General features: G+C 36.9%; 5 protein-coding genes, 1 long non-coding RNA gene, 1 other non-coding gene and 1 pseudogene across 14 annotated transcripts; 2 read left to right on the top strand and 6 right to left on the bottom strand.

The window, feature by feature from the left end:
• Positions 1–7,173: 7,173 nt before the first annotated feature.
• On the bottom strand, positions 7,174–9,018 carry LOC132600759 (uncharacterized). The gene is made up of 2 exons (XR_009567314.1): positions 8,872–9,018; positions 7,174–8,419 (listed from the first exon to the last, which is right to left on the bottom strand). It is a non-coding gene; the product is annotated as an uncharacterized LOC132600759 (long non-coding RNA).
• Positions 9,019–21,010: 11,992 nt separating this feature from the next.
• LOC132601008 (small nucleolar RNA R71) lies at positions 21,011–21,116 on the bottom strand. The gene has a single exon (XR_009567460.1). It is a non-coding gene; the product is annotated as a small nucleolar RNA R71 (small nucleolar RNA).
• A 16,191-nt stretch (positions 21,117–37,307) lies between these two features.
• Positions 37,308–39,609, bottom strand: LOC132600757 (protein DGS1, mitochondrial-like). Of its 5 annotated transcripts, none has more exons than XR_009567311.1 (5): positions 39,119–39,565; positions 38,792–38,995; positions 38,022–38,094; positions 37,922–37,950; positions 37,308–37,825 (listed from the first exon to the last, which is right to left on the bottom strand). XR_009567311.1 is itself a non-coding variant. In XM_060314126.1 (5 exons), the coding sequence occupies exons 2-5, from the start codon at positions 38,966–38,968 to the stop codon at positions 37,753–37,755; spliced, it is 357 nt and encodes a 118-aa protein (XP_060170109.1). In that variant the 5' UTR covers positions 38,969–38,995; positions 39,119–39,599; the 3' UTR covers positions 37,308–37,752. The 5 variants fall into 5 exon arrangements, 1 of the variants encoding a protein (XP_060170109.1); XM_060314126.1 differs by having other exon boundaries at positions 38,022–38,099; positions 39,119–39,599; XR_009567310.1 differs by having other exon boundaries at positions 37,308–37,950; positions 38,022–38,099; positions 38,966–38,995; positions 39,119–39,609.
• A 14,112-nt stretch (positions 39,610–53,721) lies between these two features.
• On the bottom strand, positions 53,722–58,475 carry LOC132599549 (wall-associated receptor kinase 2-like). The gene is made up of 4 exons (XM_060312886.1): positions 57,466–58,475; positions 56,038–56,199; positions 54,588–55,560; positions 53,722–54,436 (listed from the first exon to the last, which is right to left on the bottom strand). The coding sequence occupies exons 1-4, from the start codon at positions 58,355–58,357 to the stop codon at positions 54,187–54,189; spliced, it is 2,277 nt and encodes a 758-aa protein (XP_060168869.1). The 5' UTR covers positions 58,358–58,475; the 3' UTR covers positions 53,722–54,186.
• Positions 58,476–76,032: 17,557 nt separating this feature from the next.
• LOC132643792 (protein DGS1, mitochondrial-like) lies at positions 76,033–85,160 on the bottom strand (annotated as a pseudogene).
• A 2,805-nt stretch (positions 85,161–87,965) lies between these two features.
• LOC132600760 (uncharacterized) lies at positions 87,966–91,825 on the bottom strand. 2 transcript variants are annotated; one of them, XM_060314130.1, is made up of 6 exons: positions 91,756–91,825; positions 89,518–89,590; positions 89,259–89,352; positions 89,064–89,174; positions 88,912–88,969; positions 87,966–88,708 (listed from the first exon to the last, which is right to left on the bottom strand). In XM_060314130.1, exons 2-6 carry the CDS (start codon positions 89,570–89,572, stop codon positions 88,208–88,210), a joined length of 819 nt encoding a protein of 272 aa, XP_060170113.1. In that variant the 5' UTR covers positions 89,573–89,590; positions 91,756–91,825; the 3' UTR covers positions 87,966–88,207. The 2 variants fall into 2 exon arrangements, with proteins under 2 accessions (XP_060170113.1, XP_060170112.1); XM_060314129.1 differs by lacking the exon at positions 91,756–91,825 and adding an exon at positions 91,579–91,749.
• Positions 91,826–104,089: 12,264 nt separating this feature from the next.
• LOC132600762 (uncharacterized) lies at positions 104,090–113,497 on the top strand. Its single transcript, XM_060314131.1, has 2 exons — positions 104,090–104,282; positions 111,370–113,497. The coding sequence occupies exon 2, from the start codon at positions 111,391–111,393 to the stop codon at positions 113,329–113,331; it is 1,941 nt and encodes a 646-aa protein (XP_060170114.1). The 5' UTR covers positions 104,090–104,282; positions 111,370–111,390; the 3' UTR covers positions 113,332–113,497.
• Positions 113,498–119,258: 5,761 nt separating this feature from the next.
• LOC132600763 (uncharacterized) lies at positions 119,259–125,040 on the top strand. 3 transcript variants are annotated; one of them, XM_060314134.1, is made up of 3 exons: positions 119,259–119,434; positions 122,923–124,095; positions 124,171–125,040. In XM_060314134.1, exons 2-3 carry the CDS (start codon positions 122,949–122,951, stop codon positions 124,812–124,814), a joined length of 1,791 nt encoding a protein of 596 aa, XP_060170117.1. In that variant the 5' UTR covers positions 119,259–119,434; positions 122,923–122,948; the 3' UTR covers positions 124,815–125,040. The 3 variants fall into 3 exon arrangements, with proteins under 3 accessions (XP_060170117.1, XP_060170115.1, XP_060170116.1); XM_060314132.1 differs by having other exon boundaries at positions 119,264–119,434; positions 122,923–125,040; XM_060314133.1 differs by lacking the exon at positions 119,259–119,434 and adding an exon at positions 120,706–120,906 and having other exon boundaries at positions 122,923–125,040.
• Positions 125,041–144,179: the final 19,139 nt, after the last annotated feature.

Raw genomic sequence — 144,179 nt, forward strand, 5'->3', positions numbered from 1 at the left:
GGACGGACCGTAACTTGGCTTCGTACCTTGGTGAAAATTTCCAGTAAGTTTCTGGAAATTTTCCCTGTGTTACGGTCCACTGTTACGGTCCGTAACACAAGGTACGGTCCCGTAACACAAATGATGGACCGTATCTTGGGACCGTATCTTGGTGGAAATTTCCAGTGAGTCTCTGGAAATTTTCTCCGTGTTACGGCTCACTGTTACGGCCCGTAACACGAGTTACGGTCCGTAACGTCACCGTAACGCAGACGACTTTTCCAGCGAACATGCTTCACTTAACTGGGCATAACTCTTTGCACAGATGTCCATTTAATCCCCATAATATACCGTTGGAAAGCTATTCAATAGGGCTACAACTTTCATCAAGGATGTTCTTCCAGATTCGCAACGGATCGAGGAATTAGCGCTGCCCGAAATAAGCCTATCAACCATTTTCGCAAACGCTCAAACCTTCAGTGTTTTCACTAGAACTCTAATGATATGAGCTTAAACTTAGTTTCAAGATGCGGGGTGTTACATTATTGCTCTAGGACCAAACTTATCAGATTTAGCTAAGTTTGTGGCATAGCACATACAACCAATTATTTTCATATATAATAGATCAGATTGTTTGTTAAACAACACTTCAAATGGATATTTGTAATACAAAGTTGTGGAAGGAACTCTATTAATAATATGAACTGCACTCAGAATACACTTCCCCAAAAATCTGATAGGTAGGTTTCCCTGAAATCTTATAGCTCTAGCAGTCTCCAAAATGTGTCTGTGTTTTCTCTCCACTACACCATTTTGTTGAGGTGTATGTGGATAAGAACTCTGATGAATAATGCAATGATGTTTGAACAATTCAGCACATTGGGAGTTAAAGAACTCTCCTCCATTATCAGATCCGAAAGTTGTGATCTGTGCTCCAAACTAAGTTTTAACTAAGGTGATGAAATCTCTTAGTAATGTTGAGACATCAGATTTAAGATGCATAAAAAATACCCATGTCCATCTAGAATGATCATCAACTAGAGTAAGAAAAAATCTCATTTTATTATGAGTAACAACTCTGTAGGGTCCCTATACATCCAGTTGAATCAAATCAAAATTGTGTGAACTTCTATTATGACCGTTAGTAAAAGACAATCTAACTTGTCTTACTTTGGACATATATCGCAGTTATTCAAAAACAAACTACTCTTATTATCAAACATGTCCATCTTTCTAAGTACAGCCATAGAGACATGTCCAAGTCTTCTATGCCATACTGCACCATCATCACCCTTTGCAGCTGTCAAACTCTTTATTCTTGTAGGATCATCATGTCTTACTGTTCTTAAAACATCAGGCCATTGACTTTTTCACCAATCTCATTCACTCTCCCAGTAAAGAGATCCTGGAAAAGGAAGAAGTCAGGAAAAAATAGAGCACAACATTTCAACTCTCTTGTCAGTTTTGACATAGACAAGAGGTTGAACTTAAAGGCTGGCATACACAATACATTTTTAACTATGTCACCTCCTGTTAATTGACAGTTTCCTGATTGTGTTATAGCTGCTAAGTCTCCAGCAGGAAATTGAACATTGAACATTTCCTTGATTCTTCACTACCAATCCATAATTCAATAACTTTTTATTGCTAACCATATGATTAGTTGCACCACTATCTACTATTCATTTTGCATAAATGGATAGTAGATAAGGTCTGCGTACACTCTACCCTTTCCAGACCCCACGTTGTGGGATTTCACTGGGTTGTTGTTGTTTGTCTTGTTGCATTATTTTCTATATCACAATATGAGTTAGCTGCAACTATACCTGTTATGTCTGCACTTGACTCACTAATTGTAGGCTTGTTCAACAAATGAAGGATTTGGTTGTATTGAAATGGTGTGAAGTAATGAGGAACTTGTGGTGTAGAACTTGATCCTTGAGTCTGCACATTTGGTCCTGAGACTGCAGCAACTGCATTTGCTCTCCTCTTGCCTTTGAAATCTGCAGGATATCCTAGAAATTTGTAGCACACCTCTTTAGTATGACCTCTCATATTTCAATTAGTACAAGGCTTCAGTTTGTAGCATTGATCTCTAGTGTGACCTCTTATGTCACAATGGTCACAGTACAGATCTTCTTTCTTTGACCTCTGAAATGAATCAGGTCCACCATGTCTTCCAGGTCATGACCATGAGCTGGTCCATTACCACCATGTTTGCTAGCTCTTTGACTCTCGTCCTGTATTATCATTGCATATCGTTGATTCACACCAGGTGATAGACTCATCAGAAGGATTTTGACTTCTAGCATGGGGATAGTTGTCATTTAAGCCCATGAGAAATTGGAGCAGTTTCTGCCTATGCATGCTTTCAATGTAATCTTTCCCCTTTTCACATTCACAGGGAGGGGGAATAATTGAATCATACTCATCCCCAAGATCTTTCAATTTGAATAGTATACAGAAACAGGAGAAACGCCTTGTGTTAATGTGACTATCTCTTTGTGAAGATGAAAAATTCGAGACATGTTTACCTTATCGAATCTCTCCTTAAGATCCTCCCAAACTAGTGTTGCATTTGATCGAAACAATATACCACTAACCAATTCCTTACTCACATTACTCATAATCTAAGAGATTATTATTGCATTACACCTATCCCGAGCTGATTTCTCTGTATCAGTCCTATAATACTCCTTTTTAATGCTTCCATCGATAAATCCAATCTTATTATTTGTTAACAAGCTCAATTCCATTGCACGACTCCATAGCATGTAATTCTATATACGTGTGAGTTGTATATCAATCTTAACTTCTCCTGCAACATCAGAAGGGCCTAAGTATAGCGGGTGATTGTGATCTATTTTAACTGCCATTGATGATGATAAAAAATTGAATGAGTCTCTCACTATAATTTGCGGAAAACTGAAGATAAAACTCCTAGATTCACTCTTCAATGCTCTGTACCATATTAAACATTCAATTCATTACATGATCATAATAGATTTAGAGTAATCTGCTATGTTGATCTTAAGAGAAACAGTTATCAGATCGAATAGAGAGAATGAAAGGAATTGAGTACAAAGATTACAAGCTATGCATATATACACGTGAACTGCTATGCTAACCACTAGCTAAAATATCTTCTAACTAACTGCCTATGACAGCCCATGCACAACTGACACCTTTCACATGCACACACGAATCAATTGGAGTAGTTGATCCTATGTGATATCTGCACCTGCTGCATATGTGCACTTCACTACATTGCTACTGCTGTGACATTGCTCAATAGTTAGCAAATCTCATTTAGATACTCGAATTAAAATTTGTACCAATTGAGCGGCGGTTTATTAGACACTTTAAATTCAAATTATGGAGAAAAAAAGTCCAAAGTGTTCTTCAGCGTCTATTAGGTAGTTAAGTTAATCAAATAAAATATGTCATCTCCTTTTAAGTATACACGTCAGCCTCAATTGGAATAGACCTGAGATTTTACGGCTTATTAAGGCAAATGCATATAATTAAAGGAGGTGATGTATTTTATGTGTTTAACTTATCTACGTAATGAACGTTGAGAATATGCGCAAATTTTGTTTCAAAATTTGAACTGTAAATGTCTAATCGGAATATTTTATTATGTGTTTATGTACTAAATTGGAACAAGTCTTTATTCGAGTGTCTAAATAAAATTTACTGGTCGATGTATTACGCCTATAATAAACTTTGTTGGTGAATGCGTCAAAACTTACCATATGTCCCTCGCCGGAAAACGAACGAAATCTCTATATGTTGATGGTAACGTGCGATAACCTTAGAGTCGTACTCCCTCGTCCCGTAATATTTGTCCACATTACTAAAAATATTTGTCCCAAATTACTTGTCAATTTACAAAACCAAGAGAACTAATTAAATTTTTTCCATCTTACCCTTAATATTTCTTGAAAATATAGTGCAATTTATTGTATAGAGATAAGGGTAAGAATATAAAAATATACCTTTTATTTATTTATGATTTCTTAAGGAACATGTAAAGAGGAAAGTGAACAAGTAATATGATTTCGTCGTGTGACTACTTCTTTGTATTTTAGTTCCTCTTAAAGAAAATCCTGATTACTCGGCCGGGAGGCCGTCGACACTTAGAATCAATCTGCAATATGTGTTATTAATTTATAATAAGTTCGATTTTCACTATTCCCTTGTTACATTTCCTTTCCCTTTCTCACATATGTAATAGGAAATAAAATAAAGAAAGTATTGTAGAACAAAATAGTTCTAAATTTTGAAATAAAAAAAAAAACGATTTCTTAATTTTGGAGGACTAGTAATTCGTAACGTATGTGAACAAGTCTTGTATTACGATATCCGGCAGCCCACTTGTGATGGAATATTTTTTACTGGATAATTTAGGCACAAAACCTTAAATATGTATATAGTATAATAGATGTCCTTTTAATGAAAAAAAAAAAACACATTCACCAATTGGTCAAAGCAATATGTTTTCCGTTTGTAATTTATCCATTAACATAAAAAATTAAGATTGAGTGTTGTAGAATGTAAAATATAAAGTAATTAAGCAATTAATTTAAACTCCTCCAAAACAACCTGAATGAAAACTATTGTTGATTAAGACTTTGTGATCATTTCGTCAATAAGGACCTATTTATTAATAGTAAGTATACCATGAAGGGCATGAAGGGCAATTCGCAGAATTGCCCTTCTTTTGGGGTGGTCTTTAAATTTTGCCCCTCATATTTAAAATCTTTAAATTTTGCCCTTCGGTTAAAATCCATGGTTCCAAGTTCGAACCTCCACACAGTCAAATTTTTTTTTTTAAAATCGCAAGGTAGAGTTTAAATTTCGTTATGCCCCCACCGGCATACACTTGTGAAGGAATTACCAAAGTTATGTCGGACCCGACATACTTATGTCTTATGGGCAGACTTGGCATAAGTATGCCGGGTCGGGCATAACTTTGGTAATTCCTTCACAAGTTTATGCCGGGTCCGGCATAAAGTTTGCCCATAAGTATGCCCCCACCGGCATAAACTTGTTAAGGAATTACCAAAGTTATGCCGGACCTGGCATACTTATGTCAAGTCTGCCCATAAGGCATGAGTATGCCGGGTCCGGCATACACGCGACCCAAACCTTGCCTTGCAATTTTTTTTAAAAATTTATACTTGAGCGGGGGTTCAAATTCAGAACCTCGTGATTTCTGCGTGAACGCTCAGAGTTGCAATGCGAAAGACAAAAGTTAAAGACCAGCAATATGAGGGGCATAATTTAAAGACCACAAATATGAGGGGCAAAATTTAAAGACCACCCAAAAACAAGGGCAATCCGCGCAAAACAATGTACCATGAAGGGTTCATTGCTTCCTTTTAAAAAGTCCAAATGTCAACATTTGAAAGAATACCCACTTAGATGGAATCATTTATTGTATGTCTACTCAGTGGCGGAGTCAGGATTTTTGTCGAGGTGGTTCAAAATATAAAAAAAGTAAACATACGAAGAAGCCTAAGGGGGTTCAACGTCTACTATAAATACATAAAAAATAATTTTAACTTTGTAAAAATAATATTTTTTTCCGCCAAGGGGGTTCGGATGAACACCCTTAACATAGTGTGGCTCCGCCACTGTGCCTACTTATATGGAATCATTTATTGTATGCCTACTTAGATGGAATCATTTATTGTAGCCTACTTAGATGGAATCATTTATTGTATGGTCTTTTAGTTTTTGCCCCTCAAAATGTTGGTCCGTAATTTTTGCTCTTCGCGTTGCAATTTTGAGTTTCACATAGAAATCATGAGGTTCTGGGTTCGAACTCCCACTTAGGCATAAATTAAAAAAAATGGCAAAGCAAGGCTTGGGTCGCGCGTATGCCAGACCCGGCATACACTTCTTAAGGAATAACTAAAGTTATGTCGGACCCACCATAACTATAAGTTCCGCCTTATAAGGCAAAGTTTGCGCCTTAAGAAAAAGTTCCGCCTTACGGGCATACTTTTAGTTATGCCTTAACTAAAAATCTGCCCAATAAGGCATAACTAAAAGTATGCCCCATAAGGCGGAACTTTTCCTTAAGGCGTAACTAAGTTTGTCTTGTAAGGCAAAGTATATGTCTTAAGGAAAAGTTATGTCTTATGGGGCATACTTTTAGTTATTCCTTAACTAAAAGTTTGCCCCATAAGGCATAACTAAACTATGTCTTAAGGAAAAGTTCTGCCTTATGGACAGACTTTTAGTTAAGGCTTAACTAAAAGTTTGCCCATAAGGCATAAGCATATAACTTTGGTTATTCCTTAACAAATGTATGCCGGGTCCGGCATACACGCGACCCAAATCTTGTCTTCCGATTTTTTTTTTTTTAATTTATGCCTGAGCAGGGGTTCGAACCCAGAACCTCAGGTATAAGACCATTTTTCAAGCGAAGGACAAAACTTAAAGACCAAAAATATGAGGGGCAATATTTAAAGACCAACCCAAAAGAAGGGCAATCTGCGCAATTTTTTGTTTTATCTTTTGGGCATTGAGCATATATTGAGCACATGCTTGCTTCATCCTAATTGAGGTAGGATCATTTTTTTTCCATGCTTTTCTACGGTGTCTGACACATTAGGGCCTCAACTACATTGAATTTGCGCCGCATTAGAGGCCATTTAAGGAAGAAATGCTCTAATAAGATTTTTTTCATATGCAGCACCCGAACCCGAAACCTGTCCATCCCACCACAATCGTTGTTGCTTGTTCTTTATGAGCAGCAATTTTGAGAGATATTGTTTCTTTCTTCTTCTTTTTTCCACCCACTTGATATCATGTGGCCTTATTAGGGCACCAATTAATCCAAATTCACATTACATAGATGTTTATTAAAAGGAAACACTCTCTAACAAGATGTTTTTTATACCAGAACTCGAATTCGAAAGTTTTAATTAATGGTGGATGGATCTCATCATAACCGTTGGTACATGTGACAAGTTGTCAAAATAACAAATCAATAACTTTGTGATTTGTTTTGTCATATACCCTAAGCCTATATACACAAAAATGTGTATACATTATCGTCGAGATAATCTTTCATTTTCCTTGTAGCATCTAGACATGAAGAATTATTTGTTTAAATCCATAAAGTAAAACATAGTAGAATAGTAATTACCAGAAAATTGTAGTAGCAGCTGCTAAATGCTCTTACGCCCATGACAAGCAATGGATTCATATGTACTCAACATTTTCAACGCTGAGCATAGAAATATATGTGACAAAACAGTGAACATATTTCAATATCCGGCACCAAAAAGTTCTCTCCCTGCTTTTTACAAGTCATATCAAATGAGAAGTCACAGGGGAAAAAAAATGTCCAGGGTGGGGAGTGGTAGCAGGCTTTCTATTTCAGCTGTACAATATCAAAATTGGTGGACATTGCAACAAAAACAGCAAAAACAAAAGCCAGCATTTGGACAAAATATAACCCAGAAGAGGAGAGGAAAAAAAAAAAAGGTATACCCGCTCCATGCGCGAGGTGATCTTGAGTCTATGTGCAGTTTGAGTGTCTGGCATTGCCAAGTCAATGATATCCTGCCTCAAACTGTTTATACGGCGTATAGAGATATTTCAGGCGACTTATATTAGATTGGCGAAAAGTCTAATGGCTAATAAAAATCATAAGGATGAAAGACAGAGAAACCTTATCCATTCACCGGTTTCCCTTGCATGGCCTTCCACAGCACAGTATAAGCGATCAAGATTCTATAACGCCAATCCAAACATGCACTGTGCATCTTTTTCCTGAAATGTGCAGGGAATAGAAGAGAAAAGGAGAAGTGAAACAAGAAACAAGCATTAAACAACTTGTTGAAGAATTACACTTGATATCACCGAGAACGCCGCAAAAACTCATTAAGTCTCTTGGTTTTCTTTTTATCCATTCTTTTTTTTTTTCGGGAGGGAAGATGCATCGACGGGTTGGGCCCAACTACCTGCTACAGGAAAATTTAATCTGGCTAAGCAGTCTAGCCAACATTATCGCGCTCCTAGAGATATCTATTGCAATTCTAGATAGCTACTAGAGAAAACAGAACGACATCAATAGCTTTTTTTTTTTTTAATTTTGCTAACCGTGGTGTATGAGTCAGCTTGCGCGCGCCTCGACTACTTTCACGGGGTACCTACTACCTCCCTCCAGCACAGGTACAGGGCTTGAATAGATGTGAAGAAACCACCTAGTGTTTTTTGCCTCGGCTGGGATTTGAAACTGAAACCTCAAGGTTCTTAAACCACTTCATTGGCCACTTGCGCATGCCCTTAGGTGCAATGGCTTCTTATTTGAGAACATCATGCTACAAATGATATGAAGTGGAAGAAATATGAGACTTTCAGAGGCAACTGGCTAGCTCAGAATTCTGCACTGTAAGGAGAGGGTGACTTGTTCAAAGACCTGAAGGAGAAAGTGGGCACGAAATTGGCTTAATGTTATTAGTTTCTACTGAGAAAAACATGAATAAGAGAGCTAAAACAGCAAACTTGGACAAATCTTAATTTACTAGAGCTAACTGGGCACAACCATATAGCTATAACAGGTGTCAGATTTATTTTCATATTTTCTTATTTAACTTTATTCAAGTTCAGTGTGTCGCAGTAACCATGTAACAATTTCCCTTCCTTCATAAACCCTCAAGACAAATATCTGGTTCTACTTCAGAACATACAGTAGGGAAAATACGGTTTAATCCAATTTGTAGTCCGAAAATGTCAAAAGCATAAACGTGATATAGTAATGTGCATCAAGATTGATCACAGTTCACGCCAGATGGCACAGAAAATACTGACAATTTGTAAATCTAACAGTTTAATCATATAAAGACACTCAAAAGGTACAGGGATCCTTACTTGTCCTTGATAGTTGAAGCTCTCCAATTGCATAATTTTTCTTTCGACTTCCACGAGTAGCGGTCGTCGTTGCATTCGAGCAACCCTTCCTCTGCCTTCTGCTCTTGTATCCTGGGGTTCCATTCAAAACTTAACGGCATAATAGGATTTGCATGACATGTCATGACCCATAAGATGGAAATGAGTGAATCAGTGTAACAACTCAAACAGATTGTTAAAAGTTGCTTTAAGGAATGCACGTGACTTTTTTTTTCTTTCTCCAAAATTTTAGATAAGACACCTAATAAAATTATTATTCCTATTCTATAGGAAACTGTTAGCAGTATTCTGATTTTTAGCATAACAAATAGGACTGTTTCTGTTACGCTTATTTACCTGCATTCAGTTTGTATATTGGCTATTTAATAAACTGGAGATCATTCAATAAAGTATGCATTTTTTCCACTAGTTCATAAACTCTTCTGATTCTATATTTTCTTAATCTTTTTCCGCTGCTTTATTTTGGTTTCCCTTTACTGTGTTATTTTCCTTAACAATTCTAAAACCGACAATTGGTATCAGAGCTTTAAATCTTGAGGGACCTGTGTATGTGTGCATCTGTTAGTTTCAAGGACGGAGAAGCAAGTTTTTCTTCAATGGCACCACCAGCTTTCGATGGAGAAAATTATCAGATCTGGGCTGTTAGAATGCAGACATATCTGGAAGCTTTGGATCTCTGGGAGGTTGCAGAAGATGAATACAAGATTACTCCCTTGCCAAACAATCACACGATGGCTCAGATGAAAAATCACAAAGAGAGGAAAACCAGGAAATCAAAGGCATGCTTGTTTACTGCAGTTTCATCCACCATATTGACTCGTATCATGTCTCTAAAATCAACAAAAGGGGTATGGGATTATCTCAAGACTGAGTATGAATGTGATGATATGATTCGAGGGATGCAAGTGTTGAATTTAGTACGTGAGTTTGAGCTGCAAAGGATGAAGGAAAGTGAAACCATAAAGGAGTATTCTGACTGACTTCTTAACATAGCAAATCGAGTCAGATTATTAGGTTCCACTTTTATTGATTCAAGGATCATTGAAAAAATCCTTGTAACAATACCTGAAAGATTTGAGGCTACCATTACAACCTTAGAAAATACTAAGGACTTATCCAAAATTACACTAGCAGAGCTCTTAAGAGTTTTTCAAGCACAAGAGCAACGATGTGTTATGAGATAAGGAGTTATTGAATGAGCCTTACCAGCCAAGCATCAAGACGATGGAAGATATAAGAAGAAGAAGAAGAAGAAGAAGAAGAAGAAGAAGAAGAAGAATAAGAAGAAGAAGAAGAAGAAGAAGAAGAAGAAGAAAAAAAAAAAAAAAAAAAAAGAACCAACCAACAGATAGAGAAGATGCAACACGTAATAACAAAGGAAAAATAGGTAGTTCCAAAGGAAATTACCCTCCTTGTAAGAATTGTGGCAAGAATGGACACGCACCTTTCAAGTGTTGGAAAAGGCCTGATGCTAAGTGCAGTAAGTGCAATCAGTTAGGGTACGAAGCAATCATTTGCAAGAATAAAACTCAGCAGCAAGAAGCAGATGCTCGAGTTGTTAATGAACAGGAGCAGGATCAACTTTTTGTTGCATCATGTTTTGCAAGCAATGTTTCAAGTGAGTCGTGGCTGATCGATAGCGGATGCACAAACCACATGACTTATGATAAAGAACTCTTTAAAGAATGGAAGCCTACTTAAGTTTCAAAGGTTAGAATAGGCCATGGTGGTCACATTCCAGCAAAAGGAATAGGAACTGTTGCAGTTGAGACACAATCAGGTACTAAAACAATATCTGATGTTCTTTATGTACCTGACTTGGACCGGAACTTGTTAAGTGTTGGTCAGTTATTAGAAAATGGTTTCAAACTCAATTTCGAAGATAGATATTGCTTGATCAAGGATCCCTTGGGACAAGACTTGTTTAAATTCAAAATGAGAGGCAGAAGTTTCTCATTAGATCCACTTGAGGAAGAGCAGATGGTGTATTCAGAAAAAGAAAATGTTGCTGAGTTATAGCATAAGAGACTCAGGCACTATCACTATCAAGGGCTTGAAAAAATGCAAAAAATGAAGCTAGTGGAGAACCTACCCTTCCTGGAAGAAAGTTCTACAGAATGTCATGTCTGCCAATTTGGTAAACAACACGGAAAACCATTTCTTAAATCAAACTGGAGAGCCTCACAAAAGCTGCAGCTAGTTCACACTGATATAGTAGGATCTCAAAGAACTCCATCATTACAAGGTAGCATCTATTATGTTCTTTTCATTGACGATTTTACAAGAATGTGCTGGATTTATTTCTTGAAATTCAAGTCAGAGGTTGCTGGTGTGTTCTGAAAATTCAAGAAACTGGTGGAAAATCAAAGTGGTTGTAAGATTCAAGCTTTGAGGTCTGATAATGGAAAGGAATACACCTCAGCAGAATTTAATTCATTCTGCGAGGAAGCCGATATTGTGCATCAGCTTACAACACCATACACTCCGGAGCAAAATGGAGTAAGTGAAAGAAGAAATAGATCAATAATGGAGATGGACAGATGTATGTTACATGAAAAGGAGTTACCTAAAACATTTTGGGCAGAAGCAACCAACACAGCAGTTTTTCTGCAAAATCGACTTCCAATGAAAGCTTTGAAACACAAAAATCCGTTTGAAGCTTGGTATGAGTATAAACCTTCACTAAGCTTTGTTAAAGTATTTGGTTGCATATGCTTTGTGCATGTTCCATAGGTTAAGCGTGTAAAACTCGACAAGAAGGCGATTCCAGGCAGTTTTGTGGGCTATAAGTTTCTAAAGCCTACAAGGTGTATCATCCACAAACTGAAAAAATGTTGATCAGTAGAGACGTAAATTTCAATGAGGATGACCAGTGGGACTGGAATGATTCAAATAAAGGAGGTCTTTTACAAGAACCAGAACACATTTCTCTCGGAGAGAAAACAGCAGATCGATAGCTAGATGAGTTGGTAGATGATCATCCAGTTAAAGGCACAAGGCTACTTTCAGACATTTATCAAAGATGTAATGTAACAATTTGCCAACCTGCTAGCCATGAAGAAGGGCTAAAAGACCCAAAGTGGAAGAAAGCAATGAAGGAGGAGATCTTCGTGATTGAGAAAAATAAAACCTTGGTGTTAGTCGACAAGCCTGAAGGTAGAAAAGTCAATGGTGTCAGGGGCGTATGTTGCCTTATAGGTGAGGGTTCAATTGAACCCCTAACTTTCGACACGGAGCATAAATTTTTATGTAAAAATTTATTAAAACTGCATTAAATAGTAGATATGAACCCATAACTTTTAAAATACAACGAGTTCAACTAAGAATCTTAAAAGACTGAACTCCTAAAGTTTAAATCCTGGATCCGCCTCTGATTGGTGTGAAATGGGTCTTTAGAACAAAGTTAAATGCAGATGGTTCCATCAACAAATACAAGGCCAGACTTGTAGTTAAAAAGGTATGCACAAATTTATGGTGTTGATTAGTCTGACACATTCTTGTTAGACTAATACAACAGCAACAACAACAACAACAACATACCCAGTGAAACAACAACAACATTCTCTTCTGTTGCAAGATTAGACACAATAGAATGTTGCTCACAGTAGTAGTACAGAAGGAATGGAAGTTGTTCCAACTTTATGTCAAATCAGCTTTCTTAAATGGCATACTGGAGGAGGAAATATATGTCGAGTAGCCATCAGGATTTGTGCAACAAGGTGATGAAGTTTATCTGCTAAAAAAGGCTCTTTATGTCCTAAAACAAGAGCTAAGAGCCTGGTACAGCAAGATAGATGATCACCTGTTAAGACTGGGATTTGAAAAGAGCTTATCTGAATCCACCCTTTATGTAAAAACATAAAGAGAATGATATTCTTATTGTGTCTCTTTATGTTGATGATCTTTGGTGACAGGAAATAATACAAGGCTAGTTGAGGAGTTCAAAGAAGAAATAATGCAAGTTTTTAAAATGATGGATCTTGGTCTTATGGCCTATTTTCTTGGAACGGAGATCAAGCAAAGCAAAAATGAGGTGTTCATTTGCCAGAAGAAATATGCAAAGGAAATTCTGAAAAAATTTCAAATGGAGGAATGCAAGTCGATGAGCACGCCGATGAATCGAAAAGAGAAACTTTGTAAAGAAGATGGAGCCAAGAAGGTTGATGAAGCTTATTACAGAAGCTTGATCGGATGCTTAATGTATCTCACTGCAACAAGGCCAGATATTCTATTTGTTATGAGTCTCTTAGCTCGTTTTATGCATTGTGCAAGTGAAATGCATTTAAGAGCAGTAAAAAGAATATTAAGATATAATAAAGGTACTGTTGACTATGGTGTAAAGTTTGAGAAGTGTCAAAGCTTCAAGTTGTTTGGATTCTCGGATAGTGATGTGCCGCGGATTTGTGGCACATTCGACGTCTTTTTACTATGAATTTTGGTTGTTTTCAAGTAAGTATGGTTCTCGTTAATATGTTTTGTTGTGTTTTAGAAAACAATAAGCAAAAAAGCAAAGAACAAAGGAAAAGTTGGCCAGAAATGAAGAATCGACGTTCCGTCGATCAGCCGACGAACCGTCCTTTGAAGCGTCGATAAGCTCAATTTTCCAGTGATAACAAAGTTGAAGACGACAAAGGACGGAGACATCGACGAAGCGTCGATCTGATCGACGCTTCGTCGTTTGTGTCGTCAATCAGGATCTGTCAACAAGAAGAGAGAAAGATGGAATACTCGACGGAGCGTCGAACTGGTCGACGGCACCGTCGAATGGAACACATTGCTGAAGGTACAAAGGACGGAGAAATCGACGGATCGTCGAACGATCGACGGTCTGTCGATCTTGCTATCGGGGACAATTTTGTTAGTAGCTACTGTGCATTTTTTGGAGCCTATTTAAAGAACATTTTAGGTTTTTTTTGGCAGCCAATTTTTATTGTAACCACATGAACAAAGTTCCATTGGTGGGTGAGCATTGAATACTCCCCTCTTGGAGCTTAGTGAAGACAACAAGATTCCATTTCCCATCATCTTTATCACACTTTGTAAGCTTTATGTCTCATTTATTGCTTACTACTTTTGAGACCATAATGTGTGAGTAGTTTCTTTAATCAAAGTTGTGGACTCAAATGATGGGTGCTATGTAATGGGTGTCTAACATTGTATATATATATAATGGGTTGTGATGTATTTTATTATTTCTCACATTCATTGTTCATTAGTGGTTGCAAACATTTGTTCATGCACAAACCCTAGTTTATTTGGAAGGGAAAATACATTAAACCCCCCCCCCCCAACATATAGTCGGATTAATTATGACGCACCCAACCTTTGCGGGCGACCTATTACCCCCCCCCCCCCCCAGTCTTAATTTTTTAGTATTTTAGTAGCATTTTTTGGCTAACGTGGCAAAAAATAATTGAATCCCAGTTGCACACTCTCCGCCACGTCACCGCCACTTTTTTTTTATTTAATAATTCAAATTAAATTAACACATTAATAATTAAATTAACACATTAAAATAACACATTTATAATATCTCACCCACCCCCACCCCCACGTCACTGTCACATCTCCACCCATTGCTGCTGCTGCTGCTGGCGGCGGCGGTGGCAGTGTGACGGCGGCGGCAGCGGTGGTTGAGGAGAAAGAAGAAGAAAGAGAAAAAGGAGAGGGAGGGTGGAGGTGGGTGGGATATTTTAATATAAATAAATTTTTAAAGATTAATTTTTATTAAAATATCACATTTGGTTCATTTTCACTCGCCAGATTTTTTTTTTTGGCTACGTCAGCCGAAAATGCTACTAAAATACTGAAAAATTAAGACTGGGGGGGTAATAGGTCGCCCGCAAAAGTTGGGTGCGTCATAATTAATCCGGCTATACGTTGGGGGGGGGGGGTTAATGTATTTTCCCTATTTGGAAAGATGAACTAAGGTGTGATTTGAAATAATATAACAAGGACTCGGGGCGCTAACCCTCGTTTAATGAACTCGCTTAGGGATAAGATGAGTTCTACTTGGCATATCTAATCAATCTTATTTACAACTTTTCTGCATTTGGGAAAATCATGAAAAGAAATACTTTCTAACTATTGAAAAATATTAGAAAGTGCATTAGAGATTAAGTGCATATATAACCCCGACCCATTAGAAATATATCATATTGACACCCATAGCATAACATCTAATCATCTCAGGGACACAACTTTGGTTCTCCAAATCCAAACAAATTCCAAACACTTCAAAATAGCGAATACAGACCAAATCTCTTTTCAAAATATTCGGAATAGGATTAAAGCCTTTAAAGACTAGTATCGCATATAATTAGTACTCTTTTCTCTCCATATTCCCTGTGGGATTCGACCCCAACCTTGTTTGGGTTACTATATTTGACAATGTCCGCTTTACGCCATTAATAGGTGTAATTTTAGCGTATCAAATTTTGGCGCCGTTGCCGGGGAATACGGTTTAGAAATTACTGATTGTTGTGTACTTTTCTTTAAAAAATTTTCTATTCCATCACACCTTGTTTGCTGTTATGGTGAACCAGGTGAACATGGCAGGAAGACAGAATCGGAATCAAGGAAACCAAGGTGGACTCTAAGTGAACCCACCTGCACTAGAAGAGGATGAGGATAAGAATATATTTGCGGAATTCATCAATGAAGCTGATTATGCTTCTGCTGTGGTTCCTCCTAGAACTGGAAATTCTACTTTCAAAATTGATAGTTCTATCTATCAGCTGCTAAAACTTGAAGGTTATTTCTGAAATTCTTCGGAGGATTGCCCACTCCGACATTTGAAGAACTTCTTGCATGTGTGTGCTCAACAATCCCAAGGTGCTGTTTTTGCTGATGCACTTCGGTTACGGGTCTTTAAATATTCCTTGGCTGGCCAAGCAAAGGAATGGTATGAAAAGATCCCTAGCAATTCTATTCATACCTGGAGCGAGTTAGCCAATACATTTTTGAAGAAGTGGTTCCCACCAAGCAAAAAGGTTGAGCTTCGGGATAAGATCTTTTGTTAGGATTTGAATCCCAAATCCGACCTTTGTAAGCAGGTTCCCAGGAAAGATTGGAGGGTCACAGCTGGACCACTTAAATACCAACCTCCTTAGACAAAACCTACTTACGCCGTGATGTAAGCGAAGAATAAATAGCACACACAGATTTATAGTGGTTCACCCTCAATGTGAGAGCTACGTCCACGTTGCTGCTGCAGATCTTATTAAAGAAGAAATATTAAAAGTGTTTACAACACTCAACCTCACAACCCCAATCCCAATTACACTCAAGAATTTTACCACAGAAAATTCTCTCAAAGACTTCTCTTACTTAAGTCTTTCACTAAGAGTATTTCTCTTAGATTTTTCTCTCTATGGGATGTGTTGTCTTCTTCAATTTTTTGGTGTGTTTTGCAAATGATCTTGGTGTGCCTATTTATAGGAATGAATTTCCTATGATGAGGTAAGCGCTTACATCACGACTATTATGAGGTAAGCGCTTATATCACGACTATGTGAACAAAAGAATTGACTTGTTTGGCCAATTCCACACCTAACAAATCTCCCACTTGAAGACTAATTTTAATTTGTCTTCACACTTTGATCGATGCAGCAGCTCTTTCCTACTTTCATACTTCGTGCAGGCCAACTGAAGTTGAGCATAGCTTCAGTTTGTCTATCGTCACTGCCTTTGTCAGCATGTCTGCTGGATTCTGACTCCCTGCGATCTTCTCAAGCACCAGCGCTCCATCTTCCAAAGCTGATCTAATGAAATGGTACCGGAGTTGTATGTGCTTCGTTCGAGCATGGTAAACCGGGTTCTTTGCCAAATGAATGGCGCTTTGGCTATCACAATATAGTACACTTCCCTCGTGGTCCTGATCCAATTCCCGCAGAAAAGATTGTAGCCACATCATTTCCTTTGTGGCCTCCGTCACAGCAACGTACTCAGCCTCACAACTAGAGAGAGCTACTATTTTTTGCAACTTGGAAACCCAAGAGATTGCAGTACCTCCGAAGGTGTAAACATACCCGGATGTGCTCTTTCTGCTATCAATATCACCACCGTTGTCAGCATCAACATACCCTTGCAATCCTGTTTTTGATTTTCGAAAATACAGAGCTGAACTCGAGCTGCCTTTCAGATATCTGAATATCCACTTCACAGCCTCCCAGTGTTGCTTTCCCGGATTGCTCATAAATCGGCTGACAACTCCCATTGCATGTGCAATGTCTGGCCTTGTACATATCATTGCATACATAAGACTACCGATTGCAAATGCATAAGGTATCTTGTCCATCTGCTTCTTCTCATCCTCGGTTGTCGGCGACTGATCCTTTGACAACCGAAAGTGTCCAGCCAAGGGAGTGCTGACTGGCTTGGCATCATGCATGTTAAACCTTTTGATAACTTTCCTCACATATTATTCTTGTGAGAGTTTGATGCCCTCCTTGCTTCGGTCGATTCTCATCCCAAGGATTTGCTTTGCAGCTCCCAAATCCTTCATTGCAAACTCTTCCGATAACCCTTTTTTCAACCGATCAATCTCCTGTAGGTTTGCTCCTACGATTAGCATGTCGTCGACATAGAGTAGCAGTATCATGTACGAGTCTTCAAATTTTTTGAAGTAACAGCAGTGATCTGCCTCGCACCTTGAAAAATCAGCTTTCTTCATAAAGTTGTCAAACTTTAAATACCACTGTCTTGGAGCCTGTTTTAGTCCGTACAGACTCTTTTGAAGTTTGCACACCAGATTCTCCTTTCCTTTGATTTTGAATCCCTCCGGCTGTCGCATGTAGATTTCCTCGTCTAGATCACCGTGAAGAAATGCAGTTTTCACGTCCATCTGTTGCAGATGCAGATTTTCCTTTGCTACCAGCCCAAGAACAGTTCTGATAGTCACCATCTTGACTACGGGAGAGAAGATCTCCGTATAGTCAATGCCTTCTTTCTGTTGAAATCCCTTTGCAACCAGCCTTGCTTTATAACGCTTGCTTCCATTGGGTTCTTCCTTTATCCGATAAACCCATTTGTTTTGCAATGCCTTTTTATCCTTTGGCAACTCGGATAATTCCCATGTATGATTTGCCGATAGTGAATCCATTTCATCCTTCATTGCCAGCTCCCACTTAGTCGATTCATCGACTTGCATTGCTTCTTCATAACATTCAGGCTCCCCTCTATCAGTGAGTAGAATGTAGTTGAGGGATGGAGAGTACCTGTGAAGCGGCTTCCTGATCCTGGATGATCTACGCAGCTCTGTGATTGGCGTCTGTTCATTTGTTTCAGAATCAGCACTTTCATCAGCACCTTCTCGGATTGTTTGTTCCTCTGCCTCGGTTGTACCTGGCTGCGGCTCAGGTGCCGGAAAGTCCCTCAAATCGACTATTTCTGATTCCTTGTCCTGACATTCTGAATTCTTTTGCAGCTTGTCTTTGTACAGTACCTCTTCGTTAAAGACAACATTCCTACTTCGGATGATCTTCCGATTTTGTTCATCCCAAAATCGGTACCCAAGCTCGGTGTCACCATAGCCAATAAAGTAACACTTCTTTGATTTTGGATCAAGCTTGCTTCTAGCCGTATCATCATTATGAACATATGATAAGCAACCGAACACTTTCAGAAATGAAAGATTTACCTTCTTGCCACTCCAGACTTCTTATGGAATTCTGAAATCGAAGGGAACTGACGGTCCTCGGTTAATTAAGAAGGCCGCGGTATTGACTGCATCTGCCCAGAATGTCTTGGGCAGTCCAGAGTGTATTCTCATACTCCGAGCACACTCGTTCAAAGTTCGGTTCATTCTTTCGGCTACTCCATTCTGTTGCGGCGTTCCAGGAATAGTCTTCATCATCTTGATCCCATTATCGGCACAGTACCGTTTGAAATCACCATCAGTGTATTCTCCGCCGTTGTCGGACCTCAAACACTTCAACTTGAGGTTTGTTTCATTCTCGACCATGGCTTTCCATCTTTTGAATACACTAAACACATCGGATTTATTTTTCATAAAATAAACCCATACCTTCCTGGTTGAATCATCAATGAAGGTCACGTAGTAGTGTGATCCTCCAAGGGAGGGTACAGTGGTAGGTCCCCACACGTCTGTGTGCACCAATTCCAGCTTTTCGACCTTCAACTCTCTGCCTGCACTTGAGAAGCTTACTCGCTTTTGTTTTTCGAGAATGCAGCTCTCACACGTATGAAGGTCCACCGTCTTCAGCTCCGGAATTAAGCCATTTGTCACCAACAGCTTCATCCCCTTTTGGCTGATATGCCCAAGCCGACAATGCCACAAATCTGTCTTCTTTGTGTTGTCAACCACAACAACAATATCACGACAGCTATCCGTCATGTAGAGAGTGCCAATCTTCTTTCCTCGGCTAACTACCATAGCACCTTTCGCCACCTTCCAAGACCCATTACCAAAGTTGAGATCATATCCCTCATCATCAAGCTGACCAACTGAAATCAGGTTTCGCATCAGCTTTGGAACATGTCTAACTTTTGTAATCTTCCACGAGGATCCATTTGACATCTTCAAATTAATGTCTCCCGTGCCAACAACGTCTAGCGGCTCTCCATCGGCTAAATAAACTTTGCCGAGATTCCCAGCCACGTAGTTTGTCATTATATCATGATGTGGGGTGGTATGAAAGGACGCTCCTGAGTCAAGCACCCAAGAGTCTATCGGGCTGTCAACCGATAGCAACAACGCATCGCCAATGTCTTCCGTAGCAGCGTTGATTCCAGCCCCCTTGTTGTCCTCCTTCTTTGGCGCCCTGCAGTTTTTCTTGAAGTGACCTGGTTTTCCACAGTTCCAACACTCAAATGTTCGTCCTGGTCTGGATTGACCCCTGCCATTCCTTGACTTCGATCTGCCCCTATTTCGGTTGTAGTTTCTGTCATAATTTCTGCTTCTGTTTTCAACATTAAAAGCAGAACTCGTCGATGCCTCTCCAGAATCTGTCCTGCGCACTTCCTCAGCAAGGATACGATCCCTAACATCGTTGAACTTTAGTTTTTCACTACCGACAGAATTACTAACCGCTGCTCTCATTGGCTCCCAGCTATTTGGTAGGGATGCCAACAAAATTAGAGCTTGCACTTCATCATCGAAGTCAATTTTTACCGATGACAATTGATTTACAATGGTATTGAATTCATTTACGTGTGCAGCAACATGAGCATTTTCCATCATCTTTAGATGAAATAGTTTCTTCATGAGAAATACCTTATTATTTGCCGAAGGTTTCTCATACATGTCAGACAATACCTTCATCATATCAGCGGTGGTCTTCTCCTTTGCCACGTTGTGAGCAACGTTCTTCGACAGCGTCAGCCGAATGACTCCCAGAACTTGTCTGTCGAGGAGATTCCAATCTGCTTGCTTCATCTCCTCTGGTTTCGGACTCAGAGGTTCATGAAGCTTTCTGCCATATAAATAATCTTCAATTTGCATTCTCCAGAACGCAAAGTCTGTACCATCGAATTTACCGATGTCGTGCGTCGTACCATCTTCGCCTCCCATCGTTTCTAAATCACAACACAACCTGTTGCTCTGATACCAGTTGTTAGGATTTGAATCCCAAATCCGACCTTTGTAAGCAGGTTCCCAGGAAAGATTGGAGGGTCACAGCTGGACCACTTAAATACCAACCTCCTTAGACAAAACCTACTTACGCCGTGATGTAAGCGAAGAATAAATAGCACACACAGATTTATAGTGGTTCACCCTCAATGTGAGAGCTACGTCCACGTTGCTGCTGCAGATCTTATTAAAGAAGAAATATTAAAAGTGTTTACAACACTCAACCTCACAACCCCAATCCCAATTACACTCAAGAATTTTACCACAGAAAATTCTCTCAAAGACTTCTCTTACTTAAGTCTTTCACTAAGAGTATTTCTCTTAGATTTTTCTCTCTATGGGATGTGTTGTCTTCTTCAATTTTTTGGTGTGTTTTGCAAATGATCTTGGTGTGCCTATTTATAGGAATGAATTTCCTATGATGAGGTAAGCGCTTACATCACGACTATTATGAGGTAAGCGCTTATATCACGACTATGTGAACAAAAGAATTGACTTGTTTGGCCAATTCCACACCTAACATCTTTGAGTTCAAACAACTTCCGGGGGAACAATTATATTCGGCATGGGAGCGTTTCAAGTACTATCTAACTCAATCTCCAACTCATGGGTTTCCGGATGCTATTCTCACCGAGAAGTTCTACAAGGGGTTAGATACGATGAATCAAATTGCTGTCAAGACTGCAGTTGGGGGATGCTTCATGGACAAATCATTTGTCAGCATCACCAGGTTGCTCAATAAGCTCACCACCCACAATCAAGCTTGGCACTCAAGTGATAGTGAAATCCGGTCATATGGCAGTCCCTCTGCTTCCGCGGTGGCCAAAGAAAATCATGAGTGAGATCATGCTTTTGCTCAATTGCAAACCACCGTGGATTTGTTGTCAAAGAGGCTTACGGAGAAATAAGCTAAAAGTGTGAATGTTGTCAAAGAGATGCCATCTCATGCTCCCGGAATGTACCAAGTCTCGGAGGAAGCTTATCTAGAGGGGCAGACACAACGTGAGGATGCTAATTATATCGATCACTCTCAAGGGGGTTATCAAAAGCAATGGAGACCCCAACAACAAAGCAATCAATATGGCCGAAATGAATATGGTGGTTCCTACAGGAGAGATTACAACAACAACAATTATGGTAATCGGAATTCCAATGCCTATGTTCCACCAAAGGGCCGTACTTCTAACTCTCAAAATTGGCGAGAGGGTCCTTCCAATGATCAAAGGACCTCTCGAATGGAATCTATGCTTGAAAAGATATTGGACAATCAACATAAGAGTGACAAGAAGATGGAAAATTTTACTGAAGTGGTAGGCTCTCACACCGCTTCGATTTATAAACTTGAGTCACAAATGCGAGATCTTTCTCGTGAGCAACATCTACCACAAAGAGGGGGGCCTTCCTAGCGACACAATTCCGAACCCAAGGGGTAGTGGAGGTGATCACATTTGCCTCATGCAAAGCTATTTCTACTGGAAGTGGAAAGATCCTTAATGCAGTGAATCAGAGAGTAGTTGAACCTATCATTGTCGAGCCGATTGTTGATGAGGTTATTGAGGAAGAAGTTGAAGAAGAAATGGAGGCACCAATTGAAGTGCCTATTATTGTTGAGAAAGAGAAGGAAGCACACCCTATTGTTCTTAAGGGTGACGAGGAGCCAAGTGTTGAAAAAACTACCGGTGGTAGCACCCAAAAGAGCAAGGTCACGGGGGAAATTAAACCCTTGACTCAAACATATAAATCTCCTCCCCCGTTCCCACAAAGATTGATGAAAAGAACGGAGGATGCCAAGTGCCAACGCTTCTACGACCAATTGAAAGGGTTGTCAAGGAATATCTCATTTCCTGATGTATTCCAAGAAATGCCGGGATTTGCTAAATACTTGAAAGATCTGTTGACGAAGAAAAGACCAATCAAGCATGATACGGTGGTGGTCACCCACCGTGTGAGCGCTATTATTTCGTCATCAAAGGTTGAGAAGAAGGGAGATCCCTAGGCTTTCACTATCCCTTGCACTATCGGTCATCACGATTTTGCTCGTGCCTTATGTGACAATGGGGCTACTATTAATTTGATGCCACTAGCCATCTATAAGCAAGCCGGTTTGGGAACACCTAGATCAACGAGCATGCGTCTCCAAATAGCCGATATAACCATCAAAAGACCGGTAAGGGTTGTTGATGACATCCTTGTTAAAGTGGGGGAATTCTTATTACCGGCAGATTTTGTCATCCTTGATTGCGCGGTTGACAAATAAATCCTAATTATCTTGGGAAGGCCATTTCTTGCCACCGGGAGAGCTCTAATGGACTCAGAAAAGAATGAAATAAAATTCCAAGTCAATGATGAAGAGGTAACTTTCCAAGCTAGCAAGGGATTAAAACTGCCTAGTGCTTATGAGAGCATTTCGGTCATTGATTCTTTCGATGTGGTAAACGAAGCGGTGGATCATAAGTTAGCGGAGGAGCACTTTGACAAAACACTTTCGGCTATTTTGGTGAACTTCGAGGCGGATGACATGAAGGGGTATATTGAAACAGATAATTCTCTCATTGGTCGGGGTTAGTATTCTTATGAGCTGAAGAAATTGTCTCTTGGTCTTGATAAAAGAACCACTCCTCCGGCTAAGCCTTCGATTATTGAGCCTCCAAAACTTGAGCTCAAGCTACTTCCCTCTCATTTGAAGTATGCTTTTCTTGGCCCAGATAATACTTTACCGGTTATTCTCTCATCTTTGTTAAATGAGGAACAAACTCAAAAGGTGCTTAAAGTGTTGCGGGCTTATGGAAGATCTATTAGGTGGACTATTGCAGATATTAGGGGGATTCCCTCCGGTATTTGTGAACATAGAATCGAACTTGAGGAGGATATTTCATCAAGTGTAGAGCATCAAAGAAGGCTAAACCCTCCTATGCAAGAAGTGGTCAAGAAAGAGATAATCAAATGGTTGGATGCGGGTGTTGTGTACCCAATTGCAAATAGTTCATGGGTTAGTTCGGTGCAATGTGTACCAAAGAAGGGGGCATCACTGTTGTCCCTAACTCCAAGAATGAGTTGATTCCTACAAGGACAGTTACCGGATGGAGAGTTTGTATGGACTATCGAAAGCTAAACACCGCGACTTGTAAAGACCACTTCCCTATGCCTTTTATTGATCAAATGCTTGATCGGCTAGCCGGAAGAGCTTATTATTGCTTTTTGGTGGGTACTCGAGGTACAACCAAATTAACATTGCATTAGAGGACCACGAGAAAACCACTTTCACTTGTCCTTATGGCACTTTTGCTTTCAGCCGCATGCCTTTTGGCTTGTGCAATGCCCCGGCTACTTTCCAACGGTGTATGATGTCTATTTTGTATGATGTCTATTTTCTCGGATATGGTGGAAGATTTCTTGAAAGTCTTCATGGATTGCTTTTCGGTTGTTGGTGACTCTTTTGACGAATGTCTTGCCAATCTCGGTAAGGTATTCAAGCGGTGTGAAGAAACCAACCTTGTACTTAATTGGGAGAAATATCATTTCATGGTGAATGAAGGGATTGTCCTTGGCCATAGGATTTTCGAGAAGGGTATTGAGGTAGACCGAGAAAAAGTTGATGTTATAGCCAAGCTCCCTCTACCAATCTCTGTCAAAGGGGTTCGTAGCTTCTTGGGACATGCCGGCTTCTATCGGCGGTTCATCAAAGAATTCTCCAAGATCGCCAACCCGATGTGTAAGCTTCTTGAAAAAGAAGCTAAGTTTGCATTTGATGAGAAGTGCCTTAAGGCATTTAATGAGTTGAAGGAAATGCTCACCTCTACTCCAATTATTGTATCTCCGGATTGGTAAATGCCATTTGATCTCATGTGTGATCCAAGCGGATTTGCTATTGGTGCGGTGCTTGGTCAAAGGCACAACAAAATCATGCACCCAATTGATTATGCTAGCAAGACCCTCAATGGAGCTCAAATGAATTATACCGTCACCGAGCAAGAGCTTCTAGCCATTGTCTACACGTTTGAGAAGTTACGGACCTATCTACTTGGATCCAAAGTGGTTGTTCATACGGATCATGCGGCCTTGAGATATTTGATGACAAAGAAAGATGCAAAGCCACGGTTGATTCGTTGGGTATTGTTATTGCAAGAGTTTGACTTTGAGGTCAAAGATCGAAAAGGTTGTGAAAACCAAGTTGCGGATCATCTATCTAGACTTGAGGAAGCTGGGAGACCGAGTGAAAATCTTGAGTTAAATGATGTTTTCCCCGATGAGAGGCTCTTGGCTGTATCTTGTGAGGTTGCCCCTTGGTATGCATATTTCGCCAACTTCTTGGTGACAGGTCTTATCCCCGACGACATCAAGGCTTATCAAAAGAAGAAATTCTTGAGAGATAGTCTTCAATACTATTGGGATGAGCCCTATTTATTCCGCACTTGTGCCGACAATATCATTCGGCGATGTGTGGCCGAATCCGAGGCCATGGAAATCTTGAAAGCTTGCCACGACTCTCCCGTGGGGGGTCATCACAGTGGGAACCGCACAGCAGCTAAAGTGCTTGAATGTGGCTATTATTGGCCTACCCCTTATCATTATGCAAATTTGATGGTGAAATCTTGTGACTAATGTCAATGCCAAGGGTCAATTGGGAGGAAGCACGAAATGCCAATGAATTTTGTCATGGAGGTTGAGCTATTTGATGTGTGAGGCATCGACTTTATGGGCCCATTAGTGAGTTCTTGTGGTATGCGATACATCCTTGTTGAGGTTGACTATGTGTCCAAGTGGGTTGAAGCTGTAGCATTGGCCAACAATGATGGCAAGAGTGTCACCAAATTTCTCAAAAGAAACATATTCACAAGGTTTGGCACTCCAAGGGCAATCATTAGTGATGGTGGCACTCACTTTTGCAACAAGCAATTCGCTAATATCTTGGAGAAATATGGAGTGCAGCACAGGGTGGCAACTCCTTACCACCCCCAAACTAGAGGGCAAGTCGAAGTCTCCAATCGGGAGATAAAGAGCATCTTAGCCAAGATGGTTAATGCAAACAGAACTGATTGGTCATCTAAGCTTGATGATGCTCTTTGGGCTTATAGAACAGCGTTCAAGACACCCATTGGTACTTCTCCTTATCGGTTGTTGTTCGGTAAAGCTTTTCATCTACCTGTTGAACATGAACACAAAGCTTTGTGGGCATTAAAAAAATTGAACATGAATTGGGACGAAGCAACCAAGTTGCGGTTGTTTCAAATGAATGAAATGGATGAGTTTCGGTATCATGCGTATGAGAGTGCGAGTTTGTTTAAAGAAAAGATGAAGCACTATCATGATGTCAAACTTCTGAAGAGAGATTTTCAACCGGGTGATTCGGTGTTGCTGTTCAATTCAAGGTTGAAGCTCTTTCTGGACAAGTTGAAATCCAAGTGGTCCGGCCCTTTTACTTTGGTGAGTGTGTCACCCAATGGGTCAATGGAGTTAAAGTCCGACGATGGGACGCGTACTTTCAGGGTAAATGGCCATCGGGTAAAGCACTACCATTGGATGGTTGATGGAGACAGTATTGTTGATGCTCACCGGTTGAAACATGGCACCGGACCTTAGCATCAAAAGTGGTATTACGTCGTGCCGCGTCGTTAAATTGTGCGCTTCTTGGGAGGCAACCCATATGCATTTTCGAAATATGTTTTTTTTATTCAGTTGATTTTTGTTGTTGTGTTGTTTTAATGTTTGTTGATGTGTTGAGGAACCTAAGTGTTGAACCCAAAAATTGCCAGGAAAGCAGTTACACGACACATTCGACGGAACGTCGAGCTGATCGACGAGCCGTCGAATGCACCGTCGAGTGGATCACATGAAAGATTGGTCACTGGAAATAATGGAGATTCGACGACAGGTTACGCTCCGTTGAACTAATCGACGGTCAGTTCGACGGGCGTTCTTCTCTCTTTTTCATATATATATATTTAAAAAAAAAAAAAAAAAATCAGGGGTGTTCACTCGACGGAGCGTCGAACTAATCGATGCTCCGTCCTTTTAAACCGACGGTTCAAGAACGTGGGTTTATAACCCACGTTGTTTTCACTGCTTCTCACTTTCTGTAACGTCTCTCTCTCTCTCTCTCTCTCTCTCCTCTCTCTCTCTCTCTCTCTCTCTACCTCTCCCCCTACCATAACCGTTACCCATTTCCCCCTTCCTTCACCACCCCACAACCGCCACTCCCCCCTGCCCTACTGTGTGTGTGATTCTTCTGTCCCTCTGTGTGTGTGATTCTTCGGGTGTTTTTCCTTCCTTAAGGGCTGAAATCATATTCTTTCCATTTTAAGGTATGTGAATTAGTGGATTGTGTGCTCCCTTGTTTTGATTGTTTTTGCATTCCATGGCTTGTTTTGCTTATTTTTGCTTGCCTTCCAATTGCACAATTATTATTTTTTAATTATTTCTCCTAGGATGCTCATTTTTTTTTGCTAGGGGTGGTTTGTTGTTTGTTGGGTTGTTTGTGGTTGTTGGGTCATTGATCTTTAGCCGATTCGGAGGGCATTACGACAAACACACCTCATTCATGACATTATTGTTGTTTTGCCCACCACCTATTCGATGAAATGCCAAAGTGTGGCGTTGTGTGTCACGATGGCTCGGAGGGCATTACGACCATAGAGTTGTTTTGCCCGCAAAGTGTTTTCCCTAGTCTAACCCAAGCCAACATGGGGTGAATTCTGAGTAACCCCAAAATACGTGACGATTTGCACCTCGGCCAAAGAAGTGTATGGAATCTGTAGTTTTAGCATGCGAAAGCATTCGACACTCAGTTCGACGGACCGTCCTACTCAACGTCGAATAAGCCTTCTCAGAATTCTTAACCAAAACAACATCGACGGTGGATTCGACGGCCCATCGAACCGATCGACAGGGCGTCTTTCCCACCATCTTTCAGTTGAAAATTCCAGTGGCTAAAGTGAGATCGACGGCCCGTCGAATCAATCGACGGGGCGTCCTTCCAACCGTTTTTCAGTCGAAAATTTCAGTGGCTAACAAGAGATCGATGATGAGATCGACGGTTCGTCGATCAATTCAACGCCCACTTCGACGATCCGTCGATCTGTTCGATGACTCTTGTAGCAAATCAACGGACCGCTGGCAGCTTTAATATTATCGCATGTCTTGCACATTTGTTTGATTCTGTTATATTTCTATGGTAGTCTTAACAATGAAGGGTGTTCTTTTCTCAGGTATGCCTCCAAAGAATCCAGTCAAGCGGGGTAGTGGTCCCAGAAAAGGTCGAGGTCGGGGTCAAACAACCCTTACTCTTAGGGATGAACCCTCTGACTCTGAACGTCAAGCGGTAGTCCCAACGACTAGATTGAGGGCACAGACCACCACTCCCCAAGCAGAATCACCCACCTAACTCTCCTCTCAGTCTGCAGAGGGGACTTTATTCTCCACATCCGCTGATTCTAGCGATGCAGCAACAAAACAACCAGCCGCTCCTGAGCGAAATTCAGATGAGGAACAAGAGCGGTTGCGGCTGCAAAAGATAGAGATAGCTGCAATCCGCTTCCCCTATGAAGGGTGCCGAAAGTACTATATAAAAGGGGCCACTACAGTCAGCGAGGGTAATCCGAGGAGAAATATTCAAGAAGAAGAACAAATCAGTATGAGCGGCTTAGAGAGCTACCCTCGGATTACTGATCTCATCCAGCTAGGGCTGTTTATCGGGCGGATTGGGCGGATAACTACGCTTAACGGTTTGACTTAATGGTTATCGGCTTTTAAAAGTACTAATCCGCTAGCCAACCGATAAGATATCTGTTGGTTCGGTATCGGGTTAGCAATTATCAGACGGTTATCGGGCGGTGTATCGGTTAAATTACGTAACTACTATATGTTTTTTGTTGCCTTGAAAGACAAACGTTTTATTCATAATTTAACAACTAGGAAGTCAATTAAGCCCCATAGCCACACGGCAGGACTTAACAGTTAAGAATTCACAAGTTTAATCTCAACCCTTCCGATGGTGATCACTTCACCACCTTTCTCTGGAACCACAATTATTGCTATAGTAACTTCCAACCCAAAATAATAATAATAATAATAATAATAATAATAATAATAATAATAATAATAATAATAATAATAATAATAATTTATGGTTAATGGAAGAGTTTACCGAAGATAATTAGTGATGGTTAAGACTTTTCACTTTAGTGCTTTAGCTTTAGATTTTAGTGTTTTAGGTTTACAATACATATTTTATATGTTTAGGGGTAAAATATAAATATGATAAATTCTTAACGGGTTAACGGTTTGCCCAATAAGAAAATTGTGTAATTCGACCCCGCACCGATAAGCCGTTAACTACAAAATTTTAATCCATTCCCCAACCGCTAATCCGATAGCCCACTACCAATAAGCCAATAAGCCGATTTTACGGTTGGGTTATCAGTGGCGGTTCGGTTTTGAACAGCCCTACATCCAGCACTATCATCTTTAGGCATTCACACAGCCTCCAGGGGATTATTGCCCGACCATGGTTCGGGAATTCTATTCTACTTACAGAGTAATGCTCGAGCAGCGGCACGAGAACAAGAGAGCTTTGAAAGCCGCCCCTCCATTAGACACAGTGTATGTTCGGGGTGTCCATGTTGACATCTCACCCCGCACAATCAACAGGTTTTATTTTGGTTATGACTACGTGGCACCGACCACAGTGGAATATGATGACAAGTTTGAAAGAAGGGCTGAGCAATCTGTAAGTGAATGGTTTGTGACAGTGATGGTTAGAGGGCCGGCGGACCAGGCCCCATGGGTGAGACACTTGGCTGCCAAAATCCATAAGGCGGATATCAGCTTGGAAGCTAAATTTTTATGGAATTTCGTCATATATCGGGTTTTGCCCACGGGAGCAGATAACATAGTCACGCCGGACAGAACAGTGGTTGTGGCTGCCATGCTATCCAGGTACCCAATGAACTTGGGTGATATGATCAGTAGAGCCATTCGGGCACGCGTACCACAGGAGGCGACAACCTTGATATTCTCGTGCCTTATCACGCAATTGTGTAGGTTGGCCCAGGTGAGGCACATTGATACATTTGCAGCTACTCTCCCCGCAACAAAGGTGTGTGACATCACACAGAGTAGGGATGAGACCCTCCGTATATCTCAGGCCACCAGTACTTTATTGCTAGATTTCATGGGTGAGCAGGCTGAGCATGTTATGGATTCAGTACCACAGGGCACAGTTGATATAGGCACGGAAAGACTGTCCACAACAGAGGCGTCCACACCATCTGTAGCTGATGCTACCCCTTCTTCAGAGGCACCACCTCGGCCTGCTGTCCCATCTGCATCTCCTATTCCTCCGTCAGCCGCAGCATCAGCTTCCGAGGATCTCTTTGTACTCAACAGAGCCAACTTCAGAGAGATTGCAATCAAGGCAGAGCGTGCTGATCAGCAGGTGACCCGGATATTACAGCAGTTGGGTAGGCTTGTCCGGAAAGAGATTGCACCAGAGTTGGAGCCTCTTCAGGAGGCTATGGAGAGGCATCATTCTAGGGTCAATGCACGACTTGACAGTTTAGAGATGCGGATACTCACTATTGAGAAGAAGAGTGAGTCTGGCACTTCAGGAGATTTGAAGACCGAGCTTGACCAGCTCAGAGCTGAGATTGCGGCCCTTCGGACAAGAGAGCGGGTTATTGTGGATGACCCGACACCACCTGCACCGATCGCCAGTATTTCCGATTTGATCAAAGTAGTTGACTTGGTGACTGAGGATGAGCCTAGAGAAAGTCGCAAGAGAAAGAGGCTTGTCACATTGGCTGATGATGAGGATGAGGAGGAGGTTAATGAGGATGAAAACCCTGAGCTTCAGGAGGGTATTCGGCGGTCGCGCCTGGACACGAGGTTCACCGGCGCATCTTCCAGCACTAGTGCTATCCTAGCACCAGTCAGACCGATTACGATAGCTCCTCAGGACCTGCAGCCACAGAGCCAGTCAGCTCCATCTCTTCAGTCCACTGAGCCAGCAGTAGAGAAGGCTCCCATTCGCACTGCTGCGGAGGATACACCTCAGCAGCAACAGTAGGATTAGAGCATTTCAGGTCGGCCCCTCCACCATGAGGTGATGGTATGATTTTTGATGCATTGGGGACAATGCATCCTCTTTTTGCTGGGGATGGGGTAACCTGATGTACCTTGTAGTATATATATTTGATAAATCTTATTTAAAGTACTTTTGACTTTCATGGTTGTTGCATTTTGAACTTATTGCATGAATTTTGAATGAAAAGGATATTTGTGAACTTGAAAATGGATTGATTTGAAATTGACCCCTCCGAAAGTTTATTGAGTATCTCAGGTTGTAATGAATTGACATGTATGGTCTTTTTGTGTCATCATAGATATTAGAGTGTGTGTGAATTGAGTGTTCAAATCCTTATGCCATTGTGAGTGTGAGAACTTCTTGTGTTCATTGTTAGCATATGTGGATCCAGAACTTGCCTGGTAGGTCGTGCTATATTTCTTAGGATAGTTGGTTGTGAAGTGATCATAGGCTTTCTTTCTAAATAGTCACGTCAACCTTAAAAATCCCAAAACCCGTTCTATATGAATATCATTAGTTCCCACATTGAGCCTTTGACTTTTTCTCTTGATTAGCCGTAACAAACCTTTTCCCCACTTCATAAATTCATTCCATCTTTGCACCCGTTCCCTCCTTGACAATACTAGAGAAAAGAGGCAATTCGCCTAAGCTGGGGGTGGTATATGTGTGAAGTAAAGGCCAAGAGCCTAAAGCTGGGGGTGTGTGAGTTGCATAGTCGAGAACTGGATGTGATAGCGGATTAAATTTGACCAAAGTTTACAAAAAAAAAGAGAAAAAAAAATATATATATATATATAGTGTTATAATAATAATAATAATAATAATAATAATATTGTCTCATAAAAATATTGTAAATTCTAGTGAGAGTAAAATCACATCTTAGTCATGAGTTGAAAAATGAATAGATTGGGCATGAAAAAAAAAAGGTCAAAATCTGTAGTGTCGAGGAGGATGAGTCACTAATTCCCAAATGAGTATCCTACCCGTCCCCGAGCCTATATTACAACCCAAGAACAAGTCTTATAGTGATCACAACTGAACCATCTGAAAGCGTTAGGCATTGAAATTAAAGGCAAGCATATGGTATCTGCACTTGTAAATCATGAACTTCTTTGTGAGCCCGAGTGATTTCTATTCTCATCTATCCTTGTCCCGATTATTATTGTAAAATTGTGTGTGGGACATCCTCTAATCTAAGTGAGGGCATAATGGTGAATACTCGCACGCATAAATGCTTCTAATAATGTGATGTCATCGATTGAAGCGTCATAGTCAATTCTAATAAGATTTTTTTGAAAGAACCCTATTTGGGAATGAGGAAAGAGGGAGTTGATTTGAAAAATGCACATGCCGGTAGCGATGAGAAAGCACCATTATAGTCACTTTTACTTTATTTTTAGCATAGTTGTAGTTTTATTTTGTGGTTGTTTTGTCTGACTTGCTTGAGGACAAGCAAAGATCCTAAGTTGGGGGTGTTGATGTGCCGCGGATTTGTGGCACATTCGACGCCTTTTTACTATGAATTTTGGTTGTTTTCAAGTAAGTCTGGTTCTCGTTAATATGTTTTGTTGTGTTTTAGGAAAACAATGGCCCAAAAGCAAAAAAAGCAAAGAACAAAGGAAAAATTGGCCAGAAATGAAGAATCAACGTTCCGTCAATCAGCCGATGAACCGTCCTTTGAAGCGTCGATAAGCTCAATTTTCTAGTGATGACAAAGTTGAAGACGACAAAGGACGGAGACATCGACGAAGCGTCGAGCTGATCGACGCTTCGTCGTTTGTGTCGTCAATCAGGACCGTCCTTTGAAGCGTCGATAAGCTCAATTTTCCAGTGATGACAAAGTTGAAGACGACAAAGGACGGAGACATCGACGAAGCATCGAACTGATCGACGCTTCGTCGTTTGTGTCGTCAATCAGGATCTGTCAACAAGAAGAGAGAAAGACGGAATACTCGACGGAGCGTCGAACTGGTCGACGGCACCGTCGAATGGAACACATTGCTGAAGGTACAAAGGACGGAGAAATAGACGGATCGTCGAACGATCGACGGTCCGTCGATCTTGCTATCGGGGGAAATTTTGTCAGTAGCTGCTGTGCATTTTTTGGAGCCTATTTAAAGAACATTTTAGGTTTTTTTTGGTAGCCAATTTTTATTGTAACCACGTGAACAAAGTTCCATTTGTGGGTGAGCATTGAATACTCCCCTTTTGGAGCTTAGTGAAGACACCAAGATTTCATTTCCCATCATCTTTATCACACTTTGTAAGCATTATGTCTCATTTATTGCTTACTACTTTTGAGACCATAACATGTGAGTAGTTTTTTTAATCAAAGTTGTGGACCCAAATGATGGGTGCTATGTAATGGGAGTCTAACATTGTATACAACAACAACAACAACAACAACCCAGTGAAATCCCACATCGTGGGGTCTGGGGAGGGTAGAGTGTACGCAGACCTTACTCCTACCAAGGTAGGACGGCTGTTTCCGAAAGACCCTCGGCTTAAGAAAAGCATAAAAGCATAAAAAAAAGCCAGATAAGGCTAAGAGATTCAAAGCGATGTGGAAATGAAATAATATAAAATAAAATAATGCAAGCGACACAGATACCACAGGATAATCAAAGCACAGGAAATAGCAGATAATAGCATAAATCGGAGCACAAGAAATTATATTGCGATACTGCGACTACTAATAAGAACGGATAACGAGACTATCTACTAGCCTTCTACCCTAATTTGGGTCCTCCAAACCCTCCTATCTAAGGTCATGTCCTCGGTAAGCTGTAATTGCGCCATGTCGTGTCTAATTACCTCTCCCCAATACTTCTTCGGCCTACCCCTACCTCGTCTGAAACCATCCATGGCCAACCTCTCATACCTCCGTACTGGGGCATCTGTGTCTCTCCTCTTCACATGCCCAAACCATCTCAATCTCGCTTCTCGCATCTTGTCTTCCACCGAGGCTATCCCCACCTTATCCCGAATATCCTCATTCCTAATCTTGTCACTCCTGGTGTGGCCACACATCCATCTCAACATTCTCATCTCGGCAACTTTCATCTTTTGAACGTGAGAGATCTTAACTGGCCAACACTCCGCCCCATACAACATAGTCAGTCTAACCACCGCTTTGTAGAACTTGCCCTTAAGTTTTGGTGGCACCTTCTTGTCATATAGCACTCCGGAAGCAAGCCTCCATTTCATCCACCCTGCCCCAATACGATGTGTGACATCATCGTCAATCTCGCCGCTGCCTTGCACAATAGACCCAAGGTACTTAAAACTACTTTTCTTCTGGATGGCCTGGGTACCAAGCCTCACTTCCAAGCCAGCCTCTTGAGGTGCTTCACTGAACTTACACTCCAAGTACTCTGTCTTGGTCCTACTCAGCTTAAACCCTTTAGCCTCCAGAGTATGTCTCCAACCCTCCAGCTTAGCGTTAACTCCGCTACGAGTCTCATTGATCAATACTATGTCGTCCGCGAAAAGCATACACCATGGCACCTCACCTTTAATTTGCCGTGTCAATCCATCCATCACTAAGGCAAATAAAAACGGACTAAGAGCTGATCCTTGATGCAACCCCATCACAACTGGAAAGTGATCTGAGTCTCCTCCTACAGTCCTTACTCTGGTTTTGGCTCCCTCATACATGTCCTTGATCACCCTAATGTACGCCACAGGTACACTTTTAGCCTCCAAGCATTTCCATAGGATCTCTCTCGGAACTTTGTCATAAGCCTTTTCTAGGTCGATGAATACCATGTGTAAGTCTCTCTTCCTCTCCCTATACTGCTCCACCAATCTTCTCACAAGATGGATGGCTTCTGTAGTTGAGCGTCCCGGTATTAATCCAAACTAGTTCTCTGAAATAGACACACCTCTCCTCACCCTCATCTCCACCACCATTTCCCACACTTTCATAGTATGGCTTAGCAGTTTGATACCTCTATAGTTGTTACAACTCTGGATATCTCCCTTATTCTTGTATAGAGGGATCATTACACTCGCCCTCCATTCTTCGGGCATCAATGTCGTCTTAAAGATAACATTAAACAACCTAGTCAGCCACTCCAAACCTGCCAGCCCCGCGCTCTTCCAAAATTCCCCAGGAATCCCGTCAGGTCCGATCGCTCTTCCCCTGCGCATCCTACGAACAGCTCCCCTAACCTCCTCCACCTTAATACTCCTGCAATACCCAAAATCACGACGCCTTCATGTATGTTCTAAATCTCCCAACATAATGTCTCTGTCCCCTTCTTCATTCAAGAGTTTGTAGAAGTATGACTGCCATCTCCGTCTAATGAGAGTCTCCTCTACCAATACTTTGTCATGCTCGTCCTTGATGCACTTTACTTGATCCACATCACTTGCCTTTCTCTCCCTCGCCTTGGCTAGCCTGAACAATTTCTGGTCCCCTCCTTTCTCTTCTAGTTCAGCATACATGCGTTCAAAAGCTGCTGCTTTTGCCGTCGAAACCTCCAACTTCGCCTCCTTCCTCGCCATCTTATAAAGCTCTGTATTCGTCCACTTCTCCACCTCATCCTTGCTTTATATCAACTTCGCATACGCCACCTTCTTAGCTTCCACTTTCCCTTGAACTTCTCCATTCCACCACCAGTCCCCTCGATGCTGACCACGACTACCTGTCGAGACCCCCAACACTTCCCTTGCTACCACCCTAATGCAACTAGCCGTCTTATCCCACATATTGGTCGCATCCCCACTACTATCCCAGGCCCCCATCTCCTTCAATTTCTCTCCCATCTCCAGCGCACTAATCGTGGTCAAACTACCCCATCTGATCCTAGGTCGGTCATCCACGACCCTCTTCTTCCTCGTCCTCTTGATCCCTAAATCCATCACCAAGAGCTTATGTCGGGTTGTAAGGTAGTCGCTCGGAATGACCTTACAATCTTTGCACAGACCTTTATCATCCTTCCTAAGGAGTAAAAAGTCTATCTGAGTTTTTGCCACCGAACTACGGAAGGTTACCAAGTGTTCCTCCTTCTTTGGGAAACTCGAATTGGCTATCACCAACCCAAAAGCTCTTGCAAAATCCAAAAGTGAGACTCTTCCTCCATTCCTGTCCCCGAAGCCAAAGCCTTCATGCACATCATCATAACCTCCCGAAATCGGCCCGATGTGTCCATTGAAATCACCTCCCACGAATAGCTTCTCAGTAGGCGGTATGCCTCCCACTAACTCGTCCAAATCCTCCCAAAAGCGCTTCTTCTCCTCCTCGCCTAAGCCCGTTTGCGGCGCATATGCACTAATAATGTTCAAAGTGAGTCCTTCAACGACCACCTTAATCGACATCATCCTATCAGTAGCCCCCCTAACCTCTACCACCTGATCCCTTAATTCACTATCTACTAAAATGCCTACCCCATTTCTATACTTCGACCTACCAGAGAACCACAGCTTATACCCGTCTACCTCCTTAGCTTTAGGACCTACCCATTTGGTCTCTTGGATATAAGCTATATTAATCTTCCTCTTCTTAAGAATCTTAACTAGCTCTATGGACTTCCCCGTTAACGTCCCAATGTTCCAAGAACCTACTCTCAACCTAGACGCTCCTTTAACCCACTTACCCCTCCTAACCCTCGCCCCCGTCCCCGAACGAGAACATGACCCTAGTCTACCATCACTAACCAAAGCCACAAGAATGAGTATGAACTAATAAATTCAAAAGTCTAAAGTTAGCAAAATGTAACTACAAGTGTATGGACAAATAATGGGTATGGCAACCGGAGGTACCAACTCCAGTTGAACTGAACCTGGTCGCCGCCGGAAAACACTGTTCAACGTCCGAGTTACTGTTCACTGTTGAGTTACTGTTCACTGTCGGACTTCTGTTCCCAAAGACCTGAAACAGGAGAAGAGAAGAGAGGGGAAAAGAAAAAAGGAATAAGAAAAGAAAAAAGGAAAAAAAGAGAAAAAAAGGAGGGAGAAAGAAGGGGTTGGCCGGAAAAGTCTCCGGCGATGGCGCGACTGAGTTCTGGCAGCGCCAGAAGCAGCTAAACAAAGGAGAAAAAAAAGAGAAGAGAAGAAGAATAGGAGATGAAGAAAAGGGAGGGGAGAAAAAAGTAAATCTGGCCGGAAAAGTGGTCGGCGTTACCTGGTCGCCGGAGTTACCTGGTCGCCGGACAGGGTGGCGGGTGGGGTGGGGGGAGAGAGGAGATGTTACCGTTGAGGGCAGAAGAGAGAGAAAGCAGAAGCTAGTAAACAATAATTAATAATAGGAAATAAGCTGGAAGTCGAACAGTGAATAACACAAAAACCAAAAATCAAATGCTTTAGGTAATTTAATCAAATCTAATTATAAGAAACCATCAATATTTTATAGTCCTAGCTCCAAATTGGCACAATTTTTTTTTTTTTGGTAACTAAATGACAACTTTTATAAGAGCTCTATATATATATAATGGATTGTGATGTGTTTTATTATTTCTCGCATTCATTGTTCATTAGTGGTTGCAAACACTTGTTCATGCACAAACCCTAGTTTATTTGGAAAGCTAGGGTGTGATTTGAAATAATATAACAAGGACTCGGGGTGCTAACCCTCGTTTAATGAACTCGCTTAGGGATAAGATGAGTTCTACTTGGCATATCTAATCAATCTTATTTACAACTTTTCTGCATTTGGGAAAATCATGAAAAGAAATACTTTCTAACTATTGGAAAATATTAGAAAGTGCATTAGAGATTAAGTGCATACATAACCCCGACCTATTAGAAATATATCATATTGACACCCATAGCATAACATCTAATCATCGCATGGACACAACTTTGGTTCTCCAAATCCAAACAAATTCCAAACACTTCAAAATAGCGAATACATACCAAATCTCTTTTCAAAATATTCGGAATAGGATTAAAGCCTTTAAAGACTAGTATCGCATACAATTAGTACTTTTTTCTCTCCATATTCCCTGTGGAATTCGACCCCAACCTTGTTTGGGTTACTATATTTGACAACGTCCGCTTTACGCCATTAATAGGTGTAATTTGAGCGTATCATATAGTGACTGGGCTGGATCCGTTGATGATATGAGAAGTACTTCTGGACATTGTTTCAGCCTAGGTTCAGGAATCTTTTCATGGTCATCTAAGAAACAGGAAATTGTTTCACAATCCACTGCATAAGCAGAAGTCATAGCAGCAGCAACAGCAGTAAACCAAGTCTTATGACTGCTCTAAGAATTTGATCTAGCTCCAGCATAGCCCTGTTTTCGACATACTGAGATCAGATCCGGAAACCAGAAGCACTTGAATTCCGAGGTGTTTCATCTGTAGGAAAAAGAAAAGTAGCACTAACTCACTCCTCAATATTAAGCTTCAGCTTCTGGACCTGTAATACAGAAATATATGTTAGATGCTAAAACTAGAAAGAACTAATCGGAAGAGAATGGAATATATTACCTGGATAAGAAGAGCACGAGCAAGCTCCCCGGATAAGAGATTTTGAATTGGATGCATCAGTTCCTTTTCATACCTAAACTTAAATCAGCTTGCGTGATATTAGCAATAAAATAATTTGCTTCAGACATGATCTACTAGCATATAGTCTAATATGCGCTTGATCCACATAAATTCAGCATACAGCATGGAGAGTTACCAGACTACTTGAAACCGCAAAGGATAGAGCTAGGATTATCATTTTGAGTTAAAAGTCCTTCCATGATATGAGACACTTCAGTTGCTTAACTAAACATGACAAATACCTCAACCTAATTCTTTTTTACGGTGCCCCACCCTTAAATCAAACCAAATGGTATGTTCTTCCTTGGGTTATCCTGCAATTTGTCAATATGGAAAAAACCCTCTTCCATCTCCAATGGAACATATTCAACCCCGTAACCAGCTCAAATGGCAAATACAATGACGAAGATATAGAGCAGATTCTTGATGTATTAAGCAGCACAAAGGAACCGGAACAATAATTGCTTCTAGAAGAGGATAAAGACCATTTAATAGTACTGGATAGTGTTTAGAAATTGGAGAAACTTTCCTACTTTAAAATGAAGCAAGATTCATTACAAGAACTCATACTACTCCCCTCTTCTATTACTAAAACATTGGCATTTTGAATCAAAACTACTAGATTAAAGACTCTACTTCAACGACTACAAGATTTACATGTATAATATGTTGGTCAGATTAACATTGACACCAGGTAAAAAGCAACACACCTGAGCCAAAAATGTAGCTAAATGGTATCTTAAGCTACTCAAGACAATTATACTCTCGGATATGTATGAAGATGCCATACAATATGTGTGCTCCACCCCAGAACCATCCCCAACACAATCACAAATCAGTTGAACTGTGCCATTAATAAATGCATATGGTCCTCGCTCACATACCATGAAGCAAAGTTTTTGAGCATTTGATCCCTGACATTAAACATATTTTAAAAATTAGAACAAACAATTCGTAAATGAAATAAAGTTAGAATATGACTTCAAGTCTATCACTCTGAAAAAATTGTCTATATAAGGTAAATAATGATGACTAACCTCTGCTTTAGATCGCCAAAATTCTAGGTTCTTTTGAGTTTTGGATGTAGTGCAAACTTAGAAAGATAAGCTCCATATGTCCTCCAAGACACCAAAAATTCTAGATGCCTCAGGTACAATCCTGCATGTCATTCAAGTATGGAGGAGCCCGTTTGGATTGGCTTATAAGTTGCTTATAAGCTGTTTTCAGCTTTTTTGAGTGTTTGGCTGGCCAGCTTAAAGTCATTTTGTGCTTAAAATAAGCTCAAAAAAATAATTGGGCCCATTTGACTTAGCTTATCTAAAGCAGCTTATAAGTTGGAAACAGCTTATAAGCCAAAAAAAATAAGTTAGACTACCCCAACTTTTTTTTTTTTTTTGCTTATAAGCTGCAAACAGCTTATAGGCATAAGCCCATCCAAACAGGCTCCTAATTAGAAACATTTCTCATGAAAAGCATATTCTATTTGATTATCCTTGGACCCCAGTCAATATTAGATGTTTATGCTAAACTTGGTGATCTATTTTTGTTGCCCCTTTAAACATATGTAATATAATCATTCTTATCTCAGGAGAGAAGTATGTATTACCCCCACTTAAGTTGTTAAGTATTCACAAAGACGAGGTGATTTATATTTATTTTGAAACTTTATATCGGCCCGGGGCCCTGATCATAAATGGGTTGTTTTTAATCACTCTGCACATATGTTAAATAGTTTTTTTAAGCGTTCATCTATCTTTGAGGAGCAGCTGTGTGATTTTCCCAGAGATCGATGTGAATTGTTTGCTACCAGGTAAACTTTGAACAAAAAAGATTATGGGTAAGAAATAATATACGCTGGGCTAACTGAAACCATTCCTTAATTTTTTATAACGGTGGTGTCGAGGCCAGCTTGCATGCACGTGGAATTAGACTAATTCTGCGGGTACCTGCTACTGTAACTGGGTTACTCAGACTAACTCAAAAATTCCTTACAAAATATTGGAAATTATGGGTGAGATTATGGAGTGTGCGAATTATAACCGTAGTGAGTAATGAGGAATTAACTACATCATGGAGTAGAGTAGTAGGAGCTATATTTGAGTAGTGGACATCCATACAGCTCAGCCAGCTTGCACGCACCTATATTAATTCCACTGATATCTGTTAGCTTCCAACAATACAAGTATTAGGTAATTATGTCCACCAAGATTTTAACACATGAGAAAAATCATTTAGTATTTTTGCCTCCGCTAAGATTTGAACTTCAGACCTCATGTTTTTCAATCTAGCTCTCATTGAACATTAGGTCACACTCTTACGTCTTTAAAAAATTATATACACACTCCTTGACTGTGCTACCAGGTAAACTTTGTACAAAAAAAGTTATGGGAAAGAAATAATATAGCTGTACTAACTGAAAAAATTCCATAAAAAATATATAGATATAACTGTAGTATCTGGCACCTATATAGGTATAAGTGTAGAAATCACTTATTGTTGTGTTGCCTCGAGGGATATTTAAACATGAGAACGTCATGGTTCCCTTTTCACATAATTTCAAATTATGATTTGGAAATTTTGTTTGGATGTCTTATGTTTTTTTTTTCCCTCATAAATATGAAATCCCCATAATTGTGAAAACTATGAAATTTGTTGTGAAAGATCACTTTATAATTGAATTTAGGTATAATTTATTGTAATGACACACTTTGATTGTTTATCTGGTCAAATAATTACTTAATCATGGAGTTGGAAAAAAAAAGATTTTTTAGCTTGTTACAAACTTTTTTAAATTTTATAATTTTTTTATAAGAGATCTTCATTTTTTACACATAATAGATCTGGAAAGGCATTTTTTTCTATTTAAATTGTAAGAGGGCGAGGAAATTTGATATAATTGAAGGGAGCAATTTAATTATGAGGAAATGAGATTTTTTGCCCTCTTACAATTTGAATAGAAGAAAATGGACTTGTCATTATTTTCAGATCTCTTGTAAAAGAGTCATAAAACTAAAAAAAAAATTTGTAAAGGGCTAAAAAACAATTTCTCCCTTTAATTACATGGTGTAATTACCAATGACTTTTCAAGCTCATTCTTTCTGTTTTTAATATTTCTTATATACACATACTTGTCACATATTAAAACTTATTTACATTTCAATTTGGAAGAAACCCCACTTGCTTGCTGCTTCTTGAATTGATTTTATGACATTTAAATCATCAAAATCTGATAAATCAATGGTGGGGATTGATTCTTGATTGTCGACTTGGTGTTGGTATTTGTCTAGTCTTTGTTCTTTTGGTTGCATGCATTGATTTGGGACAGTGTCAAGGCCTGTGTCTACTGTGGGGTCCAGCCCCATTATTTGACATTGGTACCGGTCAAATTTTAAGGAAGGAAGATTTTCTTCCTTTGACAAAATCACTTTGACCAGTCTCATTATTTGAATTTGGCACCGGCCAAATAAATGCAAGGTTGAAGAATTGGAACAGGTCAATTAATGCCAAGAGGAAAAATTACATACTCCATCCCTATAAATAGGGAGCTCTCTTTCAGTTTATACACACCAAAAAATCTCAGACAATACATCTGAGTGAGAGCAAAGTGAGGTATACCATAGACTGTTGAAGAAAATAGTCTGTGAAGAAAAATAGAGTGTGAGTGATATTGTAGTAAGGTGGGAAAAATCAAAAGAGTGTTTTTTTCTTTTGAGGGTGTAGTGGTCTTAGGAGTATTTGTACTCGTTACTACACAGTGTAAAATTCCTCGCTATAGTGATATCAGCTGCTCCTCTTGGCCGTGGTTTTTCCCTTATTCAGAAGGGTTTCCACGTAAAATCTTGGTATCATTATTGCTGCATTTTATTCTTGCTGATTTAACCATAAGTTAGTGTTTCGCGTTTATCACTAATACCGTGAATATTATTTTTGCGGGTCTATTTTATTCTCAACATCTACTAGGCCTTTAACACCATTGGCTTTCTTGATCACAAAATCAAATTCTTTTGGTTCAAATTTTGGAGATGACATTTTGACCTTGAAAGTATCTGCAATAATGGAAGACTAGGGCTTTTATTTGGGGGGTGGCGGGGGGTACGGGGCGACTTGGTACCTCTTGTTAAAATAAAGATAGGAACGTGAATTGAGAGAGACAAGAAAACTGATGAATTATAATACTTTATTATTGAGTCACTTATATACCTATATTCTGCATAAAAAATATTGGATTCAGATAAATTCATTCCCTAAGAGCAATATGTGCCACTAAGGAAAGGTTGCGGACTGGCATATTGGATTGTGAAGCTTTTTCTATTTTATTTTATATGATACTACTTTTTAATATATTAAGAAGAAAATATACCTTTTATATTTAAAAACTCTTTAACGGTAATAAGTTCGTATAGCCATCAAATTATCATAATAAATTTAAAATCATAAATATTAATGATACTTTAGTATGTATAAAAAAAATTAAAGCTCCGTCATAGGAAATAAATCTTCTAGAATAGCCGTATGGAAATTGGTGTTTGTGGCTTCTTGGCATCCATATGCATGAATTGTGGTAAAGATAAGTTGGTAGTTGTTTGAATAATATCCACATTTTTATTTGAGTCCAGAACCAAAATGACACAAGAAAAATCAAAGTGAACCAAAATACCCCAAAAAAAAATTTGGTACAAAAGTACCTTTTACTGCGCCAAAGCACTTAATCTTGACGGAGCCGTTAAGTGCTTTAGCGCAGTATTTTACTGCGCTAAACAATATTCTCTCTCCCCTATAGCGCAGGAAAATGCTGCGGTATAGGACTTCCTATTTTCCCAAAACATCCTCTTATTACATTTTCACACTTTTTTACGTACTTTAGCCGCATATTAATCATATTTTGAGACTCCGGAACTTCAATATTTTATATAGAAACCCTACTTATTTTTGTACGATTAATAAGGTAGGCTCAATACATCAAGGATACGCAAAAGTTTGGATTGCCGTTTTAGTGGTTGAAAAGTGCTCGAAGTCCATTTTTGTTTGAAGACTTGTAGTCATTAGCTTTAGTTATTTATGTTTTAGGGTTTCGTGTTATTTTTAAATTAATGCTTGACTTTATTTCGAATGTGTCACATTTTTTTTATTATCAATTTAGGATGTGAAACTATAAACAATAATAAAGACTAAGATAATATTTATAAATAGAAATTACAAAAATATATAATATTTACGATAAACTGTACAACACTAATTTATATACTATCGTGGATGGGTCCCACATGTGGTATGCCTGAGACTACCTTAGGCCTAAGGCTCATACCATCCCACCGCCCTCACCATCGTCTCCATCGCCCTTTTTCCTCTTAATAACCGGGCACTCCAAGTCATGCTCATCTCCTCTTCCCCTAGCCCTTGCGCCCTTAACTAGAACGTACTTCTTCTTGGGATCTAGTCCCGCTGGCACGCTCAGAACCTCAAGCTGAGCTGGGTCTGGAAACTCGACCTCTTCCTCGTCAGGAGTTGCCACCGCGGGCGCCGAAGGATGAACCTGAAAAATATATAATAATTAGTACCATTTCTTATTTATATTGAATACATTAACGTTTGTTAAATAATCAAACCTATGTATCAACAGGTGCCTGAGTAGGCTCGTGAGATGGGTCTGTAGGCTCCTGAGATGGGTCTGGTGCAGAATATGAGGTAGTCTCCTGGACGAGATGCTGTTCGAAGTCCAAATAAAGTTTATAAAAATTAAATAAATATTCACCTTATATTGAATAAAATTTATTTTAAGTAAAAAAACTTACCTATGGCTCGATAGTCTCATGAGAAGACACCTCTGGCTCGACAGACTCATGAGTAGGCTCCTGAATGGGTGGCTCTTTTAGACCCACTGGCGCCGAATCCTAAAATATGAAAAAAATGAAATAATAAGTAACATATATATTTAAAATAAGTACTTTAAATAATCAAATATGTATTTTAATTATTGACCTTATATTGAACAAAATTAATTTTAGTAAAAAGCTTACCTGTGGCTCGACAATCATATGGAAAGACACCGCTGGCTCGGCAGGCCCATGAGAAAACGCCTGAGTGGGTTGCTCTGGTGGACCCGCTGGCCCCGAATCCTAAAATATAAAATATTACTAAATAATGAGTAACATATATATATATATATATATATATATATATATATATATATATATATATATATATATATATATATATATATATATATATATATAAGTAATTTAAATGAACAAACAAGTATTTTAAATACTAACCGGGATTAAAAACTCATCGAAGTCAAAAATCCTGGGTCCCTCTAAATTCCTCACAGGCCACTCATCAGCTAATGAAGCGCGGAACGCCGCCCAATCGACGTTGTCACGCTCCTCCATGTATGCATTCTGCCTCGGCTGTGATGAAGACCCAGGTATCTCAGCAAGTAGGACCGCCGGCGTAAACATAGGTGGCTGTCCAGGTGAGCTGCCACTGGCCTGGAACGGATGCGGATGGACTAGAACGAGAACGTCCTCTGGAATGAGAGCGGCCTCATTTGCCTCATCTACCAGATGGTGTCCTCTACCATCAGGTCTTCTAGCAGTAGCACCGCGTCCTCTACGCGCACGGCGTCCTCTGGCAGCACGACCTCCTCCTCTGGCAGCACCGGGTCCTCCTCCTGGCGCACTTATACTCAGCCTCTGGAACAGGCTCCTTGATGCGCCTAAACTCTTCTGCTTGCCGGATACCATACTCGGATATCCGTACCATCTCCGTCACAAGCCTGGGGTAAGGCATATGCTCTAACCCCAACATGCATAATCGTTGTTCGGCCACCAGCTGCATTTGTGTTCAACAGTAAAAAAAAAAGTTATTTTTTAAAACGTAACAATTAATACAATTAAATAAATCTAAATACGATAAACTTAATAATGCCTCGTACTGCCCTGCGAGTGCTAAGTATCCTACATTCCTTGTGGGATGCAAAGCTGGGTTGCCGATCAATCGGCGTGTGATCTGATGATACCAGCGCATGTAATCCTGAATGGGAGTCAAATGGCCGACCACCGCTAAAGTGCCTAACCTGTTCTCCCAACAGTGGAGCTGGGCAGCCATGAAAGCCAGAAACTCATCATCAACAGCGGCCCAATCGTCCCGCTGGTAGTGTCGGAGCTCATAACGAACGTCAGGGTATACTTTGTGTATGCCCAAACTGTCGTAAGACGCGCTCGGGCATGTGGTCCTCAACGATGTCCAGGTGTATCAATGGACACTGCGACCTCCAAACCCCCTGACCTGCCCTTCAAAAGGCCGACAACCTATCTAATATAGCAGCGTACGACGTCCATATAAATAGCTGCATAACATATAAATACAAATCAGTACGAGGCAAGTAGAAACGACGTTTAATTAAATTAATAATGTAAAGTTAAATAGTTTTACTGCATCATCCGTCATGTGATCAAGCTGGTCCCGAAATGGAAGAATACTGTGGTGCATATTCACATCCCGGTCAAAACCCGCAGTCCACCTTTTCGTATAAGGCATGTCAATATCGAGGTGATGCCTAGGTACGGGCTGAAAAGGTAGCATCCTCTTCCACGCCCATAACTGTAAGCGATATTAGAAAATACGATTTTTTAGTTGTCGTTTCAAGAGGTTTATTTACATTAAAGGAACGCACACTTAAAATATTACCTGGAGAAGAGCAAAAAATCCACATACATCGCTGACAGCAGCAATAGACGCTCGGCATAGGCATCTGTAAAGGTACGCCAAAATAGTAACACCCCAACTGTAGTTGTTGACACCCAATTTTGTCCCGCCTTTCTTCCAAGTGTTTGTTTGCGTTCCTAATATTTTTTGACAACTTCGAATAGTTGCTTATATTTTATTTTAATTAGCTTTCTAATAACACCGTCGTTTTTCTTATTATCCAACTATAGTCATTGCCTATTATCATTATGATTTGCATTATATCGCCATCACTTAATATTATCATAATCACTTTTAACATTTCTATTTACCGTCTTATGCAAACACGCATTGCCTTTATTTTATGCAATTAAACAATAACATTTACTTGCTTTTAAACTTTACAAATCTCATTGCGCAACTATTACGATATCATATAATTTTATTTTTTATTTGAGTACTAATAAATATATATTTATATTAAGTAATATTTTAGCTCGCGTTAATATATAGTTAATTAAAAAAGAAATCTTTCATTTAAATTTAAAAGCCCAAAGAAAAAGATATTTTTCAATCCAAGAAGACTTTATATTAGCCAAATGGAGAGCTCAAATCTAAGCCCATTCGTTCAAATGACCCAGCCCATAATTCTTTAACCTAACTGCCATCCCAAATATTCAGCAAAACGTCTCCTTCATCTCTTTACCCCTTTTAGCTAAGCTTCAAAACCCTACATCAATGGCAGTGGCCTGCCCCCTCCGTTTTCGTAAATGCCTTCAGATCTTGGCGTGTTTACTGACAAAGGGATGATTCTCTTCAGCATATTTGACCAAGATTTGAAACGTTGGGCTCTTCTGAAGCAATGAAACAAGAGTGAAATCTTCTCCTTTTTCAGTTTAGCTCTGCTCCTCGCCATTTTCGGAAAAGCTCTCTGCTCACTTCACTCTCTTTCTTCCCTTCTATCACTGCCCGAAATCTCGACAAAGGACGATTCTCTGAAATGGTACACCCGTGAAATCTCAGTCGTTTGAATTAAAAAATGATTTTTGTGTGAATCCCGCCCAAAATGTTAGCCTAAAAACCCTAGTTCATCGCTATAAATACTAGCTTTGTTGCTCATTTTAGGGGACTTTTTCGGAGCAGCCATTTCTTACTCTAATACTTACAGTTCTACCCTCCAAAAGATTTCCCTTAAGAAAATTGAGTTGTTTCTTGCTTCTGTTGGTTGCTTAACCAAAACAGAGGCATTCTACCTTCGCTCGAGTCAAGGTCGTAGACGGTGTGACCCGAGATCTACGCCCCTGTTCACTGCACCGACAAGAGGTAATATCCGACTTTATTTCGATTCTTCACCTTTGTTTTTTTTAAAAAAAAAGAGGATTCTATATTTACTTAGAAGAATCATGACTAAGGTTTATTCTATATTCATGCTGATATGTGTTTCAGAATCTCGAGTGTCTTCTTCGCTTGTGAAAGGTTATATGTTGTTCTTGACCCACTAGAAGTCAGGGGTTCCAATGTTCTTTTTTTTTTTCTCTTTCTTTTTGTAAGTTGAAACATATTCGTGTTTTAGTGTGTATTGGGAAGATATCATTCGTTTCATGTTTGGATATTTAGATGCTGTGAAAATATATATTGTGTAGAATAAGCTCTGGGATTTCTTTTCTGTCGCTATTGAATATCATGTGGTAGTACGAGTTGTTTGGATGAAAATTTTAGTTTATGTAAGAAACATGACTGCTTTTCTGTTGCTGGTCTTAAACTATTATAACAAAGCCCGAATGACTCCTAAAGTGTTCCTACTTTGATATACTGAAGGGGTGATCAGATGATAACCAAGTTTTCAATTTGTTGAGTTTTAGAGAATATTTTGTGAAGAACTCTGCTAAGTTAGATCAGTTTCTTCAAGTCGAATAGTATCTCTTTTTCTAGTCCCCTTCCCTGACTTGTCTGAGGAAATAAAATGACGATTAACTTGGTTGTTTAAAGTTCTCATTCTTTATTTGAGGTGTTGACTTCTTCTAGATTTCTGGGTTGATAGAGTAGTGAGATTCAGCACTTTAGAACCAGAATGCTCTGCACTCCTGTTTAGCTTGAAATTTGGATTTACCTTCTCCATATTACAAAGCCATAAGCATGCTTCCTTTATTTGGTTCTGCCTAGTTCTTGTGTTGATCTCAACTAACCCTAGAAATTTGTAAGTTTGTCAATATGATAAAGTTTTTGTCTATCAAAATCAGTAGGGTTCAGCTTTGAGTTAATCACTATGTTGTTTTTTTAGTTTAACCAATGCGTTATTCCCTTTCTATATATCTGGTTCCTTTGAAAACCAGATGGTAGTAGCTAAAATGATTTAATTCCCTTCTCAATACTCTTATTTACTTGGGATATTTGCAACCCAAAGTGCTAGCCTTACTTGAGAAGATATGGACTGGTTAAGTTAAGACATAATCATCCCTTTTCTTATTTATATTGTGATCTAATCATGCCCTTAGAGATGTGGAGGTGATTTGATGTGAAACATGTTAGGTCTAATTTGATGTGGATCTGTACGAAAGTTATGAAGCTGTATCGACTCGTTGGCGAGTTGGAGGATATAATTTGGCCTCATATTTAGGTCTAATTTTTGCAGAGAGTTGCATCTTTTTATGGGTTTCTGTAAACTTCTGCATTTATGATATGTTTCCTATGTGCCTTATCTGCATTGTAGCTTGTTGGATGTTCTAGTCTTTGTAGTCATCTGTTTTGCGTACTCTTTACTGTCAGTGAAGCTGATGCCAAATCCAATTTATAAGTGGTTCTGGCTGGCATTTGCATTTGATGTCATGTGGTATTTGAAGAAACAATCCGGAGAATTGGCGACAAAAATTAGACATATAAGTGTATTTCTAATCTTTATCTTTTTTTTTTTACATGTACACTTCGGAGCAAAATGGGGTCTTCATAAAGACTCATTGTCCGAGTAGTCTCATTTTGAGACTATGCCGCCACTGGACCTCGAATACACATTTCCATTCACTTCTCTCGATCCCTCGAACCCATCTGAACGGAAACACAGAGGAAACCCGGGATTTTCATTTGCTCCTTAATGTGCTCCTTTCCTCTCCTGGAAATAGTCTGAATGAAAACGAGAAAAGAGGGGAAAAAGGGAGAATAGCTACTGCATTGTTTAATTCCCTCTTATGATTAATTGTCTCGGTTTATTCTAAGTTTTGATTGTGTATCTTACTTATGTAGAATTACTAGCCTTAACGTCAGAATACTTTAACTATTAGAGGGGTAATGGGAATATCAGTTTTTTTAATAAAATCTTGAGAAGTATTATTATGTTCGAAACTTAATTGAGTTCACTTCCTGAATGGTTTAACTACGGTTTTTTATGACTCTAAAAGCTTCAAAATCAACTATATATTTTTTAAAGGGAAGCTGAAGATATTTGTAATGATTTGAATGTGTCTTTGAAATTTCTTTTGAAAATAGGTTGTTGTTTAAGTGCAAAGATAAATAAGATTTCTTATAACTTTCAGAATTAATGTGATAAAAAAGTTGTAGGATTTAGTTCATTCGTAAGATTTGAGTTTTATTCACAATTAACTTTGGGAGCTTTGAGTCAAATCAGTTTTTTAAAGCCACCTGTTAATGCCAAATTAGAATCAGTTTTTTTTTTATTTTTTTTTATTTTTATCTTTCATAATAATTTTCTTTAAGATGTGAGCAATCTTAGCTGAATAAAAGTTTTAAAGTTTTCTAGTAATTTCTATCGTTTAGCTATCAAATAGTTTTTCAAATCATTGCTTAATACTACTTCTAAGTGTAAGTTCTCCAACTGTTCATACTAAAAATATTTATATAAAATTTTCAATAAATCTTTACCAATCTATTATTTTATGTACTCTTGACTATATTATATTAACCTAAGTTTGGACGGTTAATCGTAATTGACGGATTCTAATGGATGCTTAAGATCTTCCCATTAGGATATTTAGAACTCTTACCTAGAATTCATTAGGTTAATAAGACCTTTAAAATTGGAGTTTAGTTTCGCATTACTTAGTTAATAATTAGGTGTCATAATTCACCGTTAAAATAATTAGGTAGCGACTCCTTAAGTTAAATAATCAGGAATCACCAATATGTTGTACTCCGTTTCGACGCAGTTTAAATGGGGTATAACAGTAGTCTCCCGAGCGGTCCAGATGCTCCAAGAAGACCAAATATCGTAAACTGACAAAAGCACCCGATGAGTTCGGGAATAAAATGCCCCTAAATATAATAAGCAGGTACAAACAAGCATGACGATCAATAACGTCCTGCTGGGTACCGTCCTCAACAGGATCCAAATCCTCCAAATAAGTGCAGAGTGCACTAATCTGAACTCGACTCTGTCCCGACATCTGGCCCTCGACACTAGGCACGAAGTGGGTGAGCTTAGTCAACTCCGTCACCCGTGTACTATCAGGAGGAGGCTCATACCGAGTGTATAATGGCTCTCCATCTACCCACAATCCAAAGAGGACCTCCACATCCTGAAGTGTAATTGTGGCCTCACCGGTGCGAAAATGGAAGGTATGTGTCTCCGGCCTCCACCGTTCAACCATGGCCGTAATGAGCGCCCAATCATGCTGCACCCGACCAACGGACACGCAACGATAGATATCGTCCCGAAACAATATCTTTAAGACAGGGGGTGTGGGGGGCGCTCGCGTAAAAAAGTTCACGCTCTCTGCAGCCTACGGGGACGGAACCTAGTCGATATCCCTATAGTACCAGCCCATAATAACTCTGACCTATGATTGCCTTGCAAAGACAATACTGATCTATCATCGGGCCCCGGGTGAACAGCGGGCCCCGGGTGATCATCGGGCCCTAGGTGATCATTGGGCCCGGGTGATCATCGGGCCCGGGAGAACATTCAGATCCATGAAAGAGTTCGGTCTGTACAAACTAAATTAGTCATTATTCTTGAAATTAAAGTGAAATTATATTAACTAATTAATAATTTGTAGGGAATTTGTGAATTATGTTGTATTATATCTTGTGAATAATTAACATGGGATAAACAATTTCACAGATAAATAAAGTAACAATGGCATAATTAACATAATAGGAGATTACTATATTTTGGGGGTATGTAGTCTCCATGTACGTGAGTTGCACGAATATTTCTTGTCGATTTTTATAATATTATTTATATTCTATTGATAAGCAACTTGGAAAAATAATATCTACTTATTATCTTGAATACAATATTTATTTTGAATGTATAAAAATCATATTTACTTCCCCGCACGATTCTGAATATTTGATTTGGTAATTTTGTTATCAATCTTTATTAGATAGTCTTTTCCAAAAATTATTTTCACTCCAACCAAATATTGGAAGAAAATAATTATTTTCAACATAACTTTCGTCATATTAAATGTGCAGTAAATTTAATATGTGATAGTAAGGACACAGGGTTTTGAATTATGTGATGGCAAAGACTGTTAAGTTAATTAGTTTGGGAATCTAAATTCAGCAGTAATATTTGTTTAGAACTCTATTTTGAATATGTGATATATTTTTAGTTGACCAAATAGCCAACACAAATATGATAAAATTAGACTAATAGCCTGTTTAGCCAAGTTTATTTTATTTTAAAAAAAAGTGAGCTGTTTGGCCAAGCTTTTGCGAGAAAATAAGTGCTTTTAGGGAGTAGCAGAAGCAGTTTTTTAGAAGCTAAAAAAAATAGCTTTTGCCCAAAAGCACTTTTTTGAAAAGTACTTTTGAGAAAAATACACATAGAAGCACTTTTTAAAAGCTTGGTCAAACAGTAATTGCTACTCAAAAGTACTTTTTAAATTAATTGGCCAAACACAAACTGCTTTTAGCCAAAAGTACTTTTTTAAAATAAGAACTTTTGAAAAAAATACTTTTTAAAATAAACTGTTTTTAGAAGCTTGGCCAAACATGCTATAAAAGAGTATATTTGTCGACCACATATTTTCCTACAAACTTTGCATTTTATCGTTACGTATGTATTTATGAAATTCATATTAATTTTTATTTCCGTGAACATAAATATTAAAAGAAGAACTTTAACTATTCTTTTTTAGATAATCTTTTTTTATTTAACATATATATATTCATGCTTTTAAAATAATATAGATTTAACAATTCATAATCAATTAACAAAATAATAATTCATTAACAATTAACAAAATGTCAATTCATAATCAATATTTAACAACTAATTAATTAATAATTTCATTTTTTTACAAATAATAGTACATTACTATATTAAACAATTCATAAACAATTAACAAATTAACAACTCATAAACATATAACAAATTAACAATTCATAAACATTTAACAAATTGATAATTCATAAACATTTAACAAATAATGAATTAAACAAAAAAAAAAAAAAATCGGAACAGTGGCAAAAGCCACTGCCCAGACCAATCAAACCAAAAAAAAAAATGAAATTTGATTTTTTTTTTTTTTTTGAAAATTAATGACGATTAAATGTTAAACATGCTTAGAATATAATGTATATAACAAAATAATAACAGAAGTTCATAGTAGAAAACCTTAATCGAAGATTTTTGTAGGGTTGTGTTAATCGAGTTGTACGCCGTTTTTTTCCAAAATTCGAGCTTAGAATCTTACTCCTTGACTTGAATATACCGAGAATCTAAACTTTTCCGAAGAAAATGAATAGAAAACGACATATTTTGATGTGGGGACCACCTTGAAATCTCCTCCAATGGCGTTTTTGATTTTGTTTTTTTTGCCACTGGAGGGATCAGTGGTGGAACCCGATGGGTTTTTATGTTAGGTGATATAGCGCAGTATTTTACTGCGTTAAAGGTATTTTTGTATCAATTTTTTTTTTGAGATATTTTGATTCACTTTAATTTTTATTGGGTCATTTTGGTTCACTCTCTTTATTTGACCATAGATACCTACATCTTTCTTGTCAGTTGTCCTGTATGATGAAATTTGTATAATATAAAGTGACCTTAAGAAAAGAAAGGAAAAAAGGAAATCTAATAGTAGCAGTGAGTGAGAGTTTGGAAAGGCAACATTGTTCGGTGCAATGTATTTTTCAAAGCAATAACACAATGACAAATGTGCAATGTGCATGCCAGAAAATTGCTTTCTCGTATCTATTTTACACTACACTTCTTTATTTGTAATCTGTTGAGAAAATAACAAAAATGGTCCATTATTATCTGTGTTATTACGTTCAAAATAGTCTTTTAATTATCATCTAAGCAGTTTTGATTTTTTAAGTTTGTCAAAGATGAGCATCTTTTTTAAAAAAAACAAAAAAAGAGCATCTGCGATCTCATTAAATGTTTATCAAACTTTAATTATTAAACTTTACGGAATTTGTGAAAATAGAAAATATTTAATGAAAATTAGGATTTGGATGTACAGTTATCGCATTTTATGTTATTTTTGGTTTATATCAAGAGTCTTATGCAACTTTTGTTCTTTTTGGTCTACTTTTTTTTTTTTTTTTTTTGTGTCTTGTGTAATTATTTATGTTGCGATTTTTGGGGTTTTGGCAAAATATTTTAGTGTTTCTGGTTAATTTTTTTCCTGACAATTCCGGTTAATTTTAACAATGAAAAGTTGATAAATATATGTTATAGACTAAAAGTGCTCACTTTGTCATTTTCTCTAATATATTCAAATAAGAAGGATAACTTTATTAAAAATAGCATAATTTATAATTTTCATGTTACTCTTAAGGTATGAGTTTATAGCCATAATAATTATCATGACAATTGACAAATTTAAAATTACAAGTTTCAAAAGATTTTCCTTTTTTAAATTATGCGTTCAACAAACACTACCTTCACATCAAATGAAATGAAAGGAGTGATACAATTACATTTTCTTTGACCTTACCTTATCAAAAGGTTTTAAAGCTTGTACTTCAATTTAGGACCTAAAGCGAGCTTCTGATAGATTTGAGGGAAGATATGCCAAATATGGAAATGATACATAAATTTCAACTATGCCAAATGCTCAAAATTCAAGAAATGTGGAATTATACATACATTTATACTGGTTAAAATATACACAAGAGAGTTCAAAAGGGGACTACATTCTGCAACGTACAAGTTACTCCCCCTGTCTTAGTTTCTGTGGCACTTTTCGTTTCCCGAGATTCAAACTTTATGAACTTTGACCCAATATTTTAAGATGTATTTTTTCACCAAATTTGTATGAGAAAAGTTGCAAATTATAGTACTTTTCATGTAGTTTTCAAATATATAAATTTAATCTTAAAATATTAAGTTAATCTAATCCAATTTGGCTTCAAAGTTTAGTCAAATTGACTCTCGAAAAGCGAAAAGTGTCACATAAATTGGGACGGAGGGAGTATGACACAAAAATGCAGGCTTTACACGAGTAATCGATCACCGGGGGCTGTGATTATGTAACATCATCCGACTATCCAAGCTCTGTTGTCCGGAGAATTCTCCGCTAGGGATGAAGTCATTAGTTATATTGTTCGCGTAAAGGTCTGATGTTTGTTCTGTTATTAATCCAAGAGTTTCCTCATCTTGACTTTCCTGAGTTTGAGACCACGGATGTTTGGTGAACTTCCTTAATCCTTCTAGTTCCAGCGCCACTTCTTTCATTGTAGGCCTTTCTTCACTTGTTAACCTAAGGCAGTGGCAAAGTCAGAAATTTCGTAAGGGCATTCAAAGTTTAATATGTATGTATAAAAAAGTAATCCTTGACCTATATACACAAAATAATTTTCTATATACACAAAATAGGTTTTCGATGAAGGGTGTTCAATTACGCCACTGACCTGAGGCATCTCTTTGCGAGCTCAGCAACACCTTGGCATTGCTCGAAGCTTCCTTCTCGTAGCACTTGAGTTTCAAGTATTCGAAACAATCGGTTTTCCTTAATAGACCTGACGAAAAATGCAGCTAGGCTTCTCTCGTGTTCTGATGCTGCAGTATCTAGGGGCAGTCGCCCTGTTAAGAGCTCTGCAAGAACTACTCCAAAGCTATAAACATCGCTCTTTTCTGTCAATTGGCTTGTATGGAAGTATTCTGGATCCAAGTAACCTAAAGTTCCTTGAACCAATGTAGTCACTTGAGTTTGATCCAGTGACACTAATCTAGAAGCCCCAAAATCTGATATTTTCGCTGTGTAATACTCATCTAGTAGTATATTCATAGACTTCACGTCTCGATGAATTACAGGGGTAGAAGCTGCAGAATGAAGATACGCGAGAGCACCAGCAGCTTCGGATGCTATCCTCAATCTATTTTCCCAAGAAAAGCAACATGTTTCTCCACCTTCGTGAATATGGTAATAGAGGGTACCTTTAGAGATGAATTCGTAGACTAGTAGAGGGACTTCGGTTTCCAAACAACACCCCAAGAGTTTCACCACATTTCGATGATTGACTTGCGAGAGAATGATCACTTCATTGATGAACAATTCTATTTGGCTCTCGTCCATTATTCTCGACTTTTTAATTGCAACCACACGGTTGTCTGGAAGAACACCTTTGTAAACCGTACCATAACCGCCTCGCCCTAGGATACGATCCTCAGCATAGCTGTCAGTGGCTTTCTCGAGTTCTGCTGCTGTAAAGATTTTAGCTGCATACTCAATGCCATCATCATTTGATCTGAGTTTCTGTTTCAGCATCAAACCGCCATTTTTCTGAAAGAACTTTTCCCTGAGCCTTATGAGCTGTCTTCTTTTGATACCCAAGTATATCCAAGTTGCACTGATGACCAAAGCCAGAAAGCCAAAGCACAAACCTGCATGAATATTTTCCAAATATATTCCATTCTCTATCAAAACATTCTATATGAGTCACTTAATTCAACTATGCCAAATAATTGATAGGTACAATCAAGTCATTAATGAGACCTGAAACCATTAGAGTTTTTTCACTCACACACTCATACATACATAGATGAATAAATTGCAGCGGCCACTGCATGACCATCCTTAAAGAGTGGAATTACTAACCGAAAATAAGGAATTTAGCGTTGCTACAGCTAGTTCAAATTCACAGATAGTGTAAATATTCTTTAAACAGACAGTACGTATATATAAACTAAATCGACAGCATCCCTTATTTGGAAACTAGAAACTAGAAACTTATGTATATGGAATTTCAAATTCCTAAGTCTTTTATGAATCAACCTACATGGTATTTTTATGCTAACTTCATTATATTAGAAAAAATGCAGCTTAACAACGGTGTTTGACTGGATACAAAGTAGACCTACCAAGTGAGAGTTGAAGGATGGGTGACTTAGAGTTCTGAGGGATGCAACCACGGCCTTTTCTCTTGCCATCACCAGTCTGACCATGTGGACAAGTGCAGCTGTAGCCTCCAGGGAAATTATTGCATATTCCATCACAATGATTCTCCATGCATTCATCTACATCTGGAAATTAATCAAATGACAATAAGAAAAAGAGAGAATGAAACCAAAGACAAAAATATTGCTGCTTGTTTGATTATTCTCATTTTTCCATCCTAATGCTTGAATCCAGGTGAATTCCTCCTTTGTTACCACACAAATTTACAAAAGTCACTCATTGAGAAAAGCTCCTAATCTTCACTTGCTAGATTTTATCTAGTTCATTCCATGACAGGAAACTCAAAACTATACAGAGTCTGAAAAGTTAAGATAAAGAGTTAGTATACCACTTCGAGTTATATCAAGTCATTCTATGCAGAATGACCCATCAATCTATTGAGTCAAATAGTGTAACCGGATGGGTAAAAAATACAACCCAAACCAACACATAGAGAAGCATATTTAGAGAGTTGAGAATTATGTACATATGGAAGAACATAAGCTAATTTTAAGAAAAATATATTAGCTTTCACTTTTCTTTTCTTCCAAAAACAAAATAAAAGAGGAGGGGAGGTTCGTTAAATATCGGAGGGCTTGGGTTATGACCAACTATTTGACCCTTCTTAACCCAATTTGTTTTGACAAAACAAACTTTGGGAACCCGTTTATGTATTTGAACCTTCCATGTTTAACGGCCATTTACCGGGTGTACAAGTTACGGGTTGATTACACCCAGGTACTTTGGCTCAGACGTGTTTATGCTAAGAAAATCTACTAAATTAGCTCAAATAACAGATTCCAATCCTGGTAATTAAATGGGCAATGGTAGAATTTTGAACTCAAACTCAAAAAGTTCAAATTCTGAATCCGACTCTAGCAACTACCTCTAAAATGGTAGGCATTGTACGTGAGAGCCAGTTTCTACCTTGCTATGTAAGCTATATCCATTTTTTCTTAAAATATTTAACTTATAGCCAGTATTGGCAAGCTTCAGACAAAACAAAATATGATGCATGCTCTTTCTGCTCCTTATACTTTTGATGTAATTTATACTTTCTTTTAAGAGAAAAAAAATATTTGATTGATGCCACAAGATGGAAGCATCCATATCAGGTAACTAACAACTTCAGACATAAAGTTGGGACTACCAAACTTAACTTCAGACACTTCCGAGCTTAAACCAGCCTAACTTCAGACCCGTGTGTATGAAGTTTTTTGAAACTTCAGACACGTGAGGCTGAAGTTGATTTTGAAGCTTTCTTACAAAAAATCATGAACTTCGGTTAGGCCTTAACTAGCGGTCCTCAAATCGACTATATGTGCACTTCGGCCTCTAAATTGTTGTCTTACCTGTGCAACCTGAGCTGACATAAGGGTTACCCTGGTATCCCTTATTGCACTTGCAGCGATAACCTCCAAGTCCTGTGTCAGAATCCACACAAACACTATTTTCCTGACAAGCATAATCAGCTGCTTTCTTGACCTCAGTGCAATTACCATTGCCAATAGCCCAATCAATCAGCAAAGGAACTTTCTCTATAACCTTGTTCCGAAAACTCGAATCGGACAAATCCAAGCGGTTGAAAATGAACTTATCAGGCTTACCAAGAAATGCATAGCCACAAGGATTAAAAGAAGACACATTTGTGTGGTTATTAATACCCCAAAGTAAAACCAAAAGACTCTTGAAACCCCTCGGGATTGAAGTTTGGCAACAACCGATACCCGAGCAAGAGCCATCAATTATGTCCTCTCTTTCAGAACAAAGCGAAATGCATCCACTGCTGAGGTTTTTCCCTTCAAAGCTAATAATCATACCAATGTCGTCGCAGCCAACTACCATCAATTTGTTGAGGTCGGAGAAGGAGAAAGGCTTCGAATTCAAGCTAAAGTTCATCACCCCCCCTGTTTGATTGTAACACCGGCTCCCAACCTTGTTCTTGATGAGTATCTGAGCATCCAATAAATCAACCACTTCGAGATCTTTTCCAGAAAGAAAGGCCTTTGGAGGATTGAACGAAGCATTACAGTATATATCAAATGAAGGGTCAATCGAGCAGCCTGTTCCGTTACCAATACCAAAAGGAAATGGGACCGTTAAAGCCCCGCATTTGCTTTCACAGCCAGGTTTGGTAATGGTGGTAGCATTGGCAATGGATTTTGTTGTGGTTTGTAGTGATGAAACTGAAAATAGGCTGCATGTTAGTATTATCAAGTGGAGGAAAGCTATGTTAAGAAGCATTTTGGGCTTGGAAAAGAACTATAGCTAAGTGAATCAACCAAAGAATTTAGATATTGGCTGATGAAACTGTCTCAGTATTTAAGAGAGAAAAGGTCTGGTTTTTGAGATGACTTTTCTGAGAATTATAGTACGAGTTTAGAATATGGAATAGGTCATCAATCTTTCTTTTTATGAAATAGTATGACATTTGGAGTGTTTAGAAATGCTCAATGGTTTTACCTACTTGGTACTCTGACACTCATAGTCTCATACTCCCTTGGTTTGTTTATTTTAAAAAAAGTTTAAAAAAATGACATTTTCTTATATTTCAAAAAGAATTACAGTTACTTTTAAATTCTTAATTTGCTTAATATATAGTTTACCCCTCCTCATCCTTAGCTTGTAGTCATATCCCTCTTACACACTCCTATATGCTCTTCGGTATTCAATCACCTTTTCCCAATAGGCGTGTGTAAGGCACCAATGATATCGTGACACATGTAATTAATTAACTTATTATTTTTAAAACGAAGAAAATACTTCAAATTATAATTATACCCTCAAGTGTCAATTCTTTCCATTATCTTCATCTTCCCGAGGCTATAAATATGGCTGCCAGTCCAGTGGCGAAGCTAGAATGTCACTAATGAGATTCAAAATATAAGGAGTCAACGCATGCAACAAGATATTTTTTACCGTTATATATATATATATATATATATATATATATATATATATATAGAGAGAGAGAGAGAGAGAGAGAGAGTATAATTTTCTGGTGAAATATAATATTGGAGCCCTTTAAACACTTCAAAATCACTCTTAAATAATAATATTGTTCTCTAATAGGGTATGATAATCCTAGAGACTCAAGAGTCGTATATAAAAACACACAGAATTAGCTAAAACACTGAGATTATCGAAATCAATTAAACCCAAATCCTTCGATTTTTCATTAAATGCAAATAACAAAGATGCTATGAGAGAGGAAATTATGCTCCATCTTAGCAGAACATAATCTTCCAGCTAATATTATAAATGATATTGTTGTTAAACAGCCTCTCTGCCCCACTCTATAATTTTATAAATGCCGTTGGATACATTTATTTTGAGCCGATGGTTTACCGGAAAAGCTTCTCTATCTTTCAAAATAGGGGTAAGCTCTGCGTAAATCCTATCCTTCGCACACCTCACTTGTGGAATTACAATGCGTATGTTTTGTTGTTGTTGTTGTTGTTGTATTGCTTTTAACCAAAGTCGAATCTGATAGCAATTTTTTTCCAGAAACTTACCTTCCTTGTAGGTTGCTTAGTCATTTTTTTGTCCTTTGTGGATGCACTATTCAAACAAAGCTAGAATTGGAGAATTAATTTTCCTACTAAACTATCGAATTTTTAATCTAAACTATTACCGATTATTTATGAAAACACATCTTGACCAGTATACGATGGTGATAGTTCATGTAGGAAAAGGTAACAATTAATAGTTGAGATATGTCCTAATAAATAGGTGGTGATAGTTGGAAACAAAAAAGTGATAGTTCAGGTATGTTGACCATTGTCCTTTTTTTCTCTCTTTAATCTGATGACTAAAAAAAGACAAATAAGGAATTAGTTTTCGGCACATCATATTTAAATAGATTTAGACAAAATATTTATTGGTTTTACATTTTTTTGGTTAAACACGGGCTCATCATCTAATCCAAGTGATGTGTAAAAGACATATCCAATGAAATTATAATAAAGGTTTCTTAAATTTATTAAACATTCAATTCATTACATGACATAACAGATTTAGAGTAATCTACTATGCTAATCTTAAGAGAAACAGTTATCAGATCGAATAGAGAGAATGGAAGTTTGAGAGAATGAAAGGAAATGAATTCATTATGATAATTGAGTACAAAGATTACAAGCTAAGTATGTATATATATACACGTGAATTGCTATGCTAACCACTAGCTAAAATATCTTCTAACTAACTGCCAACTCACTAACTGCCTGTGACAGCTCACACCTTTCACATGCACACTCGAATCAGTTGGACTATTTGATCCTATGTGATGATCTGCACCTACTGTATCTGTGCACTTCATTGCATTGCTTTGCTTCACTGCATTGCTGCTGCTGTGACATTGCTCAATAACAAAATGTTTTTCAGACCTAGCTTGGAAAGTAGATAAGAGTGTTGTACACGACCAGTTGCACACGACCAAGTCCCTTAGTGAACAAGTCAGTTTGTTGTTCAGTAGTGATAGGTGCTTAGTTTGAATGAGACCAGCTTGAACCTTTTCTCTAATGAAATGACAATCAATATCAATATGCTTAGTTCTTTCATGAAACACAGGATTTGCTGCTATTTGGATAGCAGCCTTACTGTCACACCATAATGGCACAAGAAGATCTAAATGAACATCAAGTTTTGTACACAAACCAATAAGCCAAATGATTTCTGCAACTGTTGAAGCAAGACTTCTATATTCAGGCTCAGTTGAACTTCTAGAATAGTAGACTGTTTCTTGGATTTCCAAGAGATCAAGTAATTCTCAAACTTAATCATGTAACCATTAATTGATCTTCTAGTGTTAACACAAGAACCCCAGTCAGCATCACAAAAGGCATGAAGAGTATCATTGCCATTTGCACTCAACAAAACTCCTAGGCCAGGAGCCTATTTGACATACTTGACCACTCCAGTTGCAGCTTCCATGTGAGACACCTTAGGAGCATGCATAAACTGACTCAAGTTCTGAACTGCAAAGGAAATGTCAGGTCTAGTGATAGTAAGATAGAGTAGTTTTCCAATCAATCTCTGATATGCACTAGGATAAGGCAGTAATGGATCATGTATGTGTTTAGCAGCATTTGTGGTGTCAACTGTTGAGTGAGGCTGTCATACTCTGGTGTAGTTAACTTTTGATTGAGTTCTACTGATGTGGGAACAGGCTTAGAGCCACTCAATCCCAAAGCTGATATGAGTTCTAAAGCATACTTCCTCTGGTGCATGAAAATCCCTTATGTACTTCTGGCAAATTCAATTTCAAGGAAATATCTAAGCTCCCCTAGATCCTTGATCTTAGAACTGTCACTCAACACCTATTTTGCTTGATTAATTAAGTGCATACTACTTCCAGTAATCAACAAGTCATCCACATATATCAAAATAACCACTATACCATCAGCAGACTTTTTAGTCAACAATGAATAATCCAAATGGCTTTGTTTATAACCTGCTGCAAGTAAAGCAGTTGTAAGCATCACATTCCATTGTATAGAAGCTTGTTTAAGGCCATATAAGGACTTAAGTAATCTGCATGCTTGAGTACCCTCCTTTGTGATAGCAGAATCAAAGCCTTGAGGCAATTGCATATATACCTCTTCTTCTATATCACCTTGGAGAAATGCATTGTCTACATCCATCTATTGAATTCCCCATCTTTTAGTAACAACAAGTGAAATCATAGTTCTAACAGTGACCATTTTCACCATAGGTGAGAATGTTTCTTGGTAATCCAATCCTTCCCTTTGGTTGTATCCTTTTGCAACCAATCTAGTATTGAACCTTTCCACATCTCAATTAGCTTTATATTTGATCTTGTCTACCCACTTACAACTAATTGCTTTCTTGCCTGGTGGCAAAGCAACTACTTCCCAAGTCTTGTTATCTTCTAGGGCCTGAATCTCCTTCTTCATAGCTTGAATCCATCTGCTATCTTTAATAGCTTAATGGTAAAATTGAGGTTCAGTGTCAACTGGCAAGTGTGCTATATAACACTGATAAGAGGTGGACAAGTTTCCATAATCAATGCTGTTGGAAATGGGATACAAAAACTGTGGTGAAGATCTAGACTTGGTTGATGTTATGTAGCCTTTCTGCCAAATAGGGGGTATGTCAGTTCTTCCTGATCTCCTTTTGTTATGTTGAATAGATAAAGTGTTATCAGCAGGTGCATGTGAAGTGTCTCCAACAGGTGCAATAGGAACATCAGCCTGAGGAGATGGTTGTTATTCTTCATGACTCTCTCGATTGGTCAGCTTTTATGTGATCTTGCAAAACTTCTAATTGATAAGTTTGAAAAGGAAAAACATGCTCAGTAAATATCACTTCTCTACTGATAAAGAATACATGATGTTCAAGGTCATAAAGTTTGTATCCCTTTTGTGTAAAGCCATATCCCAATAAGACTGATTTTATTGCTCTAGGACCAAACTTATCAGATTTAGCTAAGTTTGTGGCATAGCACAAACAACCAATTATTTTCATATATAATAGATCAGATTGTTTGTTAAACAACACTTCAAATGGATATTTGTAATACAAAGTTGTGGAAGGAACTCTATTAATAATATGAACTGCACTCAGAATACACTTCCCCAAAAATCTGATAGGTAGGTGTCCCTGAAATCTTATAGCTCTAGCAGTCTCCAAAATGTGTCTGTGTTTTCTCTCCACTACACCATTTTGTTGAGGTGTATGTGGATAAGAACTCTGATGAATAATGCAATGATGTTTGAACAATTCAGCACATTGTGAGTTAAAGAACTCTCCTCCATTATCAGATCCGAAAGTTGTGATCTGTGCTCCAAACTAAGTTTTAACTAAGGTGATGAAATCTCTTAGTAATGTTGAGACATCAGATTTAAGATGCATAAAAAATACCCATGTCCATCTAGAATGATCATCAACTAGAGTAAGAAAAAATCTCATTTTATTATGAGTAACAGCTCTGTAGGGTCCTTATACATCCAGTTGAATCAAATCAAAGTTGTGTGAACTTCTATTATGACCGTTAGTAAAAGACAATCTAACTTGTCTTACTTTAGGACATATATCGCAGTTATTAAAAAACAAACTACTCTTATTATCAAACATGTCCATCTTTCTAAGTACAGCCATAGAGACATGTCCAAGTCTTCTATGCCATACTGCACCATCATCACCCTTTGCAGTTGTCAAACTCTTTATTCGTGTAGGATCATCATGTCTTACTGTTCTTAAAACATCAGGCCATTGACTTTTTCACCAATCTCATTCACTCTCCCAGTAAAGAGATCCTGGAAAAGGAAGAAGTCAGGAAAAAATAGAGCACAACATTTCAACTCTCTTGTCAGTTTTGACACAGACAAGAGGTTGAACTTAAAGGCTGGCATACACAATACATTTTTAACTATGTCACCTCCTGTTAATTGACAGTTTCCTGATTGTGTTATAACTGCTAAGTCTCCAGCAGGAAATTGAACATTGAACATTTCCTTGATTCTTCACTACCAATCCATAATTCAATAACTTTTTATTGCTAACCATATGATTAATTGCACCACTATCTACTATTCATTTTGCATAAATGGATAGTAGATAAGGTCTACGTACACTCTACCCTTTCCAGACCCCACGTTGTGGGATTTCACTGGGTTGTTGTTGTTTATCTTGTTGCATTATTTTCTATATCACAGTATGAGTTAGCTGCAAATATACCTGTTATGTCTGCACTTGACTCACTAATTGTAGGCTTGTTCAACAAATGAAGGATTTGGTTGTATTGAAATGGTGTGAAGTAATGAGGAACTTGTGGTGTAGAACTTGATCCTTGAGTCTGCACATTTGGTCCTGAGACTGCAGCAACTGCATTTGCTCTCCTCTTGCCTTTGAAATCTGCAGGATATCCTAGCAATTTGTAGCACACCTCTTTAGTATGACCTCTCATATTTCAATTAGTACAAGGCTTCAGTTTGTAGCATTGATCTCTAGTGTGACCTCTCATGTCACAATAATCACAGTACAGATCTCCTTTCTTTGACCTCTGAAATGAATCAGGTCCTCCATGTCTTCCAGGTCATGACCATGAGCTGGTCCATTACCACCATGTTTTCTAGCTCTTTGACTCTCATCCTGTATGATCATTGCATATCGTTGAGGAAGAGGGACTTGCATATGGTATTCATCGACCTAGAAAAGGCTTACGATAAAGTTCCAAGAGAAATCCTATGGAGATGTTTGGAGGCTAAAGGTGTACCTGTAGCATACATTAGGGTGATCAAGGACATGTATGAGGAAGCCAAAACTAGAGTAAGGACAGTAGGAGGGGACTCAGAGCACTTTCCAGTTGTGATGGGGTTGCATCAAGGATCAGCTCTTAGTCCATTTTTATTTGCCTTGGTGATGGATAGATTGACGCGACAAATTCAAGGTGAGGTGCCATGGTGTATGCTTTTCGCGGACGACATAGTCCTGATCGATGAGACTCGTAGCAGAGTTAACGCTAAGCTGGAGGATTGGAGACATACCTTGGAGTCTAAAGGATTTAAGCTGAGTAGGACCAAGACAGAGTACTTAGACTGTAAGTTCAGTGAGACACCCCAGGAGGTTGGCGTGGAAGTTAGGCTTGGTGCTCAGGCCATCCAAAAGAAAAGTAGTTTCAAGTACCTTGGGTCTATCATGCAAGGCAGCGGGGAGATTGACGATGATGTCACACATCGTATTGGGGTAGGGTGGATGAAATGGAGGCTAGCTTCAGGAGTGCTATGTGACAAGAAGGTGCCACCACAACTGAAGGGCAAGTTCTACAGAGTGGTGGTTAGACCGGCTATGTTGTATGGGGCAGAGTGTTGGCCAGTTAAGATCTCTCACGTTCAAAAGATGAAAGTTGCCGAGATGAGAATGTTGAGATGGATGTGTGGGCACACTAGGAGCGACAGGATTAGAAATGAGGCTATTCGGGATAAGGTGGGAGTGGCCTCGGTGGAAGACAAGATGCGGGAAATGCGACTGAGATGGTTTGGGCATGTGAAGAGGAGAGACATAGATGCCCCAGTGCGGAGGTGTGAGAGGTTAGCCATGGATGGTTTCAGAAGAGGTAGGGGTAGGCCAAAGAAATATTGGGGAGAGGTGATTAGATAGGACATACGCAGTTACAGCTTACCGAGGACATGACCTTAGATAGGAAGGTGTGGAGGACCCACATTAGGGTAGAAGGCTAGTATATAAGTCTCGTTATCTTTCCTTATTAGTAGGCGCATTAGCGCATTATAATTTCTTGTGCTTTGATTTATGTTATTATTTGCTACTTTCTGTACTTTGATTACTCTATTTTATCTGTGCCGCTTTCGTGATTTGCATTTCCATATCGCTTTGAATTCCTTGATTATCCTGTTTTACTGTGTCGCTTGCATTATTTCATTGCAATATCGTTTTAAATCTTTTAACCTTATCTGACCCCCTTTTTATGCTTCTATTGAGCCGAGGGTCTCTCGGAAACAGCCATCCTACCTTGGTAGGAGTAAGGTCTGCGTACATTATACCCTCCCCAGACCCCAAGATGTGGGATTTCACTGGGTTGTTGTTGTTGTTGTACACCAGGTGATAGACTCATCAGAAGGATTTTGACTTCTAGCATGGGGATAGTTGTCATTTAAGCCCATGAGAAATTGGAGCAGTTTCTGCCTATGCATGCTTTCAATGTAATCTTTCCCCTTTTCACATTCACAAGGAGGGGGAATAATTGAATCATACTCATCCCCAAGATCTTTCAATTTGAATAGTATACAGAAACAGGAGAAACGCCTTGTGTTAATGTGACTATCTCTTTGTGAAGATGAAAAATTCGAGCCATGTTTACCTTATCGAATCTCTCCTTAAGATCCTCCCAAACTAGTGTTGCATTTGATCGAAACAATATACCACTAACCAATTCCTTACTCACATTACTCATAATCTAAGAGATTACTATTGCATTACACCTATCCCGAGCCGATTTCTCTGTATCAGCCCTATAATACTCCTTTTTAATGTTTCCATCGATAAATCCAATCTTATTCTTTGTTAACAAGTTCAATTCCATTGCACGACTCCATAGCATGTAATTCTCTATACGTGTGAGTTGTATATCAATCTTAACTTCTCCTGCAACATCAGAAGGCCCTAAGTATAGCGGGTGATTATGATCTATTTTAACTGCCATTGATGATGATAAAAAATTGAATGAGTCTCTCACTATAATTTGCGGAAAACTGAAGATAAAACTCCTAGATTCACTCTTCAATGCTCTGATACCATATTAAACATTCAATTCATTACATGATCATAATAGATTTAGAGTAATATGCTATGTTGATCTTAAGAGAAACAGTTATCAGATCGAATAGAGAGAATGAAAGGAATTGAGTACAAAGATTACAAGCTATGCATATATACACGTGAACTGCTATGCTAACCTCTAGCTAAAATATCTTCTAACTAACTGCCTATGACAGCCCATGCACAACTGACACCTTTCACATGCACACACGAATCAATTGGAGTAGTTGATCCTATGTGATATCTGCACCTGCTGCATATGTGCACTTCACTACATTGCTACTGCTGTGACATTGCTCAATAGTTAGCAAATCTCATTTAGATACTCGAATTAAAATTTGTACCAATTGAGCGGCGGTCTATTAGACACTTTAAATTCAAATTATGGAGAAAAAAAGTCCAAAGTGTTCTTCAGCGTCTATTAGGTAGTTAAGTTAACCAAATAAAATATGTCATCTCCTTTTAAGTATACACGTCAGCCTCAATTGGAATAGACCTGAGATTTTACGGCTTATTAAGGCAAATGCATATAATTAAAGGAGGTGATGTATTTTATGTGTTTAACTTATCTACGTAATGAACGTTGAGAATATGCGTAAATTTTGTTTCAAAATTTGAACTGTAAATGTCTAATCGGAATATTTTATTATGTGTTTATGTACTAAATTGGAACAAGTCTTTATTCGAGTGTCTAAATAAAATTTACTGGTCGATGTATTACGCCTATAATAAACTTTGTTGGTGAATGCGTCAAAACTTACCATATGTCCCTCGCCGGAAAACAAACGAAATCTCTATATGTTGATGGTAACGTGCGATAACCTTAGAGTCGTACTCCCTCGTCCCGTAATATTTGTCCACGTTACTAAAAATATTTGTCCCAAATTACTTGTCAATTTACAAAACCAAGAGAACTAATTAAATTTTTTCCATCTTACCCTTAATATTTCTTGAAAATATAGTGCAATTTATTGTATAGAGATAAGGGTAAGAATATAAAAATATATCTTTTATTTATTTATGATTTCTTAAGGAACATGTAAAGAGGAAAGTGAACAAGTAATATGATTTCGTCGTGTGACTACTTCTTTGTATTTTAGTTCCTCTTAAAGAAAATCCTGATTACTCGGTCGGGAGCCCGTCGACACTTAGAATCAATCTGCAATGTGTTATTAATTTTAGAATCAATCTGCAATATGTGTTATTAATTTATAATAAGTTCGATTTTCACTATTCCCTTGTTACATTTCCTTTCCCTTTCTCACATATGTAATAGGAAATAAAATAAAGAAAGTATTGTAGAACAAAATAGTTCTAAATTTTGAAGGAAAAAAAAAACGATTTCTTAATTTTGGAGGACTAGTAATTCGTAACGTATGTGAACAAGTCTTGTATTACGATATCCGGCAGCCCATTTCCTTGTGATGGAATATTTTTTACTGGATAATTTAGGGACAAAACCTTAAATATGTATATAGTATAATAGATGTCCTTTTAATGAAAAAAAAAAAAAAAGCACATTCACCAATTGGTCAAAGCAATATGTTTTCCGTTTGTAATTTATCCATTAACATAAAAAATTAAGATTGAGTGTTGTAGAATGTAAAATATAAAGTAATTAAGCAATTAATTTAAACTCCTCCAAAACAACCTGAATGAAAACTATTGTTGATTAAGACTTTGTGATCATTTCGTCAATAAGGACCTATTTATTAATAGTAAGTATACCATGAAGGGCAATTCGCTTTTGCGGTGGTCTTTAAATTTTGCCCCTCATATTTGAAATCTTTAAATTTTGCCCTTTGGCTAAAATTCATAGGTTCCAGATTCGAACCCCCACACAGTCAAAATTTTAAAAAAAAATCACAAGGCAGAGTTTAAATTTCGCTATCCCCCACTGGCATACACTTGTGAAGGAATTACCAAAGTTATGCCGGACCCGGCATACTTATGTCTTATGGGCAGACTTGGCATAAGCATGTCAGGTCGGGCATAACTTTGGTAATTCCTTCACAAGTTAAAATTTGCCCATAAGTATGCCTCCACCGGCATAAACTTGTTAAGGAATTACCAAAGTTATGCCGGACCCGGCATACTTATGCCAAGTCTGCCCATAAGGCATGAGTATGCCGGGTCCGGCATAAATTTGGTAATTCCTTAACAAGTGTATGCCGGGTCCGGCAAACACGCGACCCAAACCTTGCCTTGCAATTTTTTTTAAAAAAATTTATGCTTGAGCGGCGAACTCAGAACCTCATGATTTCTGCGTGAACGCTCAGAGTTGCAATGCAAAGGGCAAAAGTTAAAGACCAGCAATATGAGGGGCATAATTTAAAGACCACAAATATGAGGGGCAAAATTTAAAGACCACCCCAAAAGAAGGGCAATATGAAGGGTTCATTGCTTCCTTTTAAAAAGTCCAAATGTCAACATTTGAAAGAATAACCACTTAGATGGAATCATTTATTGTATGCCTACTCAGTGGCGGAGTCAGAATTTTCGCCGAGATGGTTCAAAATATAAAAAATGGTAAACATACGAAGAAGCCTAAGGGGTTTTTTTTTTTTTTTCCCACCCATTTAGGAGGATTTATAGTGTTTCCACACTTCCCCTCCAGTGTGACTCGAACCCAGGACCTACCGGCCGTGGGTGGAGGTGCTTAACCACTGAGCCATCCCTCACTTGTCTAAGGGGGTTTAACGTCTACTATAAATACATAAAAAATAATTTAAACTTTGTAAAAATAGTGTTTTTTTCTGTCGAGGGGGTTCGGATGAACACCTTCGACATAGTGTGGCTCCGCCACTGTGCCTACTTAGATGGAATCATTTATTGTATGGTCTTCAACATTTGAAAGAATACCCACTTAGCTGGAATCATTTATTGTATGCCTACTTCGATGGAATCATTTATTGTATGGTCTTCAACATTTGAAAGAATACCCACTTAGCTGGAATCATTTATTGTATGCCTACTTATATGGAATCATTTATTGTATGCCTACTTAGATGGAATCATTTATTGTATGGTCTTTTAGTTTTTGCCCCTCAAAATGTTGGTCCGTAATTTTTGCCCTTCGCGTTGTAATTCTGAGCTTCGCATAGAAATCATGAAGTTCTGGGTTCGAACTCCCGCTGAGGCATAAATTAAAAAAAAAAATGGCAAAGCAAGGCTTGGGTCGCGCGTATGCCAGACCCGACATACACTTCTTAAGGAATAACTAAAGTTATGCCGGACCCAGCATAACTATAAGTTCCGCCTTATAAGGAAAAGTTTGCGCCTTAAGAAAAAGCTCCGCCTTACGGGCATACTTTTAGTTATGCCTTAACTAAAAATCTGCCCCATAAGGCATAATTAAAAGTATGCCCTATAAGGCGGAACTTTTCCTTAAGGCGTAACTAAAAGTTTATCTTGTAAGGCAAAGTCTATGTCTTATGGGGCATACTTTTAGTTGTGCCTTAACTAAAAGTTTGCCCCATAAGGAATAACTAAACTATGTCTTAAGGAAAAGTTCTGCCTTATGGGCAGACTTTTAGTTAAGGCTTAACTAAAAGTTTGCCCATAAGGCATAAGTGTTGACACCCAATTTTGTCCCACCTTTTCTCCGAAATACCTATTTATGCTTCTAATATTTTTGGAAAAAATTAAAAAAAAAACATATATATTTATATTTTACTATAATTACTAGCATCTTATCAATACCGGCGTTTCATTATTCTATTACAGTTACTAGCCATCATTATCATTATTATTATTATTATTATTATTATTATTATTATTATTATTATTATTTATTACTATTATTATAATTCACAGCTTTTATCATTTTCGACATTTTACCAGCTTACGCACACGCATCGCATTTATCTTTGCATAATTAAATAATAGTATTTATTTTACTGTGGATTTTTGAAATATTATTACACGGCTATTACAACGCCATTTTTTATCTGAGCATTAATGATTGCATATTTCATATTGAGCAATATTTTAACACAAGTTATATATACAGGCTTTTTATTTAAATTTAGAAGCCAAACTATTTCATGCACTCAGTCCGTATTTTTGATTTATCGGATCCCAAATCAAAGCCCAATCAATTCATAAATATTTCTTGACCAGCCCATACTTTTTATCTCAATTTTTAGACCAGTCCATGTTTTAATTCACTAGTCCATCCTTTTAGAACCCAGTCTAAAATTGACCCGGTCCACGGATGGACCGGGTCCGATACATTTTCATCAAAATAAGGGTTTCCCCTCATTTTTTCCGCCTTCCGCCTCTTCTTCTTCCTTTTTCCTCTGTCTCTTCTCCTCCCAAAACCCTAGCCGCCCCTCTCTTTTTCTTTCGCCTCACGCCGCCCCCACTCTCCCTTGTTCCCTCCTTCTTCTCCGCTCCCCACTCACCCTTGTCCCCCACTTTTCTCTCTCTCCCGCTCCTCCTTCCCCTTTTTCAATACAAAACGACGAAAACAAAAACCTATAAAGTACAGTAAACAACAACAACAAGAAAAAAAAAGGAGGAGGACAGAGAGAAAAACACGAAAAAAAGGGATAGAAACGGAAAACCCCAAGAACAGTTTCACTTTTGATTGGGGAAACCCCAGGAATAACTTGTTTTAGCCGTCAAAATCCCCCTAGAAATTAGGTTTTAGATTCGTTTAAACCCTAAGAAATCCCCTCCACGAACGACATTAGTTTTTTAGCAGTATTACCCGATATCGAGTCGAAGTCCACATCACTGTGTTCTGTTATTCCCTTGGCATCTGTTTTGGGTTCAGGGGTGTATAAAATTTGGGATTTTAGTATTTTGAAGTATATTTGAAGTGTTCGAGGTTAGATCGGAACCTTCGCTCCACTTCGCTGCATCCGAAGAAGGTAAACCCCTTTCCTTAACTATTTCTGTTTGTTCGAATTGTTGTTTATACTATTTAGGCTATGTGTTTAATCCCATATTAGTAGTAAATTTGATTGGGATAATTTTGTTGTTTGTTAGAGTTACAGTAGTAAGCATGATTAGGATTAAGTTATATTAGTTTGTTTAGTTATAATTATAGTAGTAAGCAGGATTAGTGGTTAAATATTTTATGCATACATTGCTTAACTAGAGTTATTGTTTAGATGTTATGTAATGAGCATGATTAGGGTAAAGACATGCTAATAGAATTGTTTGTTTGACTAAATTATTAGAATGTTAAATAAGCTTGACTGGGAGTCCTTAGAATGTTGTTTAATCAAATGCTTTCATTAAATGCTCATTTAAGTAGCTTGTCTATCGATTAATTGGACCCTGTTTGATTTAAAGCATTTGTTAGTTTTCGGTTAGCATGTTTTTCCAGTTGACAATGTTTGAACAAGTTTAGATGTGAAGTTTGTTAACTTAAGAATCTGGTGTGCACATATGATTCATGTTAAAGGCAGTATAATATGTTAGTCCTTCTGTATTGATATTGGGTATCCCATCTATGTGTTCGTTTTGAACTGGTTTGGTTTTCCTGTAATTTGCTAGCCCTGCTCTGTTTATCTTAGATTGGCAGTTTAAAATATGTTGATATGTCAGCAAATTAGTTAAGTCATTCCAGTTATGTAGTTAAAACATATCTTATATGATTTATGTGGTTTATGTGTAAGGATGATTTAGTTAGCATAACCCCCTTGGAAACATATCTTATGAGTCTTTTGTAGTTTGGCATAACCCCTTGGAAATTCATTGGTACCTGTTTCTGTTCACTTGTTTTTTATTGGTTTCAGTCATCTATAATTTGCAGAAAACAGATTTAGTATGATTTGACACATTATTAGTACAGTTAGTAAATCTTGCTTGGTGTAGAGATCTCTTGGGATTGCCATGTTATTGCTGTTAGTGGGATCATGATTCAGTCCAGTTGTCATACATCATTCTAAGTTGTTGTTTTTTTGTGGTTAAATTTGTATGATGAGTTATCTGCAATGTTGTAGCCTACTTGATCAAAATCTCTTGCATAATACCTAGGACTGTAGTTGTTTTGCTGGTATCATGTTGCAACCTTCCATGCCTACTGTATTTTTGAGTTTGGAACTATTATAGTTAAAGGACTAGTGGGTACTTTTTGGAGTAGATAAACAATCGATGGCTGTTTCTAACTTTCAAAATGGACACTAGATTATTGTAATTCTGAGTCAGGTTATTATAATACTCTCGGGCTGTCTCCTTATTTTGTTGTTATCTGGCAGTTTGCTTATAGGTCTAATCCTTGATGTTTCTTTTTAAATTGAATACAGTCTGTCATGATATGACCCTTGTTTGCTATCCTCTTCCTGTCATTTCTTTTAAGAGATCTGAAAAATACAAACATGAACTGGTTGACTTCATCTCACAGCTTGTTCTAAATTTTGTCCAAGTTCAGATAAAAGGTCCTAATATAGTTTGCTTTGAATTGGATATTTATTCCCTTCGTATCTGAAATATTCCTTTGGGTATCTCTCTTGGTTTGCTTCTACTCCCCTGCTTGCTTTAGTCTCATTTTCTACGCAAACATGAGTTGTTGATATGTGTTTAGCCACTTAGTGTTTGCTTGGTGTTGCTGTTGGCAAGAAACTATCTTCAGCTGTTTTAGTTTGTTTGTTTACTATGGCAACTGATAAAAAACTGCATTTAACATTCAAATTGGTTTGCTGGCATACAGTTGGGTATGAAGCCATGCCCAGTTATTAAGTTTGTCCTGTGTGAGTGTTGCAGTTAGTGTAAAAATAATACTCAAAAGAGCACAATTTGCTTATTCAGTGGAGACTGTAGTCACAGTTCAAAGAGTTACGGGCTGATATTTGATTGATCCTTTTGTTAACAGTGCATGGTTAAAATATGATGCCTATCTCGTCAAATAAAAATGTTCAAATCTCTGTCTAGGCACTACCACTACCAAATCCTGATATTAGTTTTGCATCTGCGTTTGCTCGAGTTCATACGCACACGAATTGCATTTGATAAACCCCATACAATCATATGAAACAACTAAGTGTACCACCTCATATATATATATATATATATATATATATACTTGTTCAAATCTGGATAAACTGTTGACATTCTAATGTGTCCTATGGAGCATGTTAGGGTGTGTTTTGCTACATTGCAAGCATGTTAGGTTGGCTGTGCATATGTACGTATGAGATATACATTAACTATACATGACATATACATAATTTGCTTTGAGTGTATATCTTATGTGTTTGATCTTATTCGTTTGATTATATTCTAATCCTTTTCTCTCGTTCTTGTGCATGACCATCGCGTACGAGTCCAATGGACTCGTCATTCCTGCATTCGCTGTTGGGCTAAAAGCCCAACTCAGATCTCGAGTCAGCTCCCTGATCAGCCCAATCCGCAGCAAAAAAAAAAACTCGAAGAAAGGAAAGATGAAAATTTTGGGCCAAGGCCCAATAGCGGACAGTTCCCAAAAAAAATGGGCTGGCCCATTCGATAGTTATTTATCTCTTTCATTTTATTTTTTGTGCATATTAATTTGTATTATGCAACTAACCCTTTACTTTGTTTTGTTTTTTTTCTTAATTTAGATAAGTCCCAATGAATTAATAGATTTAGTTTTAATAGTGGGAAGTTTAGTTTAAGGAAAACTAACAATTAATCCCATAAGTTATGCTTTTCTTCTCATGCTTTTATCTTATTGAAATAATCAATTTGCAAAATAACATGATTATATATTTTAAGTAAAGGGAACCACATTTTATCATAAACATTTCAAAGCGTCACTAATACGCAATTATCAATATATTTTATAAATAACCTTTCAAATTTGAATCAATCATGCATATTTTAGCTAAGCATAATTATCATAGTTAATAAGAAATGATAAAGAAAACTCACTTCCTTTGATTTCTCTTTATAAGCTTAGATTCTTTACATTGCTATAATCAAATAATATAATTTATTCAAAAATTCAAAATTATCCAAATCTCTTCTCAACAGCTATTATTTATGGGCAAATTATCATATTTTATACGAATCTTATGTTAAACAGCATTTTTAAAAGTTTAATCATATTTATAAGTCTTCTTTAAATGACATTTTTATCTTAACAATGCTTGTAAGTTTTAATTCATGCAAATTATCACATTTCCTATAAATCTTAGTAAATCTTATCTTTTATTCAAGGCTTTATCAATATTTTCAAGTCTCATTTAATTTTTCGGAATTTTCTTTTACGCACGCTTTTCTACAAGTATTATTTCAAACAATATCATTATTACTTCCATTTAAAGTCTTAGCGATATTTATAAGTCCTATTCTAAAGAATGGCATTTCAAGTTTTCTTTTATATTAAATTTTTGTAAATCTTATTTTCACTAATATTACTTTCCTTTTAAAACGTTAGCAACATTTGCGAACCATTTTAAAATTTAAACATTATATTTACACCTCAATTAATTAACCTAAGTTTGGTCGGATAACCGTAAGTTAACGGATTCTAAAGGATGCCTAACCCCTTTCCTTTAGGATAATATAGAGCTCTTACCTAGAATCACACTGGTTAAGCAGACTATTAACGGAGGTTTAGTTTTAACTTTACTTTAGTTAACATTTAGATGTCCTAATTCATCGTTAAATTAATTAGGTGGCGACTCCTTAAAACAAGCAATATAGGAATCTCCAATATGTTGTACTCCGCTTCAACTCCCAGGTTAAAATGGGGGTATAACAATAAGTATATAACTTTGGTTATTCCTTAACAAGTGTATGCCCGGTCCAGCATACACGCGACCCAAATCTTGTCTTCCGATTTTTTTTTTTAATTTATGCCTGAGCAGGGGTTCGAACCCAGAACCTCAGGTATAAGACCATTTTTCAAGCGAAGGACAAAACTTAAAGACCACAAATATGAGGGGCAATATTTAAAGACCAACCCAAAAGAAGGGCAATCTGTGCAATTTTTTGTTTTATCTTTTGGGCATTGAGCATATGCTTGCTTCATCCTAATTGAGGTAGGATCATTTTTTTTCCATGCTTTTCTACGGTGTCTGACATTAGGGCCTCAACTACATTGAATTTGCGCCGCATTAGAGGCCATTTAAGGAAGAAATGCTCTCTAATAAGATTTTTTTCATATGCAGCACCCGAACCCGAAACCTGTCCATCGCACCACAATCGTTATTGCTTGTTCTTTATGAGCAGCAATTTTGAGAGATATTGTTTCTTTCTTCTTCTTTTTCCCACCCACTTGATACCATGTGGCCTTATTAGGGCACCAATTAATCCAAATTCACATTACATAGATGTTTATTAAAAGGAAACACTCTCTAACAAGATGTTTTTTATACCAAAACTAGAATTCGAAAGTTTTAATTAATGGTGGAAATGGTGGATGGATCTCATCATAACCTTTGGTACATGTGACAAGTTGTCAAAATAACAAATCAATAACTTTGTGATTTGTTTTGTCATATACCCTAAGCCTATATACACAAAAATGTGCATACATTATCGTCGAGATAATCTTTCATTTTCCTTGTAGCATCTAGACATGAAAAATTATTTGTTTAAATCCATAAAGTAAAACATAGTAGAATAGTAATTACTAGAAAATTGTAGTAGCAGCTGCTAAATGCTCTTACGCCCATGACAAGTAATGGAGTCATATGTACTCAACATTTTCAACGCTGAGCATAGAAATATATGTGACAAAACAGTAAACATATTTCAATATCCGGCAACAAAAAGTTCTCTCCCTGCTTTTTACAAGTCATATCAAATGAGAAGTCACAGGGGGAAAAAAAAATGTCCAGGGTGGGGAGTGGTAGCAGGCTTTCTATTTCAGCTGTACAATATCAAAATTGGTGGACATTGCAACAAAAACAGCAAAAATAAAGCCAGCATTTGGACAAAATATAACCCAGAAGAGGAGAGGAAAAAAAAAAAAGGTATACCCGCTCCATGCGCGAGGTGATCTTGAGTCTATGTGCAGTTTGAGTGTCTGGCTTTGCCAAGTCAATGATATCCTGCCTCAAACTGTTTATACGGCGTATAGAGATATTTCAGGCGACTTATATTAGATTGGCGAAAAGTCTAATGGCTAATAAAAAGCATAAGGATGAAAGACAGAGAAACCTTATCCATTCACCGGTTTCCCTTGCATGGCCTTCCACAGCACAGTATAAGCGATCAAGATTCTATAACGCCAATCCAAACATGCACTGTGCATCTTTTTCCTGAAATGTGCAGGGAATAGAAGAGAAAAGGAGAAGTGAAACAAGAAACAAGCATTAAACAACTTGTTGAAGAATTACACTTGATATCACCGAGAACGCCGCAAAAACTCATTAAGTCTCTTGGTTTTCTTTTTATCCATTCTTTTATTTTTTTCGGGAGGGAAGATGCATCGACGGGTTGGGCCCAACTACCTGCTACAGGAAAATGTAATCTGGCTAAGCAGTCTAGCCAACATTATCGCGCTCCTAGAGATATCTATTGCAATTCTAGATAGCTACTAGAGAAAACAAAACGACATCAATAGCTTTTTTTTTTTTTAATTTTGCTAACCGTGGTGTATGAGTCAGCTTGCGCGCGCCTCGACTACTTTCACGGGTACCTACTACCTCCCTCCAGCACAGGTACAGGGCTTGAATAGATGCGAAGAAACCACCTAGTGTTTTTTGCCTCGGCTGGGATTTGAAACTGAAACCTCAAGGTTCTTAAACCACTTCATTGGCCACTTGCGCATGCCCTTAGGTGCAATGGCTTCTTATTTGAGAACATCATGCTACAAATGATATGAAGTGGAAGAAATATGAGACTTTCAGAGGCAACTGGCTAGCTCAGAATTCTGCACTGTAAGGAGAGGGTGACTTGTTCAAAGACCTGAAGGAGAAAGTGGGCATGAAATTGGCTTAATGTTATTAGTTTCTACTGAGAAAAACATGAATAAGAGAGCTAAAACAGCAGACTTGGACAAATCTTAATTTACTAGAGCTAACTGGGCACAACCATATAGCTATAACAGGTGTCAGATTTATTTTCATATTTTCTTATTTAACTTTATTCAAGTTCAGTATGTCGCAGTAACCATGTAACAATTTCCCTTCCTTCATAAACCCTCAAGACAAATATCTGGTTCTACTTCAGAACATACAGTAGGGAAAATACGGTTTAATCCAATTTGTAGTCCGAAAATGTCAAAAGCATAAACGTGATATAGTAATGTGCATCAAGATTGATCACAGTTCACGCCAGATGGCACAGAAAATACTGACAATTTGTAAATCTAACAGTTTAATCATATAAAGACACTCAAAAGGTACAGGGATCCTTACTTGTCCTTGATAGTTTAAGCTCTCCAATTGCATAATTTTCTTTCGACTTCCACGAGTAGCGGTCGTCGTTGCATTCGAGCAACCCTTCCTCTGCCTTCTGCTCTTGTATCCTGGGGTTCCATTCAAAACTTAACGGCAAAATAGGATTTGCATGACATGTCATGACCCATAAGATGGAAATGAGTGAATCAGTGAAACAACTCAAACAGATTGTTAAAAGTTGCTTTAAGGAATGCACGTGACTTGTTTTATCTTTCTCCAAAATTTTAGATAAGACACCTAATAAAATTATTATTCCTATTCTATAGGAAACTGTTAGCAGTATTCTGATTTTTAGCATAACAAATAGGACTATTTCTGTTACGCTTATTTACCTGCATTCAGTTTGTATATTTAATAAGCTGGAGATCATTCAATAAAGTATGCATTTTTTTCACTGGTTCATAAACTCTTCTGGTTCTATATTTTCTTAATCCTTTTCCGCTGCTTTATTTTGGTTTCCCTTTACTGTGTTATTTTCCTTAACAATTCTAAAACCTACAATTGGTATCAGAGCTTTAAATCTTGAGGGACCTGTGTATGTGTGCATCTGTTAGATTCAAGGACGGAGAACCAAGTTTTTCTTCAATGGCACCACCAGCTTTCGATGGAGAAAATTATCAGATATGGGCTGTCAGAATGCAGACATATCTGGAAGCTTTGGATCTCTGGGAGGCTGTAGAAGATGAATACAAGATTACTCCCTTGCCAAACAATCCCACGATGGCTCAGATGAAAAATCACAAGGAGAGGAAAACCAGGAAATCAAAGGCATGCTTGTTTACTGCAGTTTCATCCACCATATTGACTCGTATTATGTCTCTAAAATCAGCAAAAGAGGTATGGGATTATCTCAAGACTGAGTATGAATGTGATGAAAGGATTCGAGGGATGCAAGTGTTGAATTTAGTACGTGAGTTTGAGCTGCAAAGGATGAAGGAAAATGAGACCATAAAGGAGTATTCTGACTGACTTCTTAACATAGCAAATCGAGTCAGATTATTGGGCTCCACTTTTACTGATTCAAGGATCATTGAAAAAATCCTTATAACAATACCTGAAAGATTTGAGGCTACCATTACAACTTTAGAAAATACTAAAGACTTATCCAAAATACAATAGCAGAGCTCTTAAGAGTTTTTCAAGCACAAGAGCAACGATGTGTTATGAGATAAGGAGTTGTTGAATGAGCCTTAACAGCCAAGAAGAAGAAGAAGAAGAAGAAGAAGCAACCAACTGATGGAGAAGGTGCAACACGTAATAACAAAGGCAAAGCAGGTAGTTCCAAAGGAAATTACCCTCCTTGTAAGAATTGTGGCAAGAATGGACACGCACCTTTCAAGTGTTGGAAAAGGCCTGATGCTAAGTGCAGTAAGTGCAATCAGTTAGGGTACGAAGCAATCATTTGCAAGAATAAAACTCAGCAGCAGGAAGCAGATGCTCGAGTTGTTAATGAACAGGAGCAGGATCAACTTTTTGTTGCATCATGTTTTGCAAGCAATGTTTCAAATGAGTCGTGGCTGATCGATAGCGGATGCACAAACCACATGACTTATGATAAAGAACTCTTCAAAGAATGGAAGCCTACTCAAGTTTCAAAGGTTAGAATAGGCCATGGTGGTCACATTCCAGCAAAAGGAATAGGAACCGTTGCAGTTGAGACACAATCAGGTACTAAAACAATATCTGATGTTCTTTATGTACCTGACTTGGACCAGAACTTGTTAAACGTTGGTCAGTTATTAGAAAATGGTTTCAAACTCAATTTCGAAGATAAATATTGCTTGATCAAGGATCCTTTGGGACAAGACTTGTTTAAATTCAAAATGAGAGGCAGAAGTTTCTCATTAGATCCACTTGAGGAAGAGCAGATGGTGTATTCAGAAAAAGAAAATGTTGCTGAGTTATGGCATAAGAGACTCGGGCACTATCACTATCAAGGTCTTGAAACAATGCAAAAAATGAAGCTAGTGGAGAACCTACCCTTCCTGGAAGAAAGTTCTACAGAATGTCGTGTCTGCCAATTTGGTAAACAACACGGAAAACCATTTCTTAAATCAAACTGGAGAGCCTCACAAAAGCTGCAGCTAGTTCACACTGATGTAGCTGGACCTCAAAGAACTCCATCATTACAAGGTAGCATCTATTACGTTCTTTTCATTGACGATTTTACAAGAATGTGCTGGATTTTTTTTTCTTGAAATTCAAGTCAGAGGTTGCTGGTGTGTTATGAAAATTCAAGAAACTGGTGGAAAATCAAAGTGATTGTAAGATTCAAGCTTTGAGGTCTGATAATGGAAAGGAATACACCTCAGCAGAATTTAATTCATTCTGCGAGGAAGCCGATATTGTGCATCAGCTTACAACACCATACACTCCGGAGCAAAATGGAGTAAGTGAAAGAAGAAATAGATCAATAATGGAGATGGACAAATGTATGTTACATGAAAAGGAGTTACCTAAAACGTTTTGGGCAGAGGCAGCCAACACAGCAATTTTTCTGCAAAATCGACTTCCAATGAAAGCTTTGGAACACAAAAATCCGTTTGAAGCTTGGTATGAGTATAAACCTTTACTGAGCTTTGTTAAAGTATTTGGTTGTGTATGCTTTGTGCATGTTCCATAGGTTAAGCATATCAAACTCGACAAGAAGGCAATTACAGGCAGTTTTGTGGGCTATAATTTAGTTTCTAAAGCCTATAAGGTGTATCATCCACAAACTGAAAAAATGTCGATCAGTAGAGACGTACATTTCAATGAGGATGACCAGTGGGACTAGAATGATTCAAAGAAAGGAGAAGGTCTTTTACAAGAACCAGAACACATTTCTCTCGGAGAGAAAACAGCAGATCGATGGCTAGATGAGTTGGTAGATGATCATCCAGTTAAAGGCACAAGGCTACTTTCAGACATTTATCAAAGATGTAATGTAGCAATTTTCGAACCTGCTAGCCATGAAGAAGCGCTAAAAGACCCAAAGTGGAAGAAAGCAATGAAGGAGGAGATCTTCGTGATTGAGAAAAATAAAACCTTGGTGTTAGTCGACAAGCCTGAAGGTAGAAAAGTCAATGGTGTCAGGGGCGTATGTAGCCTTATAAGTGAGGGTTCAATTGAACCCGTAACTTTCGACACGGAGCATAAATTTATATGTAAAAATTTATTAAAACTGCATTAAATAGTAGATATGAACCCATAACTTTTAAAATACAATGAGTTCAACTAAGAATCTTAAAAGACTGAACCCCTAAAGTTTAAATCCTAGATCCGCCTCTGATTGGTGTGAAATGGGTCTTCAGAACAAAGTTAAATGCAGATGGTTCCATCAACAAATACAAGGCCAGACTTGTAGTTAAAGGGGTATGCACAAATTTATGGTGTTGATTAGTCTGACACATTCTTGTCAGACTAATACAACAACAACAACAACAACAACATACCCAGTGAAACAACAACAACATTCTCTCCTGTTGCAAGATTAGACACAATAGAATGTTGCTCATAGTAGTAGCACAGAAGGAATGGAAGGTGTTCCAACTTGATGTCAAATCAGCTTTCTTAAATGGCATACTAGAGGAGGAAATATATGTCGAGCAGCCATCAGGATTTGTGAAACAAGGTGATGAAGATAAAGTTTATCTACTAAAAAAGGCTCTTTATGGCCTAAAACAAAAGCTAAGAGCCTGGTACAGCAAGAAATGTTGAAAAGAGCTTATCTGAATCCACCCTTTATGTAAAAACATAAAGAGAATGATATTCTTATTGTGTCTCTTTATGTTGATGATCTTTGGTGACAGGAAATAATACAAGGCTAGTTGAAGAGTTCAAAGAAGAAATAATGCAAGTTTTTAAAATGACAGATCTTGGTCTTATGGCCTATTTTCTTGGAATGGAGATCAAGCAAAGCAAAAATGAGGTGTTCATTTGCCAGAAGAAATATGCAAAGGAAATTCTGAAAACATTTCAAATGGAGGAATGCAAGTCGATGAGCACGCAGATGAATCGAAAAGAGAAACTTTGTAAAGAAGATGGAGCCAAGGAGGTTGATGAAGGTTATTACAGAAGCTTGATCGGATGCTTAATGTATCTCACTGCAACAAGGCCAGATATTCTATTTGCTATGAGTCTCTTATCTCGTTTTATGCATTGTGCAAGTGAAATGCATTTAAGAGCAGTAAAAAGAATATTAAGATATAATAAAGGTATTGTTGACTATAGTGTAAAGTTTGAGAAGTGTCAAAGCTTCAAGTTGTTTGGATTCTCGGATAGTGACTAGGCTGGATCCGTTGATGATATGAGAAGTACTTCTGGATTGTTTCAGCCTAGGTTCAGGAATCTTCTCATGGTCATCTAAGAAACAGGAAATTGTTTCACAATCCACTGCATAAGCAGAAGTCATAGCAGCAACAGCAGCAGTAAACCAAGTCTTATGGCTTAGAAAGATCTTGTGCGACTTACATATGGAACAGAAGGAAAGTACTGAGATTTTTGTCGACAACCAGGCAGCTATTGCAATCTCAAACAATCTAGTGTTTCATGGGAAGACCAAGCATTTCAACATCAAGCTCTATTTCTTGAGAGAAGTGCAGCAAAAGGGAGAAGTGATTCTAGTCTACTGCAAGGCTGAAAACCAGCAAGCAAGCCTGTTTACTAAGCCGCTTCCAGTCAGCAAGTTCGAGCTTCTAAGCGAGAGAATTGGAGTTTGCATTTCCTAAAGCAAGGAGCAGTGTTAAAAGTTGCTTTAAGGAATGCACGTGACTTGTTTTATCTTTCGCCAGATTTTTAGATAAGACTCCTAGTCAAATTAGTATTCCTATTCTATAGGAAACTGTTAGCAGTATTCTGATTTTTAGCATAGCAAATAGGACTGCTTCTGTTACGCTTATTTACCTGCGTTCAGTTTGTATATTGGCTATTTAATAAGCTGGAGATCATTCAATAAAGTATGCATTTTTTTCACTAGTTCATAAACTCTTCTTCTTCTATATTTTCTTAATCCTTTTCCACTGCTTTATTTTGGTTTCCCTTTGTTGTGTTATTTTCCTTAACAGTTCTAAAACCTACACAGATAAACCTTTTACTTGAAAATGATAGATAACCATTCCTTTTCAATAATTATCAAGCAATAAATCACCTCTTGTCTAAATGCCTGAATTAGAAAGGGAAAAGATGGTGATGAAGTTGATCAAAATCCACCAATCACTATCAAAAAGATTTCACGTGACTGGGCCATAAAAAAGAATCAAGTTCGCACGTGTGGAAGCGTGTTGAGGAAATAAGTAAACTTAAGCCAAAAGATTACCATTAGCTTCAGAGTCCAATATTTGACACTGGGAGGCTCGACGATACTCGGTGTTTAGGGAGAAAGAGAAATAAATTCAGATCAATGCATACTACTTCCAAAGCCCTTAGCTTCCTATACCAAGGAAAACTTGGGTTCAGATTCATTTAAGGATCTTGCTAAAAGTGAAAAGTGCTTCAGAGATTATTCCAAGCGACCTGCCTGATTTCATGAAGCCTATTAGATCTCATTACAAAAGGCTATCAAACAATTTAGTTCTTAAATACAAATAGAAGTTAAACTTATCAACCAACAACTAGCAGTGAAGTGAATGTAGCCTATATTTTGGTGTGTATCCGTCTCCCTGCACAAGGAACGACTGAGATGACATAAAGCAGAAAATCTTACCTCAGATATCAATCTAAATTAAGAAAGATTTCTGTCCTTCCCCTCAAATAATTGGGAGCATTTATTCTATACCTAATGAATATTTTAACTATGCATCATGAGGAAAAATGAACAATCATCTTACCTATTTAATCCAAGCTCGCATCCGCATGATCACAAATAAGGGAGAGGAAGAAAGCCGGCAAAGCAGCTAAAATAGCAAAGTTGATTCCATTTGCTCTAAGAATTTGATCTAGCTCCAGCATAGCCCTGTTTTCGACATACAGAGATCAGATCCGGAAACCAGAAGCACTTGAATTCCGAGGTGTTCCATCTTTAGGAAAAAGAAAAGTAGCACTAACTCACTCCTCAATATTAAGCTTCAGCTTCTGGACCTGTAATACAGAAATATATGTTAGATGCTAAAACTAGAAAGAACTAATCGGAAGAGAATGGAATATATTACCTGGATAAGAAGAGCACGAGCAAGCTCCCCGGATAAGAGATTTTGAATTGGATGCATCAGTTCCTTTTCATACCTAAACTTAAATCAGCTTGCGTGATATTAGCAATAAAATAATTTGCTTCAGACATGATCTACTAGCATATAGTCTAATATGCGCTTGATCCACATAAATTCAGCATACAGCATGGAGAGTTACCAGACTACTTGAAACCGCAAAGGATAGAGCTAGGATTATCATTTTGAGTTAAGAGTCCTTCCATGATATGAGACACTTCCAGTTGCTTAACTAAACATGACAAATACCTCAACCTAATTCTTTTTTACGGTACCCCACCCTTAAATCAAACCAAATGGTATGTTCTTCCTTGGGTTATCCTGCAATTTGTCAATATGGAAAAAACCCTCTTCCATCTCCAATGGAACATATTCAACCCCGTAACCAGCTCAAATGGCAAATACAATGACGAAGATATAGAGCAGATTCTTGATGTATTAAGCAGCACAAAGGAACTGGAACAATAATTGCTTCTAGAAGAGGATAAAGACCATTTAATAGTACTGGATAGTGTTTAGAAATTGGAGAAACTTTCCTACTTTAAAATGAAGCAAGATTCATTACAAGAACTCATACTACTCCCCTCTTCTATTACTAAAACATTGGCATTTTGAATCAAAACTACTAGATTAAAGACTACTTCAACGACTACAAGATTTACATGTATAATATGTTGGTCAGATTAACATTGACACCAGGTAAAAAGCAACACACCTGAGCCAAAAATGTAGCTCAATGGTATCTTAAGCTACGCAAGACAATTATCCTCTAGGATATGTATGAAGATGCCATACAATATGTGTGCTCCACCCCAGAACCATCCCCAACACAATCACAAATCAGTTGAACTGTGCCATTAATGAATGCATATGGTCCTCGCTCACATACCATGAAGTAAAGTTTTTGAGCATTTGATCCCTGACACTAAACATATTTTAAAAATTAGAACAAACAATTCGTAAATGAAATAAAGTTAGGATAGAACTTCAAGTCTGTCACTCTGAAAAAACTATCTACATAAGGTAAATAATGATGACTAACCTCTGCTTTAGATCGCCAAAATTCTAGGTTCTTTTGAGTTTTGGATATAGTGCAAACTTAGAAAGATATGCCCCATTATGTCCTCCACGACATCAAAAATTCTAAATGCCTCAGGTACAATCCTGTATATCATTCAAGTATGGACCTAATTAGAAACATTTCTCATGAAAAGCATATTCTTTCGGATTATCCTTGGACCCCGGTCAATATTAGATGTCTATGCTAAACTTGGTGATCTATTTTTGTTGCCCCTTTAAGCTTATGCAATATAATCATTCTTATCTCAGGAGAGAATTATGTATTGCCCCCACTTAAGTTATTATGTATTCACAAAGACGAGGTGATTTATATTTATTTTGAAACTTTATGTCAGCCCGAGGCCCTGATCATAAATGGGTTGTTTTTAATCACTCTGCGCATATGTTAAATAGTTTATTTAAGCGTTCATCTATCTTTCAGGAGCAGCTGTGTGATTTTCCAAGAGATCGATGTGAATTGTTTGCTACCAGGTAAACTTTGTATAAAAAAAATTATGGGTAAGAAATAAAATAAGCTGGGCTAACTGAAAACATCCCTTATTTTTTTATAACGGTAGTGTCGAGGCCAGCTTGCATGCACGTGGAATTAGACTAATTCTGCGGGTACCTGCTACTGTAACTGGGTTACTCAGACTAACTCAAAATATTGGAAATTATAGGTGAGGTTATGGAGTGTACGAATTACAACCATAGTGAGTAATGAGGAATTAACTACATCATGGAGTAAAGTAGTGGGAGCTATATTTGAGTAGTGGACATCCACACAGCTGAGCCAGGTTGCACGCACCTATATTAATTTCACTGATATATGTTAGCTTCCATCAAAACAGGTATTCGGTAATTATGTCCACCAAGATTTTAACACATGAGAAAAATCATTTAGTGTTTTTTCCTCCGCTAAGATTTGAACTTTAAGACCTCATGTTTTTCAATCCACCTCTCATTGAACATTAGGCCACACTCTTGCGTCTTTAAAAAATTATATACACACTCCTTAACTGTGCTACCAGGTAAACTTTGTACAAAAAAAAGTTATGGGAAAGAAATAATATAGCTTTACTAACTGAAAAAATACCATAAGAAACTTTCTTTTTTTTATAACCGTAGTATCTGGGCAACTTGCTCTCACCTTAGACTAATTCAATAGGTACCTCCTACCCTCCACCAACACGACTTATTCCATAGGTATCTGCTACCCTCCACCAATACAAGTACAGTTAACTATTTCCCCCAAGGGAACAAATGGTAAAAATCACTTATTTTTGCCTCCAGTGATATTTAAACATGAGACCGTCATGGTTTTCAATCTAGTTGATTGAACACTAAGCCACACTCTTGCTGTCTTTAAAATATATACTCCATACACACTAATGGAGTGTGCTACATATATAGAGAGGATTCAGGTGAAGGAGGGGTGGAAGGCAAAGGAAGTGGGAGGCAAGTCTTTCTACGGCTTCGTTTTCTGGCGTGGGTGTTGCCATTGGTAATCCTGCTGAGACAAGTAAAATGACACAAGGCCCTTTTCACATAATTTCAAATTATAATTTGGAAATTTTGTTTGGATGTCTTATGTTGTTGTTGTTGTTTTCCCCTCATAAATATGAAATCTCCATAATTTGTGAAAACTATTAAAACTATGAAATTTGTTGTGAAAGATCACTTTACAATTTGTTGCGAAAGATCACCCATCAGTATCACTAATTGAGTTTCAGCTAGCTTTGATTATTCTTGTTAGCATATTGGCTCTCTAAACTATGAAATTTGTTGCGAAAGATCACTTTATAATTGAATTTAGGTATAATTTATTGTAATGACACACTTTGATTGTTTATCTAGTCAAAAAATTACTTAATCATGGAGTTGAAAAAAAAATGATTTTTTAGCCTTTTACAAACCTTTTTTAATTTTATGATCTTTTTACAAGAGATCTTCATTTTCTACACATAAGAGATCTAAAAAGACATTTTCTTCTATTTAAATTATATGAGGGCAAGGAAGTTTGATATTACTGAAGGGAGTAATTTAATTACGAGTAAATGAGATCTCTTGCTCTATTACAATTTGAATAAAAGAAAATGTACTTGTCGTTTTTTTCAGATCTCTTGTAAAAGAGTCATAAAACTAAAAAAAAAAATTGTAAAGGGCCAAAAAACAATTTCTCCCTTTAATTACATGGTGTAATTACCAATGACTTTTCAAACATTCTTTCTCTTTTTAATATTTTCTTATATAGACATACTCGTCACATATTAAAACTTATTTACATTTCAATTTGAAAAAGATTATTTATTTTTTATAATTAACTTTTATCTAGTGTAAAAGAGTACCAAATTATATATAATTACACGTGCAACCAAATATAACACGGGAGGAGACGGACATTATAAGGGAAACAACTTCATTGAAACTCATGTGACAATATGGGATACTTGCATCAGGTAAGTTGCCTACCTCACAATCCCTTAAGGTGTGAATCTTCTCCGACTGCATAAACGCAGGATGCCCTTGAGGTGCGAATCTTCCCCGAGTCATGCATAAACGCAATAATGCTTCGTACACCGATATTATTATTCTTTTTAACAATATGGAGAGGACAGTGGAGCCCTTGAAGGAGAAGTTCCATTTTGTACGAATTAATTTAACATTTAACATGTGACTGCAATAACTTTAGTATACACTTCATATGCAAGTATTATATAATTGATGCTGCTGAGAAGTCAGAACCAAAGCCAAAATGTCTTAATAATTTAAAAACACCACCAGCACAGAACCAGACATTTCCTCAGTCTCAGCAGAGTGTTTCAAATCCACAAAGGAACATCAGACAAAATAAACAAGACCACATTTGAAACAATGTCACTGTCAGTGTCCTCCAAATTAATAAAGAAATGTCAAGAATGTTATCTAAATTGGCAAAATTCTGACACACAATATAGAGAACACTGAATGTAACCTCCAACCTAGAATATATTTCTGAATTAGAAGTTAGAAATTGTACATGTTTTACCTAATACAGAAGACTATAAATACAGGTGCCTAAGTCAACTAAAAAACAAACTGAGAAATCTGAGCTTCATTGACAATGATGCCCTTTTTCTTTTACAATTATAACTAAAATTCCTACAAGACTAGAAGAACAAGCCTACTTGTATGTGAGTTGTAACTGCTCTAACACATTAGAATAACAATCCCTATCCTTCTTCATCATAATCTTCCTCTTCCTCGTCTAACCCTTTGTTTAAGTTGGCCAGTTGAATCGGATCAATGGCCATCTTTTCCATCTCAGACAAGGACCATCCAGGGATTTCCTCGTGCTTCACTTCAGTAGACGGCACTTCAGGAGGCGGTGGGGCTGTTGATGATGTAGGGGCTTCAACTGGTATTGGTGTGGATTCCAAACTCTCGTTTAAGTCAATATTGAGATCGAAGTTTCTAGCAGGGACGACTTCTGGGCATTTAACAGCTAAAATGTTCTTTGAATCTACTGCTGGTTCTGCGACATAGTCTACCATACTTTCATCATTTTGCTTTTGCTTCTCGTCCTTTTGATGCGAAACATCAGCAGGGTCTTCAAGTTTCTCGCAGTGAATATTGGAGTCTCCTTTCTCTAATGCTCGTGCACCTCTACCACGGCCTCTACCCCTACCTCTGCCTCGTCCCCTCCCACTACCACTGGTGTGTGCAGTCTCATTCTGTGAGTTTAAAAAAAAAATAAAAAAAAAAATATTAAACCAGAGGCGCTCATTTGGTGCTTTATTTTGAAGAAATCAGACAACATATAGCATTTGGTGTTAAAAGTTTGTAGCTTGGTCGATGTCTGAACAAAGAAATGCGCTAATCAATGGAAAACCAAAAATTTAAACCCGAAATTATCAAAACAAAATAATCTCCATACCACGTGATTCCTTTTGATATCATCATCACTCTCATGATCATCTTCTTCAGCAACTTTCCTGAATCAGCAAACAGTAAGCTGTTAATGATACAAATCCACCGCCCTGAACCCGTCACGGGCCAAAAAAATCATAGGAAGTACAAGTTTTTAACCTTCTTTTAGTAGCCGATTCGGCAACAGTATCTGACCCGCCTAGATCAGGAACCCGGCTCACTACATCCTTCAGGAAATCAAACACATTATAGCTCTGGATACATTGTTTCCTGTGAGTAGAGGGAACAAGTTAGATGATAACCATAGAAATAATATGAGGTGTAAAATCATAAACAACAGCTAATTGAACTTACAAATGGAAAGAATTCATAGTTTTTGCTCCTTTCTTGAGGGTGACCTCATATGTACGGTCACAAAGATCTTGCAGAAAGAGTTCAAGAGCTTTTGCTGAATATACCATTGACAAACACGAGTTAGGATAAACAATATGGAACACACAAAAATAGACACCACTAAGCAAATGAATGAAGAAGGGTAAAGAGCTCTTAAACCAGTTGAACCAAAATGCTAAAATAGATTCAGTGAACTAAAGGACTTCCAGGTTAAACTTACAGACTAAAAGAGGAACAGCCATCGCAATCTTCCCCACATCCTCATCGGCTTGCATAATCTTTTTGATCCGAGCCTGCAAATAAATGCCAATTGGGTCTTAGAACAGTTAAAATCTTTGATTCAGCAACTTAATCAACGGAGACGAGAACTTCATATAACAATAGCTGATGAGACTCGTAAGCAATATCATTCACGGCCAGATGTCACTGTACAATTTTTTCAAAAATAATAGCAAGGTCTCATACTCCAATCACCATGAGAGATTCAGACTGTTAAACAACACTTAATCACAGGCAATCCACAGAAAAATCTCAAATGAACGTTTGTTGCATGCATGCCCATTTCCCACAATTAAAAAGGGCAAAGGGCATCCCGGTAAACAAAGCATCCGGAGTTAGCAGAGTCCGGGGAACGGCCGCACCCCAATAGGTGTGATGCACACAGCCTAAACTAATGCAAACATTAGTGACTACTTCCACGGCTCGAGCACGTGACCTATAGGTCACACGGAAACAACTTTACTGTTGCTCTAAGGCCAAGGCTCCCCCCCTGCATTTCCCGCATTTAGGTTGTATTGTATTTCTGCATTTGACAAGTCATATCCCAACTACCAGTTCCAAAATCATGCATCCCAACCGAACAATACCCTGTCCAACCAAGTGCTTAACTCTTTACAAACACCCTGAATTAGAAACTAGCTTTAAAAATTAAATCCAAACATCACTGACTTTCTCAGTGGACCAAAGCTAACTAAACCATTCACAACGCGGTTTTTGCTCTCAGCAGATCAGGAGAAGATGTTACCTTCTCAAAAAAAAAGATCAGGAGAAGGCTACAGGACTATGGGCAAAGATATGGTCCAGTAACTATCACGAACAGCTAATTATATGTTTGAAACCTTTGTTGCTCAGACTCTCCAAATATACAGCCGGGTGCGTGTCGGATCCTCCAAAAGTTGTGCATTCTTGGAGGATCCGACACGGGTGCGGCAACATTTTGGAGAGTCTGAGCAACATAGTTCGAAACACATAATGGAGCGCTGACAGCTTAAGAATGATCAGATTTCTCCGTCTACTATTAACATGACCTAACCATTGGATTCAAGAGATAAAAAAATCCATACTTCATGCACCTCAGCTCCTAGAAACAACAAAAACATGTGTTTTCTTTTCTTCTTTTCTTCTTTTCTTCTTTTTTTCTTTCTTTTGTGGCCCTTCATCTAGTACTCAACCTATAACCTGTTCAACGTCCAACCAACGTGGAAACAAGGCAACTCCCAGGATCCAAACAAGAAGTAATACTTGAGCTCCAACTTTTCACCCAACAATTAAATAGTAGACATCCAAACCCAGCCATACCTTGAACTTCACAAATTTGACAGTTCTATTCATTCAATAGCGTCTTATAACTATCACCAAAACACCAAAGCTCAAAGCTTTAATCCCACAAAAAGTAACTAAAAGCTCCAAAGTTTCAAATTTATAAGCAACAACAAAATAGTACACATCCAAACCCAACCATACCTTGTACCTTACAAATTGACAGTTCTATACATTCAATAACCTTATAAAAACATCAAAACTCAAACCTTTATTCACACACACAAAAAAAAAAAAAACTAAAAGATCCAAACTTTCAAATTTACAAGCAACCCCAACACAGTAAAAAATAAGAATAAAAAGCCCAAAAAGGGAAAATAGCAGACATCCAAACCTAGCCATACCTTAAACCTAACACAAATTTGACAGTTCTAATTCATTCAATAGCCTTACAACTATCACCAAAACATACAAAAAAAAAAAGCTCCAAACTTTCAAATTTACAAGCAACCCCAACACAGTAGAAACTCAAAAAAAAAAAAAAAAAAACTGTACAACACACCAAACCAAGAAGACCCCAGTTAATTTTTTGAATTCAAACACATAAAAAGTGGGAAAAAAATACCACATACAATAGAGAAAATCAATAACACAAACAAACCTATATATAAACCAAAACTAAAACAGCCCCAAATTAAAAAATAAGAAGAAATATCCAAAAAAAAAAAAGAGTAAAACTTACAGCAGGGAATCTGGTATCAAGCCTTTTCCTCATAGCTTCCAAATAAATTAAATCACTCAAACCCTAGATTTGTGCATATATATATCTAATCTCTACTATTTTTATGAATTTCCCAAGAACCCAAAAAAATAAAGAAAATAAAAATACCCGGACAAAGAAAAATTCTCGAAATCTTACGTCTTCTTCGGGAAAAAAGTTGAACAATGAACAAGAGATTTAAATAAAAATTAAAAAAAACTAGTAAAAAAATATAAATATTATAAAAGCAAAAAGATAAAATAAAAAATTCTTAGGGGATTCGTTTTTCTCGGAGCATCTAAGTCCCGGACCAGTAAGATGCTTCCACGTGGAATTGACTAAAACTTACTCCTTGTCCCTATAAATGCTAATTGTACTAATATAATTTAACTAGACACGAAATTTTAGTAAAAAATGAATATTTTTAAAGCTTGTGATAAAAATAAGTTATATGTATTTTTAAATATAATAAAAAGATATGTTTTTAAATATAATAAAAAGATATATTTTTTTAGGAATATACTTAAAAGAAAAGTGTATCACATAGATTAAGACAGTATATATACTACTTTAGGATAAATTCTCGAAATCTTACGTCTTCTTCGGGAAAAAAGTTGAACAATACACAAAAGATTTGAAAAAAGGGTTAATAGCGTTTTTGGTCCTTTAGTTATTGCACATATCTAATTTTAGTTCATATTATATTTGGCTAAGCATATTAAGTGTTCAATTAATTGAATCGGGCAATTTTGATCCCTTGGCATGTGGATAACAACAATATACCCAGTATAATCTCACAAGATTCACAAAATTAACATAATTATTAATCATCTTCAACACTCAATTATTCACTTGATATGTTAAATTTGTATTGTTTACTCCCTCCGTCTCAATTTATATGACATTCTTTCCTTTTTAGTCAGTCTAAAAAAAAAGACACATTTCTATATTTAGCAACAATTTAACTTTACATTTATCATTTTACCCTTAATGAAATGATTTGTAGCTACAATTATTTTTTTTTCGTTTTCGATCACAAAATTCAAAAATCTTCATTTATTTCTTAAATTTTGTGTTCAGTCAAACACTCTCATATAAATTGAGACAGAGGAAATACTTCATATTTGACTGTAATATAGTCTAGTAAATAGTTAAATATAACATATTTTCTACACGAAGAGAACAAAAGTACATATTTTTATTAACTGAAAGTTAAATATACTGAGTCATATAATACAAGGACTAAAAGCAAAATTAATCAATAACTTAGGGACCAAAAGTACTACTACTCCCTATAAATATGGTAAAAATGTAAATATTGAAAGCAAAAAAATAAAAATAAAAAATTCTTAGAAGATTTGTTATTCTCGGAGCATCTAAGTCAGTAGCCAATGAGATCTTTACACGTGGAATTGACTAACACTTTATCTATGCCACACGACTAAAGAGAAGGGAAAGGTGTAAGTACAAAGGAGATGTATGGAATAAATATCACCTAACCTTTTTTGTCGTTTTGCTAAAACAAAAAAAGAAAATTATAAAAATGGTGTTTGACCGGTCTCCAGGGTATTTTTATGATGTGTTCGCCGGATATCACGAGGCACTTCGTTTACTTTTTAACTTTCATTCAATATTCACGCGATTAAGACCCTATTTGGGATAGCGGTTAAAAACTGTTTAAGTTAGAGTAGTGTTTTTTTTAATTGCTTTTAAAAAAAAAATAGTGAGAAATAGTTTGTGTTCTGCTAATTTATTTAAAAAGTGATTTTGACTGCTTTAATAAGTAGATTGTGTTTGACTAATCTGTTTTAGAAGTGCTTTTGAATGTCAAGTTACGATAAAGGACAAATATCAATGAATATTTACTATCAAGATTATTTTATAGAGAGAAACTATTTTAAATATCTATTATGAAAAGTTTTCACTTTTATTTAATTAAAATTTAAAAGTGCATATTAAAATTTTCAATTAATATAATACATAGATAATTAAAAAATAAATATTAAATATTGATATAATATCAACACGATGATTTAAATATACTAGAAAAAAACAACCAAAATAAAATTTAAAATCATTCCACAAATTAAAATTCAACACAGAGAATTATTAATTAGAAATTAATGGATTAATGAAGGATATACTTGGTAAATATGAATTTATGGTAGGGATATTTTGTCTTGAAAAAAATAAATTTGCTTTTGCTTCTGCTTTTTTCGAGAAGCACTCGCAGAAAAACTGCTTCTGCTTCTACGTAAAAGCAATTTTAATAAATGGCCAATCACCTCAAATCCAAAAAAGTGCTTTTTCTATAAATAAGAAGAAAAAAATACTTTTGGCCTCAAAATTGCTAAGCCAAACGGGAGAGATTAGTATGGAATAATATTTATTAAGAGGTCGTTTGGTACCCAGAGTAAATTTTTTCCGGATTATAATTCTAGAATTATAGGCTCGGGACTAAGTTATACCATCCGGAAGGTGGGATAAGATAATCCCAATTTTGATGAAATAAGGTGAAATATTCCTAAATTTTGGGCTTCATTTTATACTCTGTTTGGTAGAAGATATAAACTTATCCAAAGATTTATTATACATTCTACCAAATAGAGTATAAAATTAATCTCAAACTAAATTTTGGAATACCCACCTTATCCTGCGTACCAAACAACCCCTAAGAAAGTAAAAATTAACTTAGATTCATATCGAATAATGTTCATTAAGAAAGGAAAGATCTCTACCATGGCATTCTCCTCATTGCATCACTTCGCATATAACGGTCTAAAACCTCCTCATTTACATTTTTACTTTAAAAAAAATAATCCAGAAAAGCATTTAAGAAAATTTTGAAAGCATATAAATTATTTTACGAAATTATGTTTTAGACTCTATAAAAAAAATCGAAAAATGATTATAATTACACCTAAAGTATGCAAAATTGGATAATTTTACCCATCGTTAAAAGGTAACCATGAATTTGTCCATATCGTTACAAAGTTGCTCAAAATAGCCTTTTTGAACTAACTGACCTCAACTTCTCTTTTTGAAAAAGAAATTAACATTTTTTTTATCTCAAATAATCTGTCATTGTCCTAATTAAAGCAATGTGAACCAGATTTACCCTTATACTACACGATGATTCAATTTTGCCCCTATATTAAAAATAAAAATGAAAAGAATATGATGTATGTTAGTCAGAAAAGACTATTTTGAGCCACTTTGACAACGAAATGAATAGATTTGATGGCAATATTTAATTAAGAGTAAAAAATGTCTAATTTCACATAATTCATGCTCAATTTTGACCATTTTTCAAAAGATTTTTAAATTATGGCTATGACTATAAGATAAATACTTGTCAACTATAAGAAAGGACTCTTTCAAGATTTCTCGGAGAATCCGGACTAATTTATACCATCCGGAAGATGAGATAAAATAATATCAAATTTGATGGAATATTCCAGAATTTTCGACTTCATTTTATACTATGCTTGGTAGAAGATATAAACTTATCCCAGAATATATTATACATTCTACCAAATAGAGCATGAAATTAATCTCAAACTAAATTCTGGAATACCCACCTTATCCCGTGTATCAAACAACCCCTAAGAAAGTAAAAAAATTAACTCAGATTCGTATCGAATAGTGTTCATTAAGAAAGGAAAGATCTCTCCCATGGCACTCCTCATTGCATCACTTCGCATATAATAGTCTAAAACCTTCTTGAAACATTTTTGCACAGGATTTAAGAAAATCCTGAAAGCACATGAATTATTTTACGAAATTATGTTTTAGAAGTTCTCAATAAGAAATGGTCAAATTACTCCTAAACTATACCAAAATTGGATAACTTTACCCTTCGTTAAGAATTAGTCATGAATCTGTCAATGTCGTTACAAAGTTGCTCAAAATAGTCTTTTCGAACTAACTGACCTCAATCTCTTTTGTGTAAAAAAAAAAAACTATCTTAAATAATCAGTCACTCTCCTAATTAAAGTAATGTGAACCAGATTTACCCTTATAATACGAATAATTCAATTTTACCCCTATATTAAAGATAAAAATGAAAAGAATATGATGTACTTTAGTCCGAAAAGGCTATGTTGAGCCACTTTGATAACGTCATGGATAGATTCGAGAGCAATTTTTAACTTGGAGTAAAAATGTCTAATTTCGCATAGCTCAAGGCGTAATTTTGACCATTTTTTAAGAGATTTTAAAATTATGGCTATGATCATAAAAGATATACTTGTCAACTATGAAAACAACTCCTTGGAGATAGAAACAACAATGATATCATGAGAAAGAGATCAATTATATTTGTTGTTTAGAGTATGTACAAAAAAAATAAAAAGACTTCATGAACATATATGGACATATGAATAAAAGTGATTGAATTTTGAATGGTACGAAGAGAGTAAATGAATTTGTAGCTTAAGACGTAGTATGTGCAAGTTTAAAGAAACCTTTTCTATCTAACTCTCAACACTCGTATCTAATTGCTCATACAATTGACTTTATTTCCAACGACTTTTCAAACGAGCGATCAACGCGGTTGATTGGGTCTGAACTCCATGATTGAATGATTGTCTCTTGACTATCTATTGCTTGACGACCAGCAGCGGAGCCAAGACTTTTGATAAGGGGATTTAAAAAGGTTAAAAGAATGTCTCAGCGAGTTTCAAAATCGCAACATTGGGCTAAACATTATGCTCTTCAGTCACAAAGTTGAAGCTCATATTTTGTTAAGGGGATCCAAAACTTAATATTTATACATATATAAATCTTAACCTTATTTATACAGAATAATTTTTTGATGAAGGGAGTTCAGTTGACCCATCTTACACCCCTGTAGTTTCGTCCCTGTTGACGACCAAAATAAGGATATAAACATCCATTTTTCATGATCACGACCTTTGTGTGCTGCCCCACAATGTAATCGCGGTATTAATCGAGTCTCACGAATAGGATTCTGAGTCCAACAAACGGATCATGAAAAAGTGGCCATAATGACTTACAACCATGCAGATGTAATTCTCCAGACATAGTCAATATCCACCGATAACATAAAATCCTAACAAAGAACTACATTAATTACTTAACCTAAACATACATATCTTTCATACGATTTCACATAGCTTTTAAATAGTGTTAAAAGGTCAGATACAACATAAACGCAAGACAACAAACATAAAATGTCGAGCATGGACGAGTTGGGGTTTATCACATCAATTAGAATGAGTCTGAAATCACCCTTAAAGTTTGTCGCCGCTAAAAAATCTACAGATCAAATATAATATGAAATCTACCAAAAATATCTATACAAGCAACTACGAAAAATGAATTAATCAATTGTGAGTATTATAACTGAATATTTCAGATGTCGGAATCCACATAAAGCCAAAAACAAAACCAGTATGATATCGATCATCTTATAACCTAAAATCGACTTAACAAAAATAAGTAAACTAATAACTAAAAAAATTAACTTACGGGAAAAAGGCCATTAAAGTTTGATTTTCCCTATTACTAATAACCTACTGCATTGCTTATATTGAATATACTAAGTTTAATATTAATCTTGAAGCTTGAAGTAACTAATATAGTCTTTTAGTTACTGGAAATTCTTTCTTAATTTACTCTATCAAAAGCAATGAAGGAATTAATTAATAGCTCACTACCAAATATCACATCACGCTACCACTGTCACAAGTTTCACTATCCACCAAGTATTACACTACCACAAAAAAAATCATAAGACCACCCCAAACAATTTCACCACCCTCCACCAAATTCACCACCATTATCACAATGCCTTAAATATTTTTTCCGTCTTCATCACTTAGCAATAATTTCATAGATTACCTTTTCGGTTTTAGTATACTTTTCAATTTATGTTTTATAGCCACTTCTTATTTTTGGACTTTAGGATACATTTATATATATGAATTAAAAGATTCCGAGATGGATCATTACGAGCTTGTAATAAATATAGGGCTCTGGAATTTTAGAATGGAAAAGAGATGTGTATGAATATGAAGAACAAAAAAGGCGGGAAAGAAACTTCTTCAAACAAATTTAATAACAATACTCTTCTCTTCCTCCTTTCCACCAAAATCCAAAAATTGAAAAAAGTTTCTATATTTTTTGAAGAAAAAACCCTGATTTCATCAATTTAGTTTTATCTCAGCCTCGCATTACTTCTCTCTCTTGTCTCGTCTTTCCCTTTTGGTCAGACCATACCCAGATTTTCTAATCTCTCAATCTCTCTCCTGCATCCTCCTCCTCCTTCTTCTTCTTCCTCCTCCTTACACAAACACATCTTTTGACTCGATCGATCCGTTCCATTTCTCTTCCATTACAAGTAAGTTCATCATTTCCTTCACCACAGTCTTGTCTCCCCTTTGGTCTTTTTATGATCAATCTTTATCAGAGTTCTAATCTCTCAATCTCTCTCCTGCATTCTCCTCCTCCTCCTCCTCCTCCTCCTCCTCCTCCTTCTTTACCCAAACACATCTTTTTGCCTCGATCGATCCGTTTCATTTCTCTTCCGATACAAGTAAGTTCATCATTTCCTTCACCACGGTCTTTTCTCGCTTTTTGTCTTTTTATGATCAATCTTTATCAGAGCTTCTAATTAATCAACATAATCATTTCAATTGAATTCAATTGCATTTTACAGTGGCAAAGTTTAGTGTTTGAAGATGAAGACCAAAAAGGTTAGAAGGACAAGTTCTTCGAACAAATTTAATGACAACTAGTTTAATCTTCCTAGAAGTTCTCTTTTCTCTTCACTTCTTTCCACCAAAATTAAAAAATTGAAAAATCCAATTTATATATTCTCTAAAGAAAAAACCCTAATTTCATCGATTCAATCTCAACCTCGTATTACTTCTTTCTCTTTTTGTCTGTCTATACCCAATTTTTCTAATCTCTCCCTCTCAATATCTCTCCCGCATATCTCCACCGCTTCTTCTTCTTCTTCTTCTTCTTCTTCTTCTTCTTCTTCTTCTCATCCTCTTCCTCTCCCTCTTCTTCTTCGTCTTCATATTTTTCTTCCTAAACACATCATTTGCCTCGATCGATCCGTCCTATTTCTCTTTCGTTACAAGTAATTAAGTACACCATTTCCTTTACCACGATCGTTTTCCCGTTTTGTCTTTTTATGATCGATCTTTATTAAAGCTTCTAATTGATTAACTGAATCAATTCTATTGAATTCACTTTCGTTAGAGTGACAGAGAAGTATTTGAAGATGAAGAACCAAAAAGGTGGGAAAGATAACTTCTTCGAATAAATTTAATGACAACTCATTTAATCATCCTAGAAGTACTCTTCTTTCTCATTCTTTCCACCAAAATCCAAAAGTTGGAAAATCTAGTTTTAATATTCTCCGAAGAAAAAACCCCAATTTCATCGATTCAGTATTATCTCAGTCTCGCATTACTTCTCTCTCTTCTTTCCCTTTTTATTTGTCTGTATCTAATTTTTTAATCTCTCTATCTCTCTCCCGCATTTCTCCACTTCTTCGTCCTCCTCATCTTCCTCTTCCTCTTCCTCCCCATCTTTCTCGTTCTCTTCCTCCTCCTCTTTCTCCTCTTCTTCTTCCTCATCCTCCTCCTCCCCTCTTCTTCTTCTCCGTCTTCATTGTTACACCCTGTAGTTTCGCACGTTAGGATTTATAAGTGTTGCATGTTTTAAGTCTGGATACTGGAGTTACTTTCAAGGATATACGAGAACATGTGCACCATTTTTTTTTTTTTTGGTTGTGAGGGTTTAAGTTCATATAGTAAGCTATGGGAGGATTGGAGAGCCAGTAAATTAAGGGAATTAAGTTTTTGGAATTTTGGAGAAAAATATGAGGGGTAATTTTGGCCCAATTTTGAGGAAGAATATCTTTTAGTATATGAGGAGTTTTGAAGCAAAGCAAAAGCCTAAATTGAAGTTCATGAAGTCTAGTTTCGAACGCAACAAACCGCTCGTCGATACGATGTCGAAGTAGAGAATTATGGACGTTGCAAGTTAGGCGGGTAGAGCAGGGGACTGCACTGCGCGAACGCACAGTGTCGCGCGCTGCTACAGTGCTACAGTGCCAACCGACTTTAATCCACTATATAAGGGCTAAAATCCATCTTTTTCTCCATAGAAAACTTCCCAAATACTCTAGAAAGCTCAGCCAACATAAGAGAGCTTATATACACCACAAAGTAAAGATTTTACATAATTTTCAAGTGACGGAGTATTAATCGAGGTCCGAATAATGTATAGTCGCGATTATTGTTTTGTTTTGTGTTGGAGTTGACTTAGATTCAAGTAAACATTGAAGATTTTGCTATTCTAGCAAAAGTAAGGTATGAATTTCTTTTTATTAATATTGATTTAAGAATATTTACGAGAATAAGAGTTATAATTATTGAGTTGGTATTGTTGGCATATGATTGAGGTTTGAAGAAAGTTTTGGATGAAATTGTGCATATTTATCTTGTAGAATCTTGATGATATTGTTGTTAATGTTGGTATGGTTGTTGTTGTTGTTGGTTGTTGGTATTGTAATTTCGGGCTAGGCATATATACAGGGGAGATGCTGCCCGAATTTCGGCAGATTCTAAATGGATTCGAATTAAAGGCTTAAGACGAACATGTGAGGATGAGTCTAATAATAGTGTGAATTGTTTTATATGTAGATTACGGGATTGCGAACGATCTCAAGTAAATTTCAAGGCAGGAAGTAAGTTGGAAAGTCGAGAAATAAGCCTCCAGGTATGTTAAGGCTAATCCCTTTCTTTCTAATGGCATGATCCTTTTGTTATAAACCTTGTGTCATGCCCCTAATATCCTTGGTTCGACAAATTCTAGAAGTCCACGAATCTCATGATCCTTATGATGTTATTGAGCTTCTAAAGGCATGATTCTTTTACTACCAACCCATGCATGAATTCCATAAAAATCCTTATTTCCAAGAATGTTAGAGATTCATGACTCTTAAAGTTTTTATGATGCTAAAGATGAATAATTTTTTTATGATAACCATGACAATGATTATGAGGGATTTATTTATCAAAGCTCCAAGGCATACGAATTTCATGTTATTATGAGATGATTTTATTCATAGAGATTTCCAATTACATGAGCTTTATATTATTATGAGATGATTGAGCTTACCAAGTACATGAGCTTTATATTATTATGAGATGATTGAGCTTACTTTTCAATTTCTTAATTTCCTTCATTGTTGGTAATCTCACCTTATGACCCTTGTTCCTTCACGGTGGGATAAACGATGATGATTGATCCATAATTTAATCGGAGGCTACCGACCTTACGTCACTCCGATACAACTGTGGCTTTTGATTGGACTCTCATGCATGCTTTATATATATATATATATATATATATATATATACATGTATGTATTTTCTCACACCGCGCTGCGCTATAGTCGGCAAGGCATGGCACGTAGATGTGCACACCATTGCAATGAGCATGTTATGATATCGCCCGGACACGGGCTAATGATGATAACATCGAGTCTTAATGGCCGGGCATGATATTATATATATAACACCAAGCCTTAATGGCCGGGCACGGTACTATATATATGTATAAAAATGTTTTTTTAAAAGTTAAGCATGCATGACATCCACCTCAAGAGGCATCCATACGTACAGGTTATCTCTCTCTTATTTCATGTTACTTTTCATATCTGTATTATGTTGCTATTCATGCCTCACATACTCAGTACATTATTCGTAATGACGTCCCTTCTTGTGGACACTGTCTTCATGCCCGCAGGTTTAGGTAGTCAGGCGAGCAACCCAGCACAGTAGAATCTTCCCTCAGCTGCAGTCAGTGCGCTCCACTTGGTTCGGAGCCGCAGTCTATTTTGATATGATATTTTGATTTGTACATATGGGTATGACGAAGCCTTGTCCCGTCCTTCATACAGTTTATATTCCATAGAGGTCTGTAGACATTTGTACGTAGTTAGCAAGTTATGTAGCCTTGCCGGCTCTGTGATACTCGTGATGTTGTAGCGACCTTGTTGGTTCGCATATGTACATATATGTTGGAATACCGAATATTTTTATGTTGGGCCCTTTCTGCATGCATGTATTCTTTGAGTTATGGTATCTAATGTTCAAGGTAACTGTTAAGTTAGGTGGTTCCCGGCCTACGAGTCGGAACCCGTCGTGCCACTCGTTGGGGTGTGACAACCATCTTCATCTTTTTCGTTTTCCTTACCCAAACACTTCATTTTACTTGATCGATCCGTCCCATTTCTCTTCCGTTACAAGTAAGTACATCTTTTGTGTTACCACGATATTTTCCCCCCATTTTATCTTTATGATCGATCTTTATTAGAGTTCCTAATTAATCTGCTGAATTGCTTCTATCGATTTCACTTGCGTTTTAGAGTAGCAAAGAGAAGTATTTGAAGATGAAGAACCAAAAAGGCGGGAAAGATATGTAGGCTATGGCACAGGAGCGGGGTTTACCCTGTGCGTACCCGAAAGCTGGCGGCTGCGGTTTCCTTGTCATAAAAGAAAAGGTGGGAAAGATAACTTCTTCGAACAAATTTAATGACAACTCGTTTAATCTTCTTAGAAGAACTCTTATCTCTTCCCTTCTTTCCACCAAAATTCAAAAATTGAAAAATCTAGTTTCTATATTCTTTGAAGAAAAAACCCTGATTTCATCGATTTAGTTTTATCTTAGCCTCACATTACTTCTCTCTCTTCTTTCCCTTTTTGTCTGTCTATACACAATTTTTCTAGTCTCTCTCCCGCATTTCTTCTCTTCTTCCTCTCCATCTTCTTCTTTTCCTCCTCCTTCTCATCCTCTTCTTCTTCCTCATCCTTATTCTTCTTTTCCTCTTCTTCGTCTTCATTTTTTTTCTTTTTTCTTACCCAAACACATCATTTGCCTCGATCGATCGGTCTCATTTCTCTTCTGTTACAAGTAAGTACATCATTCCTGTACCACGACCTTTTTTCCGCTTTTGTCTTTTATGATCGATCTTTATTAGAGCTTCTAATTAATTAATTGTATCACTTCTATTGAAGTCACTTGAGCTTATTATTAATCTAGATGCCTAGTAACTAATAAAGTTTTCCAATTAGTATCAATTCTTTCTTAATTCAGTTTCTTCTCAGAACATTAAGACCCGTTTGGCCAAAAGAATTATTCACTTTTTTCCGGAACTTTTTTTCACTTTTTTCAAGAATCAGTGTTTGGCCATGAAAATTCCAAATTGAAGTTGTATTTGAAATTTGAAAAACAACCAAAACCTTATTTTTCACAACCAAAACCTTGTTGAAAAGTACATTTCAACAACTAATTATTATTTGCAAAAACTATTGCCAAACACAACTCCAACTCCAACTTCAAAAATTCCAAAAAAATGATTTTTTTTTTTTGGTTTCTATAGCCAAACGCCTACTAAAGGTAATTAATTGCTCATTACTATATATCACGTCACCTCCTCCACCGCCATAACTATCACCTCACTATCACCACCGCCTCAAATTTTACCCCCACCACCAAGTGTCACACTACAACAACAAAAATTATAATGCCACCAAAGCAATTTTACTATCCACCACCAAATTCACCACCATCGTAATAGTACATTAACTAATTATTCTTCTTTATCACTTACCACTAGTTTCAAAGATCACTCTTTTAATTTTAGACTACCAGTTTTAAATTTTTACTTCATACACACTTTCTAAATTTTAGATTCTCGACACTTTCATATAGAGAAGTATTAAAAGATGGAGAATTGCGAGCTTGTGAAAACTATCTCGTCTGAAATTTTAGAGCGGTTGAAGAGATAAAAAGGGGAGGTGGTACAAAGATGGAGAAGTGTGACGAATTCCTTCACGATTGATAGTCACAATCTAACTGTCCACAGTAAAACGACAACATACACACTCTGGGTTATTAAGCCTGGGTCCAGAAGAGGGAATTAGTGCAGTCCTTTTCTAATAACTCAGCGGTCTGATCAGATCAAGCTTCTGCAATTTCAGAATCTCCCGACCAAAATAGGTAGTTCAATTCCTTCCCTCAGAACCATATACTCGATAATTTCATACCTCATACGGCTCAACAGTCACTTCTTCTGGTACGAATCGAAGTTTAATTTCATTCTTAATTATTCGCCACATTATAATACATTTATCAATGGTATGTCACTTGTGAGTACATATTTTTTTTATGGAAAAATATAAATACTAACTCAATACTCCTATATTTTTCTTGAAAAATACTCCTTTTTCTATCTCTTCCTACTACCCCCAAATTCCTCAAATTGGAAAAATCCAACTTTTCTATATTCACTAGTTTTCATTTAAAGCAATTTAGACTACTTAATGTATTTTTCTTTGAAAAAAAAATAAATACTCTTCCTTGTATATCCCCAAACCCCTCAAATTGGAAAAAAAAAATCCAATATTTCTATATTCATTCATTTTCACTATTATATAATGTAGTAATATATGTTTTTCCAACCCTAATTTGGTCAATCCACAGTTTTCATTTCAGCCTCGTATTACATATCTCTCTCTCTCTCTTCTCTCTGTTTATATCCCAATCTCTCTCTGTCTCAATAACCGCATTTCTTCGTCACCGCCAACACACACCCTTTTTCATCGATCTATCCGTCCCATTTTTCTCTTCCGTTACAGGTATGTATGTTTATTATCATTTCTTTTTTTCTTGTTATGATCGATGTTTATTAGAGTTATTGATTGTGTTGTTCTTCTCAATTGTTTTTGTTTTTTTTTGGGCGTTCTGGTGTTAATCTTTTGAATTTTGTGTTTAGGGTTTGGGATTTTTTTGTAGGAATTGATTAGATTTGTTGAATGAAGAGGTTTTTTTGATGCGCTAGGGTTGATGCTATATATACACATTGTTATCTGTTTTTATTTTTTGAATGCCCATTCGGTGAATTGTACGAATTTGGGACGGTTTTATTTTTTTGTTTGTGTTCTGAATTTTGTGTTTAGGGTTTGTATTTTTTTTTTTGGTGGAAATGGAGGAATTGATAGATTTGTTGAATGAAGAGTGGAATTCGTGTTTTGACGCTATATACATTTGTAATCTGAAGAAATGCAGAGGGTGGGGGTAGGGTTGGGGTGGGGGCAGGGAGGCTCTACGCGTGTTATATATTGATTGATTGATGAGAATTGTTGTTTCAAATGGGAATTTTCATAAGGGAATGTTGGCTTTCATGGATAGGGTGCTTTTGTCCGAATTGAACCGCGTTAGGGATCATAATTTTGTATAACTGACTATAAGTAGGTCGCAAGTAGTTTGAACGTCAGAAATACATTTGGTAGATAAGACAAAGGAGATGAATCTTTGAAATAGGTGTGCGGATGATTTATTCTTAGCCATGCTTTGTTGATAGGGAAGTGATTTTTTGATGCGATTAAAATAGAAAAAATATCTACTCTAGAAAGCTATACAGGCAACAACGGACACACTTCTTTTAGAAAAGATCATCAGCAGTGGAGACAACCAATTTATTATTCCAGCTGAGAAGGCTAGTAAAAGGAAATGTTTAAGGAACTTACTAGAGTAAATGCCAGAATGGATAGCCCACTTTGGGGATGTGGCGAATATCCATTTCTCAGTTGTTGTAACACGGTTTGGAGTTTGTGATTTATCTTCATTGACTCTAGTGTTACAATTACTTATCAAAAAGGAAAAAAAAATTGGACAATTGCTACTATTCGTTTGGACGGAGGAAATTCCCCTCTTGTGCACATCTTCTTAGACTTGTCCCAATGAAATGTTGGCAGATTGACTTGATATAATGTGATATATTCCAATAGCTTATTTTGGATTGATACAGACACGTGTATGGAGAGAGGGAGGGAGGGAGAGATAGGAATTTGGCTATGGAAAGTTGAGGCATTTGTAACTTGTAAGGCTGTAAGCACTTTAGTGCGAGGACTTGCGACACGCTAAGTTTTCTAGTTATTATTTTTCTTGACAAGTTAAACTTTCTAATTATAGAAGTTTCAATGGATTACTTTGTTGTGATTTTGGAACTACTTTTACGCCTGTTACTAGAAAACATGTCTGCGCTTTGCGTAATACATAAATGGCTTTTATATTCTTTTATGCATATAGTCAAGACAAAAATAAATGATTCTTACGTTAATTTTGATAAAAAATATTGTATGGATTATACACACACACACACACTCGAATAGAGCGTAGATAAACTATATCTTTCATTATCAGATTCTCCTTCAAAAATGAAAAAAAAAATAAAGGAAATTTTCACTTTAAATTAAATATGTTTGTATGTAATCCATTATCTTCCTACAACAACATATCTAGTGTAATCCCACAAGTGGGGTATGGGGAGGGTAGAGTATACACAGACCTTACCCTACCTTGTGGAGGTAGAGAGGCTCTTTTCGAAAGACCCTCTGCTCAAGTGCAGCAAATCAAATTAGTTATGAAAAAGGAAATACAATAAAGCATGACAACTAAGAAGGAAAGTAGTACAAAGCATTCAGAAAAAAAAAACAGTAACAACGAAATAGTGCGATAACCGAAACACAATAAATGACAAATGGTAACAGATATCAAAAAGCAAGAAACTACATGAATAAGGCTAATACTATGGCATACACGGTGCTTCAGACTACCATCAATCCTAATCCCGCCGAAAAGCTAGACAATGCTTAATTACCTCCTAACCTTCTATCCTAATCTGCGACCTCTATAATTGACCATCCTAATCTGCGACCTCTATAACCTCTATCTAAGGTCATGTCCTCGGTAAGCTGAAGTTGCGCCATGTCCTATCTAATCACCTCTCTCCAATACTTCTTCGGCCTACCTCTACCTCTCCTCATACACACCATATCCAACTTTATACACCTCTTCACTAAGGCATCTGCGCATTTGCTCTTCACATGCCCAAACCATCTCAGCATCGCTTCCTTAATCTTTTCCACCACGGAGGCTACTTCCAGTCTTCCACCTTGTCCCCGATATGCTCATTCCTAATCTTATCTCTCCCAGTATGCCCACACATCCACATCAGCATCCTCATTGACATGCATCTTCTGAACATGCGGGTTCTTAACTCGACAATTCCTTTAGTCATAAAATATATATTTACTGTTTGAAAAAAAAAAATTCCAGAAACAGCCTCCCTACCTAAGGTAGGGGTAAGCTCTGCATACACTCTACCCTCGTCAGACCCCACATTGTGGGATTCATTGGGTATGTTGTTGTTGTTTGAAAAAAAATATATGTTTAAGATATATGTATTTCATTTTCTCTTTCATTACATAGTACAAGATTTTATTTTTCTAATATTTTCTTACTTCAACAAAAGAAATGAACAGCAACGCAGTTAGATTTTCTATCCGACAAATTACATTTACGTTACACACTTCTTTTTTTATTGTTTTTCCTTTAAGGATTTTTTACTTTCCTTTTATAATTCTTAAGCTCTTTCTCGACTGATAATAGACGATCTTATTCTAGAAAAGCCATGACTTCCCTTTGATCATCCACTATTTTGCTCTTTTTTCCTTTTTCTCGCTCCTTTTTATTCTTCTTTTGTTCTCCTTTCTCCCTCCTTAGAATTGCTATATATATATTACTCCGCCTTTCATGCCTACACATCTCCATTTGTTTCATACCTAATTCTCTGCAAACTATTCAAAAACTTTCCTTCTTAATCTTTCTATATTTCCGTGACCCATACTATAAATTGTAAAAAGTCATATCTGAAAGTACAAAAAAACGTATATCTATCCAAGTAAAGTAGCAAGGGATCCCAAAAATTAGAGGAGGACAAAGTCATAAAGACTATTGCAAAACCAAATAATGAAAGTTTGAAAAACATTCTTGCCCGTACTCGCATCAAGTATTTTTGTTTGCTCCTTCAGTTCTTCAGAAGCAAATCTTTTAAAAAGAACATAACAATTATGACCCGTCTGTTTTTTTTAATAACTTTCTCACTGCTCATTTTTCTCCGGTGACCTAGAAATTTTACTCACCCTTTATTTTAAAAGAACATAACATACATCTCCAATTATTTCATTCAAAATTCTCTGCGGTGGTGGATCCAGGATTTTCACTCGGGGGGTTCGAAGAAAACAACAAATCTAAACATAAAAAATAAAGTTGTCCCTAGGAATCGAACCTTGGATGTTGGAGAGAATTTTGAACACCCTGGACCGCTTGAGCTAACCTTTTGGATTTGTTTAGGGTATTCAAAACTTATATATCTACACAAACACAGAAAATCTACCCTATATGTACATTGTAATTTTTTGCCGAGGGTGTTCAGGTGAACACCTTCCCACCCCTGATTCTCTGCAAACTAATCAAAAGCTTTCCTTCTTAATCTTTGAATATTTCCATCACCCATATTATAAATTGTAAAAAGTCATATCTGCAAAAAAAAAAAAAAAAAAAAGGAAAAAAAAGGAGAGATCTATACAAGAACAACGTGGCAAGGGATCCCGAAAAATGAAGGAGGAGAAAGTCATAAAACCTATTGCGTGTAAAAATGAAAGTTTGAAAAACGTTCTTGCCCACGCTCGCGTCAAGTATTTTACTCTGCCCCTTCAATTCTTCAGAAGCAAATCTTTAAAAAGAACATCACAATTATGACCTGCCTTTTTTTTTTTTTTTTTTTTTTTTTTTCGAATTACTTTTTTCGCTACTCATTTTCCTCCAGTAACCGAGAAATTGTATTTTCCCCTTTATGCCTATAGATCTCCATTTATTTCATTCCTAATTCTCTGCAAACTATTCAAAAGCTTTCCTTCTTAATCTTTCAATATTTTCATCACTCATATTATAAATTGTAAAAAGTCTAATCTGCAAATACAAAGGAAAATAGATCTATCCAAGTACAGCGTAGCAAGGGATCCCAAAAAATAAAGGAGGAGAAAGTCATAAAACCTATTGCGAAAAAAATAATGAAAATTTGACATGTTACCAGTCTTAAAAAAAAAAATGAAAATTTGAAACCCGTTCTTGCCTGCATTCGTGCCAAGTATTTTTTTCTGCTCCTTCATTTTTCCAGAGGCAAATCTTTTAAAAAGATCACAATTATGACATGACTGTTTTGTATGGAATTACTTTTTTCACTACTCATTTCCCTCCAGTAACAGAGAACCCACCTGTTTTTTTTTTTTTTTTTTTTTGCCTTCAAATTCAGTGCTCTTCAAAGTAGACTAACAAAGAGAAAAAAAAATCAAAATTGCTGAAGACTTTTGGGCAAGATAATTGAGAAATGATAAATAAAAATAAATGACTATTCTGATGTAAAAGAGTCGACACCTTTTTTTCCAGCTTGTCTCTTTTCCTTCTGTTGCGAAGGAACGTTTCACTCAAATTGACATTCGTTGCTCTTTAACTGAGCAAACTAATCAAAACTGTTAAGATTTTTGGGAAAGATGAGTGGGAAAAATAGATGAACAACCTGAGCATTACCACATATTAATATATAGTAATTGTTATGGAAAGGGAAGAGATAGGAATTAGAGTAGGAGAAGTTTGAAATGTCATTTATTTTGTTCGATCATTAACCGATGCAATACTGCATTTAGTGGACAGTTACTAATGATGCCTTTTGGGCATCTCAAAGTAAATCAACAACAACAACATTAGAGAGAGAAAGAGAGATAGATGGCAACAGAGCATTTCAAAAGATAAAAGTGACTCTTATTAATCCCTTGTATCTGCTGGTCTTAATGATGTGGACTTTACCGATAAATAAACAAGTACTTGGACCATGCTTGAGATTTCACGTTTTTCATCCCCTCACCTACATCCTTTCTGTTTGCTTTTTGTGTTTATAAAAATATTTGTAATTTAATCAATCTCTTTACATTTCATATTTTTGAGAAAAAACCCACATTCCTTGAAACTTCCTCTGTACAATATCTTTTCTCTTATTAAGCTATGCCTCTAAATTGAGTGAGAACAGTATAAATCAGTGTCTGCATGTAGCTTATTTTACGGTTGAATCTCTAACGACATGACGATGGTGACTGTGTATCAAGTACGTGAGCTCTTAATTTTAGGCTACCATTCTAGAGCCCTTTATCTAGTTTCTGTCCATGTTAAACATTGTTAGTGCTCATGTTATAAGTTGTGACTGTTCTTACCAACTGGGGGTGCTAGTCAAGGGATTTGGACAAGTCAATATTAGCACACCATATGTAGTGTTTTTATTTATTATTCTGGTGATTAGGTGATAGGCTATTTCTTTGAGTAAGTGGTAGTGGTTCCTTTTCCCGAGAGACCAAAGTGGGATTATAATTTGTCACTTGAAGATGGTGTAGATGTTTATTGGTTTTTGCTAGTTAGATAACCTACAGCTCTTAGTATTTCAACAATCTGACTTTTCTCCTCATATTGGGTTTCATTTATCTTCGTTTGTCCTTATAAAGTAAAACTATGTTAATTTGCTTTGCTTGCAGAGCGGTATACTGGAAAAAAGAAAGAAAAAAGAAAAGTGTTATTGCTACTACCTCACTCAAGTGATTCTTGTCGTTGTTATTCTATCTTAAAAACAGTTTCCTTCTCCAGATTTATTCAGTGAGGGTGGGGCCTGCATTAATGAACTTTTATATACAAGGGGAAAATTCATTTTTTGACTAAGCTAGCGAGGCATTAGTATCAGTAGAAAGGAATAAAGGTGAAGGAACACGTTTTACTGCTCATCTTTGCTAATTTGAAGTCCAAATGAGCCCTTAAAGATGGTGGAACAGCTTAATTACCTCTCCTCTGGCTTGGGGGTGGGGGTGGATATATATTTTTGGAAATAACATTAAAATACTTACAACTGCTGAAGGGCACTAAACCAAAGGGTGATAGAAACAAAACCACATAGTTTTTCTGATAAAGTAGAAACAAAACTGAAGGTACAACACTACAACCTTCTTTGTAAGTTTGATTACCCGGATGGATGTTCCTCTGCTAATTACCTATATTGGGCCATGGTTTTCTTGTTGGCCTAGCTCTTTCACGTGTTAATGCCGATTTGCTTTACTTTAGCACTCTGATTGTGGTGACTGAAATCTTTTTCTTGTTTCATGACCTCACTGTCACTAGCACCACATTCAGTAGAATCCTTTTTGATGAATGCATACGATAAAGGACATATTTTCGTGTTTTTCATGTGCTAGTCGGTCATTTTCCTATCCTCATGTAACTTTGGACAATGTTTTAGCCTATGTCCTTTGAATTATCAACTATTTGAAACTTTGAACTTGTTTTTCTGATTACTACGAATTTTATATGGCCTATTGAGATGCCAATGTAGGCATTTCCTAGCAGATGGTTGGCTAACTGAAACTTTGCTTTTGTTCTAGGCAATGATCATAAAATAGTTCCTTTCTCGTTTGTAGTCATATCTTGTCTTCTTGTCTACAGTTGATTTTGAGATGTCAATATAAACCTAGGAAATCAAAGAACTTCAGCTTATAATCCAATACGCCTTTGATGTTACTATAGGTTTGGGACTGATGTAGGCCTCTTCTTCTTATCCTTTAAATTGAGCCCTGCACGTCAGAAAGATACTTTTCTCATCAAACTAGTCAAAAAAAGCAAAAGAAACTCGATACATTTATTTTGCTCAAGTGAGCTAGTTTAAAAGTTAAATAGCTTGGTTCCTTGCTCCTAATGATAAAATATTATCTAGTATTTTCTTAGAATTACCTTGTCTGTTTGAAGTTGCATTAGTTGTTTGCTGACCTAATCAGCTCCTAATTGTTGCAGGTGGAATTAAAAGCTGCAGTGATGTCTCCAGCAGCTAAGTCCAAGTCAAAGGATAAAAAGGTGAGTAAGGAACTACCCAAAGTTGCTTCAAAGCCTTCAAGTGCAAATGCAGGCACTGGGGTTCCCACCAGTGGATACAATCCTCTTTTGGGGACATTTCATGCACTTGACACAGCTCCCGTGACTTCAAATGCTGCTCGTTTCAGAAACATTGATGAGACAGATGACCTTAGTGGGCACTCTCATGGAGCTGGTGGAGAGTATGAAACTGTTTCCAATAATGGTAGCTGGTCCGGTGAGTCGGAGGACCATAAAGAGAAAACTTCTAATCTTCCTCTCCGACAAGAGACATTACTTGGCGCTGATAACGACAAGCGGGAAAAAATCCGCCAGAAAAACGAGAAGAAGCATCAACGTCAGAAGGAGAGACGAGCACAAGAGTTACATGAGAAGTGTAGTGGCTATCTCATGTCGAGAAAGCTTGAAGCACTAGCTCAGCAGCTTGTGGCTATGGGGTTCTCCTCGGAACAGGCAACTATGGCTCTTATTCTGAATGAAGGCAGAGTAGAAGAATCAGTAGCATGGTTACTTGAAGGAGGCGAAGAAGCAAACAAAGACAAGGAACACAATCTTGATACTGGGGGTAATTTGAAAATTGACATATCAGAAGAGCTTGCTCGCATTGCGCACATGGAAATTAGCTATAAGTGCTCCAAGCAGGATGTTGAAAGAGCGGTAGTTTCCTGCGAGGGTGATATTGAAAAGGCTGAAGAGATGTTGAGATCACAAAAGCAGGAGCCCCCCTCTGTGCCGCCCAAGCCAGAAGAAACTGGGGATCTGCTACCAGTTGGCCCCAGCCAAAACTTAACAAGAGTACCTGTAAAGCCTTCGTCATCTAGTACAATACCAGCAAAGAGAGATGATAAAGACTTCAATTATACTAAAGTTGTTTCCACAGCAGGGCCTTCAATGGATCCCGGGAGCAAAAACATACCCTTGCTGAAAAGGGTTCAGCCGAAATTGGACTGGGCCAAGCCACCTCAAGTGTCGGTAGCCGTTGACAAAAGGTGGCCAAATGCAGGATCAAATCCGTCTGTTTCCTATTCTTTGGCATCTTCTTTGCAGGTGGCACCTCCAACTACCAAGACAGAACCCCGTTATGTGGCTGTTGGAAATGAATTGAAGAATCTACAGATAGGAACTGTGAGAGAACCAGTTATAGTCATGCAACGACCCCAGTCTATCAATGCCAGGCACACTCCCACCTCAAATGTAAGCTCATCTCCCCCAGGAACAGCAGCATCGTGGTATCCTAATAATGTTGTTGAAACAGTGACACCTAATGGTATGGTTTCGCATATTCCTGGCGCAAGAAGCCTGAGCTCGAGTGGTATCAGCACTAACCAATTGTACAACCAACTTCATTATCAACAACAGCAGCAGCCAGAACAATTTGTTTCCAGCAATGGCCCACTTGAATCTCCAGGAACTAGCCGTGGAAATGGTTTGTGGAATAGGACAGGTGCATCACAGACACAATCAGTTGTTGCAGCTTCCTCACTTGGACTCTTCTCCGGGTTGGGCACCTATGGTTCTTATGGGGGGTCGTCTTCTGTTGACTGGACTAACGGTAGTTCAACGGTGCATCTAGATTACCAAAACATAGACTGGAGTTTGAATCCCGGTTTGTCATCATCGAGAACAGGCGGTATGAGGCCAACAACGAATCGTTTTATGCAAAACGATGCTCGTAGATATGATTCATTTACACCTGGACACGCTGTAAGGTCTACCGTCAGGCCTGTTCTGGGCAATGGGGTTGGTGTTGCGATCCCCAGGTTGCAGGATGGAGCGAGTACAGCAGAAACTTCGGCAGGTGGTTCTCGGGAGTGGACTTCTCCCTTTGAAGAGAAAGACCTTTTTAGCTTACCAAGACAGTTTGTTTCTTCTCCCTCTCTGTAGTAGGGGTGTTGGGAGAGAATTTGACTGAATAAAAAGGTAAGAGATGAAAAAAAGAGAACAGTAAATGAGCTTGGATTTAGTGTTGATGTAGACTCTTATGATGCATTTGCCCTCTTTGATATTGTGATCAATCATAGTGAAAAAAGCACACAGTCGTTTGGTTTAATATTGCGTTCTTTTTCCTTTCATTCTCTTTCTCGCAACCCTCCCTCCAAATAAAAATCACATAATATTTTTTTTAAAATGACAAATCTAAATCGAAAAATCAATTCTATAGCTTTTTGATTCGGTTTATAGGTTTAACAATTATTTTACTGAAAATAGAAAAACCTACTCTAATTGAAACCACTTAAAGAAAAGGCTTATTCCTAGTTGGTGTGTGTTAGTTATAATCTCGCGTTTCTTGAATTTATTTATGTTTCCGCTATTAGCAACCTCAATACGAGAAAAGGCTCAAAATAGTCCCTTAATATTTGGCTTTAGAGTTAAAAGTCATCCCCTTTCTTTTATATGGTGCGCATAGTCCTCCAAGTTTCAAGTATTAGTGCACTTTTAGTCTCTTCTCTAACGTCCCATTACCCATTAACGTTTTAATGCTTTACATGTCCATATACTGGTCTCCATATATTTTGATGCTTTACATGTCCATATACTGGTCTCCATATTCTGGTACAAGCTAAATTCCTTCCTAGATTTATCCTAGCAGTTGTAGATGAGTCTTGATTTGTACTTTTTAATTTTTTGGCTCAGCGTCTTCATTTTTTTTTTGCCATGAGTGTTTTACCGAGGGTCTTTCGGAAACATCCTTTCTACCTCCCAAGATAGGGATAAGGTCGCGTACACTCTACCCTCTCCAGATCCACTTATGGAATACACAGTGTATGTTGTTGTTGTCGTCGTCGTCGTCTTCATTGTTTGGTGTGCACATTCAAGTTTTTGCTAATTCTTTAGCTTACTCCTCTGTTTCCCATGAGCAATTGATCTGCTGACCAAGTCTTTTGGGTTTTTCCCTATATAAAAGTCTCTTGTGCTTTGCCTATATATCTGGAGCATAACCAAAGAATCAAAGAGGAACACAAGGAATAAGAAAAAAGAAAAAAAAAAAAAACGTATGGGCTTCTGGAGGGTGGTTTTCTCTAAAATCATGTCGGATTTTAGTCTCTGTGTCACAAATATGGGCATATAGTTTAAACTTATTGATATCTAAGTCCATGAAATTCTAGGGTGTCCTTAACTTCAAAAAATGCAGGCTGTGATTATCTAAAGCTGTTTACGTACAATTCGTGAATACTTCCGTAAAATATGTCTTGTTAATTTTAACTTTACTTCAAGGTTCTGAGTATTGGATTACATTTTAAATTTATAACTTGATCTCAAATTGACATAAGATAAAGTTCCCAATGTTTATTTTATTTTTTTTAATTTTGAAATTGGCACTAAAGAATGAAACGCAGAGTAACGTGAATTAAAAAAGTGCAAATCAAAGGACCAAACTGATGTGCCTTTGTTAGTGGAATAGTGAGTAAGGCTTAAGCTTCTTAGTCTATTCTGTTTCTGTAATTTCTAAGCTCTTGAACTACAACTGAAAATTTCAAGAGGATAAATTTGGATGTTAAAGTAGTAAAAGAATGTTAGTGAAGAGACTAAGGGCTCGTTTGGTTAGAAAACAAGTTATCCCGAGATAACTTATCTTGAGATTAGTTATACCGGGATTGTTATTTCACCCTCAAAGTGGGATAAAAAAACACTATAATCCCGGGATTAATTATTCCGAGTTTTTGTTCCAACCAAACATGGGATAAGGCGGCACTAAATTTTTATCTTAGGACTATTTTTGCTTATCCATCATACCAAACGAGCCCTAAGTGCACCATATAAAAGGGACGACTTTGAGTGTAAAGCTAAAAATAAGAGACTATTTTGGGCCTTTTTCAGTTCGTTATACTACAATTTTGATGTTATTTTTATAGGGAAAGTTACACATATATACCGCCAAAGCAAATAGTTTACAGTAATCATAACCTAATAAATTTTTACCTTTAAAATAGCCAAATTGCTTAAAATAAGTGTTGTCTGTTTCAATATTACATTCTCACTTTTTTGAATCATACATTTGCATTTCTCAACATTGTGCACACATATTCCTAACGTATTTTAAGTATTTTTTACATTATTAAACACCTTATATACAATATTATACAATATATATATTTATATTACTTATACATATACTAGTGTTGTTTGGCCCGGGCTCACTACATTAAAATTTATATTTACAACCTTTTTTGTGTTTTTTTTTTTGCTATTCTTGCTTTTTATTTTGTTTTTGTAACATTATATTAGTTGTAAAAGTAGTTCGACACTTTCTCAATGTTTCTAATATATTGAATCATATAGAAGTTTTTGTAAGTTAGAAAACAATATTTTTCTTAGAGTATATCTAGACTTCCTTTTTATTTTCAAACAAATGCATGCACTTTCGAAAGTTGCTTAAAATTTGCCAAAATGTACAATGACAAATAATATAAAGGGTAATCTAATAGTCGACTCGGTCCATATTAGCTTGAGCGCACCCCTTAAGAAATCACTTATCCTTAGAAAGTAAGAAGCATTTTTACTAAATCACCTTAATTAAAGAGTGCCCATTTAATATGATTTTTTGATTGTGTAAAAATTCACTTATCTAAATAATGATAAATTTGATATATAAAACTATTAATATCTTCTTAATTATATATAAAAAAATATTTATTTGGACTAAATATAAAAGCTAAAAGTACCATATAAAAAAGATTCACAAAAAGCATTATAAATATTAATATACACTAATTTTAGGGACCCACATAGAAATGGATAAGAAAATAGAGTGAAAAATGAGAATAGGCAAAGAAAGTCAAAAGGAAAGTCTAACCATTAATTAGAATCTAACTAAGTGACTACAAAATCTTTAGATTCCCCTTTATTATAAGTAAATAATATAAAGCAACTGAAGTAATAAAATGGAAAGCAAGGGTCACAAATAGCAAGTGGACTTGGACGTGGGCCCACTTCAAACAAGAGATAAGCAAATGCAAGGAAATTAAATTACAGCAACCACGTGCAAGGAATTGAAATTCCTGTACAACCCGGTGAGGTAGACAAATCCTTACCATCCTCACTTATTTACAAGTAATATACATTAGATATACTCTATTTATAAAGTAAATATGTGCTACCTGAAGGCAAAAAATCTAAATCCTTCTGCACTATTGTATGTATGTGTGTGTATATATATATATATATATATTGTATAACAATGTATATGATTATACACAAATATACAAAACTTATACAACACACACACATATACACACACACACAATGCATGTATACATCATAATACACCTCGTTTACTCCCTTTAAGATCCATCATTTCAATCCAATTGTTATTTTAACACCACAATCTTCATTTAAGTAGATAAATACCATTTGAATTAAAAAAAAAAAAAAAGAACTTAATGCCACAATTTTTTAGTGTTCAAATGCTTGTTCGTATTTTAGATCTAGAATTTCATTATAATGTGAATTGGTACCTTGAACCTGATCTTGTAGTGATTACTGAGTTTAATCGACATAACCTAGATGAAACGGGAGTAAATTATCTGATAAAACTCGAAACTACATTGTTGGCACCTACAAGTCCTTTGAGTTTCAAATCAGATCTAAAATTTTATTGGATGAGAATCATATGAGATTGTTGGAAACAATACTGTGAGTCCAAATCTGAATTTTCAAGTAGATTTTGATTTATTTGAAGTGTTACCAATAGAGAAATTAATTTGAGTTGGGACTGAGAGAAAGAAACGAGAAAGACAGCTGACTAAAGAGAGATTTGAACCAATGGATGTGGGGTAAACCAGGTAATAAACTAATAGTTGGGTAAATTTTTTCCTTCTTTCCTAAAATTCAAAAATTAGAAAGTTCAGTTTCTATTTTTTTTTTGGAACAAAAAAATCCTAATTTCATCGATTCAATTTCAGCTCAGCCTCACATTACTTCTCTCTCTCTCTCTCCCTCCCTCCCCCCCCCCCCCCCCCCCCCCCCCCCCTTGCTGGATGTCTATACCCAATTTTTCTAATCCATCTCCCGTATTTCTCCCGCATTTTCTTCTTATTCTCCTCTTCCTCCTTACCCTCAACACATCATTTTTCTCGACCGATTAGTCTCATTTCTCTTCCTTTACAAGTATGTTCATCATTTCCTTTACTGGTGCCTTCTTTTCCCGTTTTGTCTTTTTTGTTATCGATCTTTATTAGAGTTTCTAATTAATCAATTGTATCACTTTATTGAATTAACTTGAGCTTATTAATAATCTGGACGCCTATTAACTCATAAAGTTTTTCAATTAGTATCAATTCTTTCTTAATTCATTCTTTGGAGAACACTAAATGTAATTAATAGCTCATTATCATATAACACGTCACCTTCACCATCATAACTTTCTCCACACTATTGCCATCACCACAAATTTTACTACCCTTAAACCAAATTCACCACCGTCATCAAAGTATATTAACTAATTTATTCTTCTTTATCACTTACCACCAACTTCAAAGATCACTTTTTTAATTTTTGACTACTAATTTTCAATTTTTGCTTTATAACCACTTTCTAAATTTAGATTTTGGCCACTTTCATATAGAGAATGATTAAAAAGATTAGAAGATGGAGAATTGAGGGCTTGAGAAAACTGTTAGGTCTAGAATTTTAGAGCGGCGAAGAGATACTTTCATTGCAGACTCGCATTACCCATCTCTCTCTCTCTCTCTCCTTTCCCATTCTATATGTCTATATCAAGTTTTTTCAATCTCTCTCAATCTATATCCCACATTTCTCTTAAATTTCTTCCTCCTCCTTACCCATATCTATCGTCTTTCCCTTTTTGTTTGTCTATATCAAATTTTTAATCTCCTCCCTCCCTACCCCCACCCCCCATTGTTCTTAAATTTCTTCTTCTTTATCACGTATCATCAACTTCCAAGATCACTTATACTTCGTGCACACTTTCTAAATTTAGATTGTGAACACTTTATACAAAAAGGATTAAAAGGATAGAGAATTGTGAGTTTGTGAAAGTTAACAGGTTACGGAAGGCTGATCTAGATACAATAGAATCAATTGAGTTAGCAAATCTAATGTGCGTATAAGCATCTTTTTCCTTTTATTTTTGAATTTGACACTTCTTAAATTAAAAATAACCTACAATAAGGCTATCTTGTGAAATACTAGCCGACCGAGACTTACCAATAACGTAATTCCGCCCTGTATTTTTTGAATCAAATTCAGTGACAATTCTCCACTCATGTCCTTCTAGAGCAGTGTAACTGATATTAAAGGCATCTCCCCGACCTACTTTTCCCAGCCTCCTCAATCAAATCCATAATCGCTGCCGGAATTTCAGAGCGGCGAGAGATAAATCGGGACGACGTACGAAAATGGAGAATCAAAGAGCCACATAAAGAGAATTTTCCCCCCTTTTTAGTCTTAATTTCTTTCTTACACGCTTCTTTTTCTTTATCTAAGAGATTCATTGACAACTTTCTATGCATACATCACTAATGAAAACCAGTAGCCTCATAAAATTATACATAAATTCTCTCATAACTAATTATTATATTACTAATACCTGCATAACTTTAACCGGCTACCAAACGACCTTTAATCGTTCAACTCTATAGTTTTTTTACAAATAAAATTTTCAAAGGACAACAATTTTTTTAGAGAAATTTTATGACTACCTATGTATTTAAATTTTTCTTAATAATTAATCCTCTTTAATTTCTATCTCTATTTCTTTTCCCCAAATTCCTCAAATTGGCAAAAAAAAAAAAAAAAAAAAAAAATCCAATTTCTATATTCACTATATATTCACTCACTATATGAATAATATAAGAACAACCCTAATTTTGTCTATTTATTTTCATTTCAACCTTATATTATATAAATAATACTATAACTCTCTCACTTGTTTCACTTTCTCTCTCTAACGGCATTTCTCACAAATTTAATTTTCACCCGCCAAACACACCTTGATCTATCTCTCTCATTTCTATTTCATTTACAGGTAACCCTAATTCCCTCTTTTTAAAAAAAAAAAAACTTTTGTTTTCTTATGCTTGATGTTTATTAGAGCTTTTTAATGTGTTGTTGTTCTTAATTGATTTTTTTTTTTTGCGATTTTTTGAATGCCCATTTGGTGAATTTTACGAATGTGGGTAGTTTTTTTTTTTGTGTTTAGGGTTTGGAATTAATACATTTTTAATCTCTATTTGTTTTTTTGCTTTTGTGTTATTATGGTCCATGTTTATTAGAGCTTTTGATTGTTATGTTATTCTTCTGAATTGTTTGTTTGTTTTTTTTTTGAGATTTTTTGGATGCCCATTTGGTGAGATATATGAATTTGTTTTTTTTTTTTTTTTTTTTGTGTGTGTTTTTGCTTTTGCTTTGGTGTTTTTATGATCGGTGCTTATTAGAGCTATTGATTGTTTATGTTTTTCTCAATTTTTTTTTTAATGCCCATTTTGGTGAATTTTTACGAATGTGGGTAGGTTTTATTTTATTTTGTTTTATTTTATGTATGTTTTGAATTTTGTGTTTAGGGTTTGGAGGAATTGATAGATTCGTTGAATGAAGAGTGGAATTTTTGTTTTGATGCTCTAGGGTTGAGGCTAGATATATACATTTGTAAGATATATATATATATATATATATATATATATATATATATATATATATATTGTATTCTTATGATCGGTTTTATTGGAGCTTTTGATTGTTTATGTTGTTTTGAATTGTTTATTTGTATTTTGTGGGTGTTTTTGATGCCCATTTGGTGAATTATACGAATTTGGGTCGGTTTTTTTTTTTTTTTTTTTTTGTATTTTAGGGTTTGGGATTTGTTGTAGAAATGGAGGAATTGGTTGATTTGTTGAATGAAGAGTGGAATTTGTGTTTTTGATGCTCTAGGGTTGAGGACTTGAGGCTATATGTATACATTTGTGTTATTCTTTTGAATTGTTTTTTTTTTTTGAGATTTTTTGATGCCCATTTGGTGAATTATACGAATTTGGGTCTGTTTTATTTTTTTGTGTGTTTTGAATTTTGTGTTTAGGGTTTGGGATTTGTTGTAGAAATGGAGGAATTGGAAGATTTGTTGTTTGAAGAGTGGAATTTGTGTCTTTGATGCTCTAGGGTTGAGGCTATATACATTTGTTATCTGTTTTTTATGAAAAATTCGGGGGTTGGGGGGTGGGGGGTGGGGGGTGGGTAGGGACGTTCTGCGCGTATTATTCATTGATTGATTGATGAGAATTGTTGTGTCAAATGGGGAAATTTGGTTTGTGAAATGGATTGAGAATTGTTGTCTCAAATGAGGCTATATACATTTCAACGTTACATTATATCTTTCTCTCACTCTTTCTCTTCTTTCATTTTCTCTCTCTAACGGCATTTGTCACAAATTTCTTCTTCTTTTTCTTCACCGCCAAACACACCGTTTTCATCGATCTATCCGTCTCATTTCTCTTTCGTTTATAGGTAACACCAATACCCTTTTTTTCCTTTTTCTTTTTTTGCTTTTGTTTTCTTATGATCATGTTTATTAGAGCTTTTGATTGTTATGTTCTCATTTTTTTTGTTTTTTTGGGCCCATTTGGTGAATTTTACGAACTTGGGTCGCTTTTATTTTATTTTATCTTTGGAATTTTGTGTTTAGGGTTTCGGATCTGTTGTAGGAATGGAAGGAATTGGTAGATTTGGTGAATGAAGAGTGGAATTAGTGCTTTTGATGCTCTAGAGTTGGGGCTATATATATACATTTGTGCTATTCTTCTGAATTGTTTGTTTTTTTGAGAGTTTTTTGAGATGTTTTGACATTTGGTGAGTTATATGAATTTGGGTCGGTCTTTTTTTTTTTTTTTTCAAATCTTTTGAATGTTGTGTTTAGGGTTCGGAGGAATTGATCGATTTGTTGAAGAGTGGAATTCGTGTTTTTGATGCTCTAGGGTTGGTGCTATATACATTTGTAATCTGTACTTTATTTATTTTTTATTTTTTAACTTTTGAATTTTGTGTTTAGGGTTTGGATGAATTGGTAGATTTGTTGAATTAAGAGTGGAATTCGTGTTTGATGTTCTAGGGTTGAGGCTATATACATTTGTAATCAATGAAAAACGCGGGGATTGGGGTGGGGTGGGTAGGGAGGTTCTGTGCGTGTTATAGATTGATTTATTGAGGAGAATTGTTGAGTCAAATGGGGAAATTTGGTTTGTGAAATGGATTGAGATTTCTAGCAGTCATTTGAAAAAAAACATGATTTGTATCTCTCTTTTTCGCGCCCTGTTTTTTTATGATAGTAAAATGATATTGATAAGGGAATGATCGATTTCATGGATAGGGTGCTTTTGTCTGAATTGAATGGATGCAAACTATGTTAGGGATCATAAGTTTGTATAACGGACTATAAGTAGGTAAGTAGTTTGAACTTCAGAAATACATTTGTTAGATTAGTCAAGGGAGATAAATCTTTGATAGAGGATCACTCAAGCGATTCTTGTTATTGTTATTCTATCTTAGAAGCACTTTCCTTCTCCAGATTTATCCAGTGAGGGTGGCAGGTGAACTATTGAACTTTTATATAAGAGGGAAAATCCCCATTTTCTGACTAACCTAGTGAGGCATGGTATCAGTAGAAGGAAGATAAAGGTCGGCCTGAGGTGAAGGCAAACGTCTTACTGCTCATCTTTGCTAATTTGAAGTCCAAATGAGCCCTTAAAGAGAATAGAGCAGCTTAATTAACTCTCTCTCTCTCTCTCTCTCTCTCTCTCTCTCGGGGGTGGATTGATATTTTTGGAAACAACATTGAACATACTTACAACTGTTGAAGGGCTCAAAAAAAAGGGGTGATAAAGGAGAAACAAAACCGAAGGTTACGTGGATGGATGTTCCTCTATTACTTACCTATATTGGGCCGTGGTTTTCTTGTTGGCCTAGCTCCTTCACGTGTTAATAGTCTCACATATTGACTAAATGTTGTCGTTTCTCATTTGTAGTCATACCTTGTCTTCTTGTCTACAGTTAATATTTAGATGTCAATATGAACCTAGGAAATCAAAGAACTTAATTTTTTTATTTTTTTTTATTTTTTATGCTTTTATGCTTTTCTTGAGCCGAGGGTCTTTCGGAAACAGCCGTCCTACCTTGGTAGGAGTAAGGTCTGCGTACACTCTACCCTCCCCAGACCCCACGATGTGGGATTTCACTGGGTTGTTGTTGTTGTTGTTGTATCATGGTCTTTGATGTTACTATAGGTGTGGGATGGGTGCAGACCTCTACTTATCTGTCCTTCCCTTGAGACCTACATCAGAAAGACACTTTTCTCATCAAACTAGTAAAAACAAAAAAAGAATCTCGATACATTTGTTTTGCTGAAGTGAGCTGTTTCAAAAGTTAAATAGCTTGATAAAATATTATCTAATATTTGCTTAGAATTACCTTGTCTGCTTGAAGTTGCATTAGTTGTTTGATGACTTAATCAGCTCCTAACTGTTACAGGTTTTTTGGAATTAGAAGCTGCAGTGATGTCTCCTGCAGCTAAGTCCAAGTCAAAGGATAAAAGGGTGAGTAAGGAACCACCCAAAGTTGCTTCAAGTGCAAATGCAGGCGCTGGGGTTCCCACCAGTGGATACAACCCTCTTTTGGGGACATTTCATGCACTTGACACAGCTCCGGTGACTTCAAATGCTGCTCGTTTCAGAAACATTGATGAGACAGATGACTTTAGTGGGCACTCTCATGGAGCTGGTGGAGAGTATGAAACTGTTTCCAATAATGGTAGCTGGTCTGGTGAGTCTGAGGACCATAAAGAGAGAACTTCTAATCTTCCTCTCCGACAAGAGACATTACTTGGCGCTGATAACGACAAGCGGGAAAAAATCCGTCAGAAAAACGAAAAGAAGCATCAACGTCAGAAGGAGAGGCGAGCACAAGAGTTGCATGAGAAGTGTAGTGGCTATCTCATGTCGAGAAAGCTTGAAGCACTAGCTCAGCAGCTTGTGGCTATGGGGTTCTCCTCGGAACAGGCAACTATGGCTCTTATTCTGAATGAAGGCAGAGTAGAAGAATCAGTAGCATGGTTACTTGAAGGCGGCGAAGAGGCAAACAAAGACACGGACAATATTGATACTGGGGGTAATTTGAAAATTGACATATCAGAAGAGCTTGCTCGCATTGTGCACATGGAAATTAGCTGTAAGTGCTCCAAGCAGGATGTGGAAAGAGCGGTAGTTGCCTGCGAGGGTGATCTTGAGAAGGCTGAAGAGATGTTGAGATCACAAAAGCAGGAGCCCCCCTCTGAGCCGCCCAAGCCAGAAGAAACTGTAAAAGTATCTGTAAAACCTTCATCATGTAGTACAATACCAGCGAAGAGAGATGATAAAGACTTCAATCATACTAAAGCTGTTGTCACAGCAGGGCCTTCTATGGATCCTGGGAGCCAAAATAGACCCTTACTGAAAAGGGCTCAGCTGAAATTGGACTGGGCCAAGCCACCTCAAGTGCCTGTACCCGTTGACAAAAGGTGGCCGAATGCAGGATCAAATCCTTCTATTTCCTATTCTGTGGCATCTTCTGTGCAGGTGTCACGTCCCACCAAGATAGAAGGCCCCCGTTATGTGGCTATTGGAAATGAATTGAAGAATCTACAAATAGGAACTGTGAGAGAACCAGGTATGTTCATGCAACGAACCCAGTCTACCAATGCCAGGCAAACTCTAACCTCAAATGTAAGCTCATCTCCTCCAGGAACAGCAGGGTCGTGGTATCCTAATTATAGTGTTGAAACAGTGACACCCAATGGTATGATTCCACATGGTGTCAGCACTAACCAATTGTACAACCAACTTCATTATCAGCAGCACCAACAGCAAGAGCAATTTGTTTCCAGCAATGTCACTCTCAAATCTCCAGGGGCTAGCCGTGGAAATGGTTTGTGGAGTAGGACAGGTGTAGCACAGACACAAATGATTTCTCCAGCTACCTCGCTTGGACTCTTCTCCGGGCTGGGGACCGATGATTCTTTTGGGCTGTCACCTCCTGTTGACTGGGATACCAGTGTTGTCCCGATGGTGCAGCTAGATTACAACAACATAGACTGGAGTTTACATCCCGATCCGTCATCATCAAGAACAGGTGGTATCTGGCCAACAACAAAATCGTTTTTCCAAAACAATGCTCATACATATGATACATTTACCCCTGAACTCGCTGTAAATTCTACTGGAAGACCTGTTCTGGGCAATGGGATTGGTGTTGCGATCCCTGGATTGCAGGATGGAGCTGGTACAGCAGATGCCTTGGCGGGTCGTTCCCGGGAGTGGACTTCTCCCTTTGAAGAGAGAGATTTTTTTAGCTTACCAAGACAGTTTGTTTCTTCTCCCTCTCTGTAGTAGGGGTGGGGGGTTGGTGGGTGGGTGGGGGTTTTTTGAGGGGGTTGGGGGGGGGGGGTGATTATTTGGCTGAATAAACAAGAAAGAGATTAAAAAAAAAAAAGAAAAAAGAAAAGGACAGTGAATGAGCTTGGATTTGGTGTTTTGATGTTGGCTCTTATGATGCATTTGCCCTCTGATATTTTGATCAATCATAGTGAAAAATGCATACAGTCGTTTGGTTCGATACCGCCTTCTTTTTCCTTTCTTCCCTTTCTCGCAATCCCCTCTAAATGAGATTCACATTAAATTTTCTTAAAAAATGACAAAAATCAGAAAAGCAATTTGTAGCTGTTTAATTTGGTTTATAGGTTTAGCATGCCAATATAGTTCACTTTTTTTTTTTTTTTGCGGAAAAGGATCAGATTTGCCCTTTGTCCTTCGTTATCACTATATGTTTTTATACTGTCTGCTACTACTATTTCTTTCCAAAGATCTATTACTGAATTCTATCTTTGTGGATCATGTGCTGCTATATTTAATATTTTTCCTTTATTACCTCCTTCTCGAAGAATAATGGGTTCTTCTATAAGCACTCTTTTTCCTGATGGTTTAACATTGTCTATAGGTTCTCCTGCTATTCTAAAATCTCTTCTTCTAGGTATATTTCCTGTACTAGTATCTACAGTGTATTGTTTTCCAACAGTTGTTCTTTGAAACGGACTAGAACTAGATGCACTGAATTCCATTAATTCTTTTTGACTTATTATCGAGTCTATTTCTATTTCGTCATCACTATATGGCATATCTTCTAATATTTTATCGAATTCATCTGATTTCTTTTGATATATATGTTCTACTCTATATCCCCAATTATCAGTTCGGGCTTCACATAATTTAAAATGACTTATGGTTTCTTCTATTGTTAGTTCTCCTAACTTACACCCTTTACATCTAAAAAGCATATTTGTGTTTTCTTTCTGGAGTCTTTTTGCTTCTTCTATAGCTATGTCTACTTCAAAATCTTTTTATATTAATTCTATGTTCATAAAGGTTGACTCAGTAGTTTCATTTTTATCTAGAGTACTTTCTTCTTCTATGTCTTTTTGTGGCGTATAATTATAATTAGTAAAACGTATAGATGTTTTTCCCTTAGAATTAGTGTGCATTAGGTGAGATTCTGGCTGTAAGATTTTTTTTCTATTAAAACCCTCTAGATTTCATTCCATCCCTGCATATTCTTCAGGGTTTATCTTTATGGGTTTTATTAGTTTTATTCCTCTATTTCCCATTACCTCTACTACATCTTCTACCTTAATTTTAAATTTTGTATTACTATTATTAGTCATTTTTCCTAGAAATCCTACGCATATTAATAAATTATTACCGTTACACATCTCTTCATAACCCTTGGTCTGTATTCCTATTTTTATGTGCTTTTCAAATTCTGCTAAATTCATTATAAAATCTGGGCTAATATAAAAGATTCCTCCATTATTTGTCATGTCTACCTCCGTTAGTCCTATTATTGATTTTTTCATGTCTGACCATCTATCGTCGTAAATCACTATTAGAACTTTAGTTCCTAAGTTCTTTCTAGTTAATCCCTTTAATCCTACTACTATTAATCCCATATGCATTAAACTTCTTTCCGTATTTTTTATTTGTCTTACAGTCGCTGGGTCTATTAAACTTATTGTAGTAACTTTAGTTCCTATGGCTGATAATTGTTCTTCTCTATAATGCCTATATAATTGTGCTGTACTTGACAACTGTCCTATATTATATAAGGTTTTTGGATTTAATAGTTTTAATTGGTTTTGTTGGAAAATTTGTATATCTCTATCTACGTCTATTACCTCACTTAGCTGTTGATTGTTTTCTTTTGGTGTTCTTCTACTTAAAATTCTTGATAAGAAATTATTACCTATTCTATTTTCTGAAAAACTTACTCTTGGTCTTTCTTGCCTTTCTGATCCTCCTTCGTTTCTTGGTCTAGTTGAAAGAAGGTCCATCTTTGTGGTTTTCTGTTTACTTTAATTTTTTCTTTCTGAGGTGTTATCTCAACCTTCTTCAATTGTTCTATTAATTCTTCAACTTCTTTATTTTTAGGGGTCTCTTTATTTTTTTCTTGTTGTTGTTCACTTAACCACCGAACGTGTTCACCTAATAATTCTAACCTTGGTACTATTATTTCTATTTTCTTTATTATTTCTAATATTAATGAAATTATAGTAATATTTTGTTGTAGTATTATTTGGTCCGATTTAGCATTAGGTATATAATCTTTATAGTCTGCTGGTAAAGGTATAGACTTTTCTATTAATTTTTAGGCTTCTTCTTGAGCTAATGTTGGTCTACTCATGAAAGAGTGATTTCTTTTAGTTCTGCTACTGTCTTTTTTAATTTTCTAATGTCACTAGTTAAAACTTCTACTTGTTGCGTTATTTTAGAGAATATGTGGGTTGTTTCTATTTCTTTTGGTTTTTCTGTAATAACTTTAACTAACTTTTCTATTTCTGTCTTTGTAGGTAATTTTTCTAGATTAAATTTATTAACTAGAGTCTGAACTTTCTTTTCTAATTCTAATTCTTGTGTTTTTAAGTAATCTAGATTTTGTTCTAATTTTTCGAATGTTTTCTTTTGCTTAGTTTGAGATGCTTCTACCACCTCTAATATTCTAGTGATATCTTTATTATTTTCTTGTATTTTTTCACTAAAATTTATGAGTAAATCTACTAATGTATTCAACTGTTTGTCTTCACTATGTAGTATATGTTCTCCGTTACTGAAATTGCACTTTATAATACTATGGTCTTTTAATGCTCTATATTTCTTTCCTGGGTATATTCTTAAGTCTAAGTATTCTAGGTTTTTTAATGTATCTATTTTTCTAGTTTTATTTATTACCCTATCGGAATTTTTATTTTACACGCTTCTTTATGGTGCTCTATAATAGTTGTAATTCTTGCTATATCTTCTCTTATACCGTGTAATTCCCACGTTATAGCAGAGATTGTCTCTTCGTTAATCTGACTTTGTAAGTGTCTATTTTGTATTAGTGATGATAATGTTTCTGAATTTATTATCTCTAAATACGCACTCAAAGCTTTTTCTACTTGTCTATATTCTCGTCTTTTCTTTATATCTCTATATAAATACCAATGATCTATAGCTATTTGTCAGACAAAGGGTAGTGTTCTCATACAATTAATATGGTCTAAATCGTTTTTTATTCTTTGAGGTCTTTCTGGATTTTATATATCCTAGTAACTTATATTCTAATCCTGATATTATATCTATTAATTCTTGTAGTCTTAACTGGTTTTCTTTGGTACTACTTAATATAATATATTATGGGTATAGGTTATTTAATTCTTGTTTGACTTTTAAATAATGATCTTGCATCTATTAACCTAAAGGCATACGTTGTACTTTTTGTTCTAGCTGTTTAATATAGTTTTCAGTTCTAAATATCTAGTAGTTGGTAAAATGAATTTCCCAAAGAAGATTATTGCGAAAACTTAATACTGCTGTATTATTATTCAGTTCTCCTCTATAAGCTGTGTCTAAATAGTTAATATGTTCGGTAAGGGTCTTTCTTGAGCTTCTAAGGTTTACTAATATTGTTTGAGTAATGTAGATCATGAGATAGTGAAAACTTATATCTTTAGCAAAACAGTGTTGTTTCATTAACTCTAGTCTAGCAGTAGGTACAGGTGTTTGCTTTCTTCGTCTAGCAGAAAAGGGTCTTCTCATATAGTCTTAGATGAGTCTTAGGTTCCAAAAATCTTCTCGCTCTGATACCAATATTAAAGGGGGTAGTAAATTTTTCAATAAGAAAAGTTCAAAGGACAAAGCAGGAAATTAATATTGTGTTCAAATAATTTTTTTAACAATCCTACTCGGTACTTCCTCACTCCTATATTTTTTCTTATCATGCAGTTATAAATGATTTTCTGTCTATCTCCCAAATTATTATTATTATTATTATTATTATTTTATTTTATTATGAACAGTAAAAGTGAACAGTAAAAAGTGAACAGTACTTTTGAACAGTTTTTTTTTTTTTTTGTGCAATCACGAATCTTGTTATACTTTTCATCTCTTTCTCCTAACCTTTGTTCTTAATAACAGTCTTCTTTAATCATACCCCGGTAACCTCGGCCAACATCGTCCTTTATTATTCAGACATTAAACAACCTCTTTTAAAACCTAGGAATTTACAGGTTAATCCATCGAAGTTATTAAGAAGTTAAGAGAATAACCATATACTAAGAATAACAAGTTCATAATGATAAGGAAGTAATTACTTAAACATAATAATCACAAAATAATTTACATAATAGGGAGATTAGTACAGAAAACATAGTAAATAAACTTACATGGTTTGAAGAAGGAGAGAGGTTTCCCTTTCGGGGAACCCCAAGAAAACTACTTCACACTAGGGGGAGTTATTAAAAACTTAATACTGATTTACAATAGGGGTTTATATTACACAGGTTTTTGACTGGGCAAGGGATTGAAGCATTTGATGAAAGAGAAGGGGAATATGAAATTTTTTAGAGAGAGGTGGCTGATGCTCTTCTTCGTGATGTCTTTGCTTCTTCACAAATGCTGCTATTTATAGGTGTCTGGCGGACTTCAACTTCGGATTTCAAAATGCTAAAGAATCTCTTGAGTTCAGCCGGGTGCTCTTTGGGTCCCATCGTCACGTGAACTTTTTCAAAAGAAACTTTATTTACTCGTCTTTTAGCTGATCTGTCCGTTTACTGTGACTGATCTGTCCATTTACTGTGGCTGCTTTATTAAAGTTGCTTTTAATAAAGCTTATTTTTCTGCAAATGTCTGCTAGCCGTTGCTTTTTTCAACGAATCTTTCAGCCTTTTATCTCATCATAACTATTTCCTCCACTACGTCTGTCTGATTACATACACACACATATATAATTTTTTTTTTTATGTGTCTAAATTATGTAGTGCAATAGAATCAAAACTCATGCATGAGTCTACATCATTTGGATCTTGAGAGTCTTGAAATACACTGTCTTGGAAATTAATATCATCTCCTTCGAAATCTGAACTATGGATTGGTGACATCCCTTGACTTGGAGATAATTCCGGACTAAGATTTTTAACTACATGTTTATCTTGTTCCTTTGTGTGGAAGAATTTTTCTAGTGTCTCTTTTACTATACTTTTTATTTTTTCATTCTTTTTCTTTTTTGCAAGTGTGTTTTTCTTTGTAGAAGGTGCTCCTTGCGTAAGTGTCTTTGATAGTCTATATATATATATATATATATATATATATATATATATATATATTTTGATGTATTTGCTCTTATAATATAACTTTGGGATCGTTAATTCCCTTTGTTCCCACCTTTATTACCATAGGTGGTGTTTACGTTGATATTTATTTCTCTATAAGTCTGCTCACAATTAAACCCGATCCACTTTACAAAATTAACCTTCAAATATTGCCAAAGACTCAAACCTTGACAAAGTTAAAATAAACTTAGAAAACAAATCTTACCCGCCAAAAGAACCTATCAATCTCACCATGTCCCTGCTCTTAGGCCATGGAACTGGCACTTTATACCCATCAGGACAATGCCTTTACCTATGCTCCATACAAGACAAGGTATAAAATCAACTGTAACTGAACCCTTACACTGCTTCCAATCAAAATTCTCCATACCAATTCATCATTTTTGTGTATCATTTGAACGAACATCATTGATGGGATTACTGATTGGATTCAACTGGGTTTGAGGAAATGAGTCTTTGGAAAGGGTTTATTTTGCAAAGTGGGCCGGGTTTAGATTGAGAGAAATAAGTATCCACTTAGGCTTCACGTTGGATAAAAGTATAACGAAAGACAAAAATAACTTTTTTTGAAGAGAACAGGGCAAATCTAAATCTTTTCCCTTTTTTTTTTCTTTTTTTTTGTTATAGAAAATAGAAAATAAAAAACGAAATTGTTGCGAGCTATTGCATAGAAGTGAGGTTTACCTTGTGCGCACCCAAAGAGGAGGATCTGCGGATTTCCTTGTCATAAAAAAAAAAGTGAAATTGTTGATCGGCATGTGTTGGTTATCCATAGTTAATATTTCGTATTAAGTGATAAATAAAGGTAACATTACTTATAAATTAACAATGTTTAAATGATCTATGTAAATGGCACATATCATGCGCTTAATGTAATGTTAACCATGTTTAAATGATAAAATTTATGTGAATGATGTGATACATGTTATGCACTCCTAATAATCGTAACTTGCAAATAAGTTCGAAGACAAATTTTATAAGGTAATTGCATCATTGCTCTCCCACAAAAATGAATGAAAAAATAACCTTACAAATAAGAAGGGAAAATAAAAGGAAGGGAGGAATTTAGATTTTGATTTAAAATATAAAGTGGAAGCTCACTTGTCAGTTTTTTCTTTTTATTTTGTGATTCAGTGTCTAGTTCCCTTTTGACCGGCTAATTCAAATTTTTTAATATAATATTCAAATTGTAAGAGGCCAAGAGATCTTATTTCCTCTTTGGGTAATCTCCTCTAAATGTATTTATCTCCCCTTATATTTTTATTGTCTTGGTTTTCATTAGTCAAAAATCAAATAGAGATAATAAATAGATTAAGACTAACCCAGATTTATCCTCTTTTTATTCCTGTGTTTAATATGGCTAAAAGACTGAACATAAGCCTTCTTTCTCTTGCTTAGGTTTTATTGATTGATTTTTTAGACTTCCTAACTTAAAAGAATTTTAATTATAAGTGCAACACCAGCACAAAATTTGAAAAGTATTTTTTATACTCCATATTTATTTTTTAACGTTAGACAACTACAAGTGATTTTAGAGTACTTACAGGTGTGCTCTCACTTGCTCATTGATAAGTAGAAGATATAAAGGTGAAACTTTTAAAGAAATTAAAAGAACTCACCGTGCAATTTAAGTGCTCAAATTATTATTATTTTTTTATTTGTTAGTTTCTCATTGCTTTGGCGTCTATTCAATCATTACTGCAGATAGAGTGTTCATGGTTTGATTTAGGTCGGTTTTTCTCTAATAGAAAACAAAATCAATCAAGACGAATTTTTTAAATGTTAAAATCAAAACAAACCAATTAGGTTTGAAGTTTGAGAGAATTGGGGAAATAAGGGGATCTTATGGGTTATTATTTAGTTAGGTCGGGTTTAAATGATGGAGCGGATTTAAAAAATGATTTTGGGTTATTTGGGGGATAATTTCCGTCAAGACAGGGGTATATTTGAAAACTTTAAAAATGATAGGGGTATTTTTAACCCAAAATAAGTTTGGAGGATATTTTTAGCCATTTTTCCAAAGCAGAGCGGTATTTTTGATCCTTTTCCCTATAAAAAATGATTCATTCTTGGGGTTTGAATACAAAATTTTTGGTTAAGATCTAGATTTGCAACAGAAAGTCCCACTTTGGGTGGTAAACTGTTCCTTATCAAAGGCGATTTCATTCCCAGAGTTCGAATCTGAGATTTCTGGTTAACATTCAAATTTATGCCGGAAAGTCCCGATAAACTGCTCGCTACCAAAAAAGTTATATACGCAGACCTTAAATACGAAACCTCTAATCAAGGATGGAAGAGTACTTATCACTTCACTATAAATTTTGGTGATTACTTATAAATGTAACTTGTAAGATTTATAGCCTGTTTGGCCAAGCTTTGGGAAGGTCAAAAGTGTTTTTACTTTAAAAAGTGCTTATTTTAAAAAAGTGAGGCGTTTTGCCAAATTTTTTGGAGAATATAAGTTATTCTAAGGAGTAGCAGAAATTGTTTTCAGAAGCTAAAAAAAATAGTTTTTCCCAAAAGCACTTGTTTTGAAAAGCAATTTTGAGAAAATACACTTTGAAACACTTTTTAAAAGCTTAGCCAAATACTAATTGTTGCTCAAAAGTATTTTTAAAATTAATTGACCAAACACAAACTGGGGGCTTTTAATTAAAGGTAACAAAAAGGTTTAAAAATTGGGTTGGGGTAACTCTGGTTTTTTTAATTGAGTAGGGGTGATAAACTTTGGATTAGTGATTAGGGAGTTTTGACTTGCGCCAAAGGTATATTTTTAACACTTTAACCCCAAGCTTTGTTTTTCACACTTTGCCTTCAAGTTTTATTTTTAACACTTTGACCCAACTCATATAAATCATAAAATACCCCCATGCCCCCTGCCCCAACCCCCTCCCTGTCCCCAGTCCCCCGCCCCTCCCCTTGCCCCCCACCCCCACAAAAAAAATGTTTTTTTAAAAAAGATTTTGAAAAGTTTTTTTTGTACTACCCACACCCCCCCCCACCACCCCCCACCCTCCAAAAATAATTTTATTTTTAAAATTTTTTTTGAAAAGATTCTGTTTTTGGGTTTTTGCACCACCCCAACCCATCCACCTCTTCCCTCGCCCTTGCCCCCCACCCCCACGAAAAAAAATATTTTTTAAAAAAAAAATTTGAAAAGTTTTTTTTTTGTTTGTTTATTGTACCACCCCCCGCCCCACCACCCCCCACCCTTCCAAAAAAATTAATTTTATTTTTAAGAAAATTTTTTGAAAGGTTTTTGTTTTTGATTTTTTGCACCACCCCCTCCCCATCTACCCCTCTCCCTGCCCTTGCCCCCCACCCCACCCCTCACGAAAAAAATGTTTTTTTTAAAAAGAGTTTGAAATGTTTTTTTTGTTTGTTTTTTGTACCACCCACCCCCCGCCCACCACCCCCACCCTCCCAAAAAAAATAATTTTATTTTAAAAAAAAGTTTTGAAAAGTTTTTGTTTTTGATTTTTTGCACCACCCCCACCCCATCCACCCTCCCTCCCACCCCCAGCCCAAACCCCACAAAAAAATGTTTTTTTTTAAAATGAGTTTGAAAAGTTAAGTTTCTTTTATTTGTTTTTTTGTACCACCCACCCCCCGCGCCCCACCACTCCCTACCCTCCTAAAAAAATAATTTTATTTTAAAAAAAAAATTGAAAAAATTTTGTTTTTGATTTTTTGCACCACCCCCACCCCATCCACCCTCCCCCCGCCCTCTCACCCCCAAACCCCACAAAAAATGTTTTTTTAAAAAAGATTTTGAAAAGTTTTTTTGCACCACCCCCTACCATCCCAAAAAAAATTAATTTTATTTAAAAAAAAAGTTTTGAAAAGTTTTTGTTTTTGATTTTTTGCACCCCCCCCCCCCTTCCGCAAAAAAAAAATCTTGAAAAGTAATTTTTTTCCTTTGGTTTCTTATTTCACTCACCCACCCGGAAAAAGTTTTTTTTAATAAAAAGTTTTTATTTTTTGCATCACCCACCCCCCAAAAATATTCTTGAAAAGAAGTTTTGAATTAGAGAGAGAGATACCTCCTCCATATGTTGATCCTAGCAAACCCGGAAGAAGGCGGACAAAGAGGAGGCGTGGAATCGGGGAGTCATTGCGAACGAGGAAAAATAAATGCTCCTTATGCAAAATAGCTGGCACAAAAATAGTTATTTTTTGGAACCTTTTGACATTTTAATATTGTTCTTTTTTAGAATGATAATTTATGTTCTTAGTGTTTGTGAACTTGGTTTATATGATATGTTGATCGTGTTCAAATCACAAATGTGTATATTCTTGTTAATAAATTGCTGAACAGTTTCCAACAAGTAATGAATCTGTTGCAACAGCTCTGTAACTTGTTGGGTTTTATCCAACAAGTAACAAGACTTGTTGCAGCAACTAGTATCTTGTTGGAACAAGTATCTCACTTGCTGCAACAGATACTTTAATTGTTGCAACAGATACTACACTTGCTGCAACAGATATTACAATTGTTGCAACAGATACTACTTGGTTCACCCATATTTAGAGATCAACAAAGGGAATCAATGATATTTAGTGATAAACAAAGGAAATCAACGATATGTAGTGATCAATGTATAATACTAAATCAATTTGATGTATTTTGAGTCAAGAAAAATGATTTACTAAGTCAGTATGCACTAAATCGAGTGGTCATTAGAGTGAATTGATGTGAACTACTTGATTCACCTATATTTAGTGATAAACAAAGGAAATCAACGATATTTAATGATCAATGTATAACATTTAATTAATTTGATGTATTTTGAGCCAGGAAAGATGATCTACTAAGTCGGTATACACTAAATCGAGTGATCATTAGAGTGAATTGATGTGAAGAGGTTTGCCTAGAAACAACCACCCTTGAAAGAGTGCGTAATAGCTCGCTGATCGAGCGCTCTTGCGCCGAAGATGAACGGGGATAAGCAATCTGCCGAAGCTGTGGGATGTAAAAATACATCGGTAGGGGAGCGTTCCGCCTTAGAGAGAAGCCTCCGCGCGAGCAGTGGTGGACGAAGCGGAAGCGAGAATGTCGGCTTGAGTAACGCAAACATTGGTGAGAATCCAATGCCCTGAAAACATAAGGGTTCCTCCGCAAGGTTCGTCCGCGGAGGGTGATTCAGGGCCTAAGATCAGGCCGAAAGGCGTAGTCGATGGAAAACAGGTGAATATTCCTGTACTGCCCCTTGTTGGTCCCGAGGGACGGAGGAGGCTAGGTTAGCCGAAAGATGGTTATTGGTTCAAGAATGTAAGGTGTCCCTGCTTTTTCAGGGTAAGAAGGGATAGAGAAAATGCCTTGAGCCAAGATTCACCCATATTTAATGATAAACAAAGGAAATTAACGATATTTAGTGATCAATGTATACTTAATCAATTTGATGTATTTTAAGTCAAGAGAGATGATCTACTAAGTCAGTATGCACTAAATCGAGTGATTATTAGAGTGATTTGATGCGAACTACTTGATTCACCCATATTAAGTGTTAAACAAAGAAAATAAATGGTATTTAGTGATGAATATATATATCTACTAACATCCTTAATGGATTAGATAGTAATTTCATGGATTAAATGGGCAATTCTAAGTGTATTCTTCCTAAATCGAGTGATCATTAGAGTGATTTGATGTCAAGTACTTAATTCGACCATATTTAGTGATAAAAAAATCAATTCAATATTATTTAGTATAAAACAAAGGAATTCAATGTGATCAATATCGTGAATATGTTGCAACAATGGATGAGTTGTTGCAACATATGAGATACCTGCGGCAACATATGAGTAACTTGTTGCAACATATGAGATACCTGCTGCAACATGTGAGTAAGTTGTTGCAATAATTCAAATAAGGTAATTAATCTGTTGCAACAACTACGCAACTTGCTTAAACATCTGATCCATCTGTTGAAAGATATTAGTAACTTGTTGCAACTTCTTCAACAAATGTATGATCTGTTGCAACAATTAACTTACCTGTTGCAACATATTTTTTAGTTTTTGCAATAATTTAAGCAATTGTTTGATTTTTTCCAACAAGGTGAGTAATTTGTTGCAACAACTAAGCAACTTGTTTAAAAAGATTAGTAACTTGTTGAAACAGATTAGTAACTTGTTGAAATAAATTAGTAACTTGTTGCAACTTCTTCAACAACTATATGCATCTGTGCAACAATTAGTAAGCAAAATAAATAAGTTCATAAACAGAAATTGTTCAATAGACACCTTGGCTCCAAATACCACAACTTAAGTAATAATTTGTTCAGCAACTGCCTTCTGGGGTGTAGCAGATTTTCTTGATCTACTCCATCTCCTTCGTTTCCATCATTAGTTTCTTCATCTTTTAGTTCTTCTTCACTTTCTTCATTTGTATCTACTGCTTCTTGGCTCTGTTCTTCATCGCTTTCTGAGGATTGATCGTTAATTTGGCTGTCAATTTGACTATATCTTTCCTCAACATTCGCTGATTCATAAAAAGGTTGTCTATTTGTTGCAACAAGTGTAGAACTTGTTGCACTACACTTGTTGCAACAACTACAAATCTGTTGGATATCTTCTACAAACAGAACCAAATAACCGAAGCTATGTCCAATAGATTTGTAGTTGTTACAACAGATTGTCTACTTGTTGCAACAAGTGTAGAATTTGTTGCAACAACTACAAATTTGTAGGATATCTTCTACAAACATAACCAAATAACTGAAGCTATGTCCAACAGATTTGTAGTTGTTGGAACAGATTGTCTACTTGTTACAACAAGTGTAGAGCTTGTTGCAACAACTACAAATTTGTTGGATATCTTCTACAAACAGAAGCAAATTACTGAAGCTATGTCCAACAGATTAGTGAGTCGTTGCAACAGATTGTCTACTTGTTCCAAAAAGTGTAGAACTTGTTGCAATAATTACAAATCTGTTGGTTATCTTCTACAAACAGAACCAGATAAATACCAGGACAAGAACAAAAAACTATCTGTTGGATATATTTTCCTAAGCCCTGAACTGTTACACCTCGAAAAATTTCATGTGGTTGCACAGTGAATAGACTAAAACAGGGTGAGGCGTATACGATGTTCCTATAAGTAAGAAGTAGTCTTTAGTGGTTCTAATTAAGATTCCAAAGACGCTAAGGCAAGAGAAGAGGGTTCGTTAAGAAAGGCGAAGTATACGTTGTGTTTCGGAAAGGATTTGCAAAGCATCGAGTTAATGTTGATTTAACGATGTCTTAAAGAAGAGTTATAACGCCTCTTAGATTGTTAATGAAGTGTTAGACAAGTGTTAAGAAGGTCCCATAAGGATTGAAGATCAAACGGAACGACGAGGACAAGTTTCGGGAAATTGTGAATTGTACGGTCCTTTATACGGACCGTATAATATATACGGCCCGTATATCAGTCCGTAGAACTCTCCCAGAGAAGGATGAGATTCTGGAGGAAATGTACGGTCCTTTATACGGACCTTATAATTTGTACGGTCCGTATAATAGGCCGTAGATTTCGGGTCGGGTCAGATTTTCTTTTTCCATATATGCACGACCCTTCTTCTTATTTCTCATTTCCTACTTCTTCCACACTCTTAATGTCACGACCCGACCCGAGGCTCATGATGGGTACCCGGTGCTAACCCACCCGAGTACCTCTTATCGTACATTCATATTCACATCTAGGTGGACCACATAACTTACTCATGAATGCTATACATCAATAATGCTAAACTCATTGGGCAACAACACATTTATACCATCATTAACAAATATGTCCACATCAATATACTTAAGCCGACGAGGCCATCAAAATGATATACAAAATACAAGCCGACAAGGCTTCAAGACATCTAACCATATACAACTGTCTACGAGCCTCTAAGAAGAGCAGGTAACATCATATAGGCGGGTCAGGACCCTGCCGTGCCTATGTATGTACATAAAAGAATAATACCAAAAGCTGTAGCTCCGGATGAAATAGAGCTCCTCTAAGTAGTCCCTGAATAAGAAAAGCTATGGATCAAGCCTGTCTCCCTGGCCACCTGCGGGCATGACGCAGCGTCCACAAATAAAAAGACGTCAGTACGAATATTGTACTGAGTATGTAAAGCATAATTAACATCATAATAGGAACATAAGAGACAGCATAAGATGGGAGAATCGGGAGGTAGTAACGCCATCATCATCAGTACTTACTTGTCTTTCACAGAGACCTTCCATTTCTAATACGTGCTCGTGTACATACATACAAACATATACATATATCTATATCCGTATCCATATTCTTATCCGTATTCATATACATATTCATATCCATAGCATACGCGACTATGAAGGTTCGGTGGTTTCACATACCCGACTTATGACAAGGCTCGGTGATTATACATACCTGGCCCTACCAAAGCTCAGTGGTATCTGTACCCAACTGCAGTGGTGTGCGCGCAATAGGTATCATACCCGGCCATAGAAGCTCGATGTTACATCATAGTCATACATACTTAGACACGTATACTTAAGAGTCCATAAGTATCATCAACATCATTACCATTATCGTTTTTGGTTACGTCTATCCTTGGAGGATCAGCTATCACATAAAGGATGCAATGGAAATCATGAAAGTATTGTGGATCATGAGCTTTAGTAGCTTTAGAGATAGAATCATTCGGAGGACATTATAGAACTCATGAAAGGATATATATATATATAGCCAAGGAACCATGCCTTACTGAAAGAAGGGTTAGCCTTACATACCTCTTTGCCTTCTCAACTATCTAACGTTCACCGTTGACGCTTGAATAATCTACATTTAGAAGGGTTCATACCATGGTTAAGCCTTAATGATACTTTTAAATTCAAACTAGAATAATTCATAGTCTAATGGAAATTGGGCAGCATTTCCCCTATTTCTTCAACTTCCACCATATCACAAAACAACTCCCAACAACCACAATAACATCCATAATACACTCATAATATCCAATCAAGCAATCACATTACACTAAGCCTTCAATATTCACCCCCATGTTCAACCGCAATAACATCCATAATACACTCATGAAGTCCATGTTAATTACTTCCCATTTCCAAGTTGGAATTTCTATGGCTTGCAACAATCTGCCCGACTTTTGGTGCTCAATTTTCACTTGCTGACAGTTAGGACATTGAGCTACTAATTTTGCTATATTTTTCTTCATCCCATTCCACCAATATATGGATTTAAGATCATGATACATTTTCGTTGCTCTGGGGTGGACAGAATAACGGGAACGGTGAGTTTCTCTCAATATTTGGTGGCGTAATCCTGCAACATCAGGAGCCCATAACCTGCCTCGGAATCATAGAACTCTATCTCCAGAAATCTCGAACGATGACTTCTCCTTTCGAGGGAGGGTATTTCTGTAATGAATTAGCATGGGATCTTCATATTGTCGCTCTTTCACTTCCACTACTAACGACGAAACAGCTGAATTCTGAATGGTAGCTCCCATGCTACCTGAGTCTACTACTCGAACTCTTAGGCTAGCTAAGCTCACGGCGATCTCTCTTTTCTCTGGCTGCACAACGCATAAACTTCTCATGGATCTACGGCTAAGAGTATCAGCCACAACATTTGCCTTTCCGGGATGATACAGGATGTTAACATCATAGTCTTTCAATAATTCCAACCACCGCCGCTGTCGCAAATTCAATTTTTACTGCTTGAAGATATACTGAAGGCTCTTATGATCTGTATAAATATCCACATGGACACCATACAAATAATATCTCCACATCTTTAATGCATGAATCACTGCAGCCAATTCAAGATCATAGGTTGGATAATTTTTCTCATGTTTCTGTAACTATCTCGAAGCATACGCAATCACCTTACCATGTTGCATCAACACACAGCCTAGCCCAACGCCTGAAGCGTCACAATACACAACATAACCTTCCAATCCCTCGGGAAGTGTCAGGACTAGGGCAGAAGTTAATCTATCCTTTAGCTCTTGGAAACTACATTCACAAGTATATGTCCATTGAAACTTAGCTGATTTCTGGGTTAGCTTCGTGAGCGGTGCAAAAATAGAAGAAAAACCTTCTACAAATCTCCTGTAGTAACCTGCTAAGCCCAGAAAACTACGAACCTCCGTAGGTGTTGTGGGCCTTGGCCAAGTCTTCACGGCCTCAATCTTCTGGATGTCTACCCGAACACCATCGACTGAAATAATATGCCCCAGAAAGGTCACTAAGTTCAACCAAAACTCACACTTAGAAAATTTGGCAAATAATTCTCGAGTTTGAAGAACTCTAAGAATGGTACGCAAATGATCCACGTGTTTTGCCTCGGACCTAGAATACACCAAGATATCGTCGATGAATACAATCACAAATAAATCTAGGAAGGGTTTGAACACATTGTTCATCAAATCCATAAATACTGACGGTGCATTAGTTAGCCCAAACGGCATTACCCGGAATTCAAAATGGCCATATCTTGTTCTGAAGGATGTCTTAGGAATATCCTTCTCCCTAACTCGCACCTGATGATTCCCGGATCTCAAATCTATATTTGAAAACCATTTGGCGCCTTGTAATTGATCAAATAAATCATCGATCCCCGGAAGAGGATATTTGTTCTTGATCGTCACCTTATTCAGTTGCCAATAGTCAATACACATTCGCAAGGAGTCATCTTTCTTTTGCACAAACAACACGGGTGCTCCCCACGGGGATGAACTAGGCCTAATAAAGCCTTTCTCAAGCAAGTCCTTCAATTTCTCCTTCAACTCTTTCAACTCCATGGGAGCCATTATATAGGGAGGAATAGATATGAGCCTTGTATCCAGTAGCACATCAATAGCAAAATTAATCTCCCACTCGGGAGGGAGGCCTGGAAGCTCTTCTGGGAATACATCCGGAAACTCATTCACTATGGGGATAGACTGAAGAGTTTTCGGTTCAGCTTCTACATCTTGAACCTGAACTAGATGGTAAATACAACCTTTTGTGATCATTTTCCTTGCCTTAAGATAGGAAATAAACCTACCTTTTGGTGACGCAGTATTCCCTTTCCATTCTAAAATTGGTTCTCCCAGAAACTGGAAACGAACTATTTTCATTCTATAATCAACATTAGCATAGCAAGAAGCCAGCCAATCCATGCCCATGATAACATAAAAATCCACCATTTTTAGCTCATGTAGATCAACCATAGTACGATGGTCATAAATCACAACTACACAATTTCTATATACTCGACTAGCTATTACCGGCTCATGTGTAGATACGTCAAAGGGTTTGATCGACTCCGGTTTGACCCTAAACCGACCCGAAATATATAGAGTAACATATGAAACTGTGGAGCCCGGATCTATCAAAGCATATACATCATGAGAGAATACCGATAATATACCTGTGACGACATCGGGAGAAGACTGAAGATCCTGGCGTCTAGCTAGAGCATAAATATGGTGCTGAGGATCGCTAGAACTGGGGGCTCTCCCCCTACCTCTACCATGGATAACTGGCACATGTGAACCTGACCCCATAGGGCGTATAGATGATGAAGATCCGACTACCGATCCTGAAGGCTGGGTCTTACCCCTACCACCAACAGAGGGGCAATCAGGCATAATATGGTCTGGCCGACCGCATGCATAGCAAACCTCTGAACCTAGTCGACACTGGCCCCAATGTAACTTCCCACACTGGGAACATCGTGGCATGGGTGGCCTCGCCTGACCCGAATCACCCCTGAACTGAGAACCTGAAGCCCTGAAACTCTGACTCGGCCCGGAATAAGTAAATCTATCAAATCTTTGGCCTGTAAACCGTGGAGGCGCACTAGTCATAGCATGGCCTGCATGCCTAGAAAACTTCTATCTCGGCCCGCCTCTATACTCACTCGTCGGACCCGAAGATCTAGCCCTCTTGTTATACCATCTATCTTGTTCACGCTCACTTCTTTGTTGTTGTTGGCTTTCTTCCAAATTCTAGGCATAGGCTTGAATGCGTGAGATATCCATGTTGGTCCTGAAGGGACGCAGTCAAGCACCTATCCATCAAATGTGGCCCTAGGCCTCTCGCAAATCGGTGCACTCGGTCACCCATATCCGCTACCATGGCCGAAGCATACCTAGCCAAAAAATTGAAGCGGAGACTGTACTCTAAGGCACTCATACTCCCTTGCCTAAGATTCAGGAATTTATCGGCTCTAGCCCGCCGAACCTCTGGAGGCAAGTAATGTCGGAGGAAGGCATCCACAAATTTTTTCCATACCAGGAGAGGTGCATTAGCTCCCCGTGAAGTCATCCAAACTGTATACCAATGAACCGCGACATCCCTCAATCTATAGGATGCTAACTCCACTGATTCAACATCTGAAGCATGCATTAACCGAAGCGTCCTAAACATCCCATCAATAAAATTTTGAGGGTCCTCTATCCTTGGAGGATCAGCTATCACATAAATGATGCAATTGAAATCATGAAAGTATCGTGGATCATGAGCTTTAGTAGCTTTCGAGATAGAATCATTCGGAGGACATTATAGAACTTATGAAAGGATATATATATATATATATATATATATATATATATATATATATATATATATATATATATATATATATATATATATATATATATATATATATATATATATATATATATATATATATATATATAGCCAAGGAACCATGCCTTACTGAAAGAAGGGTTAGCCTTACATACCTCTTTGCCTTCTCAACTATCTAACGTTCACAGTTGACGGTTTAATAATCTACATTTAGAAGGGTTCATACCATGGTTAAGCCTTAATGATACTTTTAAATTCAAACTAGAATAATTCATAGTCTAATGAAATTGGGCAGCATTTCCCCTATTTCTTCAACTTCCACCATATCACAAAACAACTCCCAACAACTACAATAACATCCATAATACACTCATAATATCCAATCAAGCAATCACATTACACTAAGCCTTCAATATTCACCCCCATGTTCAACTCATACTAGCAACTTCATACCCATTTTAGCACATGTACATATGATGCTTCTTCATTACCATTATTACCTTCCATAACAATATTATATCCATATCATACTAAGAATCATGACTCCATATAGATTACTACTCATAAACATCATAAAAGCTACATTTAGACCTCATTTTCTACTTTCTTCTTCTACCCAAGTCTTTCAACCTCTCCATAGTCCAAATAACATGAAATGATCATAAAAATTACCTTTGATTGAGTAGTAATAACCTTTGGATGGAAATACTTCACTTGAAGAAAAACCCTAGCTTCAATCCATAAAGTTTTCTTGACTCTAGCAACCCCTAAGAGCTTCCTTATACTTGATTCCCTTGGATTAATGATAAGAGCCTTTGATTTCCCTTGGATCCTTGTATATGAAATGTATGGAATGCTCTAGAGACTTGGAGAAGTGTGAAAAATGAAAATAACGAAGTGGGATCACATTTATAGACTTGAAAATAACTCAGCCCGTCGGGTGTTATACGGACACTTATACAGTCCGTATAAGTGGCCGTGGTTCACCATCATGAAAAACATCTTCCTGCTGGGGGTTATACGGACCCCTTATACGGACCGTATAAAGTTATACGGACCGTATAAGTGGTCGTATAACTCCACTTCCCTGAAATGGTTTCCGTCGTTTTGTTTGATCTCCAATCCTTCTGGAACTTTCTTAACACTTGTTTAACACTTTACTACCAATATAATGAGAGTTATAACTCTTCTTCAAGACATCATTAAGTCAACATTAGCTCGGTACTTTACGAAACTTTCCAAAACACAACATATACTTTTCCCTTCTTAAGGAACTTTCTCCTCTTACTTCCTACATCTTTGAAATCTTAGCTAGGATCGTTAAATAACCTTTCTTACTTATAGAAACATCATATTCGTCTCACCCTGCATTAGTCTATCTATCACATGACGACATGAAATTTTTTTCCGAGGTGTAACACTCAAAAGTCCTAGAACCTTCTTCCAAGTATACCAAGACAAATCTAAGGTGAAATCAAAGATCAAACACCAAGAA

Source organism: Lycium barbarum, chromosome 6 (genome assembly GCF_019175385.1).
Source record: "Lycium barbarum isolate Lr01 chromosome 6, ASM1917538v2, whole genome shotgun sequence".
Taxonomy (NCBI): Eukaryota; Viridiplantae; Streptophyta; class Magnoliopsida; order Solanales; family Solanaceae; genus Lycium; species Lycium barbarum.

Bases quoted from the DNA above. Each gene is read 5' to 3' on its own strand.
- LOC132600763 (XM_060314132.1), top strand. From the start codon at position 122,949: ATGTCTCCTGCAGCTAAGTCCAAGTCAAAGGATAAAAGGGTGAGTAAG.
- LOC132599549 (XM_060312886.1), bottom strand. From the start codon at position 58,357: ATGCTTCTTAACATAGCTTTCCTCCACTTGATAATACTAACATGCAGC. The intron at 56,200-57,465 runs GTAAGACAACAA...ATTAATTTCCAG, and splicing joins TGTCAGCTCAGGTTGCACAG to ATGTAGATGAATGCATGGAG. The intron at 54,437-54,587 runs GTCAGTGGCGTA...CCACTGCCTTAG, and splicing joins CTCGCAAAGAGATGCCTCAG to GTTAACAAGTGAAGAAAGGC.
- LOC132600762 (XM_060314131.1), top strand. From the start codon at position 111,391: ATGTCTCCAGCAGCTAAGTCCAAGTCAAAGGATAAAAAGGTGAGTAAG.
- LOC132600757 (XM_060314126.1), bottom strand. From the start codon at position 38,968: ATGGTATGTGAGCGAGGACCATATGCATTTATTAATGGCACAGTTCAA. The intron at 38,100-38,791 runs GTGTGTTGCTTT...AGCTGATTTAAG, and splicing joins TAGCTACATTTTTGGCTCAG to TTTAGGTATGAAAAGGAACT. The intron at 37,951-38,021 runs GTAATATATTCC...TCTGTATTACAG, and splicing joins CTCGTGCTCTTCTTATCCAG to GTCCAGAAGCTGAAGCTTAA.
- LOC132600760 (XM_060314129.1), bottom strand. From the start codon at position 91,611: ATGAGGAAAAGGCTTGATACCAGATTCCCTGCT. The intron at 89,353-89,517 runs GTAAGTTTAACC...TGGTATATTCAG, and splicing joins GGCTGTTCCTCTTTTAGTCT to CAAAAGCTCTTGAACTCTTT. The intron at 88,970-89,063 runs GTTAAAAACTTG...TTGCTGATTCAG, and splicing joins GAATCGGCTACTAAAAGAAG to GAAAGTTGCTGAAGAAGATG.